General features: G+C 43.0%; 1 protein-coding gene across 4 annotated transcripts; it reads right to left on the bottom strand.

The window, feature by feature from the left end:
- Positions 1-26,668: 26,668 nt before the first annotated feature.
- On the bottom strand, positions 26,669-118,273 carry LOC141085557 (transcriptional enhancer factor TEF-1-like). Of its 4 annotated transcripts, none has more exons than XM_073571009.1 (13): positions 117,876-118,273; positions 115,816-115,916; positions 81,928-82,196; positions 53,437-53,501; positions 50,155-50,217; positions 43,567-43,701; positions 40,610-40,668; positions 40,107-40,171; positions 38,324-38,451; positions 37,751-37,924; positions 36,062-36,202; positions 35,600-35,752; positions 26,669-31,862 (listed from the first exon to the last, which is right to left on the bottom strand). In XM_073571009.1, the coding sequence occupies exons 3-13, from the start codon at positions 82,127-82,129 to the stop codon at positions 31,749-31,751; spliced, it is 1,299 nt and encodes a 432-aa protein (XP_073427110.1). In that variant the 5' UTR covers positions 82,130-82,196; positions 115,816-115,916; positions 117,876-118,273; the 3' UTR covers positions 26,669-31,748. The 4 variants fall into 4 exon arrangements, with proteins under 4 accessions (XP_073427110.1, XP_073427109.1, XP_073427108.1 ...); XM_073571008.1 differs by lacking the exon at positions 115,816-115,916 and adding an exon at positions 102,858-103,089 and having other exon boundaries at positions 117,876-118,272; XM_073571007.1 differs by lacking the exon at positions 115,816-115,916 and having other exon boundaries at positions 117,876-118,272.
- Between the last annotated feature and the right edge of the window lie 25,906 nt (positions 118,274-144,179).

Below are 144,179 nucleotides of genomic sequence, written 5' to 3'. Positions count from 1 at the left end.
CTCTTCCAGTGCTTCATGAACGACATTTTCCAAGACTTTGTGGATAAATTTTTGATTATCTATCTGGATGATATTTTGATCTTCTCCAAGGATTGGGATTCTCATGTGGAACATGTTCGGACGGTGTTCCGGATATTAAGGGAGAATTCCCTGTCTGTCAAAGGATCGAAATGCCTTTTTGGGGTACAGAGGATTTCATTTTTGGGATTTATTTTGTCTCCGTCAACTATTGAAATGAATCCGGCCATGGTACAGGCCATTTATGATTGGGTTCAGCCCACTTCTTTGAAAGCCCTTCAGAAGTTTTTGGGTTTTGCTATTTTTTATCGGAAATTTATAGCAAAATATTCTAGTATTGCCAAGCCATTGACTGATCTGACTAAGAAGGGTGCTGATGTGTTGAATTGGTCTCCGGAGGCTGTTTCTTCCTTTCAGGAGCTGAAGCGAAGATTCACTTCTGCCCCGGTTTTGCGGCAACCTGATGTCTCACTCCCGTTCCAGGTAGAAGTGGACGCTTCTGAGATTGGTGCAGGAGCTGTTTTGTCCCAAAAGGATCCTGTAACATCTAAAATGAATCCCTGTGCTTTCTTTTCCCGAAAGTTCTCCCCATCTGAACGTAACTATGATGTGGGGAATCGGGAACTGTTGGCCATGAAATGGGCATTTGAGTAGTGGAGAAGTTGGTTGGAGGGAGCTAAACATCAAGTCGTGGTCCTCACTGACCACAAGAATTTGATTTACCTGGAGTCGGCCAAACGCTTGAACCCTAGACAGGCTAGATGGGCCTTGTTTTTTACGCGTTTTGATTTTGTGGTCTCTTTTCTTCCTGGCACTAAGAATGTCAAGGCTGACGCTCTTTCTAGGAGCTTCTTTGCTGATTCTCCTGTGGTGACCAAGCCTGCTACCATCTTAGGCGAAGGGGTAGTTCTTTCTGCCATCTCGCCCGATTTGAGACGTGCTCTGGAAGAGTTCCAGGAGGACAAACCTGAGCTTGTCCCAGTGGAAAGTTGTATGTTCCTGACCAGTGGAAGAAGAGAGTGATGTCTGAAGTTCATTGCTCTGCATTGGTTGGTCATCCAGGTATTTTTTGGTACTAGAGATCTGGTGAGTCGGTCTTTTTGGTGGACCGCCTTGTCTCGTGATGTCAGGAATTTTGTGCAGTCCTGTGGGACTTGCTCCTGGTCTAAACCTTGTTCTCACTCTAGTGGGTTGTTGATGCCTTTGCCAGTCCCTAGGAGGCCATGGACCCATATTTCAATGGATTTCATCTCTGATATGCCTGTTTCTCAGAGAATGACTGTTATTTGGGTGATTTGTGATAGGTTCTCTAAGATGGTTCATCTTGTACCACTCCCTAAGTTGCCATCTTCTTCTGAGTTGGTGCCCCTGTTTTTGCAACAGGTGGTTCGCTTGCACGGGATTCCTGAGAACATTGTATCTGACAGAGGAGTTCAGTTTGTGTCTAGATTTTGGAGGACGTTCTGTTCCAAGCTGGAAATTCAGTTGTCCTTCTCCTCTGCTTTTCACCCTCAGACCAATGGGCAGACGGAGAGAACAAACCAGACCTTGGAGTCGTATTTGAGATGTTTTATTTCCGCTGATCAGGATGATTGGGTTTCATTTTTGCCCTTGGCCGAATTTGCTTTAAATAATAGAGCTAGTTCTGCCACTTTGATGTCACCTTTTTTTTGTAACTTTGGGTTTCATCCTCTATTTTCTTCAGGGCAGGTGGAGCCTTCTTCCTGCCCAGGTGTTGACACTGTGGTGGAGAGAATGCACCAGATCTGGGACCAAGTGGTGGATAAGTTATCTCTCTCCCAGGAAAAGGCCCAGCGGTTTTCCAACCGACATAGGACCATTGGTCCCCAGTTTAAGGTGGGTGACATGGTTTGGTTATCATCAAAAAATTTCGCTATGAAGGTAGCTTCTCCTAAGTTTAAGCCTAGATTTATTGGGCCTTACAAGATTTTGGAGATCATTAATCCGGTCTCTTTTCGGTTGGCTCTTCCTGTCACATTTAAAATCCATAATGTGTTTCATAAGTCCTTGTTGAAGAGGTTTGTTGAACCAGTAGTTCCTGGGGTGGCACCTCCGGACCCTGTATTGGTTGAAGGTAACATGGAATATGAGGTAGAGAAGATACTGGATTCCCATCTGGCTAGACGGAGGCTCCAGTATTTGGTTAAGTGGAAGGGTTATGGTCAGGAGGATAATTCCTGGGTCTCTGCCTCTGATATTCATGCCAAAAGATTGGTGCGTGCCTTTCATCGGGCTCACCCTGATCGCCCTGGTGGCGTGGATGAGGGTTTGGTGACTGCTCCTCAAGGGGGAGGTACTGTTATGAGTTCATTTTCCCCTTCACCATTGAGGTCTGATGAACTCCCTCTTCTGGTGAAGGAAGGTAGTGAGGCTGATTACCAAGCACCTGAGCTGGGAGAGGATGACTGGGCGACGGGGATTTCTGACTGGATATAAGGTAGCCGACGCCCTTCTGCCTTGCTGGTGATTTCTCTGAGGGATTCTAGGAGACCAGTCTGATTCCTGCTCCTCAAAAGCTAAGTTTTCTGCTTTGCCTTTTTGCATTTGTGTTTTGGTTTTAGTTTGCCTTGTTTTTATGGATTCTGCCATTCCCTGCTGGGGTGAGCTGAATTCCTTTGTTGTCTGTTTGCTCTGTCTTCAGAAAATACCTGAGTACTGACATAGTCTTTTTGAAGCCTAGCGTCTTCAGGGCCTTTTTCCCTGTCAGTCTGTTGGCTCTTATTTTGATAGGGTTTTTCGCGGATTGCAGACAGCAGCTTTCCTATCCTGTCCTATCTAGTTAGCTTGGGCCCCATCATTTGCTCCGTCTATCTTTCTATCTGTGTTAGTGTTTTTTCTTCTTGCTTCACCGTCATTATATGTTGGGGGCTGCCTATTGCTTTGGGGTCTGCTCTGGGGCAGTTTAGATTTCCCTTTCTGTCTTTAGGCTAGGCAGTTCTCCGGCTGTGATCGAGGGGTCTAGGGCATCGTAGGAACCCCCCACGGCTACTGTTAGTTGTTGTTGATAGATTCAGGGGTCTGCAATCCGATAGCTGCCAACTTCTCTGGTTTTCTGGACTTAGCTAGCATTTCTGTTTTTGCCTCCTACGGTGACTCATTCATAACACAAAGTGTTGTGTTGTAAGTGTAAATCGCTAACAGCAGAAGCAGTTTTTTGTTTCTTCTTCCCTACCTTAAGTTCTCCCTACAGAATCAGCAGCAGCAGCTCTCCCTATGCTAAGATCGGCATAAGTAAGATGGCGGTCGGCGTTCACGCCCTTTTATAGCCCGTGACGCCACACAAAGCCAGCCAATCACTTGCATGCCCTCCTCAAAGATGGTGGTGACCAATGCCTATGTCATCACGTTGCCCACAGTGTGTGTCCTCCATCATTTGCTGAAAAAGGGCGCTGGAAACATCTTTTGAAACGTGACTTTGGCGCTCTGGTCGCCGACCTCGTGGCCGACCTCACGCTATGGTCGGGTTTTGTTTCATGAAACCCAACTTCAGCGAAAGTCGGCTACTTTTGAATATGACTGACCCATTTTGCTCAACTCTACTTTGAACAAATGTCACCAGGATAGACTGCCCACAGTGGCGTCTGACAACCGCATTCTTCCATCGAGGTGGCCCCGCAGCCTCTTTTCTGCTTTGAGCACCTCATTCTGTAGACCCTTGGTGTGAAACTGGGCCCACTGCGCAGCCAGCATACAAGACGTCAGAGAACCCAGCAGGGACATTGCATCTCTCAAAGATAGATCTGGATTGTCTATTATCTTCCTGACTTTGTGGATGATGTTTAGCTTTTTGTCCTCTAGAAAAAGGCAAGGTTGAGCTACCAAATCCAAGAGAAGGCCGAGGAACCTTGAAGGGTCGAGGGAACTTGCCTTGATTTTTCCAGAATGATTATCTAACCCAGACTCTGTAGGGACGATATATGGCTCAGCCGGGTACTTCACTGGACGGCCGACCTCCCTACTATAAGGAAATCATCCAGGTATGGAATAATCAGGGTATCTTGTTCCCTCAAATGGGTCATCACCTTGGTCAACACACGTAGTGCTATGGAAAGACAAAACGGCATAGCAGTGAACTGAAATTGTCTAACCTGATCGCACAGCTGTACCGCCACTTTGAGGTATTGTTGGTGGTCCTAGTATATAGGCAGGTGATAATAGGCATCCTTTAGGTCCAGGACCATCATGAACCACCTGGGAAACAGAAGATTGGTTGCAGACGTTATGGACTCCATTTTAAAGGTGTGAGATCGTAGGAATTAATTCAGCTTCTGCAAATTAATAATGGTTCTGAAGGTTTGTAGACCAAGAACAGAGGACAATAAAACCCCCTTCCCTCTTGGTCCTTAGGAACCTCAATTAGGACCCGTTTATCCATTAACTACAGAATTTCCAATTCCAGGGCCTGTTGCCGATCGGGGGAGTCCCTTAAGTTTGTTAATATGAAGCAGTCCAGAGGAATACTCAGGTATTCCAATTTTAGCCCAGATGACACTCTTCCGAGGATCCAGGTGTTGGACGTAATACGGACCCACTGTTTAGAGAAATATTTCAAGCTACCGCCCACCAGGAGATCAGGGCTAGCGATACTTTTGAACGATGAGGCCCCACCGAAATAGGCACCTTTCTGTTTCAGTTCTGCTGGCTCCCAGTCTCGGTTTCTATACTTTCACTGGAAAAATGACTGCTTTCTAAAGGTGTTCCTGAAAGTAGGGGTAAATAGTTTAGGAAACCCTTTTTTTCCTGTCATCTGCCTTTGCAAGGATTTCATCCAGCACAGGGCCAGATAAGTACCACCCCAGTATGGAATGGCACACAATTTGGTCTTCGCGTGTGCATCCCCTTTCCAGCTCTTTAACCAGAGGGCTCAGCGGGCAGCATTAAATAGACCAGCAGACCTGGCAGCTAGCCGCAATGAATAGATGGGAGCATCGATCAGATAGGCTGCCTCTCCACGGATCTGTGGAAAGAAATCTAGTGACTTGTTCCAGGTCGTATCTAGTCCTCCAGTTGGTCCAGCCAGACCATCATCGATCTGGCGGTACAGGTGCTCGCAATAGCTGGTTTGAATGCCCCGCCGATGACTCCCAGACCCGCTTCAGAAACATTTTTGCCTTCCTATCGAACGGATCCTTTAGGAGACCTCCATCCTTTAGGGGCAAAGCTAACCGTTTTGATGAAGAGGCTACTGCAGCATCGACTTTGGGACTTTAACCCATTCTGCTAATAAGTCATCATCAAAGGGGTATTTACACTTTGAGGAGGATGGCAGGAATCCTCAGCTGTCCTGCTTCTCCTATTCCCTTCTCATGAGGCTCTTCACCATATTATTCATAGGAAAACATTTTCAATTCCTCTGGCATAGGCCTGCGAACATCAGGTCCTGAGCAGACGGGTCCTTTCCTGTCAGATCAGTCCGGTCCACCATGGGGATGGCTGACCAATACATCCATATTCTCAATGGGAAAACAAGACCTCCCCTCCTCGTCTGAGAAAGATGAAGATAAAGAGAATTCTGCAGATTCAATTTGCCGCCCTCTTGCTGGCAGACTAGATCCCGAGTCAGACTCTACACAGCTAGCCTCCTTCCTATGGGTTTTCTGCCTCTTAAGGGAGCTCCTAATCTCCTCTCTGATAAACGTTCTAAGATTAGACATAGATTCAGCTTACCAGGTGACCATTATATGTACTCATCATATGAAGCTTGTTAGTAGGGCACCGGTTCAGGAATTGAGACACAGCGCGTGATTTGGCGGCTATAGGTTGTTTGCCAACCCCGTTCGCTTCTGGCATCCGTGATGTCACTCTAGAGCGACCACTGTTGCTGCCTTTGCTACTTCTGTACTGTTCGGTGACCACCTCTTTAGGCAGTGTGTGGATCGCCTGCCAGGGCAGTGGGGTACTCGGTACCGGGCCTGTATCTCAGAGGGAAGTGTCACAGTAGCGGTGACCCGGTCCGTGGCCCTGGGCATCCATGTAAAAGGGGTTGAGCGTGGCTGGTTAAAGTTTATAAGTGGATGATACGTGACGCCACCTGTGTTGATCGGTTAAGCCGACGCTGCAGGCAGATCCTCTGGGACAGATGGTATAAGGCAGCAAGATGTAATAGCTCCCCAAAGGTGGAGCTGTAGTCCCAGGGCAGTGGTAATAGGTGTTGAGGAAGAAGGTGTAGTGTCTGGCACAGAGATGTAGCAGTGCTGGAGGGTTAGCAGGAAGAATGCAATGACACAACAGGATGCAGCTTCCGTTACCTTTACAGTGCTTTGTAAATGCAGTCCAGGATCCAGATTACAGATGGAACAGAGGCTGGCCAGCTTGGAAGCAACTTAGGACTCTCTCTATGCAGGTGGGTTGTGTAGTCTCCTTTCTAGCGCTTTCTGAGGTACTTGCAGTACTGTGTTACACTGAAGTTCCACTTGCTTGTTCTCTTTTAGAACTCCCTCGTATGACAGACAGCTGTAGCCTCCTTCTTCTGGCTCACATGTTGCTGTTGTGCCTCCGAGTCTGAGTTGGGAGCAGAGCATTTACAGCTGCTTATTCCTCCGGTTTCTGCGGCAGGACCATCCGTATCCACACAGCCTCGGAGACCGGATTCCGGAATATGCGCTACGCTAGAAGTGAGCCCGAACTCTGCTCGATCCTCCAGCTCTTCTTCTCTCATCCACACACATTTCCCTCCTCACACGAACTAACTAATTTCCCCTTCCTGGCCCCCAGAGAGCAGCTCCTCCCCCAGTTTTGGTTCAGAGCTTCCTCTGCTGGCCTGGAGTGGGAACTGTGCTGTGTGTTGTGTTTACCTGACAGAGAGACCCTTAATTGCTTCCAAGCATGACATCACACTCCCTAGGAGGAAGGTAATGCCACTGTTGCGACCATACTCCTGGGGGCGCCACATTCCCCCTAGTGCAATTCAGTACTCCCGGACTGAGAAAACATGCAAACATATAAAACAGATGAACAATTGTAACTGTTACAAGATTTCAGAAATGAAAAATTACATAAACCAAAGCTCAAAAATAGTCCTGATGACGATTAGTCCATGCGTCAATGTCCATGGTCCATTTCCTGAGCAGTTGGTAACTATGTACAAGATAGTTTTGACCACACATAGTCCTGTGGCCCAATTGTCCATCAAAAACAAACTGAGATTGCTCAAAAAGATTCTTACAGAGTCTCTGTAGGCACAAACTTGAAAAGGTTGCATATTTACATTTTACCATTCATATAACTGTTTTATATACGAAACCTTAGGGGTGGTTTACCTTGGGTACTACGGACAGACCTATGTAGCACTGGTGTTGTTTGGGACCTTACTGGATGCCTTGTTAACTACTACTGGTGTAGTGTGTGTTGTACTGGCTACATTACTGTTGGTTCTGCGTAGCACAGGAATACTAGATTTCCTAGGACCACTTCTACTCACTGTGGGCATGACAGATTCACCACTGGCAGGGTGAGAATTCTCTTGTTCCACTGCTGGTGTAGCATCCGCTGCTTGTACTTGCTGGTTTTCAGGGTGATCTTGAGTCACTTTTTCTTGCACTACCAGTTGGGGAAAGGTCAAAACTGGCACCACTATGGCTTGATTCGCTCTAGTAAAATTTGCAGGGAATTCTCCGAGTACAGTGATGACCTTTTCTTCTTCTTCCTCTATAGGCTGAAGGTTGTATTGCTCTTCCATTCTGTCCTTTAGTTGGTCAGGGCACAGTTTCAGATGATCCCTCAATACTGCTGATGAGGTTTCTCCTCCATCCTTACTGATAAGGCACACTTTGGTATTGTCAAAGTTTGATGGTAGGACGGTGTAGGGTTCAGCTTCCCATTGGTCATCCAATTTATGCATCCTCCTTTTCCTCTATTAGGACTTGTTCTCCTGGTGACAAGGGGACTGCAGGTGCATGTTGATTGTAGTTCTTTACCTGTTTTTATCTTGCCTGCGCTAGACTTTTCCACGCACTCTTGTACTTTACGGTACTGCTGCTGCCTCACTGTGTCCCAATCAGCTTCTGGTGATGTCACCTCAGGTGTCAGGACTCCCATATCCAAACCAAAAGGCAGATTGCCAGGCCTCGCTCTCATTAGATAGGCTGGAGTGCAGTTGGTGGAATTCACAGGAATGTGATTGTAGTGGTCTACCAGATCCAGCAACTTCTCTGGCCACAGATTCCTCTCTTCCAAAGGCAAGGTCATCAGTAGATCTATCACCACTTGATTAATCTTTTCACACATGCCATTGATCTGTGGATGGTACGGTGTTGTCCTGATCTTCTTGCAACCGTATAAGTTACAGAATTCCTGGAACACTTCTGCCTCAAAGGCTGGACCTTGATCTGTAAGCACTTGCTCGGGATATCCATGTGGTCGACAAAAGGGCAGTTGGAATGCTCTGGCTGCTGTCCTGGCTCTTTGATCCTTGACAGGCATGACTACCAGGAATCTCAAGTAGTGGTCAACAATGATATGAGCATAAACGTAGCCTGAACGGCTTGGAACAAGCTTCACGTGGTCCATCGCTACCAACTCGAGTGGCTGTTTAGTTATTATTGGCTGCACAGGAGCTCGCTGGCTGTTACAGTCCTTTCTGCGCAGGTTGCATTGTCAACACTCCCAGCACCAATTTTCAATGGCCTTCCTCATACCAGCCCAGTAGAATCTCTCTCGGAGCAAGGCCTCAAACTTCTTCCATCCAAAGTGTCCTGCTCCATTGTGGTACGCTTCCAAGACCATCGATGCCTCTCTCTTTGGGACTACCACCTGCCAGACCAACTCATGAGTGCGGGCATTGATACTCCTCCGACACAGCTTTCCTTCATAAATGAACAGCCTGCCTCTTTCCTTCCACAACTGCTGGGTTTCTTCAGGAGCATCTGGACTTAGGCGTGAGTCAGCTTGTGACAGTAGCTCCTTTACCAGGCGGACTGTGGGGTCGTTATCCTGCGTTTCTGCCCAGTCATGATGAGGCAACGGATTTATGGTGGTCTTTTTCACGATAGCCATCCATCGCTGCTCCAGTGCACCCAGTTTTTCAGTTTCCAAGTGAGTCAACAGGTTGTTGTCCGTGAAGATGGTAAACTTGGCTGAAACTAGGTAATGCTTGAATCGTTCAGTCACAGTCCAGACTATGGCGAGGAACTCCAGTCTGAAGGAACTGTAGTTGTCAGGGTTCCTTTGTGGGATGAAGCTTCCTGCTGGCGTAGGAGATCAATCTTTCTTTGCCATTCTGTACCTGTGACAGTACTGCTCCCAGTCCCACGTTGTTACACAAAGAAAAGGGAGTACAAGTCCAATATAATGAGAAACATATCAAATTTGTTAGACATATAATAGTACTGACATAACCACATAATTACAACAAAAGAATCAGGAACTATGATCTGCTTTAGTCCTAAAGATAAAATGTAAAGTGCATAGTGCTTATGGTGGATATGGGCAATATATCAGGGAATCAAAAGTAAACGGAGGTCATAACCAGGTGCGCATCCTGTGAAGAAACCCCCCTTATCCCACGCAATAGTGCTTACCCATAATAAATTCCACCAGGACTTATGCAGCGCCGCCACCGACGTGCGTTTCGCCTCTTTTTCAAGGTGCGGTGATGTATTGCATGAGGGACCATGTTTAAATATCCTGTCAGCAGGTGCCCTTTTGATTGGCGCATGTGTCCGGTCTCATGCCCTGGAAATTGCATTATTTCCGGCAACCAACATGGCGCCGCGTGTCAGAAGATGTCGCAGTGACGTCACTGGAATGAAAGCGTCACATGACGCGCCTAGGCAATGCTCCACGGGCACAGATCGCAGACATGCGCACAAAAGCCTGCAGTGCCACCGAATAAGGGGAGACAAATCAAATTAAATAAAAACAAATAAAGTGACTGTGTAAAGGCGAAGTGTATAATAAAATATCTAAATATATATAGTACATATGTAAACAATAAAATTGTGCCTCAAAAGTGCATATGAATGTAGTATACTTATGACCTGAAATTGTAAATACATTCCATATTATCATCCACAGTACAATTATTAATATACAGTGCTACAAAAGCATTTAATCATTAAAAATGTATATAACATACAAAATACAAAATGCACCATAAGTGAAAAATTTGTTTTATATATAATAATTTCCATTCTTCCTGTCTCAATGTAATGTCCTTGAAGGCAGGATATAGCATCATGGATCCCTCTAGATCTTCCCACTCAAACGACATACAGATGTGCGGTATCCAAATTACAAGATCAAAACTGACATGGAAACAAACAATGACATCAATGAACAAAAATAATATACAAATAATGAAAAATAAATAAAAATAAATAATGAGAAGACTACAACAACACTATTATAAAAATGAGCTAAAACTCAACTGCTCATTGAGTCCGGTCGGTGTTACGGCCTCAAGAACCGTAATCCACCGGCATTCCCTCTGAGCTAACGCACGCTTGGTGTCACCCCCCCTTATTCCCGCATGGATTTTGTCAATGCCCCAAGCTCGTAACCCATTCGGACCACATTTATGTTTCAGACGGAAATGTCTGGGAATGGGTTTGAGACTGTTCACATCCTCCCCTTCACGGGCGGCCATTATATCCCTCACATGTTCCCATATACGAACACGTAGTTCACGGGTAGTGAGTCCAACATATATTTATCCACATGGGCACACTGCATAATACACCACATACGTCCAATGTCCATCTCTCACATGATCCCTCCTATCCCACAAAGATTTAACACCATCTGCATAGTTCGCAGATAGTTCGTAGATTCTTCCATAGATGAACTGATGATATAGAAGTGGACCTTCCTCGTATGGGATTTTTGTTATTTATATGGCGAACATGCCACCTATACATACGATCTTGTTGTCGATCAGATAAATCACGCTGATATTATATTTTTTCGCTTTTCTCTGACCAATCTCTGTTTCCCATTTCTTTAAGGATGCATCCACCTCCATTCGAACCTTAGTTACCATCTCACATGTGAGACCTTTGTTGATCTCATCCTGTATAGATCCGATTTCCACATCTAAATCTTTAAGCTGTTTTTCATTATATTTGGATAACAATTCCATATATTTCTTTGAGCATGTGGAAGCAGCTTCCCATTGATTGACAAAGTCACTGTCATTAATATTAAAAGATGGAAATACCTGTATCCGTAAACCTCTGGGTATAAAGCCACAGACCAGGTATTTATCCATGAATGCCTTATTCCACCATAACCGCGTACGTTTGTTAAGTAGCTCTTTATATTTCACAATCACAGTACTAGTGTCACCAAGTTTACAATCCGTATTAATACCAGATCCTTCATTAAACACTTTATCAAGCTCAGTTTGCCACGCTTTATCGCGTTCACGGAAATCCATATGTTCCTTAATGGTAACTGTGAAAACACAGATAACAAGCATATAAAACAAAACCATATGGAACCAATTAATATATACCCCAATGGAGTCACATACTTTGTAGAATTGACATGTTACACAAAGAAAAGGGAGTACAAGTCCAATATAATGAGAAACATATCAAATTTGTTAGACATATAATAGTACTGACATAACCACATAATTACAACAAAAGGATCAGGAACTATGAGTTGCTTTACTCCTAAAGATAAAATGTAAAGTGCATAGTGCTTATGGTGGATATGGGCAATATATCAGGGAATCAAAAGTAAACGGAGGTCACAACCAGGTGCGCATCCTGTGAGGAAACCCCCCTAATCCCACACAATAGTGCTTACCCATAATAAATTCCACCAGGACTTATGCAGCGCAGTCACCCAGTCCCACGTTGCTGGCATCAGTATACAGAACAAATGGCTGGTCATAATCTGAGTAGGCCAGAACTTCATCTCCTGTGAGAGCCATTTTCAGTCGAGTGAAGGACCTCTCCAGTTCCTCATTCCATTCAAATGTACGACTCTTCTTCCTCGCTTTCTTGGGCTGGCCCACCAGAAGATTTTGCATAGGGGTGGCTATCTCAGTGAAGCCTTTGATGAACCTTCGGTAGTAGCTTACCAACCCGAGGAATTGTTGTACTTCATGGAAGTTGCTGGGCTTCTGCCAGTCTCGGATGACAGTGACTTTGTCTGGATCCGGTGTCACACTTTCTGCACTCACTACATGACCGAGTGCTGTACCTTGGGCTTCAGGAGGTGGCATTTGGATGGCTTCACTTTCAGGCAAAAGTTGGACAAGGATTCGAACACCTCAGCCAGGTGCTCCAGATGGTCTTCATAAATCTTGGGAGAAACAATGACATCATCAAGGTATAACAGAAGTGTCTTGAAGTTCTTGTGTCCAAAACAGCACTCCATTAGGCATTGAAATGTCCCAGGGGCGGTGCAGAGCCCGAATGGCAGTAGTTGAACTCGCAGAGACCCATTGGTGTAGTAAACGCTGTTTTCTCCTTATCTGCCTCTGCCACGGGAACCTGCCAATACCCACTAGTGAAATCTAAGGTGGAAAAATAGTTAGCAGATTTAAGTGCGGCTAATGACTCCTCAATTCTGGGTAATGGGTAGGCATCCTTATGTGTAATGCTGTTAATTTTTCGGTAATCAACACACATTGACATGGTACCATCTTTCTTTTTCACAAAGACTATTGGAACTGCCCAGGGGCTACAACTGTCTCTGATCACCCCAGCCTCCTTCATTTCCCGCAACATACTTTTGGCACATTGATATTGTGTTGGGGGTATAGGCCGGTACCTTTCTTTAATGGGTGGATGATCTCCAGTGGGGATATGGTGAACCCCTTTTGCCTTCTCAAAGTCTAGAGGGTGTTTACTGAATACCCGCTCATACTCCTTAGTCAATTGGTAAATCCCATTCTTTTGGTATGAAGGGGTGGAGTCAGTTCCCACATGCAGCTGCTGACACCACTCCTCCAGCTGCTTTACAGAGCCATTGTCCTCCACCTGGTCGGATGAGACCAAGGGCTCTGCTGCCCATATTGCATTGTTACTGACAGTCAACAGCTTAGTAACTGTGGCAGACCGAGGTATTATGGCCTCCTCTTCCCCACAATTCAAGAGGCGTACAGGTATTCTCCCTTTGCAGACATCAACTACCCCTCTGGCTGTCAGGACAGTAGGCCGGCTATCAGAGTACACTGGCTCTACCAATGCTTGGTAATCTTTTCCTCTGAGGCCTATGGCTGCCCAACACCAAATTAACATTTCACATCTGGGGGGTATCGCAATGGGGAAAGAATCACTCACTCTGACGCTGCCAATTTCTCCACCAGACAGTTCTACCTGCTGTCTTTGCATCAGGGTCTTGATCTCCTTCTGCAGGACTCGTTGTTAACTGGAACCAGCAGTCTCGGCTACCTGTTGCAACAAAACAATAACCTCGGCAAGACAATTTTCAATCACATTAGTACCTAAGTTCATCATTGGATTACATTCTCGTCAATCAATGTCTACAACTGTCAGACCTTGAGATTTTAACTCTACTCGCCCCACTTTAAGGGTAATCTCTTTACATCCTATTTGCGGCAAAGACTGACCATTGCTGGCAACTACGGTCAGTTCATCACTTGGGCCGCGAGTAAGTTCAGAGTCAGCCCAATACCGCTTGTAAAGGATATATGGCATAGTTGTCACCTGAGACCCAGTGTCCAGCAAAGCATTTATGGGGATGCCGTCAATCACCACCGGGAGGACCAGTCGCCCTCCAACATACTTGGATCGCCAGTTCTTTGGGGCTTGTGGTCCTACTCCTGGGGGGTTGGCCCTCTGCCCCAGGTGTTGCTCGTTTACATAACAGAATCTTGCGATGTGGCCTGACTTGTGGCAGTGACGACAGATGGGACGTCCGTCCTGGTCATAGTGATCATTGTCTCTCCCTCAGCGTGGCGGGATCCTTCTTCTTCCGTAGCCACGGTGTCACGGTCAAGTGTGTCTGGACGCAGCGAGTACCGCAAGGCGAACCCATATGACACGTGACCCTGGATACAACGCCTCCAGTTGGGCAAATTTAAATAAGACATGCAGCTGGATACACCGCCTCCAACTGGGGAATTTCAATAATACACGTATATATAATAGTCTGGAAACCCCGCCTCCAGTAAGGTGAATTTAAATAATAAGGGGGATCTTGGGTAACATTAACAATGGTGGGCCCTGTGATAGGGAATAGGGACGTGGAGACCTCTTGTGCTCCCCTGAGCCAGTGTCCCTGCAATCCTAACGTTCCCTATGCCGGTTCCGCACAGGGCGACGCACACGTACCTCAAACCCTGACTCGCCCTGACCTAAACCCTCACTAGGGAATTGGACGGTGCGGAAAATAATCCCACCACTGCACTAAAACACACATGAGGAAAGGTGACAAAACAGGGAAAACACCACTTAGCTTTGCTCTGTTGTGTACGCTCCTAGCAACAGAGCCCACCACCTGCGTGTATCTTCTTCTCCACCCGGATCCATCACCATAACTGGATCCTTCACCATAGTGCAGCCTTGGAGCAGAGTCCACCACCAATTGCAGAAGTCCAGTAACAGAGTCCCAAAGATGAGTTCAGCTCCTGCCCAAAAAGTCAAGCATGCTTGAGTCCAGCTCTCAGCAACCAAGTCCCGCATGCTGAGTGCAACTCTCTCCATAGTCGCCACTCCACCAAGCCATGCAACAACTTCCTGCCGACACCATAAACTGTGACTCCACCACACCATGCCAGCCCTTCTTGCAGACCACATAGCTGCCACTCGTCCCCTATGGCTGGGCTGCGTAGGACTCATGTTCAGCTCCTTCCTCACCCCAGGCTTACTTGCCAAATGAACACACAATATCACCAACAGTGATCAAACACACCTGGCACCCTTTATAGAGCCTCACACCTGATTTGTAATTAAGTGCACATTAAACCAAAGAAACTAAAGTGCACTACCGCTCACCACCACCGGGGCAACTTAGAATGAACGAACACCACGTGTAGTAATTCTAATGGCCACTGGGGGCGATCACACCACTTTGGCACCAAGAAAAAGGAAAAAAAAATTCACTTTGTGAATTTAAACTGTCAGATCCAAACTGGATCATGACACATGGGACATCCTCTGGACTGGAGGCCAGCCGGTACTTCTCCTTTGAGGACACCTGCATGGACTGCACAGTTTTGGCAAGTGCAGCCATATTTTTGGTCAGCTCTTGGACCTGAAAGCGCAGTTCTGTAGATGGATCATTATCCAGAGTCTGTGCATCAGCCTCCACAGGACTCTGAGGGAAAGATGCTGCTTCTTGGTGGTATGTGATTGCTGGGCGCCTAGAGGGCACTGGATGGCTGACATTTGGTTCATGCAGCACCCGGATAGCCCTGTCTTTGAAGTCTGCAAAGTCTAGGTCAGGGTTTTGTAGGGCTATGATGGGCAGCTGTGCTCTGTGGGTACTGGATAGGAGTCCCTCAATAAATTGCTCCTTTAACAGCTGGTCTCCATCTTTCACACTGTCTGGATCAATCTGCTTTATGGCTCGCAGTGCCTCCTGCAGGTTAAGATCATAGTCCCGTATACTGTCTTGTGCTCTCTGCTTACACCCAAAGAATCTCATTTTTATTTCAGCTGCAGTGCAAGTGTCAAAGGTGCTTCTTTGCTTAGCCAGAATCTTTTTAACAGTCTCTTTATCAGTGTCCTGCCAGGCTTTTACTTCCCTTTGCGCTGCACCAGATAGCTGCCCAATAAGGATGTTCACTTTCTGGCTTTCAGACAGAGGATACACCTCAAACAAACTGCACAGTCTCACTTTAAATTCACTCAGGGTATGTGACTCCCCTGAGTACTGTGGTAGCCAGGCTGCTCCCGGTAAATAGGGCATGGACAACGGCATTATGGGGACTGCTGTGATGGGTGCTTGTTCCTGCTGCGCTCTGGAAGTGGCACTGACTGCTGGATTCTGCTGTGCCATTGAGGCCACAGCTGCGCTGGCCCCTGCATCTTGCGGTGCTGTGGTGGCGTCCACCGCTGCATCTGCTCTTGCCTCTGACATTCTCCTCTGTTATGTGTTCATTTTCCCCTTCACCATTGAGGTCTGATGAACTCCCTCTTCTGGTGAAGGAAGGTAGTGAGGCTGATTACCAAACACCTGAGCTGGTGGAGGATAACTGGGTGAGGGGAATTGCTGACTGGATATAAGGCAGCCGACGCCCTTCTGCCTCGCTGGTGATTTCTCTGAGGGATTCTAGGAGACCAGTCTGATTCCTACTCCTCAAAAGCTAAGTTTTCTGCCTTGCTTTTTGCATTTGTGTTTTGGTTTTATTTTGCCTTGCTTTTCTGGATTCTGCCATTCCCTGCTGGGGTGAGCTGAATTCCTTTGTGTCTTTTTGCTCTGTCTTCAGAAAATACCTGAGTACTGACATAGTCTTTTTGAAGCCTAGCGTCTTCAGGGCCTTTTCCCTGTCAGTCTGTTGGCTCTTGTTTTGATAGGGTTTTTGGCGGATTGCAGACAGCAGCTTTTCTATCCTGTCCTATCTAGTTCGCTTGGGCCCCATGATTTGCTCAGTCTATCTTTCTATCTGTGTTAGTGTTTTTTCTTCTTGCTTCACCGTCATTATATGTTGGGGGCTGCCTATTGCTTTGGGGTCTGCTCTGGGGCAGTTTAGATTTCCCTTTCTGTCTTTAGGCTATGTAGTTCTCCGGCTGTGATCGAGGGGTCTAGGGCACCGTAGGAACCCCCCACGGCTACTGTTAGTTGTTGTTGATAGGTTCAGGGGTCTGCAATCCGATAGCTGCCTTCTTCTCTGGTTTTCTTGACTCAGCTAGCATTTCTGTTTTTGCCTCCTACGGTGACTCATTCATAACACTCCTCCCCCCCTAGTTAGCGTTGGCCCAGCCCTGGGTTGCGCTGGCTTACCGGTTCCCGCTTTGCAGGCTGGATGATCGGGGGGATGCGCTGGTCTCTTCCCATGCAGCACTTCACTTTTTCATGCTTTTCGGCTCGCTCCGCCCACAACGGCCCGCCCCTTTGGCTTCCCGCGCACGCCAAGCGGCGGGGTAATGGCGGCAACTGTGCAGATAGTCTATGGCACACAGGACCCGGGGACACCGGGCTCCGTAAATCCTGTTTGTGATGCCAAAATGGATCGCCCGCCAGGGCAGTGGGGTACTCGGTACCAGGCCGGTATCTCAGAGGGAAGTGTCACAGTACCAGAGACCCGGTCCGTGGCCCTGGGCGTCCATGTAAAAGGGGTTGACCGTGGCTGATTAAAGTTTATAAGTGGATGATGCGTGACGCCACCTGTGGTGATCGGCAATGAAGGGGTTAAGCCGACACTGCAGGCAGATCCTCTGGGACAGATGGTATAAGGCAGCAGGATGTAATAGCTCCCCACAGGTGGAGCTGTAGTCCCAGGGCAGTGGTAATAGGTGTTGAGGAAGAGGGTGTAGTGTCTGGCACAGATGTAGCAGTGCTGGAGGATTTGCAGGAAGAATGCAATGACACAACAGGGTGCAGTTTCCGTTACCTTTACTGTGCTTTGTAAATGCAGTCCAGGATCCAGATTACAGATGGAACAGAGGCTGGCCAGCTTGGAAGCAACTTAGGAATCTCTCTATGCAGATGGGTTGTGTAGTCTCCTTTCGAGCGCTTTCTGAGGTACTTGCAGTACTGTGTTACACTGAAGTTCCACTTGCTTGATCTCTTTTAGAACTCCCTCGTATGGCAGACAGCTGTAACCTCCTTCTTCGGGCTCACACGTTGCTGCTGTGCCTCCGAGTCTGAGTTGGGAACAGAGCATTTACATTTACAGCTGCCAATTCCTCCGGTTTCTGCTGCAGGACCATCAGTATCCATACAGCCTCGGAGACCGGACTCCGGAAAATGCGCTACGCTAGAAGTGAGCCCGAACTCTCGATCCTCCAGCTTTTCTCCTCTCGTCCACACACATTTCCCTCCTCACACGAACTAACTAATTTCCTCTTCCTGGCCCCCAGAGAGCAGCTCCTCCCCCAGTTTTGGTTCAGAGCTCCCTCTGCTGGCCTGGAGTGGCAACTGTGCTGTGTTGTGTTTACCTGACAGAGAGACCCTTTATTGTTTCCAAGCATGACATCACACTTCCTAGGAGGAAGGTAATGCCACTGTGGCGACCATACTCCTGGGTGCGCCACATGTGTGCTCGTCAACGTCTTTTGGGGAAGCCATTTTCTGGCACAGCGTCCTGCTACATGTTGCCGGACTAAGAAGGCCTTTCCACGCCCCATCTCTTCCACATCCATGATGCACCTCTCCGGTCCCTGCGGAAGTCAAGAAGAAGTACTATGAAGGTGAAGCAGAAGTCCAGCGTGGGTGATATCCATAAAAAATAACTTTTATTCCATTTTCATTAAAAGCACATAAGTCCAAAATCCATCTTTATATCTGGAAACACAAAAAACGGGTAGTTCTTTACCAGTGACAGTCACAGGCTTAAAGTGCATTTAAAATCATACATGTTTCAACGGTCGTGACGCCTTAACCCCTTTCCTACATTAGACGTACTATTCCGTCCATGTGACCTGGGACCTAAGTCCCAATCACGGAATAGTACGTCATAGCGTTAAGCGGCGCCCCCCATGGGAAGCGCCGCTGATCGCGGCCGGGTGTCAGCTGATTATCACAGCTGACACTTGGCACTATGTGTCAGGAGCTGTCACGGACTGCCCCCGGCACATTAACTTCCGGCACTCTGTGATCAAACATGATTGCAGTGTACCAGAGTATCAGGGAAGCATGGCAGGGAGGGGGCTCCTTCTGTGCTTCCCTCAGACCCCCGCAGCAGCGCAATGTGCAGCGCTGCTGCGGGGGCCTCCTTCCCTGCACGTCCCCGGATCCAATATGGCAAAAAAATGAAGCAAAAAATAATGCTTCATCATCATACCGCTGAACAAAAAGTGCAATAACGCGCGATCAAAAAGAAGCATATAAATAACCATGGTACCGCTGAAAATGTAATCTTGTGCCGCACAAAACGAGCCACAGCACAGCATCATCAGCAAAAAATTAAAAAAGTTATGGCTCACAGAATAAAGCGATGCAAAAATAATTACTTTTTATATAAAATTGTTTTCATTGCATAAAAGCACCAAAACACAAAAAAAGACATAAATGAGGTATCGTTGTAACCATACTGACCCGAAGAATAAAACCACTTTATCAATTTTACCACACGCGGAACGGTGTAAACGCACCTCCCAAAAGAAATTCATGAAACGTTGGTTTTTGTTCATTCTGCATCCCAAAAATCAGAATAAAAAATGTCACGTGCCCGAAAATGGTACCAATAAAAACATCACCTCGTCCCGCAAAAAATAAGACCTCACATGACTCGGTGGGTCAAAATATGGAAAAATTATAGCTCTCAAAATGTGGTGATGCAAAAATTATTTTTACAATAAAAAGTGTCTTTTAGCGTGCGACAGCTGCCAAACATAAAAACCATCCAAAATAGTAAATCATACCCTCTGTTATCACCCCCTTAGTTATGGAAAAATAATAAAATTAAAAAAAAATGTATTTATTTCCATTTTCCCATTAGGGTTAGGGCTAGGGCTGAGATTAGGGTTAGGGGTGTGTTTGGGTTAGGGTTGGAGTTAGAATTGGGGGATTTCCACTGTTTTGGCACATCAGGGGCTTTCCAAACGCAACATAGCATCCGATCTCAATTCCAGCCAAAAAAGTAAAATGGCGCTGCTTCCCTTCCAAGCTCTGCCATACGCCCAAATAGTGGTTTACCTCCACATGTGGGGTATCAGCGTACTCAGGACAAATTGCACAATAACTTTTGGGGTCCTGTTACCCTTGGGAAAATAAAAATTGGGGGGTGAAAAGTTCATTTTTGTGGAAAAAATAAGATTTTTTAATTGTACAGCTGTACGTTATAAACTTCTGTGAAGCCCTTGGGGGTTCAAAGGGCTCACCATATATCGAGATAAGTTCCTTGGGGGGGTCTAGATTCCAAAATTGGGTCACTTGTGTGAGGTTTCCACTGTTTAGGCACATCAGGAGCTCTCCAAACGTGACATGGCATCCGATCTGAATTCCAGCCAATTTTGCAATGAAAAAGTCAAATGGCGCTCCTTCCCTTCTAAGCTCTGCTGTGCGCAGAAACAGTGGTTCCCCCCCACATATCAGGTATCAGCGTACTCAGGACAAATTGCACAATAACTTTTGAAGTCTAATTTCTCCTGTTACTCTTGGTAAAATAAAAAAATTTAACCTGAAGTAATTTTTTTTGTGAAAAAATGTTCATTTTTTTTAAACATTCAAAAAATTCCTGTGAAGCACCTGAAGGGTTAATAAACTTCTTGAATCTGGTTTTGAGTACCTTTAGGGGTGCAGTTTTTAGAATCATGTCACTTTTGGGTATTTTCTATCATATAGACCCCTAAAAGTGACTTCAAATGTGATGCGGTCCCTAAAAATAAAATGGTGTCGCAAAAATGAGAAATCGCTGGTCAACTTTTAACCCTTATAACTTCCTAACAAGGTTCCCAAATTGTGCTGATGTAAAGTAAACATGTGGAAAATGTTACTTACTAAGTTTTTTGAATGCCATATCTCTGTGATTTAAGAGCATACAAATTCAAATTTGGAAAAATTGTGAAATTTTCAAAATTTTTGCCAAATTTCTGTTTTTTCCACAAATAAACGCAAGTTATATGAATGAAATTTTACCACTATCATGAAGTACAATATGTCACGAGAAAACAAAGTCAGAATCACTGGGATCCATGGAAGCGTTCCAGAGTTATGACCTCATAAAGGTACAGTGGTCAGAATTGTAAAAATTGGCCCGGGCATTAACATGCAAACCATCCTTGGGAGTAAAGGGGTTAATCATTGTAATCACTACCCATTTTTTGTGTCTCCGGATATAAAGATGGATTTTGGACTTATGTGCTTTTAATGAAAATGGAATAAAAGTTTTTTTTTTATGGGTATCACCCACGCTGGACTTCTGCTTCATCTTCATAGTACTTGCAGCACTGCATGATCCGCGCAGTGGGACTGGAGAGGAGGTGAGCTGATCTTTGTTGCTTCTTTCTTTAAAAAAAGTACTTCCGGATAGGGCCGGACTGGGTCAAAAAAGCAGCCCTGCCACACAACCCCACCAGCCCCGATCAGTGAATTTTACTTTTCTTTGTCGTGTTCCTCGCTCTCCTAAAAGGAGATATTTGAAGAGTTGCATGTGAATGCCGCCACAGTGCGTATGATTGACCACAGCTGCATTTACATGGTGCTCTACAGAGCTACGATTTTCAGGATCATGGGGGTCCCAGCAGTTGGATCTCCAGCAATTGGAAAGTTATCCCCTATCCAGAGGAGAGCAGATTACTATGGATAATCCATTTAAACCGCTGTTCCAATATTTTATTTTTATTTAACCATAGTAATATTAAAAATACTAAACCAACATTGACCCTCCCAAAGTCCAATGTCGCCTCTTTGACAACAGGACAGGAGAAGTGGTACTGTGCAGTGCATACAGGGCCGGCTCTAGGTTTTTGTGGCCTCCGGGCAAAAGTCTCAGTTGGCCCCTTTAACACTTACTACAATTCATAATGCGCTGATACAGCAGATAAATATTGGTATACAATGCCAAAGATTTCACTTCTTACATTACATGAATAACTATTGTACATTCTACAATAGGTCAGAAACCAGACAGCATATTGCTCCTTACAGAATAATGATCCCCATATAAAGCGCCATACAGTATTTTGGGCACCCAATAGTGCTCCATACAGTAATGAGCCCCATATATTGCTCCATACAGTATAATGGGCCCCATATATTGCTCCATACAGTATAATGAGCTCCATACAATGCTCCATACAGAATGAGCCCCATATAGTGCTCCATACAGAATTATGAGCCCCACCCTGTACCCCATCCATCGTTCCTTCAGTCCCCACCCATTATTGTCGCAGTCCCTACTCCCTAGTGTGCACATGCTTTGGCAAAACTAAATTTTATTTGGTCCTGCCAATAAAGCTTCATTGAATTAAATTGAATGAGCCTCATATAATGCTCCATACAGTATTATGGGTCTCACATAGTGCTCCATACAGTATAATGAGTATAATGAGCCTCATATATTGCTCCATACAGTATTATGGGTATCACATAGTGCTCCACACAGTATAATGAGCCCCATATAATGCTCCATACAGTATTACAGGCACCACATAGTTCTCATACAGAATAACATGCCCCATATATTGCTCCATACAGAATAACGAACCCCATATATTGCTCAATACAGAATAATGAGCCCCATATATTGCTCCATGCAGTATAATGAGCCCCATATAATTCTTCAAACACTATAATGAGCCCCATATAATGCTCAAAACAGTTTAATGAGCCCCATATAACACTCCATACAGTGTAATGAGCCCCATACCTTGCTCCATACAGAATGGGCCCCATATAATGCTTCATATAAAATGGACCCCATATGATTCTCCATATATAATGGGCCCCATATGATGCTCCATATATGAGCCCAATGTAATGCTCCATATATATTGGGCCCCATATAATGCTCTAGTATATAATGTTCCCCATATTATGCTTCAGTATAATGGGCCCATATGATTGTCCATACATAATTTTCCCCATATAATGCTTCAGTGTACGATGCCCCCCCCCCCATATATTGCTCAAAACATTTAAAAAAAACTGAAATCCTCACCTCTCCTCGCTGGCCGCTGCCCTGCTCCAGATTCCTCAGCGTCGGCGTCTTCCGGCTCTCTGCACTGTGACTGTTCGGGCAGAGGGCACACAGTCGTGATGTCATCGCACTCTGACCTAAACGTCACAGTCAGAAGACGCCACAGCAGAGGAGTGGGAAGAGGTAAGTATCGCAAGTGCTGGGGCCCTGCGCAAGCGGGGAGGGGTGGACTCTTTATTAGACCATGTGGCAACATTTCAGTACCATAGCAGAGAAAGATTATGTTATGGATCTGAAACGTTGCCACATGGGCTAATAAAGAGTCCGCCACTTTTTTCACAATTTATCGGAGTGATTATATATATATATATATATATATATATATATATATATACACACACACACACACACTCAGGGCAGATACTGAGAATTATATACACAATGTACACAGCGCCACAATATATACTGTGGTAAGGAATATAGAGTGGAGCTGTGTATATAGTATATAGTGGGACTCACCCTCACAGACACGCTCATGGATATGCATGCAGACATGCACACAGAGACGCTCGCACACACTCACTTAGATAAGTACATAGACATGCTTATAGACACTCTTATAAATGCACACACACAGACAGACATGCTTATAGACAATCGCATGCAAGCAAACACGCACGCAGACAGGCACGCTCACACACACGCAGACAGGCACACACATAGAAAGACAGGTACACATGCAGACAGGCACATACGCACACAGATGAGCACTCACGCATGCAGACAGGCACGTACGCATGCAAACAGGCACGCATGCACGCAGACAGACACACATGCACGCAGACAGGCATACACACAGACAGGAATGCATGCACGCAGACACACGCACGCAGACACACGCACGCAGACACGAACGCAGACAGGCAAGCACGCAGAAAAGCACGCACGAACGCAGACAGGCACGCACACAGGCACACAGACAGGCACACGTGCAGGAAGGCACGCTAGCTTGCAGGCATGCTTATAGACATGATTATAGACACGCATGCAGACACGCTTATAGACACTCTTACAGACACGCTCGCAACACGCATAAAGACACACTTATAGACATGCTTATAAACATGCTTGCAGACACGCTCACATGCATACACGCACATAGACAAGCACACAGACAGTCATGTAGACATGCATGCAGACACACATATACACAGACACATACACAGATATACACTCACTGGCCACTTTATTAGGTACACCTGTCCAACTGTGTGTTAAGACTTAATTTCTAATCAGCCAATCACATGGCGGCAACTCAGTGCATTTAGGCATGTAGACATGGTCAAGACAATCTCCTGCAGTTCAAACCGAGCATCAGTATGGGGAAGAAAGGTGATTTGAGTGCCTTTGAACGTGGCATGATTGTTGGTGCCAGAAGGGCTGGTCTGAGTATTTCAGAAACTGCTGATCTACTGGGATTTTCACGCACAACCATCTCTAGGGTTTACAGAGAATGGTCCGAAAAAGAAAAAAAATCCAGTGAGCGGCAGTTCTGTGGGCGGAAATGCCTTGTTGATGCCAGAGGTCAGAGGAGAATGGGCATACTGGTTCGAGCTGATAGAAAGGCAACAGTGACTCAAATTGCCACCCGTTACAACCAAGGTAGGCAGAAGAGCATCTCTGAACGCACAGTGCGTCGAACTTTGAGACAGATGGGCTACAGCAGCAGAAGACCACACTGGGTACCACTCCTCTCAGCTAAGAACAGGAAACTGAGGCTACAATTTGCACAAGCTCATCGAAATTGGACAGTAGAAGATTGGAAAAACGTTGCCTGGTCTGATGAGTCTCGATTTCTGCTGCGACATTCGGATGGTAGGGTCAGAATTTGGCGTAAACAACATGAAAGCATGGATCCATCCAGCCTTGTATCAACGGTTCAGGCTGGTGGTGGTGGTGTCATGGTGTGGGGAATTTTTTCTTGGCACTCTTTGGGCCCCTTGGTACCAATTGAGCATCGTTGCAACGCCACAGCCTACCTGAGTATTGTTGCTGACCATGTCCATCCCTTTATGACCACAATGTACCCAACATCTGATGGCTACTTTCAGCAGGATAATGCGCCATGTCATAAAGCTCGAATCATCTCAGATTGGTTTCTTGAACATGACAATGAGTTCACTGTACTCAAATGGCCTCCTCAGTCACCAGATCTCAATCCAATAGAGCATCTTTGGGATGTGGTGGAACGGGAGATTCGCATCAGGGATGTGCAGCCGACAAATCTGCGCCAACTGTGTGATGCCATCATGTCAATATGGTCCAAAATCTCTGAGGAATGCTTCCAGCACCTTGTTGAATCTCTGCCACGAAGAATTGAGGCAGTTCTGAAGGCAAAAGGGGGTCCAACCCGTTACTAGCATGGTGTACCTAATAAAGTGGCCAGTGAGTGTATATACATGCAGTCACATACATATTTGAAGATTTACAGTATATACAAAAAATCTTATAAAATTCATATGTACAGACATATAAATATACAGAAACAACATACATATACACACTTATTAGGGGAGGTTATTTTTACCTTCCCCCAACTTGTCTTTGGCTCACAGGCTCCTTTGAAGGTCCTCTCCTGCGTGAAGATTGGCAGTGCAGGCCGTTGTATCATTTTAGCAGACAGCGCCACATCTGGTAGCTTTCATGCGACCCCGCCGGCACACAAACAAGATTTAAAGGCTCTGTCCAGCCCGCCCCTCACTATCGTGTGCCGTGCAGAGGAGCAGATCCCTGGCTGGGGTAAGTAGCACAGGAAAAAAAAAAACGGCTCTGACACTGGTACTGGCCAGTGTCAGAGTGAAGGCCCTTTGTACGCGCACTCTCCTGAGCTTGCACACACTAACGGGGCTACCGCGGCTAGCACGTACTGACAAGTGCCACAGCGGCTCTTGTCAGCACGTGCAAGGGAGAGAGTGCGTGCACACAGGGCCTCTAGTAAGATGTTTTAAAGGGCCGGCGGCCCACTTTGTATTACAGAGCTGCCAGCCCACCAGGAATCAGCCTGGCTCAGCAGATTAGCAATCCGGGCTTGCTTCCGGGTCACGGGTGCGTCACCAACTAGCGTACATGTGTGAAGCCCTGATCCAGAAATGGCCTGCACCTCCGGATAAACACAGGGAGTCTCACTTCCACCTGTGCCGTGCCCATGCAACCCAGTGCGGCACTACCCGGACCCTGCCATCTACACCAGACGAGGAGGGGCCTGAACAGGCAGAGCACCCCCAATGCTGCTTCTGGAACCCCAGGCTCTGCCGTTCCCACAGACACCGCACAGAGGCCGATTGGACCCAGGTAAGATTCTACCGCAGGTTCCCATTCAGGACAGAAAACCAACTGAGGAGGCGAGAGGGACCGCCCCCTTTTAACCTATAGGTTCCCTGTCCTGGAGGGCGGATCCCCTCTCTCAGTAGGGTGCTGTCGTGGCAAAAGGAAAAACAGATCTTTTTAGCATAGAAATTTTATTGAAAGCGGTTGTCCAGCCTTAGGCTACAAATCTACAATCACTCATTGTGACTGCAGACTTGTGAATCCTAACATTGCGCACCAGGTGCCGTCAATGGGAGCAAGCGATCATGTGACCACAAGTATATGATTTGCATACTTCAGCAAATATTCCGAATTTCCGACTAGACATGTCCATCCTCTTTCAAAACATTTGTACTGAGTGAGGTCACACAAGTCTAGTCGGCATGTGACCGCATGTAAATACTTGTAGTCGTGTCCCAAGTACTGGAGAATCCTTACCGTGCAGAGTGCGCACTGCGTGGATTCACAAGTCTGCAGTCACTATGAGTGATTGCAGACTTGTACCCCAAGGCCGGACAATCCCTTTAAACAATGGTCTATTTTCTCATACCACACTACGGTTAACATACAGATGCTGGAAAATGAGGAACATCAGCCACGTTTTGTAAAATAATTTTATATACTAAGAAAGTTTTGTTCACAATACAAACATAGGCATACGTTAGAGTCCACCATGTTCTTTTCTCCTGTGTACAATGGTTTTTTCCTTAAAAGTTAGACAAAATGAAGGATGATTTTTTTTTTTTTTTTGAAAATTCATATGTATGCCAGTGAAGAAAAAAAAATAAGAATCATGCCAAATGGGGGTCACGAAATACCTTCTTCCTGTTACCAGTCATGAATTTGTGTCAGTTAATAGGGTTACACCTATATGGAACCTTCAGTGATTTTTACAGTTCCACTATGGTGATAGCACTATGTTTAAAACTTTGTTCCCTCAAACTTCTATTATGAATGTAAAATTCATGGAATTGAAACAACCCACTGAAGGTTTCGTCAATGCGATGCCCAAAGTTTCACCAAGCCAACCGGATCAGAGACAATGCATGACACACTAAAGGAAACCAGTAACAGCGATAACCATGTATTTTGGTGAATAAGCTTACAAATATGCTTGTAAGTTTTTCCAGAACCAGTCAAAACTTAAATGGAATCTGTCAGAAGGTTTTTGCTATTTAATCTGAGAGTAGCACAATGTAGGGTCTGAAACTCTGATTCTGGTGATGTAACACTTGCTGTGGTTTCATTCAATACAATCACTGTTTTATCAGCAGGAGATTATCACTGCAGGACTAGGTGTCACGTGCAGGCCAGTCCACCTAATGTGTAACCCAGCCCCTGGTACTGATTGGCAGCTTGCTCAGATAGTACACTCCCTGACAGAAGTTATGTCGCTTAACCGTGTTACGTAAATAAAAGCTTATACCCTGACGTTAAATTCATCCATTGGTTGTATAAATTATTCTTTTGAAAGCTGAAACCCTCCGAAATGTGGTTTAGGTTAAGAAAATAAATTGGCATCAATGCAGAAATATTGATCATTTAATGGACACAGAATGGTCAGATTTTGGCAAGACAAAAGTTTTGTCGGCCACAGAAAGTAAAGCGATATTCAAACAAATAATTAACTTAAAATACAAATATATGTTGCATAACATTGGTGAATGAATTTGTGATGCTATTAGAGTCATATTTAATATTTTGTGTGACTTCCATGAGCTTGTAGGACTGCATCCATGCGGTTCAACAATGATTCATACGATTTATTAATGAAGTCATCAGGAATAGCAAAGAATGCAGTCTTACATGCCCCCAGAGTTTATCTAGATTCTTTGGTTTTGTCTTCCAAGCTTCCTCTTTCATCCTACCCCAAACATGCTCAAAGATGTTCATGTCTGGTGACTGGGCTGGCCAGTCCTTGAGCACCTTGATATTTTTTGCCTGGAGGAACTTTGTTGTAGAGATGAATGTATGAGATGGAGCACCATCCTGCGGCAGAATTTGACCCCTTTTATGATTTGGAATATAAGAGGCAGCTAATGCTTCTTGATATTGTAGGCTATTGATATTGCCTTTCACCTAGCAAATGTTTCGTACACCCCCACACTGAATGTAACCCCAGACCATGATCTTTCCACCACCAAATTTAACTGTTTTCTGGGTGTATTTTGGATCCTTACGGGCTCCAGTAGGTCTCCTGCAGTATTTGCGTCGGCTGTGGTGTAATTCTACTGAAGATTCATCAGAGAAATCCACCTTCTGCATATTTTTCAGCGTCCATCTGTTTAGCAGATTGTGGGACTTTGCAAATGCCACACGGTTTATTTGCCTTTTGTTTAGTGCTGGCTTCTGGGCACTAATTCGACCATGGAGGCCATTTCGAGACAGAATCCTACAAACTGTTCTAGTTGACACAGGGACTTGAGGTGACCAGACCTGTTGGAGCTCTGCTGCAGTGGAAGAGGGGCTTGCATTGGATTTTCTAACCAACAAACGTTCCTCCTGAGCAGTTGTCTTGCGGGGTCTGCCGGACCTGGGCTTGTCAAACACATCTCCTGTCTCTTCAAATCTTTTTTAAATTTCTTTGTACTTGACGCTGAGACACATTAAAGGTGCCAGCCACCTCTGCAGTGGATCTGGTCTTCAGCCTCTTGATAATCCAGGCTTTGGTAGCAGGATGGATTTTTGGCATGTTGTCAGAGCTCAAGTGAAGGTCTAGGGTGCTGGGTTTCTTTTTATACACACCCACTAATTAACTGATCATTTACTGAGAACAGGTGAGGATGTAAACTAGGATTGGGTGCATTATATGACCAGGCAACAAAACATTTGTCTTGCCAAAATCTGACCATTCTGTGTCCATTAAATGATCAATATTTCTGCATTGATGCCAATTTATTTTCTTAACCTAAACCACATTTCAGAGGGTTTCAGCTTTCAAAAGAATAATTTATACAACCAATGGATGAATTTAACGTCAGGTTATAAGCTTTTATTTACATAACATGGATAAGCGACATAACTTTTGTCAGGGAGTGTACACTGGAAGCTACCAATCAGGAATGTGGGTGGGGTTATGCACAGCTCAATAATCTTTCCACTGCTAAATCTAGAAAACAGAGATTGTGTCAAAACTACACTAAGCAGCCAAGTAAGTGATATATCCCTGATATCAGGTTCTTTACTCCTATGTAATTCTAATGTAATTCTACTTTCAGATTACATAGCAAAAATCTACTGAAAGATTCCCTTTAAGATACTTGAGGTAGGTTATGATTCAACATAAGAAGTTTGTTTTATTGGCGCCCGAAATATCATGTTGCTAAAAATTAGGGAGCTCCATTGAAGAATTACTATAAACCCCAACAAGAAGTCCCCCAAGGCTTTCGGAGCACTTGGATTACACAACAGAGCACAATTCAAATATCAATATATCAGTTCAAATACTTTAAATTTAGAGGCAATATACATTTCATACAAATTATATATTGTGATTACAGAATATAATAGTGGATGCCACAATGGATTTAGATGTTGAACTTCAATTTTTAAGGGCAGTAAAGGAAAAACAGATGTTTGGAGGACACATAAGTTTTGGTTTCCACCAACACGATTCCTTGTTAACCTTCTTACAAGTCACATACATTCCTTCCTGTAAACGTCCCGCTTGGTTTAAACTCAATAAATATGGGATTTTTTTTTTTAAGGAAACACCATGACCTATATCAGAAGAATCGATGGCACAGGATGTAAATAAACGCCATGCCGATACCATATACAATGGTTGCAAGTGCACATGTCAACATATGTAAGTTTGCACTCGTCAATCCAAACTTAGGTTTTGATTTTAACCAAACCTCACTGCTAAGAAGAACATAAAAATAGTGCCCACGAAATGTTAAAAAAGACGAGAAACAAGAACTGAGCAGATGATCAGTAGATACGCGTAGTAGGTATATCTTTGGTTTGATCAATTTGCTGCATGGGGTCTTCACATTGCCTTTTGGCATACTCCCAACAGCGAAATACTTGAAGACCTAAGGCTGTTCACATCTTTTTTATTCCTACTTTCTGAAAACAATTAAGTCCATGCAGTAGTGGCATACATGAGCACATTCAGTTAGGAGGATTTTGAGGTCTCTTAAGCTCCAAAAAAACCCAGTCTTTTGGACCACCAAAAATGCCCAATTTTTTCTTTTTTTCTCTATATAGGGAGGTATCAAGCACTCAGATCCTCACATCCACCATTTTATCACTAGGAAATACTAGAAATACCAATCTAGTCATCATTCCAAATCCATAAAATTCCAACAATCGCAAAATGTAAAAGTCGAGATCATCCATCAAAACACTGATCCACCCGACACTGTGGTCTTCTTCGGAAGTAGGTTGTCGGTAAAGTACATTTTGGCATTTTCATGGCACAGATAAAATCCGCTTAGGGGAAAAAAAGTTGACTTTTTAATACAAAAAAATATATACGTATCTTTTATCATTTTTGTTTTAGGCACTGAATTTGTGACACCAGTGTGAGAGTCACTATACATTTCTTTTGATACTTTACAATAGTTCAACTGGTCATTACACAACATCTTCGTTAATTTGTCTTCATAGCAGGCAAGTCTCTCCATTTTTATTTTTTGTCTTCGGGTTGACATGCCATGATGGGAATCCCACACGGTAGGTATTTTACACATACATGAAAATAAAAGCAGAACTATGATTGGTCTTTTAATTCTACTCAACGCGACATCCCCAGGGCCTGATCGGCAAAACCTAATCACATCTTGAAATATATACATGTTCTTGGCAAGTAGAACTGCTTTCCGATTTATTAAGTCACATTACATACGACCTTCTTGACTTTTGTATAACTTCACAAGTCCATGATGGAGATTTAAGGCGCACTCTCCTAGGGCTGGATGGTGCCGCCAAACCTCCGACACAGTAGAATTTGCTTTCCGGTACTCCCTGATAAGTTAAATACGTCATTTTATTCTTCGTAGCTGGCCACACAACACGTGGTTGAGACGTGAACCAGATTAAAATACTGTGCAAGCCTATTATTAAAAAAAAAATAAAAAAATTAGTGGGCTAAAAAAAAAATGGTGGCTATAGCTACAAGGTTTCGACCACGGAAAGTGCAGGAGTTACATTTCAGTGGGGTCAAAGAAGCTGGATTAAAAAATAAAAAACAAACGTGAGAGGAGGAGATTTTATACGAGTCTCCTTTCCCACTCAGTCTTCCACACCTTACTCTTAATCTGGTGCCGTACCGTGAACTGATGCACTTGGCAGCAACACAATGTAAAAAATAAAAATAACATTAAAAACAAAAAAAAAACACCTTATGACAGCTGCGGTTTTCTACATGGTTTCCCCAGTTTGGAAACTGTTTCACACACAAACATATATTTATATTTCTATATATAGATATTTATATATATTCCTTTTGGCTCAAAACATAACACAGAAGGTTTCTGTAAGGGTGAGGTCTTTGTGGTTTTGTGGCCCTTCCCCCTTATGTCCATGCATCCTCTTAAGGGTCCCATACCCATTTTCACTTTTTTTTTTAAGTCTCCTTATCCAGGAAATTTGAGGAGAATACGAGATGCTATCAAAATTGCCGATAACAGCCAAGTCCTACATGGCTGAGTCGTGGGGAAGGGTTCTTTACATCTCAGTCTTTGACCAGCCTGTAGATGTGATGCTGAGCGCCATGTTCACTGGTGGACACTTCAAAAACATAGGCTATGCAGAGAAGTAATTCTTGGGTGTCCCGATTTGTAACCACCTAAATATGACAAAAAAAGGCAATTATTTCACAAGGAGACATCTCATTACAAGGGTTATAATTATGGGTTCTAGAAATGTTTTTTTCAGAAGTAGGGATTTCCAAGACAAAGGGACCGCACTTTAACTCCTACACATTATCTACTTTAGGACAAAAAAGGAACGGCGGGCACCACCAAATAAATGGGATCCACCTGCGGCATGTTAAATAAGACCATGAGCAACCAAGAAAAGAGAAAGATACATGCCCTATGTACAGGGATCGATTTTCGTTGCTCAAGTTATCCACTCCATTCATTCATTCAGGATCTTTAATCTAAGCAGTTTCCTTGTATTTTGATAGTGAGGACCTATTTTTTAGATCATGAGTATCCCAGATCAGTGGTAGTCGGAATTCATTTTCACAGATCAGCCAATTTAAAGAGTAATTTTTTTTTATTATTGACCAGTCTTTGTAAAGAATCTTTGCAATATACTTCATCACCTTATTTTGCTTCCTTCTATCCTTAACACCATGCTGAAAGTGCTGACTTATCTGCCTAGTTCATGCTGTCTCAGTAGCTACTTTGAACTGCAGGTCAATACTCCTGTGAGCTTCTCTGCTCCCCTCCCCTATGCTCAGACAGGTGGAATGTTTCTAAATTGTGGATGAGCATGGAGGAGAGGAACAGAGAATTTTTGGGACCGCTGCAGTTCAAATAATCTGCTAGGACAGCATCAACAAGGCGGGTAAGTCAGCACTTTCAGCATGGTATTAAAGGTAAAAGGACCTAAAATAAGGTAATGAGAGCGTACATAGCTTAGAAACTGTTATTTCCCAGGACTTTAACTTACAAGACAAAAAAAGTGAAAAAAAGTTATAATTCGAAAAATACAGTAACTTAAAAAAAATACATAAACAAATGAAAAAGTCACATCATGCACACCTATTGTAACACTTCATCTGATAAATAATTAAATTGAAAACAAGTTTAGTTATTTTTGAAGGGAATCTGTAAACAGGTTTTTGTTATGCAATCTGAGAGCAGCATGATGTAGAGGCTGAGACTCTAATTCCAGTGATATGTTACTTGCTGGTCTGCATGATAGATTAACTGTTTATAAGCCCTGAATAACCCTGCCCACACCCCTGATTGACTGCTTTCTGTGTACACTGTCCATTGACAGAAAGCTGCCAATCGGTGCTGGGGGCGTGGCTGGACTAGGAAGCATAAGACACCTAGTCCTGTAGTGATAATCTCCTGCTGATAAAACACAAATTTTATTGAAACCGAAACAAGCAGCCTTGTAAGTGACACAGAGCTGAAATAAACCTGCTGACAGATTTCCATTAAAGGAACCAAATTCCCTTCATTGTTTACATGCACATCTCCCTATATTTGCCACATTATTATTATTATTATTATTATTTATTGTTATAGCGCCATTTATTCCATGGCGCTTTACATGTGAGGGGGGTATACATAAAAACAAGTACAATAATCTTAAACAATACAAGTCATAACTGGTACAGGAGGAGAGAGGACCCTGCCCGCGAGGGCTCACAATCTTCAAGGGATGGGTGATAATACAGTAGGCGAGGGTAGAGCTGGTCGTGCAGCGGTTTGGTCGATCGGTGGTTACTGCAGGTTATAGGCTTGTCGGAAGAGGTGGGTCTTCAGGCTCTTTTTGAAGGTTTCGATGGTAGGTGAGAGTCTGATATGTTGTGGTAGAGAGTTCCAGAGTAGGGGTGATGCGCGAGAGAAATCTTGTATGCGATTGTGGGAAGAGGAGATAAGAGGGGAGTAGAGAAGGAGATCTTGTGAGGATCGGAGGTTGCGTGCAGGAAAGTACCGGGAGACGAGGTCACAGATGTATGGAGGAGACAAGTTGTGGATGGCTTTGTATGTCATGGTTAGGGTTTTGTAATGGAGTCTCTGGGCAATTGGGAGCCAGTGAAGGGATTGACAGAGGGGAGAAGCTGGGGAATAGCGGGGGGACAGGTGGATTAGTCGGGCAGCAGAGTTTAGAATAGATTGGAGGGGTGCGAGAGTGTTTGAGGGGAGGCCGCAGAGCATGAGGTTGCAGTAGTCAAGGCGAGAGATGATGAGGGCATGGACTAGGGTTTTTGCAGATTCTTGGGTGAGGAATGAACGGATGCGTGAAATATTTTTGAGTTGAAGTCGGCAGGAAGTGGAAAGGGTTTGGATATGTGGTTTGAAGGAGAGATCAGCATCAAGGATTACTCCGAGGCAGCGAGCTTGTGGGACTGGGGAGAGTGGGCAGTCATTTACTGTAATTGATAGGTTCGTAGGGGGGGTCACGTGAGATGGGTGAAAGATGATGAATTCTGTTTTGTCCATGTTGAGTTTCAGATATCTAGTGGAGAAGAAGGATGAAATAGTGGACAGACATTGAGGGATTCTGGTTAGTAGGGAGGTGATATCTGGTCCAGAGATGTAGATCTGTGTGTCATCAGCATAAAGATGATACTGAAAGCCATGAGATTCTATGAGCTGTCCCAGGCCAAAGGTGTAAATAGAGAACAGCAGGGGCCCTAGGACTGAACCTTGTGGGACTCCGACAGATAGGGGGCGAGGTGAGGAGGTGGTGTGTGAGTGGGAGACGCTGAATGTCCGGTCTGTTAGGTATGATGAGATCCAGGAGAGGGCCAAGTCTGTGATGCCGAGGGATGAGAGGGTCTGTAATAATAGGGAATGGTCCACTGTGTCAAAGGCAGCCGACAGGTCCAGGAGGAGGAGGACAGAGTAGTGTCGCTTGCTCTTGGCAGTTAAGAGGTCATTGGTGACCTTAGTAAGGGCAGTTTCAGTGGAGTGGTGTGACCGGAAGCCAGATTGTAAGCGGTCGAAGAGGGAGCAAGAAGAGAGATGGGAGGACAGTTCAAGGTAGACGTGTTGTTCCAGTAGCTTGGAGGCGTATGGGAGAAGTGATATAGGGCGATAGCTAGATACAGAGGATGGGTCAAGAGAGGGCTTTTTGAGGATAGGTGTGATGGAGGCATGTTTAAAGCTTGAGGGGAAAACACCAGTTGTTAGTGATAGGTTGAAGAGATGGGTTAGGGTTGGGATGAAGACTGTGGTGAGGTTTGGGATGAAGTGGGATGGGATTGGGTCGAGTGCACAGGTGGTGAGATGTGATCTTGAGAGTAGAGTGGAGAGTCGATCTTCTGTAATGCCACATCATCCCATTTACTTGAAGGGGCTTAGCTGCAGAGAACTGTAGGACCAGGCACAGTCACTATGAAATTATGGAGCCGTGCCAGGTGAACAATGAGTTAACCATCCCCATCGATCAACCAAAGTCATACTCCCATTTAAAATTGATCACCTACTCAAAGAAAAGTCCCCCAAAAAACACTTTGCAGGCTTGGGGTGCAAGTCTGCAGACTTTTCAATCCTCACAGCGCCCAGTTTGCACGCTGTCAGAATTCTCTGCTGTCGGTGCCAGGAGCAGGTCAGAGTGTGACTGCAAGTATGCAATTTGCATACATGTGGTGGTCATGTGCTGACTAGGTGTGCTCAGCCTCGCTCAATGCAAGTGTATTGTGTGAGATCCGACACGTCTAGTCAGAATGTGGCCAGAAGAATGCAAATTGCATACTTGTGGTCACATGACCATCCACTTCGTGGTGCCGGCACTGGAGAATCTCAATAGTGCACACAGATTGACTGCAGACTTGTGCCCCAAGCCTGGACAACCCCTTTAAGAAGATGGTCCCCATCATATTCCCCAGTTTACCTGTAGTATAGTGAAGTTTTCTAGTACACTATTCATCATGTACTTTTCAGGAAGCTGCTTCAATTTGTGGATGAAGTTGATAAGATATTCACACATTGGCGAACGATGGATGCGATAAAGGAAACGCCCATTTTCAAACCGGGCATATTCTGTCTGTAGACCAAAGAGAACAAAAACACCCCAAATGATACAAGATGATAGACATTCTTAAAACATTATAAATGCAACATATCATTAATATGGCTGAAGATAGTAACTCAGTACAAGTGTAATGGGCATAGGCAACGATTTAATTGACTGTGACAGTTGTGCTCCTCATGGGGATGCTACAACATTCCTTATGTTTTAATGCACTTCTTTGGAGTATGGAGGCAAGATTCCTCCCCTACGTTACTGGCTAAAGAATGCTGCAAATATGTGTGCTCCAGACACAGACCAAGTACAAGTACCACCAATACTCACCTCTACTTTCTCCACTACTTGTTTCCCAAAGGAGCATACTTTTGAGGAGCAGGTGATGGTCATGTTCTCTGGACTTTCATACTGGCTACTGACACCATAGAAGACACCTGGCTCATCTTGAAGGCTGGTATTGAGGTCAGCCTGTCAAAAAAACAAATAGTTAACACAAGATACAATAACATTAGGGCAAATTTACTATAGCAAATGTGCCAAAATCTTGAAAAATCCAACTGGTGCAAATTTAAAGACTACCACTCATCAATCTGGTGATACTCACTAGATTGGCAGAAGTAGCAGATGTGGCCCTAATGTCCTCCGAAAGGTCCCGACTTTCTAGCCCAGTGGTTCCCAAAATTTCTTACCTTGAAAGCCATGTTGAGCTCTGAGAGATGGTCGCGAGCTGCATTCATGGCCTCTCCACCCCACCGTAGTGACATCGAGAGCTTCACCATCATCCTATCTTCAAAGGAAGAACCATGTGCCACCCATTCCTTTGTAGATAGTATAATTACATCCAGGGGTTCCCACTTTATCTCCATCAGTATTGTCACATCAAGCACACTCACGGCAGAACATGGCAGTACTGGATTAGTGGAAAGAGCAAGACTTTCGTCTTTCACCGTGACAGCAGCTTCAGATGTTTGTTGCATCCTGCTCTGCCTACTAGGATCCCACAACCTGGATGTTTGGGATCAACTTTGCCAGAAAGTCATACGATTTCAGGGACAAAACGGCTACTTCTGCAAGGCTTTAATACTGCTGTCAGTGTTCTTTGTGGCCGCTCCATGCACTGCCCTATGACTGAAAGCCGGTGGCTCCAAGGAGGAAATAAGTTCATTTCTCCCAGTACCCACACTGGTAATAATGCTACTAATCCACAGATTAACCCCCATATCTGCAGAAATAGTGTTTTCCAAGGTGACAGGTTCCTTGTAAGCAGGAAGCAGTGTGTCAAGAGTAGGTGAAGAGGGTTGCATTGACAATCCAACACAATGGGCAGCACTTTGAACACATTTTATAAGTGGTCATAAACTTGTAAATAACTCATGAAAGAATAAAATTATGCTAAAACCGAGCACAACATTGTTTTTCTTGTGAAATTCTCAATAATGTTGATGTGTCACATGACCATCTTCCCATTAGAAAAAATAAAGTTGGATACAAAATGGCCGACTTCAAAATGGCCACCATGATCACCACCTATCTTGAAAATTTTCCCCCCTCCCATATACTAATGTGCCACAAACAGGAAATTGATATCACCAACCATTCCCATTTTATTTAGGTGTATCCATATAAATGGCCCACCCTGTATACACTTTTGCACCAAAAAATATACTTTTCAAAAGAGTGTACAAATAAAGGCCAGGATAAATAAAGTCCTAACATGTGCTAAATGTATTAATGGTGTGCAACACAACTAAGGCACAAAACAACTATTGCCTAACATGTCAAACAAGATGTCCAAAAATATATAAATTTCATGAGACTACCGGTTTTTATCCGTCTTTGTTGACCTACACAACTTCTATTTTTAATCAATCAACATAAAATGAACAATAACGAAGACCATCACAACTTGATTTTTTGAACTGAAACAAAAGCATTTGTTACATAGAATATAATTTTTACCAAATTCAAAGTGAATAACATCTCAAGGGCTATGGATTCATCATTAGCAAATCTTACCCAGAACTTCACCAAAAAGAATGCATTTGGTGGACCCTTCTCATAAAGTTCTTTAAGTCCTCCCTTCTTCTCTGGAAACTTGTCATAGATTTGACGTACATCCACCGACTCCAATAAAGCATCACTATAGGATGGGTTCGACTGGCTGATATGTACGTACAGATGTTTGTTATACTGTTGGGAGATTTCAAGTATACAGAGTGCAGTTAGAAGACGTTACATCATTATCAGATAAACACAAAATCAACAACTTTTCATAAGCCGTGTATGCCGTGTTTTGGCACATACTATGCCGCTAAAAAGTGATGACCAGCATCAATTCTACTGTAAAATTTGCAAATACTGACATTTGGAGTGCGTTGGGAAAAGTTGCCATAGTCTCCAAATGAACCCATTGATGGAACAGGAGAAAATAACGCAAATTTAGATTTCAGAGTGGAAAAAAAATTGAGAAATTTAAAGAGGTGTCTTCTTTCACGTAGGTTTGTGTCTTCACGATGCCAAAGCTTAGTAAATGAAAACCTACTATTTTTTTAGGCTATACCCACAATCATTTCTCTGTCTTATACTTACTGCATCAGGCTCCCCTTGTTGTTCCATAAAAGCCATAAATTCTACAAGGCGCAGTTTCGGTGTTCCGATAGAACGGCCCTGCCATGCGGGCCCTGTTGGGGAAAGGCTGGAGGGACTTACATTGTAACCTATAGATGAGCGAAAAGGAGATAAAACAAATACTTGGAACCCAAACTATACACCTAAAAATGTACTTGAATCTACGTTATAACAGGTTGGGCTTATATCAATGTAATTGCAAACCAACAATGCTCTTAAAATGATATCAAAACTTGGCCTACCAGGTAGAATAGTCTGTTGATGGATGTGCAAAATCAGTATTATTAAAGAAATCTGCCAGTAAGATAACTCCCCAAAACCATACGTATAGACATACAGGTCTTTAAAATGTAAATCAATCAACACCTTTATATCTCTTATCTGTTGCTGCATTCCCAAGTAATTTGCATTTTCATTGGCCTCTGCCTTCCAAGGTTGTTTCCCCGACCTTACCCTCTACCTCCCAAGGTTGTTTCCCCGACCTTACCCTCTACCTCCCAAGGTTGTTTCCCCCACTAGCACCAGCCTCTTTAGCATGATTGATAACTCACTGTCCGATTTCCTTTTCAGGCGCTTGACGTCACACAGACAGTGAGGCTAGTGAGCTATCAATCAAGCTCAAGAGGCTAGGCGGGAAATAACCTCAGGAGGTAGAAGCCATTAAGTGGTCTGTCACACCAAGAGTACTTAGTGTCTCATTTCCTTTAAAAGAAAACACTCAGTACTCAGAAATACAGCAAAATATAGAAGTAAATGGGTTGATGGATTTAAAATACGTGCATTCCTATATATGTGGTTTAGGGGAAAGTTGATGTTAATGACAGATTCCCTTTAAATTTTCACTGTAAAAAAAAAGTCTGAATGTAGAGCTCATCTGATAGGTGGGTTAAAAAGTCAGCGGTGATGAAAAACTGTACAGCTTAACCTTTTAATCAATTGATTTTTTTACATAAAATAGGGAGAAAAACTGCTCCTGTTTCTACTTACTTGTCTCATCTCACACACAGATGTCACTTGGCCAATTAATGGTTGAGGAGTTTCCCAGTTGTGGTCAGTGGTTGGGCAAAGCGGGCATTTCTAATGTTTAGAGATGGGACAATGAAGTAGAGACCAGCAAGGGAAACAATCAGCAATGTAGCAAGAGGCACAGACGATCATTGAGATTAAAACTTTTACTTTTTTAACCTATTCTGAGCCATTTGCAAAACTGTTTTGATCACCTGGCCAACTACTTTATAAAATCCCTTCTCTCGGCAAAGTTTGTATCCTCTTAATATATTGTAGTCATCATATTATATAGCGCTGTGTACTTACAATTCCTCATTATGCCTTTCTACCCAATTAATTCTTCTGTTTTCCATTAAACCTATGACATCACGACTAGTTGAATCTTTCTAAGCTCTGTGTAGAAACCCGAAGACTCTTTTCCAAGCATGAGTCATCATTAGAACTACAATTCTAGATCACTGCAAAGTCCTTGGCAGCCCAGCTCCACTCTCTATTCAACTCCTGACCAAGCTGCTCTTATCGTTTCATATGGCATATGACTTGAGATTATGATGATGGCCAAACATCGATCAACCAAAAAATTATCATGCACCACTCTGGGTGTAAGATGCACAAAAGGGAAAAAAAAGATAATAAAAACAGCAAAAAATACTAAATTATATATTATAAAACCATAACATTAAACAAAGTAATACACATAAATTATAAAAAAAAAACTTATGAAACTGAATGGTACCTGGTACAGGAGGAGGGGGGGCAGCAGGCTGCAGGGGATATGGAGGCTGGGAAAACGGCTTAACGCTAAAGAAAATAATACAAATGATAAAATAAACACAAGTGTATGAAGAAGGTGGAAACCAATTCACCTTTGACTCCTTTCTCCATGAAGCAGTTCATGTGAAAGAAAGAAAAAGAGTGTGAACATGAGATTACAGACAGATATAGACTTGTTACACGAGCGCTTATGGCCTGCATGTAAGAAGTGACATATGGTGATTGGGTATTAAAAAAAATGCTATAAAAATTACTAGATATGGTCATAAAAAGGCTCCAAGGACACATTACTTCTCCAACGCAGAAACAGGAGAGTGGTGGAGAGGATTGCAAATAAAAGTCTACAGATTGGTTGGCAACTTGACTTGTCCATCGTATGCGTCAACAATGAGCTTGATTGAAACAAGGTAAAAAAAAAAAAACAAACAAAAGATTCAGAAACATTCAGAAAGGAGGATCACTTACTCCTGTGTTGGCCTCGGTTGGCCACCTCCTCCAGGCCAGAACTGGAAAAAGTCTGGAGACTGGAAAATATAAATATTGCAAAGAGAATTATAATGTTTTGCCTATTCAGATCTGATACAAATACATTCACAGTTTCAGATTTTCGCCATCTGAATTGAGTTTGCATGGTCCTCTTTCACCATATATGATGCAATGTGAGAACATCATCACAGGCGATCCTCTCCTGACTGCACTAGGCATTAGATTCGTCCTTTCACGTCACCAAGTATTAAGTTCCTGCTTGCACGTTCCCACTCTTGCACTTCCCCAAGAATTAAGTTCAAACTTGTACGTCCCCACTCATCCTTGCATGTCCCCACTCATCTTTTGCAGTTCCCAACTCATCCTTACTCTTCACCACGCATCCTTGCACATTTCCACTCATCCTGTCACATCGACAGTCATCCATCCATGTCCCCATTTGGCCTTATACTTCCCCAAGGATTAAGTTGATCCCTGCACTTCCAAGGTTTAAGTTCGACCGTACACTTCCCCACTCATCCTTACACTTCCCACTCATCCATGCATGTCCACACTCATCCTTGAACGTTCCCACTCACATCCCCACTCATCCTTCCATGTCCCTATTCGGCCTTATACTTCCTCATCTTTGCACTTCCCCATTTATTCTTGAAATGATTAAGTTTATTTTTGCACTACTCCAAGGTTTAATTTCATCCTTGCACTTCTTCACTCATCTTTGACCTTCCATCAATTATAATTAGCTTCAGACTAAGCTTTTCTAGAGGAAATAATTCCTTGGGAATCTCTGTGGTTATAATTCTACACATAGAACATATCATAAATGAAGTAAAATAGTCACAATTAACTTAAGTCCAAAAGAAGTAGACCATAGAGGCTATTGGTGGGCTCCAAAATCAGCTCCACATGGAATTATCTAATTGTGTCAGTCTGGGTCTACCGGGAGAATTCCATGGTAACCAGATGGACTGGTCCTCATACAGAAACAGAGGTCTAAAGTAGCTCTGTCTTCCTATCTGTCATACGTTTTGAGTGAATATGAATAGGTTAAAGACTTATTAGATGATTGAGGGTAAGTTGGTGGAAATGGATACAGGGAAAGAGTGAATGAGTGTATGCATTAGGAAATGGGTTAGTCCCAATCCCTAGTTCCTCCTCACTGAGGGATTGAAGAGGGCGACATAGTTTCATAGTTAGATACAGTAGGACTAACAGAGAAGGCCCGCCACTATACTTGGGTATCTTGTTAATCCCATAGACACCAAATAATGTGGCAATGGTCATGCACCCAAATGCTGCTCCAGTCCATTCAAACCTCAGTGAAGGAAAAAAGAGGCATCGGGACGCCCTTCCCAGTGATCGTAGGGTTCCCAGCTGTGGGGCCCCCCAAGGGATCAGACATTTAACACAACCTGTGGTTAGATGATAAATATATTAAGCAAATAAATAGTAAATATACTCAAGAAAACAAATTTGTAGTTTATTTTGTTTAACTCCATTAACCCATATAGCGGACATTGGCTGACTATAGGAAGAGCTAAATTTCATGCAGGGGCGGACTTATCATTGGTGCAACCTGTGTAGTCACACAGGGGCTAGAGTGGTATGTGGTCCATCTTCACATCCAAAGAAGGTGGAATGGTGCATTATGGCGAGCTATTGGACTGCAAAGGGCCCATACATTTTTCTTACACAAGGGGCCTCTTCTTTCTGGGTCCAGTGATTTCATGCTTAGAAATTTTTGACTTTTAGCTAATGACCTCTACCTTAAATCTTGACTAAAAAGTCTGTATCATAGCCTTAGGGGGTAAATGAAAATCTAGTCAAAGCTGGGTTTTACACCGAAGTGAACAGTTACCAAAAGAAAATTTCCAAGACAGTGGCTTGATGACTTCTCAATGCACAAGGTTGAGGAATTACTCATAGCTTTGATTTCCTAAATTAGTAAAAATCCCCATCTCCTCAGCCACAGCCCTGAGATCAGGGACCAGAATTTGGCAGAGTATATTAGAAAACAGAAGTGGGACACAAAATTGAAAATTCCCTTTACAGAGGAACCTTTTGCCAAAATAACGGAATTTTTTAACCTGGTGTCAATTATGCTTTTCCCCTGAATCAGGGTTTTTTCTTTCTTAACTCTCTGAGGTTTTGATATAACGCCCTCTTCCCTGTGTATATATGTTTTTATCAAACTGGGCATGGTCCCCAAAAAGACCCCCACAAAACAGTTTTGAAGACCATGTCCCCATGACTAATGAAACAAGTTTTTACATATAGAGAGGGTGGGGTCATATCTCAGGAACGGAGAGGCACAGGAATAAAAGAAAACCAATGACAGGATCAGGAGAACCGTGCGTTTACACCATAATAATATATATACATATATATATTAAATTAAATTAAAATTCCTTCTCACCCCCCAATGGGAGTGGTCATTATATATATATAATGATTGTTTTTTACGGCTAGTGACAGGTTCTCTTTAAAGGGTTAATCTGCAGGTTAATAGCATTATGGAGTTGCACGGGCGCATTACTAAAAGTGCGGCACCCAGGAGAAAATAAACTTTATTCTTTCCAGAAGTTGCCGGCTTTCAGTTATGCAGGTGTGCCGCCGAGGCATCAGTCGGCACTCATAGCACTGACCGACAGCATCTCTGTACAGTTGCACTGCACAGCCGGCTGTCAGTTAAAGTACTGGGATGTCCTTAAAGACGCCACTCTCAGTGCTGAGATCAGTGACTGAAGCCTTGCCAGTGCACCTGCATGACTGAAAGCCAGCGGCTCCTGGGAGGAAAAAAATAATTTACTCCCAGGTGCTGCACTTTCAGCAGCACGGGAGCAATGCACCTTTATAACACTATTAACCTGCAGATTAACCCAGGTTAATAGCGTTTCCCAGAAGCAAAACCTCAATAACTAGAATATAACACTTACCCCTGCATTGGGGGGGAATGAGGTCTGTGATATACTGGGAACCCCCAGTTTATTCTGAATGGCTGTCGCAGATATAAGTTGTGCTGAAGACATCGCTGCCATACTCTGCAGAGCTTTATCTTTTGCTACCTGATCCTGCAACGTGAGCACAAAGACAATATAAACTACACGACAACAAACTCTACATATCCAGTAGAGATCATTAAAAAAAATATTTTACATACATTTTTTTTTAAGAAAAGCAATGTATTTTCCAAACAAAGACACAAATTAAATTTATAGTCTTTGAAGAAGCTACAGCCTAGATTTATCCTCCACGCTTTACACTGCAGCTCATCTCGATCAGAAGTACTGCTTTGTAGTAACACATAAAAAATGGATTACAATAGAAATTAAATTAATTTAAAAAATCTTTCAAAAAATGCTGTATTATATTGCTATATTGTATAGCATCTACATTGTTGGGATTGGTAATATCTAAATTATGGTAACCAAATTCCTTTTTTTAAGGATGTGGTTTATTCGAAAATGCTCTCACTTCTTGTTCCAGAATACTCATTCAACCACAAGACTCCAGTCTAGAAATTATTATTTTTTCCATATTCTATTCAGAAATTCTCATTTGAAAGAAAAAGGAAAAAAAAATACTATAACAATAAGCTGATCACAGAGCGATCCACTGATATCACCAGTGATTGGTAAGGGATCTTGGCAGAAAGTGTTCATTTTCCCCACAGTGCCCCCACAGGAGAAGACAAGCATTGCATGTTGACTTTTAAAATGATTACATGATGGTGCTTGCCAGTCCCGAATGCCAGAGAGGTTCTTTATATGATAGGTCCTAATCTAGGGAGTGCCCCCTCTATTAACTTACAATCCTTAATAGGATATTAGGAATTTATGGCACAAAATATTTACAAATACTTATTATTATCAGTAGAGAATTCATATCATTAAGCAATTAATACATTTTTTGGAAAACTTTTCCCTTCTATGGTGACCTTTAGCAAATTTTTTGCAGTTTTTTTTTACCCTTGATCGGGTGATTTAGTGAAAAAAAAATGTGTATTTTATTAAATATGTGCTTCTGATTTCTTACAACTTATTTCTTTCTACTAGTTTTCTTATATTAATGACTTAGTTTAACGTCAATCAGTAAGATATTTCCTTCAGGCAGAGGCTCGGAGGACTAATACTTTTCAAGTTGACAAGGAGGAAGAACAGATAAAAAATAAAAACACCACCTCATAAAACAATATATTTTGCTGCCTGTGAGATCAGCCGAGGGTAAAATGATCAAAGTTGTAGAAATTTACTACTGTTTCTTGCACATTGATGCAAAAAATACATTCATTTTGCATCTGCAATGGAAAGACATGGAAAGCATGGAACACACAAGCGCAATAGATAAACCAGAAGGCAACAATATGTAAAACATGCAACCTTCTATAACATCCCCAAAATCATACAAACTTAGAAAGCATAAAAGGGTCAATTATATGAGATCAAATCCAATAATTACAAAAGGGCAGGCTTCCAAGACATGCCATGGTGGCATACAATAAATGTAACGTTCAGCTAGTGATAGTTGATGTAAAAGAACTAGTGTGCTGGTGGCACCATCTTCCAGACTCTATAATGGCTCTTGGCTGGTTCCCCCATATAGAGGAAGACTTGGCTATTGTGTCTTCTATGGTAGAGCCATTATCAGACTCCTTTGACATGGGCTTATCTCAGCACTGACCCCGATACATATTAGACTGTGGCCGTTTCTACAGGTATTGGCGGATCTGGTTGGCTTTAGTCTAATGTGTATGTTAAGCATCATGCAACAATATCAAGTTTTTCACGTTCAGTTCATGTCTTCTGACATCAAGAACTTGACAGACAATTTGTGCCAAAGTCCATTTTCTATGACGGAAACGTTTCACCAGGGAATGGCCCTGACATATATCTAGTGAGGACACAAGTAGATGTCTTCTTATCTACAGATGGTCCACTGTAATTCTTGATACCTCAACATATCAATTGGCAAAATGAATCAAGTTCTGTATCATGTAAGCTGAAAGAATCAATCACTCATATTATTCTTAATAGTTCAAATCTGATACATTGTATATTTATTTTTTCATTCTAATTTCTTTAAATTATTACGTTGATGGCCACCTTGCCTTAGCTTCTGTTAAGAGCATTTACAGCATCCACATAGATCATAGACAACAATAGTCTGGAAATGTTCATTGACATATATGAGATAGTGTGATTGGCATGCTCTGTCATCTCTGCGTGTGATTGGCATGCTCTGTCATCTGTGCAGAGGTCACTGTGCAGGGAAGAGGAGGAGACAAGATGTGACATCACCTATGGTGAATGATGGATCCTGTGTTATCTAATATATAGGAGTTACATTTCATTGTAATCTTGTCTGTGATGATAGCTGACCCTGCTTCTCCATTCACAAAGACATTTGCACACGCTCATTAACTGCTACAACACAGACGCTAGGGTCAGAGTCTATTCATTGCTGCTAAAGTTCATGTGTGTTTCCTGAAAAAGGAAGTTAGCATCTAAAATTCCCCTATTGTTTTAGTGTAAAAATTGCTATATTTCTAACTTTTATCATAATACACATTGTGATGTGAAAACAAAATTAAAAAATATATACATTTATCACAAAAGTCCGATTTGGACAATCTGGAATGGGGCTTGAGACCCTATTCTAATAAATGTTGGGGTGACAACAGTGGGAACCCCAGCCATCCTACATTTATGTATGAATAGGTGGTAAATGTTGTGTGTGGTTCAAACTCTCAAAAGAGTTCATTACTCAACTTACAAGTCTACCCATTCAAGAACACAAGCCACAGTGTAAAGAAGTGATAAGCGGAAGATCATTTGTTCTTCATCTAAACACTGAGTGTTTGGCATGGTAGAAAAAATCCAAATGGATACTTAGTATTCGATAAAAAAAGCAAAAACTGGGGATTTACTTAAAAGTATAAACAAAAAGTCAAGTTTTGCACTTTTTCCCCATAAGAACAATACACATGAAGTATACAACTTTTTTTTTTCACATTGACCAAATAAATGGGAATATTAAGAGATTATTATATTATAAAACACCAACTTACCATGTTCATAGCCTGGACACAAAGAGATTGTCATCCAGACCGGAGAACAGGAAAGTTGCAATCCACAAGGAGGAATGAGGGGACATTGGTTGGGATGGCATTGGTTGGAATGAAGAAGGGCAGGGGGACAAAGGGAAAGGGATATATAAAGGAAAAAGGAAAACAATAGGAAGAGGGAGGAAAGGTGAATCAAACAATAATACATGTAATTCAATGAACAACTGGATGGTTACAATTGTTGAGAATGCATGATCATGGAGGGAGACAACAGGCAGCTATGTGGTGGTTAGAGATGGTAGAAAATAGGTTTATTGACGTCACTGGTGGAAATGGGGATGCAGATGGAGTAAATGTTATGGATGTTATGGATGGATCACAATGGTGGACACAAGCAGGCAAAGTCAGCATTAATGCATAAGGGTGATGCAAACTGGCGGTTAACTAACAAAGGAGTGATGCTCGCCGATGCCACATGATCAAGTAAGGATAATGCCAAGCAAAGCAAGATCGGGGTCTCGGATCAGAGCCTATAATGTAGCACAGACATTTTATAGCAGGACAAAATAAAGGGAATATCGATGCTGAGAAAAGACCCTGCTACAGCGCATTTCCTGAAGTTCTCCTGCAGAGAAGATAAATTCCTGCTCTCACGATAATCTCAGTGCTAAATGTTCTCAATAACTTTTTCGCCCCAAACCCACCGAATCATATCAACATTAACCAAGCATGTTTTGTCATTCTTTCGAAACTAGCCAATGGTGTGCTCTATGTCTTCATAGTCAAACCCAAGGTTTTACAACATGGTCATGTCTCGGGATACTGGCCGTACTGTGGAGAGAGCTTCACACTCAAAGTTGAAGTACTGATGAAGAGGAACTGTTAACCACTCTTCGGCCTCCTGGCACATAGCATGGTAATGAAGTTTGGATTCACATCTGCGTTAGTGCTTCAAATATTTCTGTTCCACGAATAAAACAAAAATAATAAGGGAAGCGCCGGAACCATGAAGGACACCAACAGTGGCCAACAGATTCATTGACTTATAATGGATTCTGTCAATGATCATAGAATCCATCATTTTATTAGAAAAAAATAGGGTTCAGTTACTTTTCAGCTTTTTAGATGGAATTTGTGACTTAGGCTTTTGATGAAGCCTCCAAGCAGACATGAGTCTATCCTAACTTAGATCAACCCAATGAGGTTACTGAATATCTTCAAACTTCCCAAATAGGAGATTTTTACTATCGTTTTATTAGAAAAAAATAGAGCAGTCTGCATTTTTTCTACATTTTTGATGGAATCTGTCATTGATTCACCTAACAGAGTCTCCTAGCAGATGTAGGTCTAGTCCGAATAAGATCAAGCCAATACTGATATGTATACCGAATATCTTCACACTTCCCAAGAATGAGCCTCATTTACTAACTATAAGCAATGATTAAACAAATAAGATACTCCTAACTATTTTCATAAAGAACTTTTTTTTAAAACCTCATAACTTTTAAATTGAGATATTTTTTATCTTTTTAACAGTAAGGCACCCCACCATACACATTAGATAGCTGCCGGCCATACAATGCTTTGTCCGATCGTTAGGCCAACAGCCATCTCAACTGTCTCTCCCATACACAGCAGCGCTCATTTGGTCAATTGTTCTTGTGTTTTCTATGAGAAAGCTGTCTCCAAACATCCCTTGCCTATGGCTTAACCCTGGAGAACAAAACGATTGGTAGTCTGAAATCAGACATGCGCCATCGTCATTTTCCTCCACAGTTGGCCAGTGATCCCATCATACGGTGCACCCGACATTAGTCTAACAGGTATGGGGGCTTAAGGAGAACTTTTCTACTCTTGAGATACAATTAAAGGCTTGAAATCAGAATGTTCAAAAGGGTGCATCAGTTTTGTCTTTCTAAAGTAGGAAAAATTAAGTACGATATTAAGACATCAATGCAGGTTATTACCATAAAACCATGGGCCTAACGATTGTCATCACAGAGAGTGCAGCACACTTATCCCAGCAGCTATTTCAGCTGGATGTGCATCCCAGGATGCATAATCAGCTGAAATGTATTGCAGTGCAGTGACCCACCGGGTCTCTGCACTGTAATACACGCTGCCAGCCAGTCAGAGGCCGGCAGCTGATGTCAGGGTGCAAGTCACTGGCAGCGATGTCATGCGTTGCTTGTTACTTGCACCCTGAAGTCACCTACTTCTGTGCTGGCCATGTAAGAGGACGCCACACATTGTGGGAGTGGGGAACAGTGAGTAGAATTGTTTATTTTTTATAGTTGATGGAGAAGAGCCGCAGGAGGGACATTATTACTGGAAGAATCCTAGAATGGGAAACATTATACCAGGATGGAGGATATATGTTACCGGAAGGGGATCAGGATGGTAGATATTATTACAGGACGGGACCAAGATGGAGAACATTATTAAAGGAAGGGTCTAGAATGGGGGACATTAGGGAAAGGGGCACAGTATGGAGGCATTATTACAATAAGGGGCCAGGATGAAGAACGTTATTAAAGGAAGAGTCCAGAACGGGGGACATTAGGGAAAGAGGCACAGGATTGGGGACATTATTACAGGAAGGGACTAGGGTCTAGAACAGTATTACAGGATGGGGGACATTGTTACATGAGAGGACAAACACGTATGTCTTCGCAGGATCTGGAACGCAATAAGAACCCTTACATCTGACAAACATGCTGATGTGGGCTCAGGTCCAACTTTTTCACCGGGGCCCATTGGAATCTAGTTATGAAACTGTTTAAAACCATCGGTTTCCACATGTGATACTACACATCCAAGATTACATAAAATCAACATGTAGTGTTTGAAAATTTCTTCCTCTGAAGGATTACACGCCCATCACCTTAAGCATCACTGATAATGAGCCTTGACCTAAAGCCTTCTTAGATAAGTCCATGAGCTTTCACAGCCAAGAATATTATAGGTAACTATTCTATGTGAAAATTACTAGATTGGCAGAAGCTCAATTTAAATCCCAACAGACTGGGAATGATCACAAAAATGTTAGGCAAAAAGTCATTGACTGTTTTACATTAATATTTGGAACTATCTAAATGATGATGAGGTTGGTCGTGGTCTTCCAAAAGAAAATTCAATTCAACCAACAGATCTTTGTATAATCATTGGTTGAACCAGCTTAATCTAACTATCTGTAAGTATCTGATTATTAATTATGTTCATACTTCTTGATGGAATGACTGTAAAATCCAATGTATATGCAACTCCTGTAAAGGGCCTCCTTGATCCATTCCTGCCAAATGGCAATAGCAAACATGCACGTGACCTGTCGAGAGCGTAAGCCGACTTACATATGTCTATATAAAGCGGACAAGTCAGGGAGCCAGCCTTGGTGTCATGAAGCAGGCGGAAGAAGAGATGAAAAAGCCAGCAGATATGAGGAGCAGGTGCCTTTACTTACCTTGAGCTTGGACTGGATCTCTCGCGACTTTCTCCGTGCTAGGACCTGTATATGACTTGACACCTAAAAAAAAATATATGATGTTGATATTGACTATAAAACAATAAGAAAGGTGAATAAAACGTATGTGCAAACAATTTGATTGGTCATTTACAGCAGATATAAATGTGCATATTCACTAGTGACCTGTAGGTGGCGCTGTAAGAGCAGCTTTAGCATAAATAGTAGTGGTCGCTTTAAATGACTAGGTTGATTGTGTATAACACATATGCTAGCTGTCAGATGGGTGCACTGTGTTTAATTTTAGCTTTGTCATATGGCTGGATATCATTGCAGAACATTACTTTGGATTCTGAAGATCTGCTTTGCACTTGGCTTTCTATCGACAATCCAGTCCATTCATTATAAAGACGGTGGTCAATTATCCCAATACTCTTCCAAAACATTGAATTGGATAGTGATCCGAAGTTGTCCCCCATTTCAATCGATTTGGGGCACTTTAAATTCTGCCATAACGTTGAAGTGAAACACTTAGTATGACATGAGTGATGATATATATATTACTCACTGATGAGTACCTGCAATGAGTCAGACCCATGAATAAGAAGAACTTCCTACATAGCAGAATGACCCACCATCCCACCAATGACAGACATGCCGACAGATGGATTTCAAGAGTGTATCATCACTCAACACTAGCATGCTGATTGGAACCCATTAAGAAAAAATGATGCCTAATGTAATAAGTCCCAATAAGTTTGTGTCCTTCCAGTTGGCCTAAAGGACCTTTAGCCCAGAGCAATGGTCATCAGAGCGGCCATTACCCAGTCTGAACATTCACAGTGCTTTAATGAAAAACGGAAAAACACTCATTTGTCGTTGATGGCAGCTTTCATGCGGACATAAAAAGTATTGTTTGACGGATTTGTTACCAACGATAAATAAAAACGTATGAAAAGTTGAAAAATTAACAACCACATTAAGGATGCAGTCACACGGCAGTATAAATTGGACCGTGATTGGAAATCAGTACGCGGACTAGCAGGAAGCACTCATGAACCAAGCTTGACAATTGCATAGAAATACATGAAGCTATCTCGCTCAGGTGGGAAGAGCCGCCGTGAACTGCTATCCGATCTCGGTCCGATTCATACGGCCGTCAAACTGCACCCTAATGATGTTTCTTACAGAGTTCTCCTCCAGTCACTGCTGTGATGATGGACTTCTATTATCATTGATTGGTACTTCTTTTGGGAAATATATCTGCCTCCAGAAAAAAGACTCTAAAGAGGGTCATTCATTTTAAATAGATGTCGGCCCAAACAATCGTTTATCTTACTGCCCTCTCTGCCAGCTCGTCTGAGCACTCTGGGTGTCAGAGTCCTCTGAAAGTAGCTTATCTCTCTGTCGAGCTAGAGCATCAACTCCTGAAATTTAGCTAGCCAGATACTTCTACTCCCCCAACAGATGCGAGTTGGGAGTCACCCCAATACACATTAGATTGTCAACCAATCCAGCCAAAATTGGTTTGTTCAGCCAATTTTTTTCTTATGTGTATAGGGCCATACTATTATAAAAAAAATAATACTTCTCTATGGGTCTGTGCACACAATGTCTTTTTCAGGAGGCTCCCGCTCCGGAAACCATCTGTAAAAAAGCACTAACTAAATATTTGAAAGAATGAACATATACAGTTCTATGTGAAACAATTTCGCTGTTCATATACAGTATATGGTCAATCGTTTGTAAGTAAAAGAATTCTAAAGAGGATAAAAAGGACCCTAAAGCTGTTCTTAATTACTAAAAAGCTGTCAGCCAGAAAATCGTTTTGCCATCATCCATCTCTCCCTGTGTTCACAATATCTTTTTCAGGTGGATCCCATTCCAAAAAACAAAAAGCGGTAGCAAAACCCTAAAAGTCTAATTTTATCCTGACCATTTTTCATGCGCCTTCTTCTCAGAAAACACTCTATACTTTATAATAAAAGTCATTAGGAAGATGCCGAGATGGAGGAACGTCTTTTTGATAATGTTCTTGCTTCAAAAGCCACTAGCGATTTTCTCGTTGCTAAATGACAGAAAGTGACCGTAAAAGAAGACGCCATAAAAACAATGCAAGAATGCTCAATAAAAATGACAGAGGTCAAAAGTGTCTAAAAAGCACTTGGAAAACAGATCAACATATAGGACAGAAAACATCAGCATTTCCTGGAGCGTCTTCCTTTTGAAGAACGCACACCAGAAAAAAGATGTTGTGTGACACATACACTAAAGTAGGTTAAAGAGAGTCTCTCGGCACAGAATGATTGTTCAACCCAAGTACACCCTTAAGGCCCCTTTACATTTAGCGTTGCACCAGCGATCCCGACCACAATATGACCCGGTCAGGATCGCTGGTGCGTCGCTAAATGGTCGCTAGTGAGCTGCCAAACAGGCAGATCTCACCAGCGATGTAGCAGCGGTCGGCGGTCGTACTCACCTTTCAGACGCGGCGAGGTGACCGTCTTCCGCCCGTGTCCATGGCTCGCTCGTCGGCGCCAGCAGGAAGCCCAGCAGGAGGCCGACGACAAGAAATGGACCAGGCTGATCTCACGCGATCAGTGATAGCCAGCAGGGGAGCCGGTCGGAGGTAAGTATCACACGTAGCGATATCGCTAGCAATATCGCTGCTGCGTCACAAAATCGATGACGCTTTAGCGATATTGCTAGCGATATCGCTATGTGTAAAGCCCCCTTTAGCGTGGCCAAACACTTCCCACCTGCTTGCTGAACTGTTTGGCCACACCAAGGGTGCACCGAGTTTTGTGTATGGTTCTAAGAGTCTTTCTGTTCTGACCGAGTTTCTACGAATGCCTGTGGCTGCAAGATGGCCACAACTTTTTGGCATATCACATTTTGGTCATATTCAGCCAATTACGTTAATACAAAAATGATATTTAACTAGATTTTTTTGTAGGACAACTCCTTTATCAGCTAATCTCCACAGGTTCGGCCTTCAAAGGGCCATCCAAACCACAGATGTTACCAGGAGGGATCTGGTTGGCCATGTTCTTCTTAAAACGGGTTGATTTTACATGGAAGGGCCAGGTCTGGCAGTGCGAGAGCCATCCAATCTTTATTGGGATGGACAATGCCCTATAATGTCCTAATACAGCTTATGGGAATGTGTTGTCTCATTAAGACAACCCCTATAAACGATATCCAAAACCTCTTTTCAATGGGGCAACCATCACGCTTAAAGCCAACCATATGAATTGTTTTCTTTGACCCTTCGTTCCTCACCTGCTTTCTTGTCCGCGTCTTTCCCGTTCGAAGTTTTATATATCTGGCTATTAATTCGTTTCGACCTGCAAACAAAAGGAGGGGGGCACAATGAAAAAAAAAATATTAATTATTAATATTAAGCTATTATACAAATTAAAACTGAGATGTAGAGCATACTATCAAAAAAAATAAGAAAATGCAAAAATATATTTAAAACAAAACAAAACATTTTGATAAGGAACAATAAAACTTTTTTTTTTTTTTTTTTTTTTTTTTAAGATTTTTGAAAGTCCAAGAGCTGATAAAAATGTAGCATGCCTCACAGAAAAGAGCTCAAGGAAGCAGTATATCACAACCCCAAAACCTGCGAGCAAGAAAGCCCTGCAAAAGTCAGTGAGGGCCACGAGCCTTCAACAAAGGGGGACTACTCTCAGGCACCAGCCCGGTTACCAATATAGTATTCACAAGCTTTGGGGGTCTTTAGACTTGCGTACCCCTCTACTGGATGTGCAAATCATGACAACTAAGATGCGTGGCGTTGAGCTTGAGAAGACCCAAACAATATCAGGAATACAAGGTGGCATCCTCTATATTTAGAGGCAAGAAGGTTTAATCATAATCACACATGCAGATTCTTTACTGTAAAGGGCCTGTCACACTAAGCGATATCGATTCGCTAGCAATATCGCTATAACGTCACTGGTTTTTGTGACGTTATAGCGATATTGCTAGCGATATCGCTATGTCTGATACTTACCTCCGACCGCTCACCCGCTGGTTATCGCTGATCGCGTGAGAACGTCCTGGACCATTTATCGTCGTCAGCTTCCTGCTGGGCTTCCTGCTGTGATGACGAGCGACGCGTGGAGCCGGGCGGGAGGACATTTTCATCACCTCGTCTGACAGGTAAGTAGCGACCCCCGACCCCTGCGATGTCGCTGGTGAGATCTGCCTGTGTGGCAGCTCACTAGCGACCACTTAGCGATACACCAGCGATCCAGACCGCATCATATCGCTGGTCGGGATCGCTGGTACATCGCTAAGTGTGACAGTATCTTAAGAGCAATGAGATTATGGATCCCTCTGCCACGTGATGTTGTAATGGTTAATTCACTACAAAAGTACAGGAACGGCCTGGATAAATATAATATTGCAGGTTCTGAGCACTAGATAGATTCTGTGATAGGACGTTAATCCAGGGAACTTGTCTGATTTGCCATATGTGGAGTCGGGAAGGATTTTTTCCCCTAATATGGAGCTATTAGTATCTGCCCCATGGGGTTTTTGCCTTCCTATGAAAGTTGAACTCAACAGACTTAAGTCTACCTTCATCCACAATAACTATGAACCTAGGAAACTTCTGTCAACAAAAGAATCGAAGAACTAGCTTATGCTTATGTTTATGCTTTTATGCTGCACAAAAGCATATAAAATAGTATGCAGCCTCTCCAGAAGACCACCTATGTGAGAAGAATCTTTATGTAGCGCTTACATATTCTGCAGCGCTTTACACACATTATCATCGCTGTCCCTGATGGGGCTCACAATCTCAGTATGTCTTTGTGGGAGGAAACCAGAGTACCCGGAGAAAACCCACACAAACACGGGGAGAACACACAGACTCCTTGCAGATGTTGTCCTTGGTGGGATTAGAACCCAGGACTCCAGCGCTGCAAGGCTAACCACTGAGCCACCGTGCTTAAGACAAGAATTGCTGTTCCACCATATATATTTGCTGGCCACTTTTCTTGCGCAGACAACCCCTGCAGAAGACTTTTTTTGGGTGGTCGCCTCAAAGATGTTTTACTCCCATTGGTGTAACTGTAATAGGTGAAAGGGCAGCAATTGCACTTGGGCCCTGGAACCTGAGGGGGCCCAAAATGTCCCTTTAAGGCTAGTTTCACACTTGCTTTTTTTTGCAGCGCGTTTTTCCCGCAAAAAAACACATTGAAAAAACGCATACAAAAGCATACAACTGCTGCGTTTTTTTCAAGCATTTTTATGAGCATGCATGAAAAAAACGCAGCGTTTTTATGCGTTTGTATGCGTTTTTAGTGCGTTTTTACCGCGTTTGCGTTTTTTTCCAACATTAGGTGGCCCCTCACACTAACCCAAACCATGACTTTACTAACCCTAACCCTGACCCTAACCCTAACCCTGACCCTAACCCTAACCCTAACCCTGACCCTAACCCTTAACCAAACCATACTTAACCCTAACCCAAACCCTAAACCCTAACTAACCCTAACCCTGACCCTAACCCTGACCCTAACCCTAACCCTGACCCTAACCCTAACCCTAACCCTGACCCTAACCCTTAACCAAACCATACTTAACCCTAACCCTGACCCTAATTCTAACCCTAACCCTAACCCTGACCCTAACCCTTAACCAAACCATACTTAACCCTAACCCTGACCCTAACCCTAACCCTGACCCTGACCCTAACCCTTAACCAAACCATACTTAACCCTAACCCTGACCCTAACCCCAACCCTAACCCTGACCCTGACCCTAACCCTAACCCTAAACCCCTTTAACTAACCCTAACTCTAACCCAAACCCCTAAATTCCATGGTTAACAAAAAAAACGCATGTGCAAAAAAACGCATACATAAGCATGCCAATGCGCACATATGCGCACCCATAGGCTATAATGGCCATTTTTAGCGCAAAACGTGCGCATACGTGCGCATGCGCTTTTTTGCAGGGCCAAAAAATGCAACATGCTGCGTCTGGAAAATCCCAACGCACACCCCAAAAAAACGCAGCGCATGAAAATCGCATACGTGCGCATGCCAGCGCGCAGGTATGCGCACCCATGTTAAATATAGGGGAAAAAACGCATGCGCACGTATGCGTTTTTTTCCAGCGCTAAAAAACGCAAATGTGAAACCAGCCTGAGCCATATAAAATGCCTATTATTGTTATTGTTACCTGTGATAATTGGGGGCCCTGTTGGAGCTTTTGCATTGGGGTCCACAAGCTTCAAGGTACACCACTGTTTTGTGGCACGCTATGCATCCAAAACCACGAGTATTTAGCACAAACATCATTTATTCTGAACGCTGTTTTGGACATATTGACTCTCATCAGCACAATGGCTCATTGGTCAGCACAGTAGAATTACAGCATTGGCGTCTTGGGTTAAAATACCACCAAGGACAACATCTGCAAGGAGCTTGGATGTTCTCCCCGTGTTCCTGTGGATTTCCTGCTGGTTCTCCAGTTTCCTCCCACACTCCGAAGACATTCTGATAGGGAATTTAGATTGTGAGCCCCAATGGGGACAGTGAAGATGTCTGTAAAGCACTGGTGAATAAGATGGTGCTAAACATAATAAATCAGTGCAAGATATGGAGGACACGATGTGGTTGGTATGAATTTATCATAAAATACTATTTCAATATAAAATATGCAGGTTATATAAAGTTGTTAGAAAACTAGTTCAAAAGCCAAAACATTTTTGGATTACTTTCTAGTAGTTTTATTTCTATTTGTATTTTTTATCATTTGCTTTTATTTTTATATTTTGTGTTTTTTTTTATTTACAATTTTGCGCTTACTTGTATTTTATTTTTGTGGAAGCAGGACAGTCTTGTCATTATTTTTCTTTTTTTTTCATGGGAAGGAAATATTAAGTGGGAAACCAGATCTTTAAAAGAAATGGTTGAGTGATCGCTAAACAGCTGAAGAGTATTTCTCTCTGTAGGGACACTTTTTTCCTCCATTCTTTAAGTTAATGTAGCGGCCACTTACTGCTCTTTGGATACATTCAATTGTTGGGTCAGAGGTGGCTTGTTTTGAAAACACCTTCCTCCTGAGCCTTGGGGAGAAGATAAGGGTTCCTGGGTCTTCATTATCTTTTGTTAGGTGGCAGGGAGGAGACATCATGCTCATGGCTGTAGGCTGTATGGGTGGAGGCAGCTGCACCTGGGGTGTCTTACTGAAAGTAATATGATGTGAGCTACAGAGCTCGATTCCAAACAGGTAAAAACGAGTTTATAAAAATAGAGATGGTCGATGAAGCTCAACAGTAAAATGCATTTCTACGCAACGGCTATGAGTTAGATCATGATTGTTCTTGGTGGATCAGTGAAGGTGAAACACATTGCACACCCAAGAGTCGAAATAGGTGGTTGATAATCACAAAAACACAACTAAGTTATCTTTTGATGCTACATCTATCTCGAACAATCAGCCTGTAATCTGACCAGCGCAACATGTACAACATTAGTAAACATTAATGGGCTCACATATAAGTACAGCTCTCCCAAAAAGAATGAATGGAATGGAGGTGGTTGAGGATGTTAAGGTCCCCAAACACATTAGACAAATGTCAACAAACCAGCCGTTATCGACAGGTTCAACCTACAGTCTTGTGTTTGGTAGCACCGGCCAACTGGTGGTCGAGGGAAATGTCGATCGTGCATGTCTGATTTCAGACTGATCAAATTGTTCTCCCTGAAATAAGTGGTTGGCAAACATGTCTTTCTTATAGGGAGTGTTGGCTGAAATGAATGTCGGCAGAACGATCAGCATCTAATGTGTATGGCAAACATAACTTTGTAGAACCGCATTCTTGAAAATACTAGAGGTCCAACCACTGGGATCAGTAAGAAAGCCTGTATCTTATCCATAGGAGATAACTTACTACAACCTTTTGGACATTTTAAATGATCCATTCCTACACATTATGTTGTAGAGGAAAAGCCAATTTTATCTGAGAGATCCCATAGTTGGGCATTAAATTTACATTCTCCTTCTCGTCACACTTTGTTTTCTGAACACATACGGTATCTGCAACTGAAAAGCTCTTGGTGCATGGACTAGATGAAACATAAAAAATATATAATTTAATAGTACATGTTACTAAATACTCTTCAAAATTACTGCTGATGGAAGCAAGAAATAGGCCTTACATGGAACAATTGATTGCATGAAATAAAATAAAATACCGTAGATAAGATTCACTTTAGAGAAAAGCCCTCATACACTTGATAGTCATTGGGAAAATGATGGCTCGGTCATTCGTTGGACTGATGGCTATCTTACCCCACTTTCCCATACACAGGAGCCGAGTTCTCCTATGTTCTCTATGAGTAAGTCGACGCCAGACATCTCTGGCAGCACCTTATTTCTTAGGGGTCAAAAATTGATGATGCCGAATCCTCAACTCCCCAGACAATTTCTTGGGGGAACTCATATGCAGAAGACTGGGAGCCCACATCTGCGGGTTCAGCTGACGTCGGTCTAATGTGTATCAGGGCTTAATAGTGCCAATACATGCTGGATGAAGGAAAGCTCGGAATGGCCCACGAGGGAATAGGTGAATCCCCTGGTGGGCCTCCATGCAGAAGTAAGCTTCTGATTTCCCAACAACAGCAGTATACTTAATTCACTATGTACAAAAAAAAAACGCCTCTCATTCATTTAACAAACTACCTAACTTATTTTATAGAAGCAGTGGTAAATTTGTAAAAGAGGATAATGTAACATTTGGATGTAGCTAAACAGTGGGTCCTCAGTCAATATAACTGGTGGGCCTTTCCCACTCCTGTCCAAGACGGAATGAAAGGCAACATGCCAGGATATCTAGGCTATCTAGTATGTATGGAAGTGTCCAGGCTATGCTGAATTCTAACATGCCCAACATGCCCAATCTTTCGTTCCCATAGGGGATAACTTGGGTAGAGTAGTCTTCAGGCCGAACGCTGCTTCCCCCATCTTAAGCTGGCCATACACATGAGATAACTGTAGGCTGAAAAAAGCTCTCTTTCCAAACAACCTATACACACAGTTTTCAACATTAAGAGAGAAAGGAGACAGCAGCTGGCAGACTTCTCTGACAGCATCTTATCTCCCCTGAAAACAAAAGGATCGGTCATCGAAATTCCAACAATAATCTTTATGGTAGAGAGTCGGGAGGCCCACAAACTCATCAGATGGTCAGCCAGTCCTACCAAAATTAGTGGCTTCAGTTGTATTTTATCTATTGTGCATGGGGGCCTTAAGATGTATAGGCAACTTGAGTTTACTTTGAACTGCACCGCACTTTGTAATCATAAGGAAAATTACATGCCTTGAAGAAGAATCATAACTGATCCGAAACGCGTTGCATTTCGTACTTGTGTCTGCCTTCTTATCCTTGGATTACCCAATAGCGTCTTTTCTACTTTTATTGGCTCACTGTAGCCTTACTTTTCTCTCTTATTGTTTGTTGCATACAGACCATGTGATCCATGCACCTACTGGTGAGTTAGTTGGACGTTTCTTTTTCTAATAAGGAAAAGTATAAATCACATTTTCATAAATTCTCCGAGGGATACATAAGCACCAATGACCCCTTGAAGAGATAGCGGTACTATACATAACATGTAACAGAGCCTGGTACAAATATTACATCGAGGAGCAGATGGTATTATATAGTACACTGGATTGAAAAATTACTGTAAATTAATGAAATATATTGAAGGGGTTACATGAAATCAGAAAAGGGATTAGCCTTTTTTTTCCCCAGACATCGCACTACTTCTGTCCATGGGCTCAGATTGGTATTAAATAAAATAAGCCCTTAAACACCTCAGTCAGACATGGCCTATCACCAGAAGTGGTGCCGTTTTTGGAAAACAAAAGTGACCTTTTCCTGATCTCAAAATAAATGACTACTTTCATGAGGGCATACGGGCGGTGTAAAATTATAATCATAAAGTAGGTCACTGAGCATTCAGCTGCAGATTGCCAAAGTAATCGGTGATTTATTCAGAAATCCTTGGTTTGAGACCAAAAACTTCTTTTCACTTTCTTCCTGGGGTTAAATCTGGTTTACTCGACTGACGGAGAACCATAACACATTGTAACTGCAGACTTAACGGTAGCCGATAGAATACATACAAGGACAGATTAGTGAGATAACAAGGGCTTATTGTGCTTAGTTTTAAGATTTGTGCATGCAACAGGTTGAAAAGTTTAGAGCCAATGTTGTCACAGCTGCCCATGGCCATGTAAAGCCACCATTTGGTCAACTTCGATCACATCTGCTTCACGCCCCCACCCTATGTCATGCTGTAGCACAGCAGTGGGGAAAACATATCCTTCTGAATGAAACAAGTCACAGCACATTAGTGACCAAATATAGCCATGGCAAGACTCAAAGCAACACTAAGCCAAGTCCCAAGAAACTCTACAAAAACCCTGAGCTTGAAGACAAAAACTGCATCCAAGAACCCAATAAGACTGACTTATTAACCCACCCAAGATATGAGTCACCGTTGGATGCAAGCCCAATGTGCACAGTGATTATCAGGCCACTTGTAGGGATTTCCAACACTTATTTATGACTCAAATTGCCCAGTCAGCAAAACCACTAATGGATGGGAGACTCAGAAATCTTTGTAGTTCCATTGTCATCTTATTACTGTGGTAACTTTTTGGATCTCTGCTGCCTTATTCTTCAGTGAAATTAGACTCAATTACCTGGTTGTTCATTGACAAATGCTTACTATAAAGGCCAAAGTAGAGTTGAGGGCAGCTTCATCTCAGGTTGGGTCTTATGTTTTATTACTTATAGCATATGGAGGTTCTTAGTTTCAGAACTAAAAAAAAGACAATTTTTGAAATTATCAAGAACCACGCTATTTTCCAAAAATTAGCTTGAATATGGTATACAGATTGCCTTTTCAGAGAGGAGTAGAACTCGACTGCTACCTACTAGAAGTAGCAATCCTAAAAGTCAATATTGACCCTTTAACAAGCCTCGCCACATGACTTAAGGTCCTTTCACACTTAGCGATGTACCAGCGATCCCGACCACGATACAACCCGGTCAGGATCGCTGGTGCATCGCTAAATGGTCGCTAGTGAGCTGCCATACAGGCAGATCTCACAGCGATGCAGCAGCGATACAGCGGACGATACTTACCTTTCACACGTGGCGACCATGACGTCCTCCCGCCTGCGTCCACACGTCGCTCGTCGGCGCCACAGGAAGCGCAGCAGGAAACACCCAACGAGAAATGGAGCAATCCGATCTCGCGCGATCAGCGATGGACAGCGGGGGAGCCGGTCGGAGGTAAGTATCACACATAGCGATATCGCTAGCAATATCGCTATAACGTCACAAAATCGGTGACGTTATAGCGATATTTCTAGTGATATCGCTATGTGTAAAACCCCCTTTAGATTAAAAGCCAAACCAAAATCTCAATTTGGAAACTCCTGTTTCAGGGTGCTGCACCTCCTCAATGCAAAGCATGAGATCTGATTTGGTTGTATGACAGTCCTCTGAATGGAGTCTAAGGGATAACATCTCTACTTATGGAGAGTGACATGCCTGACATCACAGACACCCACACCATTTGATTATCATTGAGCCGAGATCTACCGTAAGTCTGCACATGTGCCACCTTTGGTGACCATTTTCCTGAAGCCCACCACCAGGAGAGCAATGTGCAGAGCAGGTACTCTGCTCCTGCTTTGCAATGCCGACATTTTCTTGAAGCTCATCACAGGGACACCCCCTTCTCCCAGTCGAGGGCCAACAACGTTGTCCCACTTCTGCCACCGCCGACTTCTTGCAGCGCCGAGATTACCTCCTGTGACCTCACTCCAGCACCGCGAGGCCCCCCCCCCCCAGGTAAGTTACATTCGGGCTATCAGACTCGCCTCCATTTTCCTTCAAAAATTTGGGGGAATGAAGTGCGTCTTACAGTCAGAAAAATTTGGTAATCAGTATATATATATATATATATATATATATATATATATATATATATATATATATATATAAAGCTCAATGTGGGTGTGTGTATGTATGCAAGTATGTCCGGGATTGGCATCTGCACCGTCGTAGCTACAGCCACAAAATTTGGCACAGTCACACGTCTGGACTCCGAGAGCGTCATAGGCTATGTTGTGAGGCAAAATTTTAACCCCGCGCGTTCCAATTCACCAAACAATTTTGCCCCTATCTACATAATGGGGACAAAGTGAAAGGAAAAGTGTTGGAGGCAAATTGACAGCTGCCAGATGTGAACAAGGGGGACTTAAAGAATGAGAGCTATGGCGCCCAAGAGTATATACCGTACAGTTGCTAAGGTGGAGCCCTGACATGGGACACTCACCACAGACGGGGATATGAACACACACACAAAATGCGCCACACACTACCACGTGCTTCAACACATATACCACCCTCAGCACACATTTCACCACACATACACTAACCTCGCCACATAAAAGTCGAAACACAAAAGTCGCCACTCAAAACTCGCCACGCTGTCCCAGAGCTGTTTAAAAGATGAAAAATGAGCTGTGATTGGTTGCTATCAGCAACAGTTTTCTTTGTGGACAGTTGTGGTAACTGAGGCCTATTATTCTTATCATTTCTATGGTGTTATCGTCCTTCTGTAATGCTGGAAATAACACAATTTATTACCGTGCCAACACAGACCACCCTCTGACACAGACTGCAGGGGGAGCCCAGTATCACACAGGATAGGATTAGATACACGGCTCAACTGTCAGTATCACACAGGATAGGATTAGATACACAGGTCAGTGGTCAGTATCACACAGGAGAGGATTAGACACATGGCTCAGCAGTCAGTATCACACAGGATAGGATTAGATACACAGCTCAGTAGTCAGTATCACACAGGATAGGATTAGATACGCAGCTCAGCACACACTATCACACAGAATAGTATTAGATACACAGCTCAGCAGTCAGTATCACACAGGAGAGGATTAGATACACAGCTCAGCAGTCAGTATCACACAGGATAGGATTAGATACACAGCTCAGCAGTCAGTATCACACAGGATAGAATTAGATACACAGCTCAGCAGTCAGTGTCACACAGTATAGGATTAGATACACAGCTCAGCAGTCAGTATCACACAGGATAGGATTAGATACACAGCTCAGCAGTCAGTATCACACAGAATAGTATTAGATACACGGCTCAGCAGACAGTATCACACAGAATAGGATTAGATACACGGCTCAGCAGTCATTATCACACAGGATAGGATTAGATGCACGGTTTTTATGTGCAATATAATCATTATAATTTGTTATAACTAACCACAGTTGGTTACTATGCCCAAGCAACGCCGGGCTCTTCAGCTAGTCTAATATATAAAGTTCAATGTATGTATGTATGTGTGTATGTCCGGAATTGGCATCCGCACCGTCGCAGCTACAGCCATAAAATTTGGCACAGTCACACGTCTGGACCCCGAGAGCGTCATAGGCTATGTTATGAGGCAAAATTTTAACCCCGCATGTTCCAATTCACCAAACAATTTTGCCCCTGTCTACATAATGGGGAAAAAGTGTATGTATGTATTGGCATCTGCACCGTCGCAGCTACAGCCACAAAATTTTGCACAGTCACACGTCTGGACCCCGAAAGCGTCACAGGCTATGTTGTGAGGTGAAATTTTAACCCCGCGCGTTCCAATCCAAACAATTTTGCCCCATCTACATAATGGGGAAAAAGTGAAAGGAAAAGTGTTGGAGGCAAATTGACAGCTGCCAGATGTGAACAAGGGGGACTAAAAGAATGACAGCGATGGCGCCAAACAGTATATACGTACAGTTGCTAAGGTGGGGCCCTGACATGGGATACTCACCACACACAGGGATATGAACACACACACAAAATGCGCCACACACTACCACGTGCTTCAACACATATACCACCCTCAGGACACATTTCACCACACATACACTAACCTCGCCACATAAAAGTCGAAACACAAAAGTCGCCACTCAATACTCGCCACACTGTCCCAGAGCTGTTTAAAAGATGAAAAATGAGCTGTGATTGGTTGCTATCAGCAACAGTTTTCTTTGTAGACAGTTGTGGTAACTGAGGCCTATTATTCTTATCATTTCTATGGTGTTATCTTCCGTCTGTAAAGCTGGAAATAACACAATTTATTACCGTGCCAACTCAGACCACCCTCTGACACAGACTGCAAGGGGAGCCCAGTATCACACAGGATAGGAATAGATACATGGCTCAGCAGTCAGTATCACACAGGATAGGATTAGACACATGGCTCAGCAGGCAGTATCACACAGGAGAGGATTAGATACACAGCTCAGCAGTCAGTATCACACAGGAGAGGATTAGACACATGGCTCAGCAGGCAGTATCACACAGGATAGGATTAGACACATGGCTCAGCAGTCAGTATCACACAGGATAGGATTAGATACACAGCTCAGCAGTCAGTATCACACAGGAGAGGATTAGACACATGGCTCAGCAGGCAGTATCACACAGGATAGGATTAGATACACAGCCCAGTAGTCAGTATCACACAGGATAGGATTAGATACGCAGCTCAGCACACAGTATCACACAGAATAGTATTAGATACACGGCTCAGCAGACAGTATCACACAGAATAGGATTAGATACACGGCTCAGCAGTCAGTATCACACAGGATAGGATTAGATGCACGGTTTTTATGTGCAATATAATCATTATAATTTGTTATAACTAACCACAGTTGGTTACTATGCCCAAGCAACGCCGGGCTCTTCAGCTAGTCTAATATATAAAGTTCAATGTATGTATGTATGTGTGTATGTCCGGGATTGGCATCCGCACCGTCGCAGCTACAGCCACAAAATTTGGCACAGTCACACGTCTGGACCCCGAGAGCGTCACAGGCTATGTTGTGAGGTGAAATTTTAACCCCGCGCGTTCCAATCCAAACAATTTTGCCCCATCTACATAATGGGGAAAAAGTGAAAGGAAAAGTGTTGGAGGCAAATTGACAGCTGCCAGATGTGAACAAGGGGGACTAAAAGAATGACAGCGATGGCGCCAAACAGTATATACGTACAGTTGCTAAGGTGGGGCCCTGACATGGGATACTCACCACACACAGGGATATGAACACACACACAAAATGCGCCACACACTACCACGTGCTTCAACACATATACCACCCTCAGGACACATTTCACCACACATACACTAACCTCGCCACATAAAAGTCGAAACACAAAAGTCGCCACTCAATACTCGCCACGCTGTCCCAGAGCTGTTTAAAAGATGAAAAATGAGCTGTGATTGGTTGCTATCAGCAACAGTTTTCTTTGTAGACAGTTGTGGTAACTGAGGCCTATTATTCTTATCATTTCTATGGTGTTATCTTCCGTCTGTAAAGCTGGAAATAACACAATTTATTACCGTGCCAACTCAGACCACCCTCTGACACAGACTGCAAGGGGAGCCCAGTATCACACAGGATAGGAATAGATACATGGCTCAGCAGTCAGTATCACACAGGATAGGATTAGACACATGGCTCAGCAGGCAGTATCACACAGGAGAGGATTAGATACACAGCTCAGCAGTCAGTATCACACAGGAGAGGATTAGACACATGGCTCAGCAGGCAGTATCACACAGGATAGGATTAGACACATGGCTCAGCAGTCAGTATCACACAGGATAGGATTAGATACACAGCTCAGCAGTCAGTATCACACAGGAGAGGATTAGACACATGGCTCAGCAGGCAGTATCACACAGGATAGGATTAGATACACAGCCCAGTAGTCAGTATCACACAGGATAGGATTAGATACGCAGCTCAGCACACAGTATCACACAGAATAGTATTAGATACACGGCTCAGCAGACAGTATCACACAGAATAGGATTAGATACACGGCTCAGCAGTCAGTATCACACAGGATAGGATTAGATGCACGGTTTTTATGTGCAATATAATCATTATAATTTGTTATAACTAACCACAGTTGGTTACTATGCCCAGGCAACGCCGGGCTCTTCAGCTAGTCTAATATATAAAGTTCAATGTATGTATGTATGTGTGTGTGTATGTCCGGGATTGGCATCCGCACCGTCACAGCTACAGCCACAAAATTTGGCACAGTCACCTCTGGACCCCGAGAGCATCATAGGCTATGTTGTGAGGCAAAATTTTAACCCCGCGCGTTCCAATTCACCAAACAATTTTGCCCCTATCTACATAATGGGGAAAAAGTGAAAGGAAAAGTATTGGAAGCAAATTGACAGTTGCCAGATGTGAACAAGGGGGACTTAAAGAATGAGAGCGCTGGTGCCAAACAGTATATACTGTACAGTTGCTAAGGTGAGGCCCTGACATGGGATACTCACCGCACATGGGGATATGAACACACAAACAAAATGCGCCACACATTACCACGTGTTTCAACACATATACCAGTTTTGGTGAAATCTGCAGTAAAAACACTGAAAGGAATCTCGTTCACTTTACTGGTACTAGAAATTCCTTCAGGCTTTGTGAAAAATCTGTGCAGAAAAAAAGGGACAAAAAAAGTGGCACATTTGCAACGTGTGCACAGGCCCTAAGTAGGAATGACGAAAAGAAGATTGTTTTTAAATATTTACAAATATTTTTCAAACTCCAAATATCGTTTCAAAAACTCTAAATGAGGGTAATTGTCATTCTGTGAAAAAGATTTTTAAAAAGTTTAAATGCTAGTCAACTTTTTCAAGTTCAGACTTGCAAGGGGTTAAGTCTCGAGAAAGCAGTTAATAGACCGTGGAGTATAGCTGTTGTTACTCATGGTGCAGAACAGGTTTTGGATAAGAGACTGCCTTCTTTATCTTTCAATAGGTTTACTGTGCCTAAAGCAAATGTCAGTATAGGGCTTCCCAAGGCTGGATGTGTAATGTCCATCAAAATGGAGACAGGTGGCACTGGCAAGCAAAGACACCTGTTCAGTATTTTTACAGGCAGGCAAAAGAGAGAGTTTATCCGGTTGGACTACTGAGCAAATTTTTTTTTCCTTTCCTGTTAAGCACATTATAACTTATAATTCCATGCGGAGAGGCACAGTTGAACTTGCAGTCTTACAGTTATCCGGGCGTGTTTTCACACGCACGCACACATCAGGTCTGACCAGGTAACCTGTTTCTTCCCCAGAAGTATTAAAACAATCAAGCCCATGAGTCATATCTCCCTGTATATTAGTGCACAATGTTCTTTTAACTCGTCCCACATTTGCAACTCTAATTACAATTCCTAACAAAAGAAGAACAAAGGACAAGGGTGGAAAAAAGACGTCTTTATTTGCATAGTTTTTCTTGAAAAAAAAAAGGATCTATTTGAGAGACAGCGCCTCCACGTTGCACAGGTTGCATGTCGTATTGCAAGCTAAGCATCATTTCAGTTGCCATACCAGACACTGAACAAGGAGCAGAAACATTTTGGCCGGATATTACTTTGAAATGTATTACATACGGGGTACTTTTGTGGCATTTGACATTTAGGTCAGCACATTTTTTAAGTGTTTTCCCATTGTGATCTCTTTAGGACTTGAAACCTAATAGAAAAATTACATTTAACGCATTTTTTTTTTTAAATGACAAAAATAGTTGTAAGAAATGAATAAAAAGCTTTTAGTTTGTGTAATAATGCTGAAAAACAGACAAGAGTTTAAGGGCTCTTACTCACTTGCGAGAGACTCGCGCAAGTCTCATGCATGAAAACCTGCCACTGACGCCGGCACTCGGACCGGAGCGTGCGGCTACATGTATTTCTATGCAGCCGCACACTCCGGTCCCAGTGACGGCGGCAGTGCCAGGTTTTCATGCGAGAGACTCGCACGAGAATCGTTCGAGTCTCTCGCAAGTCAGTATGAGCCCTAAGAAAAAAACACTCCACCGAATCTAATGGTCAAACCATGGTGGGAAGAGGCAAAGCTAAAGTGGCTGAACACCTTCAATAGTTGTCAGCTGAAAACCAGTTTGGCCAACAATTACCTCTCTGCATGAGTTCTAAATAGGGAGAAAAGGACTCCCATGTATTAGATGAAAATCAGCTGAACCCAACAATTTCAACAGAATCAGCCAACTATCTGATGTGTATAATTACCTCCCGACTCTTAAGCTGGAGTCACACATAGCGACTTACCAGCGATCCCGACAATGATATCAACGTGTCAGGATCGCTGGTAAGTTGCTTTGTGATCGCTGGTGAGCTGTCAAACAGACAGCTTCACCAGCGATCAGCACAGCGACGCCGAGCGCGCGGCGTCGCTGTGATCGTTAGTTACCAGCGCGCTGATGCAGGGAGCTGGTAACTAACGTACACATCGGGTATCCAAGGGACGTGCATCCCTTAGATACCCGATGGTGCATTAGTTACCAGCTCCCTGCATCAGCGCGCTCGTAACTAACGTACACATCGGGTATCTAAGGGACGCGCGTCCCTTGGATATCCGATGTGTACATTAGTTACCAGCTGATCGCTGGTCTCCCGCCTGTCACACGCAGTGATGCGTGCTGGCAAGCGGGAGATCAGCGACGAAAGAAATGTCCAGAGGTTTCTTGCAGCGATCAGAGATACCGGCAGGGGGGCCGGTCGCTGATTGCTGTCACACACAGTGATCTCGCTGGTGAGATCGCTGTTGTGTCACAAAACTTGTGACTCAGCAGCGATCTCGCTAGCGAGATGGCTATGTGTGATGGGGCCCTTACCCTATAGATGATATCAGAGAAGAGAAGAATCAGGCAGTATAAATTTCAATGGCTCATACATTCGTTTTCAAGAGATAATCGGCTACTATGGGTGTCTGGCAACGTTTTTCTCTTCCCTCCAATGGAAAGACATGCCAAACGCTCAGGTGGGGTAGTCTTGAGAGATATCTGTCTACCCAACAATGTTATGTATATCTCTATCTATATCATGTTATCTCTCACTTCTGCCAGCGATTCATCTTCCCTGAAAATAAATTTGGGAAATTTAAAATGACTAAGGGTCCCGTCACATTTAGCGATGCACCAGCAATTCCAACCACGATACGACCCGGTCAGGATCGCTGGTGCATCACTAAATGGTCGCTAGTGAGCTGCCAAACAGGCAGATCTCAGCAGCGACGCAGCAGCGGTCGTTACTTACCTGTCAGACGCGGCCATGAAGATGTCCTCCCGCCTGCGTCCACGCGTCGCTCGTCGGCGCCAGCAGGAAGCCCATCAGGAAGCGGCAGACGAGAAACGGTCCAGGACGTTCTCGCGTGATCAGCTATAGCCAGCAGGGGAGCCGGTCGAAGGTAAGTATCACACATAGCGATATCGCTAGCAATATCACTAGCAATATCGCTAGCAATATCGCTGCTGCGTCACAAAATCGGTGACGCTTTAGCGATATTGCTAGCGATATCGCTATGTGTGAAGCCCCCTTAATTCTTCAATCCCCTGACAAACTTCAATCCCCCAAAAACCAAAAAAGCCCCCAAGTTTTCATAGGAGCTTTCAATTGCACTATTATACATATTTATCAGATCACCATTTTTTAAATACGGCATCTGATCCTTCCCATTTATCACGTAAAGGACATTAAGTTGACCCAACCCCATGAATTAACGAGGAACATAGAAGGATGGATACAACCTAACCAACATTTAGATACACTGGATAATTGATATGATTGCAATTTGGAAGAATTGAAAAAAAAATAATCACGTAGCCCAACCAATGCAAAAGTCTTTGAGAAGTCAGGACTATTTTATTTTTTTACTATGAGCCTAAGAACTAACAGGAAGGTAATTACTTGCTACCTGTCGGTTGTGCCTGGCACTAATCTCTGCCACTTCAGAGAGGTCACAGACCACTCCTGCCACTGTCACGAGCACTTCGCAGGTGACAGACTATCATCCTGCGTCAGGCCTCAGAAGGTCTGAGGGCCTGTCCATACAGACTGCTCCCTGAACCACCTGCCTCTAGGACGCAGCGTCAACCTCCTTCTGCCCTGAGAAGTTCAGCTCAGCTGTGACCCAGTGCGGGTAATAGCTTCATTTCCACTTCTGCTTGCTAGTGTGTTGGACCTTTTCAGATTGCTCCAGTTTGGTGTCTGGAATCACTCTTCTGGTATCCGTATCTGGCGATTCAGCTAAGTGTTCCCCTTTTTGTCGCACCTTACCATCTTTAGTTTAGCGTGCATCTCCCTCCCGTTCCCTATTCAGGACTAGGCCCCAGGGAGATTCAGGGCCCAAGGTTCCGGCTCGGCGATTGGTGAGGAACCAATATAGGGACTCGGTAGGAGTTCTAGGGAGAGATTAGATCTAGCCTAGGAGTCTCCAAATCCCTTCCTTAGTGTCTGGCCCCATTTCCCTTTATGTTACACTTGGTTTTCCCTCACCGTGCGTGGCAGCCGGTAATTCAGTGGCTTCTACTGATGTCACGCTGATAGAGCAGCTTCTTCTCTACCACTCTGAACTGTTGTTGGGACATGACTATCAAAATCATATTGATTGACAACTGGCTCCCCGCTGCCTAACTGCGGGGAGCTGGCTGTCAATCAACATAATCTAGGCAGAGCAGCCCAGGAGAGGAAGAAATGTTGTGTTGACTTGAAGGAGCAGAATCTCCAGTCCGTAGCCGCTTCATGCCAGCACCAGGAAGAACAGTCAGATAGTTGTCAACTACCTGCCTGTCACTTCTTAGGACCATAGTAAAAAAAATAAAATCATCCCGGTCCGGATAGTCCTCTTTAATCCATCCTGCATAGGTACATCCATACTCAAGGAAAATAATATGTGGATGTTGTATTTCTAATGACAGCTTGGAGAGACCAGTATATAATGTATTCTATGGAGATCAGTCAGCTTACCTTCATTGTGATGGGTGGTGGCGGCCTAAGGTGAACAACCCCCTTTAATTATCATGAGCAGCAGAACAGATTTGTTTATATAGGTCACTAGACTCAACCAATGTTCTTTATGCCAAAATGTCACCATGAGTAAGCTTCCTATTGCATAAGACACTCGACATACCAATACATATGATTGCAATTTGGAAGAATTGAAAAAAAAATAATCACGTAGCCCAACCAATGCAAAAGTCTTTGAGAAGTCAGGACTATTTTATTTTTTTACTATGAGCCTAAGAACTAACAGGAAGGTAATTACTTGCTACCTGTCGGTTGTGCCTGGCACTAATCTCTGCCACTTCAGAGAGGTCACAGACCACTCCTGCCACTGTCACGAGCACTTCGCAGGTGACAGACTATCATCCTGCGTCAGGCCTCAGAAGGTCTGAGGGCCTGTCCATACAGACTGCTCCCTGAACCACCTGCCTCTAGGACGCAGCGTCAACCTCCTTCTGCCCTGAGAAGTTCAGCTCAGCTGTGACCCAGTGCGGGTAATAGCTTCATTTCCACTTCTGCTTGCTAGTGTGTTGGACCTTTTCAGATTGCTCCAGTTTGGTGTCTGGAATCACTCTTCTGGTATCCGTATCTGGCGATTCAGCTAAGTGTTCCCCTTTTTGTCGCACCTTACCATCTTTAGTTTAGCGTGCATCTCCCTCCCGTTCCCTATTCAGGACTAGGCCCCAGGGAGATTCAGGGCCCAAGGTTCCGGCTCGGCGATTGGTGAGGAACCAATATAGGGACTCGGTAGGAGTTCTAGGGAGAGATTAGATCTAGCCTAGGAGTCTCCAAATCCCTTCCTTAGTGTCTGGCCCCATTTCCCTTTATGTTACACTTGGTTTTCCCTCACCGTGCGTGGCAGCCGGTAATTCAGTGGCTTCTACTGATGTCACGCTGATAGAGCAGCTTCTTCTCTACCACTCTGAACTGTTGTTGGGACATGACTATCAAAATCATATTGATTGACAACTGGCTCCCCGCTGCCTAACTGCGGGGAGCTGGCTGTCAATCAACATAATCTAGGCAGAGCAGCCCAGGAGAGGAAGAAATGTTGTGTTGACTTGAAGGAGCAGAATCTCCAGTCCGTAGCCGCTTCATGCCAGCACCAGGAAGAACAGTCAGATAGTTGTCAACTACCTGCCTGTCACTTCTTAGGACCATAGTAAAAAAAATAAAATCATCCCGGTCCGGATAGTCCTCTTTAATCCATCCTGCATAGGTACATCCATACTCAAGGAAAATAATATGTGGATGTTGTATTTCTAATGACAGCTTGGAGAGACCAGTATATAATGTATTCTATGGAGATCAGTCAGCTTACCTTCATTGTGATGGGTGGTGGCGGCCTAAGGTGAACAACCCCCTTTAATTATCATGAGCAGCAGAACAGATTTGTTTATATAGGTCACTAGACTCAACCAATGTTCTTTATGCCAAAATGTCACCATGAGTAAGCTTCCTATTGCATAAGACACTCGACATACCAATACATTAAAGTGCTAAATTGAAAAGCACAGGTCCTTGAGAGGAGACCGCTTTGAAGCTGACCTTTCTTTTTAAATTGCAGATCAACCTACAAAATATGTCTAAATTATATGGATGAGAAAAATAAAATCACGATGATACTTTGAGAAAAATTATCAACATCACGACGACAGTAATCGTGTCCGAGAATTTAACTTTAAGCGAATGCTGAATCATCCTCAGCAGAAAAAAAAGTTTATGGAAGAAGTTCATGTGCTGCTGGTCCCAGTGGGGAGAGGAGACAGTTGTTGGGAGGAGGGGAGGGGAGGATATGGGGGTGGGGAGAAAGTAGCGCAAAAGCAAGGCTGAAATTCAAGGAAATAGGCATGTCTTGGTGTTAAAAAGAAACTACAGCAAGGCATGACAGCTGCTTTGTGGGTCAAAGGCCATTACTTGTGCATTCATGGGCTTAACAGTTAGAAGGCAGCACCTGCCAGCTTCAGGGTGTGTCTGGAATATTCACTGTTGACATGTGACCGGGAGCGAGGAGAGGGGAAGGAAAGTAGAAAAAAGGGGGATTATATAGATAATGAAAACAAAACATAAAATTGCATAGAGAGGTGAGGGTGCGACCGGCCTGGAGTTTATTTAACAGGCACGCAGGAACATTAGTAAAGTACTTGGAGGAAGGGGCAACCAGGAAAAAATTATCACTATACGAACATTGACGGAAATTTAAAAGGTCTGCGGTGTATGTAGGGTAAAGCTGCAGAGTTCCCTTATTTTATGCTATGAAGAAGGATCATAAGTGATGCGAAACGCGCTAAAGTTTTTGACCTGTTTTTACCTACATTGGATCATGGAAGCTGGAACTCTTTCGTCTTTTCCAGGTATATTTTCTCTGAAGGTCTCTCCTGATTATGGTTCTGCCCGATGAACCACATGAAGTTTATAAACCTTCGAGCTTGTAAGGACCACGCTAGGACCCCATGTACAATCTCTCCTTCGCCATCTCCACCGATTTTCCTTATACAAGAACACTAACCCTGCCAATCACTCCAGTGTTCTCTATTTGAGTCGTTGCCAGACTCCTCATGCAGTGGCCTATCTCTCCAAGTGCAAAAGGATCGGCAATCATAAATCGGACATGTGTGATCCTTATGAGTCAGGATGTCTCTACAGATTAAACTGTCAGCCGAAGCGGCCGATAATGTAAAAGGGGACCATTAATGTTTGGCTAAATTGAAGGCACCTTCTTTTCAAAAATCACAGTCCAAGTAGATGATCACCGCTTGAGTTCTCTATGGAATTCCTCCACTTGCTTATATTTCCCGCCAGAAACTGAAAAAAAATTACCAATACTACAAAATTAATTTGAAACCAGTTTTAGATGTGTGTACTGCACCCATCTTATCAACATAACACCTGGATCCACGAGGTTCCAGCCTCCGATTCATAAAGAGTGGCGTTTTGTAGTTCTAGTCTTGATCTAGGGTGCGATGAAGTAATATGCGCCAAATTCCTTAAAGAGGACCTTTCAATAGAATTTTTTTATTTAAATCGAGAATCTCCTCCATTTGCTGTTGATCCACTGATTCAGTAACAGTTTTCCTTTTGTGTCCCTCCATTGTAAAGGTGCAGATTTTCCCTTCAGCCAACTGAGCGTATGTATACCAAGGAACTTTTCTGTAGGCAATTGCTTTTTCTCCACTGATACTGGCCAATGAAAACACAGCCGTGCTCACAGAGAAGTTTGTTGGTATACGCCCAGCTGGTTGGAGAGAAAATCTGCACCATTATTAATGGAGTACTCTAGCTTTAGAACAGAGGGACACAGAAAAAAAAGAACAAAAAGAAAAACTGTGCCAGAATTTGTGAAGAAGCATTAATTGGAGGAGGCACTCTGTTAAAACCTAAATTAAAAAAAACAATGAATGGTTCCCTTTAAGTGACAAATTCATTTATTGAATTTAGATTATCTTACAGTTGCCATGCGAATGTCCAGTTGAAGACTATAGAACACATTTGTTGTGATATCTTGTGCATGCCCTCATCATCTTCCACCTTGACTATTTCAACATCCTTCTCTGTGGCTTACCTGCTAACACTCTCGCACCTCTCCAGTCCGTCCTCAACTATGCTGACCGATTAGTTCATTTCTCTCCTCGCTACTCCTCTACTTCCCCCATTTGCAAATCCATTCATTGACTCCCAATTCCTCAGCGTATCCAGTTCAAATTACTGATACTGACCTACAAAATCCTCCATAACCTGTCTCCTCCGTACATCTCCAAACTAATCTCCCGATGTCTTCCCTTACATAATCTCTGGTCCTCCAAAGACCTCCTTCTCTCCTTCACACTTATTCGTTCCTCGCCCAATCACATCCAAGACTGCTCCCGAATATCCCTCATCTTCTGGAATTCTAATGCATCTGATTATCCACCACATTCACAACTTTCAGACGGAACCTGAAAACCCATCTCTTCAAGAAAGCTTAGAACCTGCTATGACCATGCTGCCACTTCACCTCTACCGAAGCTACTGCAACCCCCTGACCTAAGGTCTCCTTCCCCATCAGGCTGTAGAATGTAAGCGGGCAAGGGCAGGGTCCTCTTCCCACTATATGTCCATCATTGATGGTTTCTTCAATGTAAACTATATCTGTATTTTGTATGTAACCCCTTCTCATAAATAGCACCATGGAATCAATGGTGCTATATAAATAATAATAGTAAAATAATAATATACCGTATGCTACCTTTATGACGTAACTTTCAATGAATTTGTCTGCCAAGCTCCACCACGTCCACTAATGGCTAATCTCTGACTACTTTTCAAAACCTTGGAGGATCTGACCAGGACTGGCTTAATTGCCAAATCTATGTATACTACGTAACCTTACTTAAATAATTTCTGGTTCATGGGTCAATAATTGTCCCATTAGGATGACAATTAACTCATCATCATAAACATCGCTATAGGCATGTACTTTTCTCGTATAGTTTCTATATATTTTTCGGGGTGAGGGAATTTTTTGTAAGCAACCAAGTACACTAATGTAAAAGGTCTTAAGGAAGCATGTACCAGACCAACATTCTCTGCTTACAGTTCCTCCCCCTGTTACCATCAATCTTCTTGTATTCCACATGTAATTTCACTGAGCTGTCCCATCTGGAAGACACATGTGCCTCAGTGCAAAGCAATTCTGCAAATCTGAGCAAATGTGGCTGAAGGCACTGGAATTCCTGGCACGTAAGCCAGTTGTGGAAGTCTATGGTAGAACAATGATCATTGTAGACATGCACAAGAGATCCCATCTTGGTCACATGTCCTAATCCTAACTTGTGACTCCACGCAGGAAGAGAAACAGCACTTGGAGGTTTCCCCACACACACTGCTAGATCATACCCACCCATTGAAACCGTTAATTTCAGTTTATCTGCAGTTTTAAAAAAAAAAATTCTAAAACCCAGACCCGTAACTACTCTTACATTTTTTGCCAAAAGTCACAAGTAAATTTAAAAGGGGAAAATTCACTAAATCTTGTAATTTAAATCAAGTCACTCCTCCAATTGCCGCTACTCCACTGATTCTAGAACAGTTTTACTTTTTATTTTGTGACCCTTGGTTCCAAAGTTATACCCCTAGTAATAAAGCTGCAATTTTCTCTTCATGAAACTGGGCATATAGCACAGTACTACTCTATGTGCGTAGCCGTGTTTTGATTGGCCAGGGTCATAGGAGAAAAACCATACGTCCACAGTGAAGCTCTGCTGTACACGCTCAGGTAGTTAAAGGGACAATTTCTGTATTTCTTTGGGGCATAACTTTGGAATGGAGGGACATAGACGAAAAAGAAAAACCATTCCAGAATCAGAAGAGCAGCATCAATTGGAGGAGTGACTCAGTTTAAATTAGAAAAATATTCAGAATTGAGAGTCCTCAGTGGTTGATACCTTTTAATGGCTAACTGAAAAGATAGTAACACATTGCAAGCTTTCGAGACTACTCAGGTCTCTTCATCAGGCATTGACTAATACAACATCTGAAGAATCACATATATATGCACAACACAGCACAGAAAAAATGCAATAAATAAGACAAGTGACAGCACTGAGAATGGAATGAATGTGTCGCATGGATTTATGTCTTTTACATCAATTAAGGAATTTGCTCCTAAGACCTTGTGGGGGCATCACAACACATTAGGAGACCCCAATCAGAGGACTATAAAACATCCAGACTCTTTATCTATGAACTAGTCCAATATTTATGTTTCTCCCTATCCCATAATGATAATTCTGCTTCACGTCACTTGTCTTATCTATTGCATTTTTTCTGTGCTGTGTTGTGCATATATATGTGATTCTTCAGATGTTGTATTAGCCAATGCCTGATGAAGAGACCTGAGTGTTGTCTGGAAAGCTTGCAAAGTGTTACCATCTTTTCAGTTAGCCATTAAAAGGTATCAACCACTGAGGACTCTCAATTCTGAATATTTTTCTATCTACTGGCTAACACGGTACAAAGATATACATCTTTCCTGTATCAGTTTAAATTAAAAATTCAGTGAAAGGTTCCCTTTAAAATGTAAACCTTTTATGTGTTTCCTTATATTGTATTGATGTAACAGTAAGGATATCAGGATAGTAGAATAATTCTTCAATAAATGGACTTCCTATCATGTGATCTTTAAACTCAAAATGTGTTTTTATGATTGCTTGTCACCCGACAGGAAACTTATATACAAAAGTTGAAATATCGCCATATCAAACCCAGTGCAAGCAACATATTTTTTTCAGAAGTTCAGATATAAGAAAAAAAAAAAGATTTTTCTTCCCACAATAGATTAGTCATTGCTAGAGATGCCTGGCTGCGACTTTTACTCCACTTTCTCTTAAAAAATATACACAGGTACACTTGGCTTAAAAAAGGTTTCCTGTTTCAGAATTCCACGTTCCCCCAGGTACAGTTTGTTTAAAAAAAAAAAAAAAAAAAAAAAAAAAGAGCTTCACTCACCCTTCCCAGGTCCAGCTTAGAATTTTGGCCACTGCTCCCAGTGTCAGTAATTGTCTGCAGTACTGATGTGACGTAAACAGTACTGCAGCCAATGCGTGAGCTCAGTGGCTCTGTCAGAGTTGATGGCAAGAGTTGAGATCACTGATTGGCTGCAGCGCTGTCAACCTGATGTCAGCTCTGCAGACAATAATAGACACGGGCAGCAGTGGTGGATACTCAATGTTGGACCCGAAAGGGTGAGTAAAACCCATCTTGCTTCATCAAAACAAACTGCAACAGAGGTACAGGGGTTTTCCATTTTTGGGAACTATGCATGCAAGCCTACTGGGTAGGAGTAGCTGCTGACATAACAAGGATTATCCTGAAAGATATTGGGACAATTTTGGGCCATTTTTGCACATTCAACACATATATCAGGTTGCTGAGTGAGGCATATAGGAGGCTGCTGAGTTTGGGTCAGAAGACCCGGCGCATCTGGTCCATCCATGACATTCTGTAGTCGGACCTTAAATATCGACTGTATGAAACCGGCCTTAGCCGGATAGGTGCACATCTATAGTGCTGATACAAATTTTTGGAAGTCACCAAATAATCTCCTTCATTTCACCAATCTAAAAATAAATTGATCTATCCAAATGTGTCAAAATGTAAGCCAAGTGTGCAGTAAAGATTGTCAAGAATTCCAATTCAATATTCATTTCCCTATTGATACCTCAATTTATAGAGGATGAGTCACCCGATCAAAAGTGGATTTGTTATTATTTTTTCTAATCTGCAATATCATTCCAGAGATACGGGCATTTTTATTTAGTGTTAACTGCTATCTTTCCGAGAGGGCGTGGCTCGTAGGGTAATTATGTAGAGCAGTGTACAGACACGCCCCGGAGGATCCTGTGAGCCACGCCCCCTTAATGAAGACCATATGAACTATCTAAATAAAAAGCCTCATATCTCTGGAACCATACAGCTGATTAAAAAAAAAAACAACAAAAAACCAAGACAAGGAATTCTCATGGGAGCAGCAGGTATAAAATAAGAGCAGAAACTGGACACTTTTAATCTGGTGACAAGCCCGCTTTAAATGTATTATCTTATAATCACCGTCTTAGGTTGTTAAAGTTTATGAGAGAGCCAAGCAAAATAAAAGTTGCACACATTACTTGCAAGTGGTGGAATTTTACTGATTTTCAACGTAAAAATGAAGGAAACAAGGTATTTATGTTGTGGATCGCAACAGACCTAACATACTCTGGATCAGGCCATCTATGAGTTAATTGTACAAAGTAAACCTTCATTACAGGGCTGTCTTGTAATAGATTAGGTCTGTAGGCGCTACTCCCCCAACCAACCCCTCCAAACACACTAGAGCTTGTCCTGCCAGGCAGAGACCTGGATCAGATTTCATCTACCACCTCCTCCCTCTTCTCCTCCAGCCTGACTCCCCTCCCCCTCGCCTCCCGCTGGTGTCTTCTTTCCATGTGACCTTGGAAAGGCTTGATTTACTGGAATCACAGACCCCCTAGAAAGGCAGGGAGAGGAAGAGTGGGAGGAGAGACACAGGGTATTACACAACAAAAGCTAACACCAGGTCTCTCCCAGCTAGACACCAAGAAACAGCAGCTCCAGCTCAGGGGTACACCTATGCCAGGTGGCGGGGAGGGCAGACTACATGTAGAGGAGACTGGGCAGCAGATTGATGTAATGCATACGAATGCTCACACACACAGAGATAAAGCCCAAATCTTGTAAATGAACCACAAGATATGGGATGAACCAATGAATGTTGTCAGAAAGCAGATAAAGAAAGAGTAAAAAGATCGCCAACTGTAAAAAAACAATTTTATACATCTGACACATCGATATGATGATCAACATCTTTGCCATCCAGATATCGCCGTAGAAAAATCAAGAAAATAAAGGTGGAAATCTGTTCTTCATATTCCTAGGTTTATTAGATGTGCTTTCCAAGAAATCACAGCTTCATCTATAACTGGGCTCCCAATCGGAAGGCTCTATTTTGATCTTTGATGATACTTGGAATTGGGTGGACACAACGTTCTAAAAGTTTGAGCTGCTTCACAGTTTTTGTGATCGCTCTTAGAGACAAATTTACCACAATGGCATTCAAGTTATGACCCAAATCCCCCGTAGACATTAGACTAATGTCGGCTGTATCTGCTGATACTGACAAGTTCGGCTGACAGTCACATGTGTATGGGGGCCCTTTACAGATGACTGTGGAAGGGAAGGGAGGATAAGGATACAGCATGTCCGATTTCAGACTGGCAATTTTTTCATTCTTCCAAAAATAAGCCATCGGCAGAGATGTGTCAGGGTAAGCCCTTCTGTGTATGGGAGAGCCAAGGGAGATAAATGTCGGTCAAAAAATCTGCTGAACCATTGTAGATAGACAGTTAAAGTGTATGGGGGACTTCATGGCAGTGTAGATGGGAGTAAGAGATGCCCATGTCGAAAGTTTGTTCGAGGGAAGTAAGAGAGCTGCAGCCCATAAGTGCCAACTGATTGGCTGAAGCACCCACATGGAATAACAATGCGTGGACCAAAAGACGCAGCGCAGGAGAGTGTCTGTTATTTTTATTTTACATTGGAAATACAATATTTATGAAGCGATTGCCCAAGTAGTGGACAACCACTTTAAATCTCGCCATAGACAAGAGATAACCTTTGGATGGATATCTGTTGATAGATAGCTGTCCTTCTCATACACATGAGCAGTCGGCTCGGCTGAGCTTTCATGTATTTTCAACACAAAGAAAAGAGAAAGTAGCTGTGGCTTTTCTCTAAAAACAAAAGAATCGATTGTTGAAATTCCAATTGTAGCACCCGCATCTACATCGAATGGACAACCAATTGGCAGGTCCAGCCAACTTTCATCTGTGGTATTGGACCTTTATTCCACCAAATCAACCTCCACCCCAGTTCCTCATACATGTAATACAATTATCCAGTAATAAATGCCAAAGAACAGTCTCAGAATCTCAAAAACAATAATACCCAACAATCGAGAGACACATCTATCCATGTGTTGTCATTCAACTACAGAACTCCATGATCATCATGATCCTAATCCCATGCAAGAAAACAGCGATCATTTATAATGGTGACTTACACTTTGAAAGTTAGTTGTCCCAAGAAATTGAGAATAAAGGGGCAGATTAATTATTATGGTCTAAAAACTTAAGACATCCTAAAGCTAAACGAGGAAGGCAGAAGAAGCACCAATGGTACAATATGGCACATTTTCCGAGACATGTTAGACTTGTTTATGTTCTTCAACTTTAATAGGATTACTTTAGAACAATATTGTACTTCAAAATTTTGGTTCAATTTGGCACAGTTCGGTGACTTTTAAACCATGTCCTCTTTTAAGCTTCACCTTAGAAAAAAAAACTCAGATATGCTTATTTTTTAGAGTCCCTGTTGTATAGTAAGGCACAATGTGTCTTAAATATATAAGATATTTGGGGCAAGACATGTACACCAGGTTTTTGCCACAAATTGAAACAGAATTTTGGCGCATGTTGTTTTTTTTCACTATCTCATACAGGCCACAAATGCACAATTGAGTAGGCCGGATGCCTCATATTAGTATAAATCAGTGGAAAGCAATCAAAAGCCCTCCAACAAGAGAACTCTAAGGATACCATCTCAGAACCAATAAATAAGAAAAAAATGCAAGTACACTGCTAGTTTTATAACCAGCCAAATGTCATAAAACCATCACCAATAAAACCTTGGTTTGTCACCTCCAGGGCAATTCAGAGAAAAGCTACTTTGAAGAGTCCATGAGGGTCTATACGTTTCAGATGGTTAGTCAGAGGCTGATCTCTGGTGGCTTGGAGGTTGAAATTTGGTGGCTTGGAGGCTGATCTCTGATGGCTTGGAAGCTGATCTTTGGTGGCTTCATTTAGAGAGAGACCTGTCAGTAATAGCGAGTGAGGTGGGGACATGCCACCGGGGACCACCCTCAAACTAGCCATCGGAGATGATACTTCGAATTATGCACAGGCATAATAAGGGAACCAGTGCCAGATTCATGCTGCCTGCATCAGATGAAAGAATATCCAATAGTCAAATAAATTAAGTATGAGTATGTTAATGGAAGATCCTGAAGAATCAACCTAAGATGCCAGTCATACGACAACCAACCGATGCTCGAGTCCTTCTAAAAGTGGCCAAAGCATGGAGATATTATTTCAGGTTTATATTATAAGTTTAATACTAAACTATAAAAAGTGATACAAAGGTTAATTTTTGGTCATTAAATACAAGATTGTTATATAATTGGGTGTTGCCAAAACAATCAAACTCACCATACATCTTGCCTTCATCAGATAAGATAATCTTGCGCCTCCCGCATGGCGGGTATATTGCCAGTGCCTCTTGGAAGCTCTGTTCTATGTCTGGACTCCACACACCTTCTGCATCATTGTCTAGACTCTTTTCCATGGAATCTCCCAAATCCCCTGTGCTTTCTGGACTGCCAGCTTCACTCCACCCATTGTTGGGGTCCATGTTTGGATTAGGAGGGAAAGGAGAGGCTCCTCCAGGCCTCACGTTATGGAAGACGACTCAGCAAATGCTGCAAAATAAAAGATAGGTTTGTTAATATTTGACTTAATAACCATGAAACATTCATATGGTGACTCCAAATTTGAAATAAAAAATAGAACTTTTGCAATTTTTTTCTTTCAGACTCTAACTTTTTGTTGTTTCAGGAAACATCACATGCACATTAGCAGCAATCAGCAAACTCGGACCCTATATTTTGTTTTGAAGCATCTAATGAGTCTGTACGACACACACTGTGAAGGGAGAAGGAGCAGGGTCAGCTCTGACTTTGCCTATTGTGATTGATGTATCCTTTGTTATTGGCTGTGTAGAGCTATTTTCATACATTGTAATCCGGTTTGTGATGATTAGGAGCCTGCTGAAAACTCTTCTTGAAAGTGTCGGAAGTATGAATCTAAAATATCCAAAGTGGCCACAGTAAAAATTTCAAGATTACAGTTTTTCTTTATAAAGATTGTGAAAAAAAAAACCCCAAATTTTGTAAACATACATGTAACACAACAACCTGTTTGAAACAATAGGTCATTGTCGGAGGGTAAAGACCCCAATTTTCTAAGATAGACTTCTGTCTAAGATCTATGGGTATCTTTACTACAAATTGGACAAAATATGGTCATATAGTGAGTATAAGGCCATGTGTGGGGAAAAACTAGGGACTACTTACTGACACCCCATTTTTTCTCAGAAGCAGATTTGACACTTGGGAACCAACCCACTTTGGCCCTCTCAAAGTTATATCATTTTCACCTGTTACTACAGATCTGACCATTGTTCTTATATACAAGCTTCTAGGTCAAATATGAGGCAATAGACAGGAGCATTGTTGCAACATCAAGCTGTCTTCACAACTGATTAATCTGTTCGGGCTCTTCCAATGTGATGTTAATTTTTAACCTGGATTTAATGAGAAGCCTGGGCTGTCTGACAACATTGGTTAAAGAGTTTATTTAGCTTAACTGCTTTGAAACCAATCCCAGATAAAATATTGTAAATGGATCTCCCTTGTTCAAGTCCTCTGACGTTTTCAGTTATGATCAAGTGGATGCATTGTTGTTCATATTTTAATTAAATAGGTGGAAACATATTGAATTAATACAACGGGGAAATATTATCCCAAGTCCAAGTTTAGCAAAATGAAAACTTGATTTAAAAAAAAATAATAATAATAATAATAATAGCAGATGCAAAATGTGGAACTAGGTAATAAAATTTATATATATGTAACACTTCACATTCAATGACAAAAATCGACATATCATACTTTTTTTAACAGCATCAAAATCCAAAATATTGATCTTGATTTTCAGCCAATTAATCCTAGAAGTTTTCCCCAGGTAGTGGTTCAGGAGCCACATGTGGCTTCAAAGCAGGTGGCAACTATAAAAAACACTATCGCACCCTAGTGGCACCAGAGATGATCAAAACAGTCAGTGCCATATGGCTTGATCAAATCTTTATTTTTTTTTCCTTCTAATACCTAGTTTTGCTCAAGATTTCATGTTCTCAAGATTTCCCCTGATGAAGCTGGTTCCACTAGCGAAACATGTTGAACATGCAGAACTTATATTTTAATAGTCAGAGTTCAGGACTTTTCCTAATAATGATTTGCGGTGTTTGGTTATCTGCCGACGACTACATATAAAAGCTGATGATTATAATCTACTATTGTGAATGGTTACATAATGCAACTATCTATTTAAGTCCTTATCGCTGTTATATTTAAGTTTCTCAAACCTTATGATGAATATCCAATAAATAGTAAATACAGTTGTGAGAGAAACTGGACTCTAGTTTGCCAAAAAGTAAAAGATTCGTGAAGAGGTTGCAAATAAGAAAAGTTAGTGAACCTCTTCTCTAACCAATCAATACTATGACACCATACATAACATGGACAAAACAAAGGTCACATTGCAAGGGAAAGGGAGATGGATGGTTACAGACTAGAAAAACAAATGTTTAGTGGAAATTTTTCCAGGTAAACAGTCCATGGGACAACGCACAGTGAAGGGGTTTTATAGTGGGTAAAGACATCTGTTTACTTCCATGGAGGAGTTTAGAATCCATTGATATTGCATGTACTTTTGTTTTTGAGGACAAGCTAATGCTTTATAGGATTTTGTAGTGTTTGGGCTGACCAGACCCCCCTATTGTTTGAATAAAAAGGCCACAAATAGGGAAAGCGTTACCACTAACCAGTAGGACCATTGTGCAAGTAGACCACACAGGTGACAAGATCCAACCAGTAAATATTTGGTTTAAACCACTAAAGCTGGCCATATACATCAGATGGCCATTAGATGTCTGTCGGCCAAAAGATCATTCGGCTGCAAGTGATCTCAGCTGACTCCACCGAACACAGGAGCTCTCATTTGGTCGAGTGATCCTATGTTCTTTACGAGACAGCCGCAAACTGACACATCTGTCAGTGGCTTCTCTCGTGGAGAAAAATACGATTGGCAGTCGGAAATCAGAGATGACTGATAGACATCACTCCTGACCATTATTCGGCCGGCGCCCATATACACATTAGACCATCGGCTAAACCTGTCTATATCAGTGGGTTTGGCTGACAAAAGCCTAGCGTGTATGGCCAGCTTAAGGATCTGATTAATTTTTTCGTACGCTTTAATATAATTGTTGAGTGATTTTCAGGACCTTTATGACTACATTGCTTTCTTACAAGTGCTGACATTTAAGTGGTCAAATAAATCTAAGGAGAATATTGCAAACACCCAGGTGAGAAATTCTAAGGGCACGTGAAGAATTTCGTCTGGCCGAGAGGATGAGTTCAACCTCTGTTTAACGCGTGCAACATCTCATATAGTGTATACTGTACATATGTAAGGTGGATTGGCATGAAAAATAAATTAGCATATTTTTGGATATGATGACGGATATGCTTTATAGAGAAGCAGAAATCTCAGGTTAGGTTCACACCTTCAGTAAAAAAAAAAATAATAGTGCATCTTTCAGCATTTTCAATCCAGCACATCATACTAAAATGTAAAATTGTAGGACAGGCCTTTGTAAATTACCAGAGTCTAGCTGACTCTTAATTGTAGATCATTTACTTTTTAGTGTCAACTAGACCCAAAACGCGTCTGATATTTTCTATGCCCATTCTACTTTAATGGAGTTACAATAAATAATTTTTGCTTTTAATACGCTGGGCTGGATTGAAAAACCTTTGTCATCGATTTGAACAGAGCTGCTTCATATTTTATCCCTGCACTAAAGAGTGGATTGCACCAGGAACAAGATTAGACAGGACACATATATTGGATGGGGTGAGCTGTATCCACAAACTTTCACAACACCAAAGAAATGAGCTGGAACACGTGCTGATAGAATTCATTTTGTTTTTATGCCCACAACATTAACCCAAGAGTCCATTGAGCACCATTGCTGGCTATTTTGTAAGCGATCCGCTTCTGAATTTTTGTGAACTTAGCCTAAATCTTGCTCTTCTCACTAGTACAATGCTACAGATCTGCCTCCTTCATAATTTCTAAAACAGTCAAAAGTTTGTTTGCCCGCTCTCTCCGAGTTTGCCAATGGGAGAAAAGGGTAAACTATTGGATTTTGAGTCATGACCATCTCTCCTTCCCATGATATTCTATTATTGAGATAGTTGGAAGTGTGTGAATTTTTTCTCTGACCTCTTCATATAAATGCACACTTGTTTTGGATGAGCATGTATGTGCTTCAAATAGGTAGATGTGTCTCCTATCCCCTGAGAATAAAAGGATTCAACCATGGTAAAATCCAACAATCCCAGGAGATTTAAGGACCTGTCACACTAAGCGATATCGCTAGCAATATCGCTATAACGTCACTGGTTTTTGTGACGTTATAGTGATATCGCTAGTGATATCGCTATGTCTGATACTTACCTCCGACTGCTCCCCCACTGGTTATCGCTGATCGCGCGAGAACGTCCTGGACCGTTTCTCGTCAGCTTCCTGCTGTGACGACGAGCGACGCGTGGACGCGGGTGGGAGGACGTCAGGATCGCCTCGTCTGACAGGTAAGTAGCGACCCCCGACTCCAGCGATATCGCTGTTGAGATCTGCCTGTGTGGCAGCTCACTAGCGACCACTTAGCGATGTACCAGCGATCCTGACCGCGTCATATCGCTGGTTGGGATCGCTGGTACATCGCTAAGTGTGACAGTACCTTTAGGACACCACCATACATAATCATTTTGCTCCTTTGAAAGTGACTTCCTTGTCTGACATTAATATGGTATGTGAGGCCACCTTAAAAACAGCTTTATTTTTACAACTTTAAGAATTATGGCTTTACTGAAAAAAGCAGTAAATACACCTTAAAAGAAAAGAAAATATCCTTAAATTCCACAAAAAAAACAAGAACAAGCAAGATGCAGCTGGTGATGCCTGTAGCAACCATATCAGAAGAGGTCAAGGGTCTAGCACAAGCGAGAGCGGTAATCCCATTGGTCACTTAATATGGAATATTTTTTTTTAAAGTACCGTAGTTACATTTTTCTACTTGACCTCTCTACTAGCTCTTTAGGTGAAGTTTAGAATCACTGCCCATTGTCATTGTTAATTTTCTTACAGCCATGTACTATGGAAAGAATTAAGAGAGACCAATAAGAAAAAATAGAAAAAAGAAAAAAAAAAAAAAAGGTTCATCGACACCAATGTCCTACGCTCACAATACCACAGGACAAGCAGTCTTCTTCCTGCTGGTGGGCAGTTCTTGGAATACAAGGACAGATTGACCTCAGCCACATGGAGTGGGTCTGTCAGTCTGCCAGATTGCAGCAGGTGTGAATTGAGCCCATGTCATTGGAGCCGCTGGCAGGCACAGGGCACAGCAACCAATAGAGCACACATACAGTTTTAAGAGCTGTTAAAAGCGCTACTGATACCAAGGAGAGGGGTAAATTCATTTCATATATCAAAACTCGTGAAAAAAAAAAAAACTTTTTGATGTTTGACTGCTGTTCCGCTTGGCCCTCAATGAAAGCATTTTTTTTTTAGTCTTGACATTCAGATTTAAGAGAGGCAGGAAAGTTCATATCATGGGCATCCGGTCAACTATTAGATCCTTGGAAACCATTTTTTTCCTGTGGCTGTGATATACAAGTCAAAAGAACCATTGGTTGATGTCTAGGAATGATCATCAGAAGTTCCCATGGGTCACTGTCAAGGTGAGGAATACAACTGAAAAGATTTGTGACATTGGAAACATTTGAAGAAAAAAATAATTTAAATAATAGTAGTAGTAAAACTAATCTGCAAACAAACATGGGAATTGGCCTGATTTAGAAAAAATGTTGTCGCTGGTAGACTAGGTGTATATAGAATAGTTATACAAAGACAGAGAGGGGGAGGTATTAATTAAAGGCCCATTTGCATGGGACAACAGTTGGGAATGATTGGTGGTCAATTAACGGCCAAAGTAGGCAAATATAAATGAGCATTGAGGTGAATAAAAAAACAACACTTTTTAAATAGGCATAATTTAGCTTTTAGTTCCATATTTCACCCTGCCTAAGAAAAAGCAATATCATTATGCCTGAGCTCTGACGCATCTACAAATTTCCCGTTAAATCATGACATTATTGAGGTCCACCAAAGGTTAAAGGACATAAATTGCACAAATTGCAAGAAATCTATGTCGGAAATGTTTGGGATAAAAGCTCAACTTTCTCCCATAAGGAAAAAAATTGATTATGTACAAGTAATGGTAAAGTTGCATTTTATTGTGGACCAACCAGAACCAGAAGTTTCCTCTAAACCCCAGAATAGGTGATATGTAGAATAATACTGCAAAGAATCATGTGGAACCGACCACGATCATCGGGTCAATTTTAATTTCCACTTATTCTGGAATTTGGTACACCTCTTTTTTTGGTAGAATTATAATAGTTGGAATTCCGTGCATACTTTAGATAGCTATTGACTGAATTATGTTATGGACAGTTGTATAGCCAGAAACTGTCTCCCCCCGAGTCAGGAGGACTTGTTCTACATGGCACTCCTTTGTTTTCTGTGAGAAACCCAATGTCAGATATCTCTAGTGGCAAATTATCTCTTAAGACAACAGAAGAATCTGTATGGCTACTTTCACACATCAGTTTTTTGCCGTCAGGCAGGATCCGGCTATTTTTAGAAAAAACGGATCCGGCATAAATTTTGGAGAACTGTAGAAACGGATCCATTTTTTTGCTGGATCCGTCTAGCAGGTTATATCTGTTCCTGGGGGCTGGCCAATTGGATCTGAGCATGCGCAGACTTAAAAAAACCGGATCCGGTGGCTGGATCCGTCTTTTTCTGGATCCAGCGCATTCCGGCGCCCATAGACTTTCATTGTAGCAAAAAGCTGGAAGCGCCGGATCCGGCGCTTCCGGCTTTTTCGCCGGAGACAAAAAACGTTACAGTAGGCGTTTTTTCCAGACGCCGGAATGAGACAAGTTGCCGGATCCGGCAAAAAACGGATGAAACGCAATGCCATCCGGCACGATCCGGCGCTAATGCAAGTCAATGGGGAAAAACTGGATCCGGCATTGCATTTTGCCGGATCCGGTTTTACAAAAAAAAGCCGGATCGCGCCTGAAGGCAAAAAACTGATGTGTGAAAGAGGCCTATACTGAAATTGGACAAGTCGAATACTTATCTTTCCCGACATCATCTATAGGGGAAGAGTCAAGGGGCACCTGTATGCATTAGACTGTTGGCCAAGACAGTCAATATCGGCAGGTTCCAATGATGTTATTCTTCTGTGCATAAGAACCTTTATTTATGATCATCTTCCTATTACCCAGCTCATGAAGATAGGTGGGGGGCTGTTAGCAAATGCTGGAAGTTGTAGTTTTGCAACGGTGAGGGATCACTGCCATAAAGAAATAGTCTTTGAGCTTTACTGTTGACACTAGAACAAAATATCAGGCTGCTGTAATCATGACTGTGGGAAATAAGCCAACCATTTTCCCAACTAACTGAAAGAGAAAGCATTCAGAGGAGGTATGCAGAAGAAATATCTGGAATTCTGCAGGGGACAGGTAACACACACTGTTAGATCATTGTGACACCGCTATCCTGCAGGTTACCAGACAGTTATTTACCAAAATAAAGCACTGAACTTCAGCCAAACCTCGAGGAACGAGGACAACATCCAGGGTTTGCTCTTACTCATCTGAGTATAAAGCAATGCCATTGTCTAAACTCACTGTAAGCAGGCATTATGTAGTGTAGACAACAAGGCCTCAGACACATGGAGTTCCTGAGTATACTGCTCCACCACATCCGGAGCCACCATATTATATATCAATTCCTAGGAAAGTTGAGTAATTAACAGTATTATAACTAACACAACTGTCATCAAGATTTTCCAGGTCACGTCAAAACAAAAATATGCATCATCCCATTGTTCTACATGCTGAAAAGTGAAGGAACTTTGTTCAAAACTCTTAGAAAGGTAGACCAAAAACAGTCATATTGGTGATCAGATTTAGACACAGTTTTGGCATTTTAAAGGAATTTTTCCACAATACCAACTCGACACCAATAAAATTTAATAGGAGATTAGTTGTTGTTCGCTAGGGATCCGACTGTCTGGAGATGCTGTATCATCACTCCATTTAAACAGGGGACACCAGAGCCCCGTTCTTGGGATTTGACCCCCAGTATTCAGCGACTTATCACCTTTGCTATGGACAGATGATAGGTGGGTCAACAACTCTACTAAAGCCCTAACAATCCCTATTATAAGTTGAAGGGATTCATCAGAATTTGGTTGGGAACCATAATAGAGGTCATGGCTTCTTCTTAACTCTTTGTTACTATTAGACATGGTCCCTTGTCAATGTACCCTGATGGAAGCAACAGTTAAATAAATTATTTGGGTAAAATGATCCATATATCATGTCAAACAAACATTACAGGAATACTCTGAAGAAAACTATTGTGCCTTGTCCGGAAGCTAAGTGAATGGAGCAAAAGGCTACTTTCTGAACACTCATACTTGGCAAAACAGTTTGCCCTAAGTTTTCCTTTATAATACTATTTATTATTATTAGTTACCGGAGCAGCAATATAACAGCCTTTAGGCAGGAACTACACAGCGATACGCAGTATGTGACAGGCAAGTCTCAGATAAGTAGATGACCAAAAACATTTATAAAACAGGAAATAGAATACATTTGGGATCATTTGCGACTGTCTTGCGGTAGGTCACAATGTGACACCATAGCGCTCCGATGTTATCAATGAGAGAGATGCTGTCAGACTCATCAGGAGAAGTCGAGGAGCACACGGTTAATTCTCTCCTCCGACATCATTTGGGCTCAGCCAACTCTAGTCTCATCTGTATGTAGGACTTAAGTTTGAGAGTTGTCTTCTATATATGGCATAGTGGGTAAATTCCAGATTGCTGGGGTCAGACCACTGTGGTTCTTACCGATCCTGAAAACCAGAGAACTGAAGAGCCTCCTGTTAATGGTGTGGTAGTTAAAAAGGCAATTTTCTGCTCTATTCATTCTTAATGGGACTACAGGAGATAGCCGGACGCAGTGAAGTGCTCGGTAAGGGTACCGTCACACTTGGCGATGCGCCAGCAATCCCGACAACGATGCGACCTGGTAGGGATCGCTGGTGCGTCGCTACAAGGTTGCTGGTGAAATGTCAAACAGTCAGATCTCAACAGCGATGCACCAGCGAACCGGAACGATACGACGGTCGTTGGGACCCTGTCTCTCAGACCTGTAGTATTGAGGTTGTTCGTCGTTGTCCCTGTCAAACACAGCGATGCATGCTGGCCAGTGGGACACCAGCGATCAAAAAATGGCCCAGGACATTCGAGCACGATCAGCAACATCGCAGCAGGGGTCCGATCGCCACTATGTGTCACACGTAGCGAGATCGCAAAATTGGTGACGCAACAGCAATCTCACTATGTGAAACTGGGGACTTTAGTCTTTGACTCTCCCATAATAATAAGGCAACATGGTGGCTCAGGGGTTAGCACTATTGCTTTGCAGTGCTCGTTCCTGGTTTCAAATCACACCAAGGACAACATCTGCCATGAGTTTGTATGTTCTCCCCGATTTTGTGTGAGTTTCCTCCTGGTTTTCCAGTTTTCTCCCACACTCCAAAGACATACTGATAGGAAATCTAGATTATGAGTCTCAATGGTGAGAGAGATGATGTCTGTAAAGTGCTGTGGAATTAAAAGGCACTATATAAGCAAGTAAGATAAATAATAATAAGAATGAATGAAGCTGCAATGCGCATGATTGACCTCCTCTCAATTCACATGGGCTTCTTCAGGGCCCTTATTCCCTAGACTGGTTCTCTGGATGTTTTCAGGATTGGTGGGGGCATGTCATGCATCTGGATTTGAACCCTTGCCTGTGCTTTGTGGTCGGCTTCTCTGTCCCCCGAGCCACATTAGATACACCTTTTCTCCTGGTGTTTAGTTTCTGTTATCCTTGCTTTAGTCTTTCCAGGGTAACAGATGTTTCTTTTACTCACTTTGGGATCTCTTTCAATTTCACCACACTTTCCCTTCTGTAGGTAATTTGCAGTCTTCTCTGTCCTTTGATTCTTTAGGAGGAACGTGAAGGAATTACTAAAGACTGCGGGGTCAAGATCTCTAGTCTGTACAGGAACTGGCAAAGTCAGTTGCAGTTTTAATTGTGTTACCTATTTTCCAGAGTGAGTTCCTATACTATCATAACAGGACCCCAGTGGTCACACTCCTATAAATCAAGAAGTTGTCCATTACTGAATGGCTTGGGCATTACTTTCAGACTCTAGAATACCCCTTTAAATAACACATAGTTGGTAAAGGGCTGGAGCTCCAGGCTACACCTGTGAATATATGTGCAACTACCCTTGTGAGTTACTTGTTTTGAAAGACAATGTTGTCACTATGAAGGCTGTATCCTAACGTGAATGACTGAAAACATGATGCAAAACACGATGAAAAGAAATAAAAGAATTACAAAATGCAAGTACAGGGTATTTGCCACACCTCGGTCTCCCCCTGCTTTCCATCCCCCACTTCCACCCACACCATGGGCAGCCTGTCAAACAGCACTGACACGCCAGACCTCCTGTTCTCCAATCTTAGCTGCAGAACAGGTGGACTTGCCCAGGGCAGCTGCTCCACACAGGATCTGGTGATACAGGACGGAGATTATAGTGAATAGAGTGCACCAAGGGCGAAGCGGAGGACACTTATATCTGTAAAAGGGGAATCAAAGTTTAACACTGCATTCAGCCAATATGCCTGTATTATTCTAATTAGAAAGAAAAACCTAAAATAAAAAAAATTATAAAAATATGGGTAATAAAAAAATTTAGTTATAAGGAAAAAAAATTCCGTAAACTTGATATCAAGTCATAAAAAAAGTACAAATAAGCAGATGTATAAAATCCAGATCTCAACTGTGTTTGTGTCATAGTCAACATATCGACAAATTGAGTTTCAATCCAGCAAGGCTCCACGTGGCCTTGGACATGTTAATTCTTTGATTGGGTTGTTGTAGGCTTGCATCACAGCATGTAAGGTATGGCAGGCACCCAGTTGTATCCTGTTGGACCACTTCTGATGCACCTGGATTGGAATGTGTCCAGTCAATGAGCTGCACATGCTACTACATCTAGGCATTAAAACATAAAGAATTCCCAGAGATGAGATAGATATTTGTTTACAGTTTCTGGAACATTTTTTTTCCAATTATCACATCTGCAAAGGATATTTGGTTACTCCCATTAAGTATGTATTTCCTATGTAAGCAATTCCTGGAGGAGGAAAAAAAAATAATTTCACTATTCCATTCAACATTCCGAATAATTAGGAAACACTTGTTCAGTCAAAAAGACTTGACACATTTAGGCATTGTGCACATGGCAGAGGTAGAGTCCTTAAGGCCCATGGAGACGAGTCAATAATAGGGGAACATTATTTTCAAGGAGTGGAATCCTATCTGAGCACCCTTTTACAAGGAGTGATGTATATATTGATACAACCTCTAGATCGATGGGGAGAGTTGACAATTAAGACCACCAATGATGGCCATAATGGGGCACTTTATGCCTACTAGAATGAAGCAAGCATCAGTGTACATGCTCATTCCCTTTGTACAGCACTCAGGCAGTCGTATAGAGAATCAATGGCGCTGGGGTTGAGCATGAGCACTGCTGCTCCATTCTAACAGGACTAAAAGTGCCACTTTCTGGTGATCATTGGGCATCCTGGTTGATCTAGAAGTTATTGCCTATCCTCTGGATCGGTAATAACTTCTTTCCTGTCGGAATACCCATTAAGGAGGCATATTTTGCTTTAAACAATAGGATCTTATGAAATACATTAATGCAAAATGATATATGAAAGAAAGTATCCTGATGTGACTCCAATTTTACAAGGAGGTTCCTTATGGCACCATTGGAAAAAATTGGGTGACGCAATATCCTCTGTGCCACTTCAGCTAAGAATCGTAGTATACGTATGACTGCCGATGAGATACAGTGAATATCTCTAACCAATGTGATAATACTAAAGAAAGAAAAAAACAATAAAACACTACAAGAACCAAATGATGAGTATTTTTTCATTCTACGGTACGTATACTTTTTATAATATTGATACATTATACTTGATTTACATTTACAAACTTAACATGGAGAAAACTAAAACCAGAAAGGAGCTCAATGTCTATTTGTCTCATGTTTCCGGCTCTCTGGTCTCTCATCTGCTCTTTCCTGCCAAATCTGTGTTTTATTCTCCCATTTAAACATGCTGGTCTCCACTCTCCTTTGTGCAAAGAACTGTCAAACATTCTAAACAATAAAGTTTCCATGCCAAATATATACAATGTTCAGATGGTCTCAACATTGTTTCCCCCAGTCATGGGACTTGGGAGCATCACTGGCTACATGAAATTTATGGTAATTTATAGCCCCCCCCATGGTGCTTCAGTTCTCTTCACCAAACACACATGGTTCAATTACAATGTGCTGTCTTGTAGAAAGAAGATTCTTATTGGAACTAGAAGACCAGTAATGGAAGCATACTAGAGTGGTGTCTCCTTTAAATTCTAAAAAATTGAAAATAGCATTGTACTGAAGCCGGTGGTCCAATTGGGAAAATTTGGGCAAAAATGGAGCAAAGCAAAAAGTAATAATAAGTAAAACAAGAAAAAATATTCGTTCTGCGGAGAAGCTATTTTCTGCAAATATAATACTTTCTGGTGTCTTTATAGAACCCAAAGCATAATAAATGCAATATGTAAAAATAACAACAAAAAATCCTTTTACTCATATCACCGCTCACATCTTTGACCCCTCCGGTCCTCCCCAGTCATCATGTCATCATCACTCATCTGGTCCTCCTCTCAAATTCTGATACCCGCTTTTTGCCCTTATATTCCCGGACTTCTCACATTGAGCTGGTTTTTCTGGCTGTGAAGAGTTGTGGGAGGATTCTGTGCAAGCACGTGAAAGGTCATGACACCATGACCTTGTGTGCGCATGCGCAGAAACATGCCAGGCCAAATCACAGCGGGAAGTCCTAGGTCACTGTTAGAGGTCTGGGGATTTCAGCGCTAGCAGCGGGGGGATCAGAAGATGCAACAAGGACTGAATGGATGACAGTGAGGAGTGGAGCTGCCGGACAGGTGAGCCCTAAAGGGCCAGTCACACTAAGAGATATCGCTAGCAATATCGCTATAACTAGTGACGTTATAGCGATATTGCTAGCGATATCGCTGCATGTGATACTTACCTATGACCGGCTCCCCTGCTGGTTATCGCTGATCGCGCGAGTACGTCCTGGACTGTTTCTCGTCGTCTGCTTCCTGCGGCGCTTCCTGCTGTGAAGACGAGTGACGCGTGGAGGCGGCCGGGAGGACGCAGGATCGCCGTGTCTGACAAGTAAGTAGCGACCCCCGTCCCTAGCGATGTCGCTGGTGAGATCTGCCTGTGTGGCAGCTCACTAGCGACCACTTAGCGATGTACCAGCGATCCTGACCGCGTCATATCGCTGGTCAGGATCGCTGGTACATCGCTAAGTGTGACAGTACCTTAAGACGAGTATTAGGATTTTTTTGTTTACCTTTTGACCTCTTTTACCTCTGGAACATCTTTTACCTTTTTACTCCTCTGTTTCTCATCTTCTGATCAATGCCCTTAGTGATGAAATTACCAGGCCTCTAACAGTGACAAGAACAGACTTTCGGCTCTGATCAGGGCCTGGGATGCATGTGCAATCAAGGTCATGGTGCATGTCCTGCTATTGTGACCTTTCACGTGCTTGTGCAGAACCTTTCTAGGCTTAATTAGATCCGGAAGTCCCAGGTCACTGAGAAAGGCTCAGAGATCTCAGCGCTAGAGGAGCGTAGAGATAGAAGAGATAAGCGATAAGGTGAGTAAAAGGATTTTTTTTTAACCTGTTGATGACCTTCTATGGTTCATAAAAATGGTGGCCACCATCTTGTTGAATCCATCAAGAAGTGAATTACTAGAAATATGCATATTAGCGAATGCAGACTTTTGAACAATTTGAGCATAATTCAGTTAAAAATATCAATTAAGACATAACCATACTGAAGGTTACAATGTGTGAATTTTTCTGCTTAGTAACTTTTTGATTGAAATTTTTCTATATTTTATTATGTCAATCACTTTGCTTCTATTTTCATTTCTCATTTTCTCTTGCATTGATTTATAAGATTTTAATGTACAATAAAAAAACAGCCCTAAATTAAATTTTATCAAAATTCTTATTATTTATATATTCATATTTTTTTTATATATATTTCTAGAAATAGATTCCACATGGAGGAAAACACTTCCCAAAAATAATCAACATTTTTTTTTTTAATTCATCCATTACATAATTAATTTTGTATTTAATTTGTAGACATTACCATAAATATATTTTTTTTCCTTAATTTTTTTTCATGCTATATATGTGAAAAAAAGATAAGATCTGAAAATGAGTATATATATATATATATATATGAATTCTGTTTGAAAGTTGTGAAGGGCAAACATCCTTTATTTTCACAGAATAACATAAAAAGTAAGGGGGCAAAGTATGATGGACTTTAATTGAGCACAAATATCACTTTCATTATATTCTAAGAGTGATAATATAATGAATACAAAGACGACTGATTATCACCAAAATCAAAAAAAAATTCTAAAAAAATTATATAAAATGTTAAAGAGTCAAATAATAATTTTATTTTTTTTAAAAAGGTGCACAATTCTTTATATATATCAGATCTTTTGGCAAATAAACACAAGCGTTATCCTCGGTGCAGATTGCTCGGCTCAGTGGTGTAAACTACAATGTTTAACCAGTGAGACAAGCAGATTTTTTGGCAGCATAGTAACTTGTACACAAAGAGCAGCGGAGAACAAATCACAGACCAGGAAGGGTAGTGGGACTGTGGAAAGATCTAGAAGCTCAGCACCAGACCTTCCCACTATAACTTTTTTTCGCTTGCTCTCTCAGAGGCAGGAAGTGGTTACAGATAGAAATCTTAGCTTCTCTCCCAGCCAGGCAGAATCATGGCTCGACTTTTATTCACCAGGAGTTAGTTTTGGAAAACAATGACGTTTCCTGTTCTGAGGAGACATACAGATTCACAGCTAAAGTAAATTTTGGATATTCTCACATCATACGTTTACTGCCTTGTTTATGGCTACTACCGGGGTTTGGGCTGAGGCTCCATTCCATTTTAGAAATGAAGAAACTTGCCCTTGTAATTTGCCCAAAATCATCAGTCACCACTATTGTTTGTCTTCTTTATTTCTTGAAGACATTTTCTCATTTCTCTCAGTAAAGGCCCTCATACACATTAGGCTAATGTTGGTCGAACCCTCCGTAATGCGTATGGGGCCCCGGACAACTGATAGTTGGAGGAGATGTCGCTCAACATGTCCAATTTTGATGATTGCTTTGTTTTCCAGGAGGTAAACCATGGTCAGACATGTCTGGCTTTCTCATAGACACCACAGGAGCGCTCGGCCAAATGAGAACTCCTGCGTATGGGAGAGATGGCTGTCAGCTGAAGATTTGTTCGGCCATCTGATTGTAGGCAGTAATTATGCAACCACCAGAATGAAGCGAACCATGAATAAAATAAAAATGTAGCAGACCAAAATTGCAGAGCAATATTAAATTAAATTCAGGAAGCAATCCAATATTTTAATATGTCGGTCACGCCCCTGGAAGAAGCTGAAGGGCGAAACGTGCGTCGGGGAGCACGGAGCTGATATCAGACCACGGGCACCATTGTTTTCATCACTTTAAGGAGGTAATGCTACCCATGCTTTTTGATATGGATCCTATCTGGGAATGGGTTATGTTTCTTGTATGCCTGAATCACATTTGAAATAAGGGGTCACACTTAGTTTGTGAGTATATACAGATTATTCTTACTGGGAAATCAACATAATAGATGCTTTAAGCACTTATTTAAATGGGTATTTCTCATTGTGAGGTGAAAAATAGGTATTCATATTACATTTCAATTGTGACAGGCTTATATTAAAATATTGGATTACTTCCTGAATTTAATTTAATATTGCTCTGCAATTTTGGTCTGCTATTGTTCCCCCTTGGGGTATGTTTATGTGCATAATGGATATGTGGCCTTTTTTTATGTATCTTTTTAATCTCTCCAATAAATATTAATTTTTAATTTATTCATGGTTCGCTTCATTCTGGTGGTTGTATAATTACTGCCCTTTCGTTCTGTATTTAATGCTTGGAAGTGCCATTTGGTAATTTTTGGGACACTTTGCTGATTAATCTTGCCATTTAATTGTGTATGGTCAGCTTAAGGGTACCGTTACACTTAGCGACGCACCAGCGATCCCGACAACGATACAACCTGGTAAGGATCGCTGGTGCGTCGCTAAATGGTCGCTAGTAAGCCGTCAAACAGTCAGATTTACCCAACGACGCAGCAACGATCCAACGATCCGTATAACGATCTCGGCGGTCGTTGGGACTTTGTCACACAGCAGCAATTTTGACGACTCCCGCCTGCGTCCATGATTTCTGAGTCGCTAATGAGATCGCTCGTCGGTGTCAAACACAGCGATGCGCGCTGGCCAGCGGGACATCAGCGGTCAAAAAATGGCCCAGAACATTCGAGCACAATCAGCGATCACAATCTCACATAGCAATCTCGCTATGTGAGACGGGGCCTTAAGACTTCATGCCAATCAATACCTGTTTGAGGTCCCAATGTACATTGAAGGGGTTGTTCTACACCTTCCGAACCTGCATTGTTTTAGCAATGTCGGCACTCTGTTTCCAGGTGGTCCTATGAAGTCATCTGCTTTGAAGGATTCCTGAAAGGTTGCAGGGAATCCGCGTCCACTGACTTCTGTCACGTGACCACTACAGCCAGAGTACCTTGACTGTTAGTAAAGAGAGAGCTGGCATCATAGAAACGGCATCAGTTTGGGAGATAAGTATGTTTTTTTTATTTTATTTGTTGCATTTATCAGCTAAGAAGGGGTTGTCCAGTAGCGGAAACCACCTTTAAACTGGCTATACATATTAGCCTTATGTCTGCCAAAGCCGCAAATATCGACGGGTTTTGCCAACAGTCTAATGTGTTTGGGGGCAAAAAGATAGCCTGAAGTCATGTCCAATTTTGCGCTACTGATCGCATTGTTGTCTCTGAGATAATCCACCATGCAATCTGTCATTTGGTGACTTTCTCACAGAGAACAAAGGAGCGCTCTGCCGAACGAGAGTTCCTGTGTATGGGAGAGGCCGACATGGCTGTCAGCTGGACGATCTCTTAGCAGACAACTATCTAATGTGTATGGCTGGTCTTAAATTCATTATTCTGCAGGATTGGTAGACCATCTAATGTGTATGAGGGTCTCCTGGTTCTCTCCCAACATACGGCATCAGGGCAGAGAAGAAGCGGTACAGCGGAATTCCAATATCCAATCTTTGGTTCTTCACAAAGATAAGCCACTAATCTTTGTCTCTCTTATAGAAAACACAGGAAAGTTTAGTTGAGCCAAGAGTTGTAGTGTATTGAAGAGTCCTCAGAGATACTGTAGCTTTCAGCTAAATGATCATTTTAATGTGAATGGGGGGCTTTAACTTAAACCTCTTGAATGGCATCGGCACTGGAGGTGAGTATAGGTATTCTCATTTTACAAGTGGGAGACATAGTAATTGAGAAGTGGTTTAAGTTAAGAATCTCCAAAAAAAAGAAAAATTGTATCATGGCTAGAGATATTAAGCAAAGGGACCTTTAGTACCTAGGGGAGCAGACCATTGAGGAACTAAAGTTATCGACCATGAGTTGCCCAATTTACAGTTCTCCGATTATCTACAACAAAACATCTGAAGTCTACGGTGTCCCAGAGAACTGTACCTCTAAGTCTGGGAAATTCTTCTCATTCGTGAGGTTGTCATAGAGCAGAGAATATCAGACCGAGGTAAAGAACACAACAAGTTACAGAAAGCATGAAGTGTTGCCTGGAAAGATATCGTGTCACTTCCTAAATGACTCAGTCATAGCGGGAGAACAATGACAGGATGTGAGGAGATGTGTTCAGTGCACATGAGCTGGAGTTCTGGACTTCTTAGAATAAATTCTGGGTTAATTTACAGAAGAAGCAGGTATCTACAGTACTTCATAGCAAAACAAGAAAAAAAGAAGCCCGACTGTGTCCAACATGGGTTCAAACAAATGCCACCTCTTATTATTGGAATTACACCCTTATCCACCATTAAAACTAAAAGAAAGCCCACATCGGTAAAAGGCTGGCGTGTCGAAATTAACAAAGTTTTAAATTAATTAACCCATACAATTAAAGCCGTACAAAAAAAATCCAAAAGATAGAATTGAGGGCTTTTTTGTCACTCACTTCACCTCCATAAATATATGCAATAAAAATGATCATATATAAACTTTTGGTTTTTTTTTCACCAGTAAGAAATGAAGCCAGTTTGGTATCATCATAATCGCACTGGCCTGGAAATTCATGTTGACAAGTATTTTTTTACCGCACAGCAAAAACTTTAAAAGCAAATGGCGGAATTGGATTTATTCGCTACAGGTTTATTCTGCACTGCAGGGAGGGCCCCACATTCAATTTTTGCCTCGGGAAGCTGGAAAAATAAAATCTACCCTAGAAATAACTCTTTCAAAGTGTTGCAATAACATACAATCAGAGTTGTGAGAAAGTTCAGACTCCAGTCCATCGGTCTGCACATCCATGACAGTCTGTAGTATGGAGTCCAGGGACAGAATGCAGGGTGCTATAAACATGTCCTGCAGGCTGCTGATAGCCCATAATTTACTGTAGTTGTTCTTCTAGGCCATTATGGGAACACAACAACTGATAAAAGCAGTGATTTCAACACTAAAAGAACCAATAATGGTGTAAAGTTCATTCCATTGTTACCAACCTTAGTTTTGCCCCCTTCCCCAGGACCAACCCATCCCCATTCAAAAATTCCCATAGGAGGATCCAGCCCTTTAAGGCCCAAATCATGCTAATTTGCCAGGTCTGTTTTCAAAAACTTGGGACAATCCTAGCAAATACAGGTCAAGTAGCATGTATGTCCCTTTCTGGACAAACAAGAAATATGCTGTCTGCAGTCTCCAAACGATATGGGGGGGCCAAACGATCATATTCATAGTCTCTTGTCCTCATTCAATTTGCATTGTCCCATGTAAAAGGGCCTGTAAATGAGTGCCAAGTGATGCCCATTAGGGCAGGTGCAGACGTGCCTATTTGCTGTTCGTTTGCGATCCGATAAAAGATTGGATCACATTTGGACCAATGTTAGTTTATGGGACCATGCACATGTCCGATTTTTTCCTCGTACAAAAACTTTCCAAGGGAAAAAAAAAAAATCGCTGCATGCCTGAGTGTGATTCAATATTCAGATCAATGAGTCCGTGAAAAACATTGGACTGCACTCGGATTACATCTGAGTGCAGTCCAATTACCACACGGAATGTAAAAGATGGAAGGATTTTTTTGTCCATCGTCTTCTCATCCAAGAGAATGGGAGCATGTTATGCTGACACTGATCAAACTCTGAGTGCCTCTTGCATGAATGGCCAGATTCTCTTGGGAGAGACTCTACGGCTGTCTATCCTTGCCATTATGGCTAGAAATCTGTCCGTATAAACCTGCCTTAATACTATAGTGCTTAAAGAGGTTGTCCACTACTTTTACATTGATGACCTATCCATAGGATAGGTCATCAATGTCTGATTGGGGGAGGTCTGACGCCCGCCACTGCCGACGATCAGCTGTTATCAGCGGCAGCTGCCGCAAGTACTTACCGAGCTGCTACTTGAAGTGGCCTTGGCTTGGTACTGCACATCCACCTACAATTCAAATGGATAGGAATGTGTAGTACCCTCTACCAGTAGAGAGAACGGCACGGTAAGTACTTCCTGCCAGCAGCCACCGCCACCAATAACAGCTGATTAGCTGATTAGACATTGATGACCTAACCTGAGGATAGGCCATCAAGGTAAAAGTAGTGGACAACCTCTTTAACTTCATTCAGGCCAGACTTATATATATCTGTCTAAAGGAAAATTTGGGTTCAACCTAAATTATCAATGTTAAAATTTCCACCAGCTTTACTATTCACCTTTCTCTTGATTCACCCAATTATGTAACAATATGGTAGCATATTACCACATGTATGGGTATCATTACTTCTTAAGAGAGTGGAAAAGCTGAGCGACAAGCCAAGAAGCTTTTCCAATTTCATATTCCAATATAAAGAGATAAAACCTACAGAATGGTGTAAAAAAAAAACAACAAAAAAATTGCATTGCAACCCAGTACCTAAAGACTCACTCATCCTACAGCCAGGCAGACTGTGATTGTTATCTTTCAGAATGACAGAAATCTAAACACCCTTACCTTGCTGCACATCTGGACTTGCCCAGTTTTCTCAACCCCCTGGGGGTAGGTGAATAGATGGGGGATGGAAAGAGATGTTATCTGATTTGTGAAAGATCCCCTTGGGACAGAAGAAGAATGATAAGACAGCCAGAAGTTTTACAAGGTTGGTCTGGAAACTTTGATGTTTACCAGAAAACAAGAAAAGTTTATTAAAAATGTTAAAAATAAATTCAATGTCACATTGCACTGGAGATAGGTCGAGTTACAATATAACCGTGTGTTGGTACAAAAGTAGCCAGGCAACGCCGACACTTCCTGAAATAAGTTACCTGTGCTTGCGAACTATGAGCAAGAAGTCTCCTTGTAAATGTGACCAAACATGACTTGTACAGAGATCAGCAGCAGAACAACTCAATAGTGTATCGATAACCAAAAGGGCAAAATTGTGGAAAGAACGAGGAATGATGGAGGTTGTCTCGACAGTCCGGTGCCGAAAGGCGCCCAATAAAAGCATTACTAGACATGCCATGAGATGGAAAAGATGCCAATACACATTAGATGTAAACCTGCTCAGTGTCGGACTTGGATGCCAAAAATTCACTCTCGGAGACCACAGTTACATGTAAATATTACATTACACTCATTCACAGATTTACCGCTGCTTCTGTATAATAAGAAAATGGGTAGTTTGGTAAATGAATGATGAGAAGCTGCCATTTTATGTACATAGAGAATCAAACGTAATTGTGCCAACTAATAGGTGGATTTACCTGTTCTCCTACAGGCCAGTCCGAGCCCGAGTTCATTTTATTGTGGGGTCCTGACTCTACCCTAACAGCAGATGTCAGGGGAAAAGATGAAGCAGGCATGCCTAATCCTTTGCTCTTGTTGAAGATTGTCTACTGCCAAAGTCCGGCCAAGGCTATTTCCTCTCTCCCCATTGAAAACACACTAATGGTATGTGTGCTGAATGTTTTTCTTCAGGCAGCTCCGCTCTGTAATCTACCAGAAAAAGCAAGTAAATGCTCAAATAAATGAAGAGTTGCATTTCTATGTAAAAACCACTCATAAGTTCTGGCATTTGAGCATCAACTGTTTCAGGTTTCCAACCACCCCAAGTTGCTAAAAAGAAATGACCCGTCAATTCTTCGAGCTTCTTCTGCTCTGTAAACACAACATACATTGAGGTACAAATCAATGATAAGACTCAAAAGACGACCGTAATTTTGAGTGCTTTGCCAGCATTTGTTCTTGAGAAACATTTAGTGGGTTCTTCATTTCTGAATGGAGCTAAAAAATCCATTTGTACAAATTCAAGGAAAAAAGGTACTCTACAAATGCTCAAAATAAAAAACAGCTGGTGACCAAAATTGTAGAAAAAGCACAAATTATAAAAACCTTACAAAAGATTTTTCAGGTAGAGAATTACAGGCGCGCAGCTGCCGATCAATTTCCGGTGATTTGACCCCTAGGATATTAAATCCTACATGGAAATGGAATCATTCAAATCCGCATTTTCAACACAACTTGGATAAAATAAAAAAACTAAAAAAAAAAAATAGAACATATCTAGTAAGCTGCTACATGGACAATTATTGAGACACAACAAGAAAACAGATTTGCAAAAATACTCTGCAGTAAAATATATGACAGTAATCAGCAAGTGCTGGATAACAAATACAGGGTATTTAGTCGATACTTTTTTTGCAAAAAAATGTATACCAAGCTGCTTCACTGCGTCAAGGTAACCCGTATTGAAGCAGTCCCTAGCTAATGTATTTAAAACCTGAACATCTGAACAGTGTCTAAAATGAATGGGATTCGGACAGGCACTTCTTAAGGGCCTGTCACACTAAGAGATATCGCTAGCAATATCGCTATAACTAGTGACGTTATAGCGATATCGCTGTGTCTGATACTTACCTACAACCCGCTCCCCCGCTGGTTATCGCTGATCGCGCGAAGAACGTCCAGGACTGTTTCTCGTCGTCAGCTTCCTGCTGGGGCTTCCTGCTGTGACGAAGAGCGACGCGTGGTGCAGGGCGGGAGGACGCAGGATCGCCTGGTGTGACAGGTAAGTAGCGATCCCCGACCCCAGCGATGTCGCTAGTGAGATCTGCCTGTGTGGCAGCTCACTAGCGACCACTTAGCGATGTACCAGCGATCCTGACCGCGTCATATCGCTGGTCCATCGTTAAGTGTGACAGTACCCTTAGTATGGGCTTGTGGTGCAAGACAGCTCCTTTGTGCATGCCACACAAGAGAGGGGTGGGGTCTCTCAAACCATGCTAGGCAAGGAAAAAGCGGATTAAAAAAAAGCGGATTGGACCCCTAGGAAATAAAATCCTACAAGGAAATGGAATCATTCAAATCCACATTTTCAGCACAACTTGGATAAAATAAAAAAAAAAATAAAAAAAAATAGAACATATCTAGTAATCTGCTACATGGACAATTATTGGTAGTGAAAGGCTGGAAAAAGTTGCTGAATGTGGATATGAAAACCGTGCGTGTACAAGAACTTTACACAGCTCAGTTCAAGCATCTGAATTTTCCGCCTTTTTTTCTGGAATGCTAAACATTTGGAATGTAACCAATTTCCTAAACAAGAAAAGATCCTCTGTCACGGAAAGCCAGCATTATGTCATATACTCTGCAGACAAAAAAAAAAAATGGTCACTTAAAGAATGCAGCTATGAAAAAAGCCGGAATTGTAGAGTGGAACTAAAAAAATAAAAAAAATTGAAATCTGCGCTCTATGATCAAACAAAACAATAACAGCGGAGTCGGCCATTTTATAGACAGAAGTCATGTTCAGCTTGGAAGTGATACAGAGGCTGGTTTCACACACATCTATAGTGAAACATTCTATGTCGTTCACACTGAGTTTGTAAAGTTTAAAATACAGCACTATCTGGGCGTAGGTTTATCTATTAGGATTTTTTTACATTTTTTTGGGGGGGAGTGATTTAACTGTAGGCTTTTCTATAGGATGTAAAAAAACATTGAAATTCTCTGGGTTTTTTCACAAGCCTTCATAAAAGCTGGAAAAAAGTGTGCGCAAGAGATCTCTAAATGAAAAATATAAAAAAATAAAGCACATGGAATTTGCTTACCATGCATACCCAACACTATTCACCTGTGTTGGTCCATCTTAGCATTCATTTAGAGGAGTTGTCCAGGACCATTTTATTTTTTTTACTATAGGCCTAAACACTAAAAGAGCTAACCATCTGCTGGGTCTCTCTCGTGTCTGTTCAGATCGGTCATCGACTGCTCCAGTAGGAGATTCAGGTGCTCTATGTGGAGTGACCGTTACGGCAGGCAATTCAAGGTGCTCCACGTCAATGAAAACGCTCATCTTCTTCTGGGGCATGACTGTCCATTGACAGCCGAATTCCCAGAGCTAGTCAATCAGCATGATGTTGGCAGTCGCTTCCCATCAACAGAGCAGAGTAGAAGAGAAGTAGCTGCTCTGTCAATGCAACAGAAGTAGCTCAATTGCCAGCAGGAGTGGTCTATGCCACTCTGTGCCGGCAGAAATTGTCGCCAGTCACAACAGGCAGCTAGTTAGGTAGTTGCTAACAGTTTTTAGACTTGTAGTAAAAAGTGCTCGATAACCCCAATAACACCAATCCCATTTTATTTAATTTCTCACAACTGTAGACAACTCAAAAAGTGCGTTATACCACACAGAAACAGTAATTTGGTGCCCCATTTTCTTTGGCCCATTTGGGCAATTTTTTAGCTTGCGGTAAACAAGTATCACCATCAAGAAACAACATTATTACCCCTTCGGGAACCAGATAGCTCATTTTGATAAGTGCATAGCTTCCACTATGCACTTTTTGGATGTAAAAGCTCTTCAACAGCTTCTAAAGGATCACTCATGAAAATTACTCCGCGAATTGCAATTGGCCTCCCATTACTCATTTTGTAGTTTCTAAGAAAGCCGGAGCCATCTTGACATTGTGCACACAAAATCATATTTTGTTACCATTTTTTTAGGAAAATACCTATGTACAGTAAATATTAAAGCACAGCTTACCCTCTAGAGACTCCTTTGATCTCATGACTTTCATCACCAGTTTTTGCTCTCACCCTGAAGACATGGTGCCTTCCCTCAGGCATCTCTACAGTGCGGGCCTATAGATTAGGCTCTCACCCCCTCTCCACCCACACAGGTTGCAGACAACATGTCACCAGGGAGAAAGGTTTTTGTTTAATTAAACAGATCACTGGGACATTTGCTGAAAAAGCAGAATATGCCATTTTTAATTAGACACCGACAGGCATGGGAAAAAAAGGGAAAAGACGCCTGACCTTATGCTTGAAAAATAGGTGCTGCTCTGCCATTCACGTAGCTGGATATCTATTATTAAATATTAGACCTCCGTCAGTTTTTGGTGTTCGGCTTGTAAAAAACGCTATTATGTATTTTTAACAAGCTTTTTTGCATATTTTTACATGCATTTTATGTGTTTTTTTTATAAGTCAATGGTAAAATGCATGGAAAAGAGACCACGCTTAGACCGTGCTCTTTTTTTCAAAGTCACCAGCCATATAAAACTCATCAAAACTGAGCAAAATCATCATCAATATAGATGGTGAAACTATTTAAGAAGTGAAAAAAAAAAATAAAAACAGTCACAGTGTCCATGTAAAATGTTAGGTCACACAAAAGGCATTGTATCAAAGTCCACCTTCTATGTAAATCAAGATTGTCGAAAAGAGCTTCTATCTCAACCACACCCCCTCCCCATACACACGTTGGCTAAATTTGCCATTATCGATGGGCTTGGCCAGCAGGTTAATGTGTTTGAAGGCCCAGACAGATGATTGTCCGGGGAGGTCAGGATCCGGCATGTTCGATTTCAGACTGCCGATCCTTTTGATCTCCCGGAGATAAGCCAGAGATGTTTAGCAGTGGCTCTCTTACCGAATACAGGAGCGTTTGGCAGAGAGAATGCTCCCGGTGTACAGGTGAGACAGAGGAGATAGCTGCCGGCCAAACGATCGGCAAGACCATCTATTAGCTGACAGTCATCTAAGGTTTGTAAGGGGCTTTGTGGTGCTTTTAGGTAGAATGTATTGATATAGTAGTGTGATATTGGCAACATATCCATAGTTTAGACCCTGCCGATAACAATGATATTTATGCAGAATAAACTACTCAATTAACAGCTTACATGGGCCAATAATTGAGAACATACAGTGGGGCAAAAAAGTATTTAGTCAGTCAGCAATAGTGCAAGTTCCACCACTTAAAAAGATGAGAGGCGTCTGTAATTTACATCATAGGTAGACCTCAACTATGGGAGACAAACTGAGAAAAAAAAATCCAGAAAATCACATTGTCTGTTTTTTTTTTCATTTTATTTGCATATTATGGTGGAAAATAAGTATTTGGTCAGAAACAAGCAAACAAGATTTCTGGCTCTCACAGACCTGTAACTTCTTCTTTAAGAGTCTCCTCTTTCCTCCACTCATTACCTGCAGTAATGGCACCTGTTTAAACTTGTTATCAGTATAAAACGACACCTGTGCACACCCTCAAACAATCTGACTCCAAACTCCACTATGGTGAAGACCAAAGAGCTGTCAAAGAACACCAGAAACAAAATTGTAGCCCTGCACCAGGCTGGGAAGACTGAATCTGCAATAGCCAACCAGCTTGGAGTGAAGAAATCAACTGTGGGAGCAATAATTAGAAAATGGAAGACATACAAGACCACTGATATGCTCCCTCGATCTGGTGCTCCACGCAAAATCCCACCCCGTGGGGTCAGAATGATCACAAGAACGGTGAGCAAAAATCCCAGAACCACGCGGGGGGACCTAGTGAATGAACTGCAGAGAGCTGGGACCAATGTAACAAGGCCTACCATAAGTAACACACTACGCCACCATGGACTCAGATCCTGCAGTGCCAGACGTGTCCCACTGCTTAAGCCTGTACATGTCCGGGCCCGTCTGAAGTTTGCTAGAGAGCATTTGGATGATCCAGAGGAGTTTTGGGAGAATGTCCTATGGTCTGATGAAACCAAACTGGAACTGTTTGGTAGAAACACAACTTGTCGTGTTTGGAGGAAAAAGAATACTGGGTTGCATCCATCAAACACCATACCTACTGTAAAGCATGGTGGTGGAAACATCATGCTTTGGGGCTGTTTCTCTGCAACGGGGCCAGGACGACTGATCCGGGTACATGAAAGAATGAATGGGGCCATGTATCTTGAGATTTTGAGTGCAAACCTCCTTCCATCAGCAAGGGCATTGATGATGAAACGTGGCTGGGTCTTTCAACATGACAATGATCCAAAGCACACCGCCAGGGCAACGAAGGAGTGGCTTTGTAAGAAGCATTTCAAGGTCCTGGAGTGGCCTAGCCAGTCTCCAGATCTCAACCCTATAGAAAACCTTTGGAGGGAGTTGAAAGTCCGTGTTGCCAAGCGAAAAGCCAAAAACATCACTGCTCTAGAGGAGATCTGCATGGAGGAATTGGCCAACATACCAACAACAGTGTGTGGCAACCTTGTGAAGCCTTACAGAAAACATTTGACCTCTGTCATTGCCAACAAAAGATATATCACAAAGTATTGAGATGAAATTTTGTTTCTGACCAAATACTTATTTTCCACCATAATATGCAAATAAAAGGAAAAAAAAACAGACAATGTGATTTTCTGGATTTTTTTTTCTCAGTTTGTCTCCCATAGTTGAGGTCTACCTATGATGTAAATTACAGACGCCTCTCATCTTTTTAAGTGGTGGAACTTGCACTATTGCTGACTGACTAAATACTTTTTTGCCCCACTGTATATTCTCATGAATACTCCTTCGTCGATTGTCTTTTAGTCTAAATGCCCCTTTAGACTACGGGACTGATATTGGGTTTCGCATAGCCAACCTAACATACAGGCTACCAAAAAAGTTTATATCTTTAAAGTGACTGTCCATACTTTTGGACAAAGACTGCAGTCACTCTATGGGACTGCAGACTTATGAATCTTCAGAGTGCATACTGTCAGGATTCTCTGGTGCTGGCGCAGGGAGCGGGCAATCATGTGACTGCAAATATGTGATTTGCATATTTTTGGCCACATCCCGACTGGACATGTCGGACTTTTGCTAAATTCACTTGTATCAAATGAGGAAGCGCATATCTAGTTGGCATGTGACTGCATGTATGCAAATCACATACTTGTGGTTATGCAACCGCCAGCTCCCGGTGCCAAAAAGCAGGGTGCAGTGCACACACTGTAAGGTTTCACAAGTCTGAATAGAGCTACCCCAAGCATGGTGCCTATCTTCGAAAAGGTGTGCCACTTGCGTTCACAGCTTGTGAGCATTATTACAGCCCATCGCCATTCAATTCATCGATGCTGAGTGTCAGTACAGCATGCAAACAATCAAGAGTTCAATTTCTAACATTTTTCTAATGCAATGCTAGTCTGTTGCTTTAAAAGACATGCGTTACATAGTTATGGGAAATGTTGGCAGCCTTTCTGCCAAAAAGGTGTTATGTTAATACTGCACTTAGTGCCAGTACCTCACTGACTGAAGCTCCAGGCTGTGCTACGTTTTCAGCCGCCAAGCTCTGGCCTAAGGCACTGCTAAGTAAACCGCTCAAAGGTTTTATATTGCTGGATTCTTTCTACGCTCAAAGCAGCCATGATAATGATGGCAAATCATTTGTTCTGACGTTTACCTAAGAAATTGTTTGAACAATAAAAGCACAGACAAGAAAAATTGAAGGTTTTTGGCCCTTGAAAAAATATGGTGAATATATCTGAACAAAATCCACAACAACGGGAGTGGTCCTATTTCTGCTAGAACCCCACATCTGAACAATCATGTTCTTTCAATGGAAAAAGTGGCATAACACAGAATTCAGTGTCCGTAAAACACGGCCTGAATATAGACAATGATGTCTAGATTTGCAGCCCGTCTACTGATCCAAACTCAACACCCTCGTAGGCACGGGTAAGACTGTTCAGTTAATCACATAATGGACAGACATATGGGACCAAAGGACCAAAAGGTCCTTGTCTTCTGTCTAATGAATGGAGAACTATGGAAATCCAATGTGCACCATGGGAGTGTATATGTTGGGCTTGGTGGACCTAATTGGGCAGAACTCAGTGGTCCATGGAAAGACTTAAAAATAAGACTCAATCATTTCCAGGACACCAAGACTGCCCTGTAAGTGACCAGTGAATCACTATCTCTAATGCATAAGAAACATGAGAATAGGCCAATAATATAAGGGAGCTTATACTTGCATCAATAGGCGAGACTATGAAGAGCTGCCAATCAGTCAGCTGAACGGGAAATCTCTCCAGCATCGGTGAATGTGCAGGTTGCTGTCCTTGGCACTGAAGGGGTTACCCCGGCTAATCCCTTCTCATTGTGTTGGACACAGGTTTAGGCAATGCAGTGTAATAGTGTTAGTTTCCCCAAAGAATAGGCTTTTATTCCCTCTAGAGGGTCATATTTGCACCATCTGCATAGAATAGAGAACACTTAGGTGGCAGCGCGGCAAGGCTCACCAGGAGTCAGGCCTGTCATTGTCATAGCTAAGCTTTTTTTAATGTATTTCCAATGGTTTATAATAAAGAATATTAACTTTTATTGCAAAGTGCAACCTTGAACATTTATAAGAACCACAATGCACAATCTAACGACGTAAGGAATCCTCTATGTCTAGAGAAAAGGACATCATCACTTTGATTGTTTCCTGTAAGAGCAGTGAAATTATGAAACTCTTTTTCACAGCATTTTGTAATGGTCGATTTCCTAAAAAAAAAATTTCATGGAGGACCTGGATGCCTTTCCTGATAAATATATTTTTTATAGGTTTATAGATTCTCAATCATAGAGAACTCAAGAGCACTCGGCAGAGAGTATGTGTGAGCAGGTGGAGATGGTTGTAGTAGCGATACCATTGGCCAAACCATTATTCGGCTGAAAGATATCAAAAATATATGAAGGGCTTTAGGCTGACCCACTGTATTTTGCTGTGGATTTACACATTGACATGTCAAGGATTCGCTTGTAGATTAGCTCTATTTAATGGGCCTAATCTGTTTGTGGCCAGGAATCTGCTTTAATAATACACATCAATTTTTTCACATAATGATGATTTCAGATGGTTCAGAATTCCCATTGATGGGAAGGTGGGCAGATTTTGGAGTTGGATATGCAACAAAATCAGCACGCGAACACATATATCCATTTTGTATAATGGGCTTTTATTTTAACCCAGTACATGAAGTCTGACCCAGGAATGGATGCCTCTGTGTACATTTCTGTAGACATGAGAGGACATAGCACAGCTTAGGTAACTGTACATTCAAATATATAAACTGCCCCCCAACCAAATGAACACACTGCTGCCATTATTGCCAAGGTCCGAAATGTATCAAGAGTAAGAGCTTAGAATAATGGTGCCCAAACTGGGACTCTCCAGCAGTTGTGGAACTACAACCAATTATTACATTGGCTGGGATAGTCTACCATTATAAGGAAAGCACAAAAAAAACAAAGTAATGCACCAACAATTAAATTGAGAAAAGGCAAGGAAATTCTAGGCATAATTGTGGATTTTGGGTTTCCATGTTATATCTACATTACATCTTCAAGTAATATGCAGAAGCTGTTTTCAGGAAGGCTGGACTTGCTGAAAATGAAAAAGGAATCAGAATTGCTTGCCGAATCATCAACAATTTTAAGTATGCAGATGATACAACAGTGATAGCAACAAGCATTGATGGAATGAAGGACTTATTTCCGAGAGTCAAGATGGAAAGCTCAAACTTGGGACCGCAACTCAACACAAAGTAGACAATGATGTTGACTATTGCAGGTATGAATGAGACACATTTTATATGGACGTTGACAAACTGGAAGTTGTGAAGGACTTCAATCTACTCGGATCGATGATCAATCAAGATGCTGCAATGACACCATAGGTCAAATGGAGAATAGCTATGGGCAAAGCAATAAAGAAGTAAATGAACAAGGTCTTCAAATTGAGAAACAATTCACTGGCAACAAAGATATGGCTTGTATATAGTTTGCTCTTTTCTATGGTAACATACAGATGTGAAAGCTGGAAGATTAAGAAATAAGACAGAAGAAGAATCAACGTCTTTGAAATGTGGTGCTGGAGAAGGATGTTATCAATGCCATGGATGGAAAGAAGAACAAACAAATCAATCTTGGAAAAATCAAGCCAGACATGTCACTGGAAGCAAGTATCACCAAGCTACGACTTGCCTACTTTGGGCACTTTATACAAAGAGAGCAAGCACTGGAGGACATGATGGTGGGAAGAATAGAATGAACAAGGCAAAGAGGAAGACAAGCAACCCAATGGCTTGATGTTATCAAGATAACGGTGGAGAACACCCTGGTGGAGTAATCTATGCTTGCACAAGATCGATCTTCCTACAGATCATTCATCCATCAAGATGCCATGGTTCGAGATTGAGCCGTTAAAAACAAATACACATTACATAGGGTTGAGCCATGATCCATGAGAGATCTGAGGACTTTTTTAAGTTACTATAACCATAACTTATCAAAAATTAACAGGATAAGAGCGAGGGCATTTAACCATTTACTATATATTCTAAAAGCATACAGTACAGGATCCACACTTTAGCCCTATACGTCTACAAAAATGATCACTGTAGAAGATTTGGTAAGTATTTTGCCCCAATATCAATATTTTTGAGACAAAATTAGAAGTGAATACACAGAATAAAATAAATAATTCTACACGTGTCCATGATTTCTTGGGCTTAGGATCAAATTCTCGTTTTAGCTTTAAATTACTAACAAATCTGCATATGAATAAGGTCTAAGGTTTGACCCTAACCTCCCATTAGAAAATGAAGATGTGAATCAAGTTTAAAGGTTTCAAAACAGGAACCAGTTTTACAAGTTCAACTCAAAAACAAACAGAAGAAGGTGACCAATGAAGGTGGTGACTAAAGCAGATCAAGAGCAACCAATGTCTTAGATTTAAAAGTAGTCAGTGGTCCTAGAAAGATTTGGAATCATAGTAAATCTGTAGATGTTCTCAGGAAGAGGTCATATCCTCAATGGTACTATGTGATCTTTGGGCTAAGATAATTTAAATAGCTCTCCAGCAGTGGCTTCTTGTTCTGGTTATTCTTGGCCACCGGATCAGACACCAGCCATAATATAAGAAGATAAGTAGCAATCATACAAATCTTTGTGATTCTTCTTGTCTGAAAAACATCCATTCTTTTGGATCTCTGTTTACACCAACAACAGCCCTTGGTCAACAAATTATTGGAGAGGATCCCATCAAAAATCAGAAAAGGGGTAGGGTATGGCTGATTGTAAAGGCACTCATACAGACTAGGTTAAATCAGCAAAACCTGTCAATATTGTCAGGATTGGCCAACAGTCTAATGTTTAAGGGGACCTCCTGACTTTTCCCCGACATATGATGTTGAGGGAGAGAAGTATCAGCACTAATTTCCAATGGTCGATTCTTTTGCTACCACCAGAGATAAGCCGCTATCTGAGGACTCAGGTAATCAATAACTGAAATTCAATCACTGAAATGTGGGGCAGCAGAATTTAGCTGAGTACTGCTCTCCTTGGGTAGATGGGATCACCAGAAGATTAGCTCAAAAAGATTGTTACCATCTTTTCAGTTAAAAAGGTATCAACCACTGAGGACTCTCAATTCTAAATATTTTTGGGTCCTTATGAGTAGCGAGGCCTCCTTGGTTTGGCTAAACTCACTTGTGTTGTCTATGAGAGAGCAAGTAGCAAGACATCTCTGGTGATGGCTTGTCTCCCAGAGAATAAAAGAATGAGCTTTTGGAAGTCCAAGGTGCCAGTTCTTTCTCTCTTTGGACATCATCTGTCAGAGAGTCAGGAGACCCCATACACATTAAGACTGTTGGATGTTCTCAGTTGAACACACATATTTTTGAAATCATCTGAGTTTAGTCTAAAGTCTGTTCTTTTCTTATTTTTCCGTGGAGCACTTTCTGTCCTGCTTTTTTTTAGTAACTGGTGTGGGACTAAGCACCTTAGACCTTCACCAATCAAACCTTCTAAACCTTTCTAATACATATTAAAAGTTTTATAAAAGTGCAGCTACACTTTACTTCTGTTCAGCAACAGAGCCCAGGAATTAGTTTTTTTATCTCACTGAAAAATGAGCAAAAGTATTTCCTTAAGATGGGCTTGAATTGGGTTCGAGATGTGGTCATCTCTAATTCTACAGTGACCAATTTTCACTATGACATTAGGGATGGGCATCAAATAATAAAAATGTCTTTGATAAAAAATAAAGTTGGAACCGCATCACTTTAAACTTTTATACTTCTCATTTGGTAAACTTTAGATCCATACAAAGTTATCTCCCCCACCTTCCATGGCAGGACAATGTATGTGGAGGATTATTTGTTGACAGCTCACTGACAGTCCATTGATGCATAAACAATGCAAAGTTCCCTTCACCCACCATCCCCCACCCCAGCTATAAGTTAGTATAGTGGTCATTACATGGAAAGTTTTAACCACCAGTGAATTGCTTTTCCTCATGGATGTGGGCAGGGATGACTAAATATCATTATGACCTAGGAAAAAACTTTTGGACCTTTACAAAATGCACAAAAGCCCTTTACATGGCTCACTAAATAGAATATCTGATTTGTGCAATGTGACATAACATGTTCTTCAAAGCCTGTAGCACTTCTGATTGAATATAGATAAGAAAAACAAAAACACCAGAAGTACATAAAGCAATCTGTTAGCTGCATGGGGCAACAGCCAATAAGTATAAGGATAAGTATCAGCCACATCATGAGGGAAAATAATACTTTTGAGTATACAAATTCCAAGCTATGTTTGCCACAACAAAAATAGTGGGCTTTCTTGCAGCCTACAGACATTAGGTTCTTGGTGTTTTCCTAAAACAAATCCAATATGCATAATTTTCTCCTAACTTGATGCAAATAACATGTTGCCAGCCCCCATACACATCTGAAAATGATATTTAAAAATATGTGGTGAAAAAGTTAAGGGTCACATATAAGCCTTCGAGGGTTGCATTTGGTTGGGCAGCAGCTTTCTAAAAATATTTAACCTACTTACAATGTGTCAAGTCGTGTAAATAAAGTAACAAAAAGGCTTAAAATGTATATCAGAATGGAAAAATCGATTCATTAAAATAGGGGAAAAAAAAGATGAACAAAATCCCAATGCAAGGATTTTTCAGGTTGCAACATCCAGCATGTATTTGTGGCAGAATCTGTAACATAAATACAAAGCTGACCTTCAGATTTGAGAGGATACAGCAACTCGTAAAAAGTTTTGCAACGCAAGTAGCAGACATTTTTTGGGCCGGTGACTTACCTGTATTCCCGTTGCCTTGATGGCCAAAATTTTGGCATTTTTCCTGAACAATGTGTGCAGACTACTTGCAGATAAGAATAACTGGTAACACTTCTATACTTCTATATAAACTGAACAATAATAAAAAAAAAAGTTTAAAGGACTCATTTGAATCCTTAAAATCCACCTTAGGGCTTCCGTACATGTAGCGGTTTACGTTGTGCAGCCGAGAATCGCGCGGCATAAACCGTAAACTGTTTACAGCTTCCAAACACACGTAAAGTTCATAACTTTCGACTCAAAAATGATGTAAAAATATCAGTAAATAAAAATTCTTACATTTTCCTTTTTTTTGTCAATTCTGTACATCCCTTTCCTTAGTATACAGTAGTCTGGTCTTGGGAGCTGTAAAACTTGATGTTGAGTATTTATAGGGTGATCTGAAAATGTATCATAGCATTACTAGACTAGACTTGCCATGCAGGAGCCTGGGAAAGTAATGCAAATGCCCCTGGCGGGTATTTAGTTGGCAGACATAAATAACAAAGAGACAAATGAAGTCATTATCAACTGATAGTTTTTCGTTATTTTTTGAGAAACCTCAACATTTTAATATATGCAAATGTTACCAAACCATTCCCATTTTAAGTTATTTTTCATTTCAGCATTTTGAAGAGAAACTGTCCTTCAGGTCACAGGAAATCCATGATCAAGAATTTAATCAAACAAGAGGAAATTAACTAAATTTCACAGAACGATGTTTAAAATGATGGAACTTTTCCTCGATAAGTAAATATTTTAAAAAAAAGATGCGTTTTTCGAGAATTCAAACTGTGTAAAGCTTGTGCCTGTCGACAGCATTGATATAGTTAAACTAGTAGCAGTGATTGTGATCACTATTCTTTGTGCAGTGATTTCATCGCCTCCCCACCCCCCCTCTACAGTTACACCATAAAAGACTTGTTTCCTTCTGTCCACAGAGTAAAAAGAGGGGAAAATGTCTCTTGCTTTTATTTACACGCTGGATACTACAAAACAAATACAGAACAAGGGAATCCAGCCAGCATGGCAGATCTGCAGTGCCCAAGCAGCTGAACAAAGAGAGAAAACTTTGAAAGGCAGCTCTGTTCCCTCCTTATCTGTCCTTCTCCCTCTTTTTTTCTAACCCCCCCCTTCCTGCAGCCTTTTCCATGTCTGCTCCCATTTCCTACAAGCTGCTCAGCAACAGTTGGGCAATAGTCAAGCCAGCAATATGGCAAATACAAGATCCAAATCCCCTCCAAACCTCAACGCCTCCCCCCTTTCCTTAGTTTAACTCCAAGACAAAGAGCCTTTAACGTCTTGGGATTTAAAGGGTCAATCCATACGTGACTGATTGACTGCCGAGCTTTGTGTCAGAACTGTAAACCGGGAGTATAAAGAATTAATTTTTGGAAGTTAAGAGGATTCCTTTAAACTTTCGGGCCCTGTCACATTTTTCAATCATAAAGTTTCTAAAAAGTTTTAATAGTTTTTGAAATAGGGAAAAGGGGTTCATTAAAAAGATTAGATTCATAGTATAATTTAAGTTTGGGTCTCGGTGTTTGAATCAGGGGTTGTCGGGAGTCATGTCATGTATAGTGTTGAAAAAAAGAGGAGAAAGGTTGAACTTGAGTCTTTTTTCAATCTTTGGAACCATGAAAACGAAACATAAAGCATTTGAGGAAGATTGAGCTACATGCTTTATCCTGTGCTGAGGATTTGTGCTTAGATCAGCAGAAAGATGGAAAAACAAAGGATCAGGACATAAATGGCTAGGGAACCAGCGCAGATCAGTCTGGTGAGGGGGGGAGGCTACAGAGACCAGTCACTAAAACAAAGAAGTTCTAAAAAGTACCCTACAATTGACAATAAGTTGTACTTACAGACTAGAGATCTCTTGATATAATGGAAGTAGGGAAAAATGAGAAAAGAGAGTTTTGTTTTGGCTGGAGGGTCTTTACTTTTAAACTTTGCAAATATTCCAGTAAGTCGTATAGATATCCCTGGGTTGATCATTCGTCCGATCCCAGGCGACAGCCCCGAGAACAATCTAAGTAATGTCAAATCCATTATCCAACTTCAATATCCAAATCACAGCAGCAGCTAAAAAGTAGAGAAAAAGAGGCAAATGGACCCCCTGCCCCCCCGCCCATGTTCTTGGAAAGGACAAAAGTAAAAAAAAAATAGAAGAAAAGCCTCTCAGTTATCCTCCTCTCCAGCCTGATCCAGGCTCAAAGTGATCAGGAAGAGAGAAAGGAACCCAAAAAATGCCAAACATGTGAAAAATGACAAGGATTTCAAGCTCCCAATCCTGTGATAGACAGACCGGGAAAGAGAGAGAGGAAAAAGACACAGATGTGGAAACTTTTTCTGCTTACCTTGCCAGCAGTGGGACAGTGCGGGGCTTTTATAGAGGAACTTGGTGGCAGCTAGGCAACTTTTGTGGGGTATCTGGAAGCCAAAAGAAAGAACTGAATGGGGGGCAGAGAAAGGCAATCCTGGTCAGCACTTTGTTGTAGAGGGGGAAAGACTTGTTTTTTTTCCTTTTGGGCAGCACTGAGAGGGATTGTCTCTGCCCCCTCCTCTGTGTATGATGAAGGTCAGGTGAGGATGAGGAGGGCTCTCTGGCTAGCCTGGCCGCTGCTGTTGTTGTTGGTGCTGGTGCTGGTGGTTGGAAGCAGGCTTGGTATTTTGGAAAGGTGACAGCTTTTCAGAGGAATCTCTGGAATGAAAGAGAGGAATGAAATTAGCTCAATGAGTCAGTTGCAGTTCAGAGGAGGGGCTCATCCAGGGATGGGCGGTGGTCACCCAGGTCTCCTCCTCCGCTCTGATACTCATGTAACACTGCAAGCAGCTGCCCTGAGAACTAGTGTTACAACTTTACAAGTCACAAGTTAGTTATTCTTCAACCATCCGGCTAGCAGTTCGGAAACCTTTATATTGGGAGTATTACGGCGAGATAGAAAAGAGTAAACAAATCAAAGGGAAACGCATTTCCATCCTCTGTTTGAGAGCTTAAGCTAAAATCAACGCTCTCTCTGTTCACATAATAATAATCTTTATATAGCGCCAACATATTCCGCAGCGCTTTACAGTTCAACAGTTTCACATGGAGCCGCACGACTATTGGACTATAAATATGGACAGTCATCGCTAGATGATAAGTTTTGCAAATGAATTGTAAAAAGGGACAAGATTCTGGGGAGGTTGAAAAGAAAAAAAGACACATAAAGGAAAACAGGGCAGCACTGTGGCTCAGTGGTTAACATGGTGGCTCAGTGGTTAGCACGGCAGCTCAGTGGTTAACACGGTGAGTAAGTGGTTAAAATGGTGGCTGATTTGTTATCATGGTGGCTCACTAGTTAGTATGGTGGCTCAGTGGTTAGCACTGTTGCTTTCATATGTTGGGGTCCTAGGTTCAAATCCCGTCGAGGGCAACATCTGAAAGGAGTTTGTATGTTTCCCCATATTTGTATGAGTTTTCTCTGGATTCTTCAGTTTCCCCCAATGTTTCAAAAACCAGTGGAATAACTAGAGTCTGATGGGCCCTGGTGCAAAATTTGGACTTGGGCCACACCTGCATAATCATCAGATGTATGGGCCCTTGTAGCGTTCTAAATCTTGTGATGACAAATATGTTTATCTTCTCATGTAACAATGTCCCCCATCCTGTCATAATGTCCCCCATCCTAGCCCCTTTCTGTAATAATGTCCCCCATCCTGTCATAATGTCCCTCATCTTAGCTTCTTCCTGTTATAATGTCTCCCTGTGCCCTTTCTGTTAAATTGTTCACCATCCTGTAGACCTTTTCTGTAATAATGTACCCCATCCTGACACCTTTGCTGTAATAATGTCTATCATCCTAGCCCCTTCCGGTAATAATTTCCCCACCCTGTGCCCCTTTCTGTAATATGTCCACCACCCTGTGCCCCTTTCTGTTATAATGTATCCTATCCTGACCCCTTCCTGTACTAATGTCCTCCATCCTGGGCCCCTTCCAGCAAGCTATGTCCCCATCCTGATATAATACCCCTTGTTTCTCTAGACAACCACAATGTCCTCACAATCATCGACAGTGCCATCAGAGTCAGCTAACCCAACATGTCTCCTGCCCAGCACCATGCGACCTGCACAACCAGAAATGTATTTTCCAGCATTAATCTGCACCTGATATTAAGTGATCTTTGATACATTGTTTCACATGGCAACCTATGTCAGCAAGGGTGGACACGGATAGGACATCTGAGCAGGACAGTATTTGGGCCCTTTGCAGTCCAGTAGCTTACCATAATGCAGCACTTTGTATGTCTGTGATAAAAGCTGCTTGCTGCTTTGGAGGTGGATGTGTGGCCCCTTAACTCTTGGGCCCCTATGTGACTGCACAGGTTGCACCAATAGTATGTCTGCCCCTGTGTGTCAATATAAGAGTGCTATCGGGTACTGTCCAGCTGAATCTGGCACATTTTGGAGAACCTTTCTTTGGGCAATTTTGCTACTTATCCTGTTCACCCAGGATAACGTTGTGATGTAGCGCTTTCTAAAGTTTAATTCACATGAGAAAAACGGATCTATTATTCTGATCATAGAATCATAGAATCGTAGAGTTGGAGGGGACCTCCTGGGCCATGTGGTCCAACCCCCTGCTCAAAGCAGGTTTCGCGAAATCATCCCAGACAGATGTCTGTCCAGCCTCTGTTTGAAGACTTCTATTGAAGGAGAACTCATCACTTCTCGTGGCAGCTTGTTCCACTCATTTATCACTCTGTCAAAAAGTTTTTTCTAATAGCTAATCTGTGTCTCCTCCCATTCAGTTTCATCCCATTGCTTCTAGTCTTTCCTTGGGCAAATGAGAATAAAAATGATCCTTCTACAATGTGACAGCCCTTGAGATATTTGTAGACAGCTATTAAGTCTCCTCTCAGTCTTCTCTTCTGCAAGCTAAACATTCCCAAATCCTGCAACCTTTCCTCATAAGACAGGGTTTGCAGACCGGTCACCATTCTGGTCGCTCTTTTCTGAACTTGCTCCAGTTTGTTGATGTCTTTTTTAAAATGTGGCACCCAAAACTGGACACAGTATTCCAGATGAGGTCTGACCAAAGAGGAGTAGAGGGCAATAATGACTTCACGTGATCTAGATTGTATGCTTCTGTTAATACATCCTAGAACTGCATTTGCCTTTTTTGCTGCTGCATCATACTGTTGACTCATATTCAGTCTGTGATCTATTAGTATACCCAAGTCTTTTTCACATGTGCTGTTGCTTAGCCCTATTCCTCACATTCTGTATATGCTTTTTTCATTTTTATTGCCCAGATGAAGTACTTTGCATTTTTCCCTGTTGAAAATGATTCTGTTAGTTGCTGCCCACTGCTCCAGTTTATTAATATCTTTTTGAATCAGGTTTTGATCAGAGTTTAATCACATAATGGTCCGAGTGTCATCCGTTTTTCTCGTATATGGAGAAAAAAAAAGTTTCTCTACCTTCTCAATTCCGAGAATTCTCATGAAAATCAAACCGCATTCAAATGTCATCAAAGTGCAGTCCAATTTTTTTCTCGGACCCAATGACTTGCATTGCCGATTGTCATCCAACCCTTGGATAAAAATGGGTCATGTCACCATTATTTTTCGTGGACCACTTGGTTCAAGGAAAAAATTGGACATGTGCACAGCCCAATAAAATATCATAGGTAAACTGACCACCATTTCTTTTTATTCTTGGGTTGTGGCAACAGAACTCGACTGGAATCATAGATGCAAGTTTTGATGCGTTTTTTTGAGTCAAAGAAGTAAAGCAGGACAGAGAAGTCTAAGTCCTTCCTTAATATTCTTATTGCTTTTGAATTTAGTTTTGGCATTGGTTTAAATAACTGCATTAAAAAATGCATGTGTGATTTCATCCTTAAAAAGAACTTAAAGGGAACATTTGCACATTGTTGCTGTTGAGATTGGTGCATGTAGATTAGAACTGATACAAATAATGTGTATATTGCAGAGACCAGATGGTAATGATGCCCAGACATGATGAATCACATAGTTATTTAACCTCACACAACTGTGTCCAAATCCTGTAGCATAGCAGTTGTTGCATTGTTGGAACTGATGCCCCCACTCCAGCGCCCACGCAGAATTTTATCTCAGTCCAGTCATGCCCAACTTGTAGCTTGAAGCTCCTGGGCAAAAATGTAAAATTTAAAGGTGACTTGTCATGTCCAAAAATATTATTTATCTCTAGATATAGGGTTAATTTGCATGTAAATTACAATAAATTCCTTACTGACTGCCTACTGGAAGAGCAGCTACAGGGAAAAAAGGAAGTTATCTTCTCCCTGTAGCTCATTCCTGGACTTCGGGACGATGAAAGGAAAGGTTACAGTTATCCTTCATTTTATACATTGAGAGGCTGTAATCATTCCCTTGCACATTGATTGACAGCCTGTACCGTTTTTGCCGGTGCCCTTGCATTGTCATCCTTACCCATCCATGCAGGGACGGTGACATACTCACCATCCCGGCAGCGCAGCGTGTCCCTCGGTGTTCTCCCTGCTTCCTGGTTCTCTGAGTTCTCAGTGACCTAGTGCACGCACTGCTCTGTTGCTAAAGGGTCAACATGCACATCCCTGGTCCTTGTGTGGTCAGTCCTGAACCCATAATCCCTGGTCCTTATATGGCCAGTCCTGAACCCTGAAGCTGCTTCGGTGGTAATTGAATCTATATCCAAGATCCTTGTGTCTGAACATGTGCCTATATTTGTACTCCATATATCCGGACTGATGAAACCAGTCCTCCGAATCCGCCCTGTCTGAGACTCCGTGTCAGTAATGACCTGCACAGGATCCTGAACGTAGCAGTATGAACAGAGTTCGAGTCCATGTCGGTAACTGTTCTGCCAGAGGATCCAGAACCTAGTAGTCAGAATAGAGCCCAAGTACGTTTCGGTGTCAGTGAACCTGACCATTGGAGTCAGCAGTTGCAGTACCTGGGACTGCCTAGGAGAGGTGACTACCTGCAGCTCAAGCTTCACTCAACCATCAGGAGCTCCAGTTAACACCAGGTAGCCGCTTATCTACGCCCCTTCCAAGGTAAGCCAAGCCCTGTGGCACTGCGGGTCTACAAACCACGTGCGCCACCTGTGGGCATGACAGTTTGCTTCAGGTATGGGCTTTATTGATCACCAGGCCTCTCTGTGCTTGGAGCTGAACTACTAGCGAGAGAGCCAGGAAATAATTTTGTTTCATCTGCAGATACTAGATGCCCGATTGGAAGCCCTGACATCAGCTATGGCAGCACAAGTTGCAGTACCTACAGCTGTGCCTATTCAACCTTAAACTTATGCTTGTGAAGTGGAACCCATTGTCACGGTCAGGTGTGTCTGGACGCAGCGAATACCGCAAGGCGAACCCATATGACACACGTGACCCTGGATACACCGCCTCCAGTGGGGCGAATTTAAATAATAATACGTGCAGTTGGATACACCGCCTCTAACTGGCGAATTTAGGTATTACACGTATTTATACAATAATCTGGAAACCCCACCTCCAGTAAGGCGAATTTAAATAATAAAGGGGAAACCTGGGTAACATTAACAATGGTGGGCCCTGCAATAGGGAACAGGGACGTGGAGACCTCCTGCACTCCCCTGAGCCAGTGTCCCTACACTCCTAACGTTCCCTATGCCGCTTCCGCACCGGGCGACGCACAGGAACTTTAAAACCCTGACTCACCCTGACCCTAAACCCTCACTAGGGAATTGGTCGGTGCAGAAACTAATCCCACCACTGCACTAAACACACATAAGGGAAAATGACAATACAGGGGGATCACCACTTAGCTTTGCTCTGTTGCGTACGCTCCTAGCAACAGAGCCCACCACCTGCGTGCATCTTCTCCTCCACCTGGATCCATCACCATAATCGGATCCATCCCCATAGTGCAGCCTTGGAGCAGAGTCCACCACCAGTTGCAGCTGCCCAGTAAACAGAGTCCCAAAGATGAGTCCAGCTTCTGCCAAAAAGTCCAGCATGCTTGAGTCCAGTTTTCAGCAACCAAGTCCAGCATGCTGAGAGCAACTCTCTCCATAGTCGCCACTCCACCAAGCCATGCAAGCACTTCCTGCCGACACCATAAACTGTGACTCCACCATGCCATGCCAGTCCTTCTTGCAGACCACATAGCTGCCACTCATCCCCTCTGGCTGGGCTGCGCAGGACTCATGTTCAGCTCCTTCATCACCCAGGCTTCCTTGGGAATGACTAACTCACAATATCACCAACCATGAACAAACACACCTGACTCTCTTTATAGAGCCTCACACTTGATTTGTAATTAAGTGCACATTAAACCAAAGAAACTAAAGTCCACTACCGCTCACCACCACCGGGGCAACTTAGAATGAACGACACCACATGTAATAATTCTAATGGCTACCGGGGGCAATCAACCCACTTTGGCACCAAGCCAAAGGAAAAAAAGTTCACTTTGTCCATTTAATTTGACAGATCCAGCCTGGATCATGACACCCATCCTGTATGATCAGCCACGGTACTTTGGGGATCCGAAACAGTGCCTTGAGTTCCTAGAGCAGTGCATACGGCACTATGAAGTTTTGAGCCATCAGTTTTCTTCCGCTCAAGTCAAGATGGGTTTCGTAATGTCCTACCTCGCAGGCAATGCCTTATCATGGCTCAGCCTCCTATGGGAGAGATCGAATCCAGTGACCTCGAACCTGCAGGCCTTCCTGATGGCCTTCCGAGAGATGTTTGATCAGCCGAGTCTAGTATCTTCTGTGACATCTTTGCTTCCCAGCTTCCAGGAGTAGCCCAGAGAGGTGAGGTGTGCAAGGAGTCCATCACTTCTGGGCCTATCCTTCCAAAGATCACTGGTTGCCCAGCCTTTTGAGGCAGCTACCAGTACAAAATCTATGAAGATTGATCGTGTTTGGCAGTGTGAGTAGAAGCCAGAACTTGGTAAGAAGAGATTGCGGTATTGCTGCAGTTGGGTAGAACATCCCAATGATCTTTGTTGGGAAGTCCGGAAAACTCAGAAACCTTGGGCAAGTAGGAAAGGCTGCCCTTGGGGAGAGTATTCCCTCTCTACTTATGACTGTATCCGTGGCAAGTGGAGGGTTCAGTTCAGCTGAAAAGTTGTTGCTGCAAGCTGTAAAGAGTTGGTGTCAGAGTCCCATCCAACAGCTTGAAAATCCAGTGAGAGCACTGTCAGGTGAAGGACAAGCCCTACCAAAAAGCAGTCAAGTAATATCTAGCCTACTAGAGCTCAAGATAGGAGCATTGTATATGGAGAATATCGACTTCCATGTGCTGACTGGTTCATTCCATAGTCTGGAAATCCCGACAAGTGTTTAATTGGGGACAGTGGAGTCTCAAGAAGTAGCTGGTCCTTGTATGTCCAGTTCAGCCATCAGTGTTGCCATCTTCTCTACTAGGTATGCTAATCGCCGACTCACTGTATGCTGGTGTCTCCAAAGGAAAGGAATTAGAGGCAATGTCCCCACACAGTTCACACAATTGTTCCCATGATCTGCTCCCACAGGGACCTCCCTGCCTTGAGGATGTGTTGTCTTCAAGACCAGGCTAAAAATGGACACAGAGAAGGTATCATCAGTTTCTAGGTGGTCAGTTGAAGAGAATATCCATGAGGTGGCATCGTCCATGTCTCTGCGATACACCAATCAGGCGGAGGAATTCCAGTTGTTCCTTTATTCCTCCTTTAATCCTCCAAGGTGGTAGCTGATCTCACAGGACAGAGAGAGACTTCTCAATGCCAAGTTCCTGGTGCTTTGCCCACTTTGTACTATGCTGAGGATGGTTTAATGGAGAGAGAAGCATCCTAGTCATAAAGATGGTAAGACATGTTACATTTCTTCTAGTGGACAGGAGAAGACGTGGTCCTGAAGAGAAGTCGTGGAAGTTTATGAAGAGGTGTCGGCCTCCAACATCTCTGCAGCGAATTCTCGCAGGCTTGAAGAAGAGGGGGCATAAGAGGTAACTCTAACGTTAATGCTGGCACCCCTGCATGGTTCCCCTTCCCTATTCATGCAGGGACGCCAATATACACATTGCCCCGGCTGCGCGGTGTATCCCTCGGAGTTCTCACTACTCCATTTTTAAAGGTCGAGCTCGAGCATCTGCTAAGATGCCCCCAGCCAATAGCTGATAGGCAACTTCTATAAAAGCACATTCCCTAATAGGGAGGTGCTAAAGAAACATTGTATCATTAGTGTGTAGTGGAATTTGTGAGTTTTGAGGTCCTCGAGTGATCAGTCTCCTGAACATGAAGTCCTTGGTGCTTGTGGCCAGTCCTGAGCCTGCAGTCCTTAACCCTTATGTATCCACTCCTGAACCATGAAGCTGCTCCGGTGGTACCTGAATCTTTATCCAAGACCCGTGTGTCTGAACATGTGCCTATACGTGTACTCCGTATATCTGGACTGCTAAAAGCAATCTCCAGATCAGCCCTGAGTATCCATGTTAGCAACTGTTCTGCAGAGGATCCTGAACCTAGCAGTCTGAACGGAGCCAGAGTTCATGTCCGTAATCGTTCTGCCAGAGGATTCAGAGCCTAGTAGTCTGAAAAGAGCCAGAGTCCGTTTAGGTGTTAGTGAACCTGACCCTTGGGGTCCGCAGTTACTGTATGAGGTAGTACCTAGGAGAGGTTCCTGGCGGCTACATGCATCTCAAGCCTAACTCCACCATCAGGAGCTCCAGTGAACACCAGATAGCCACTTAGCTACACCTATTCCTAGGTAAGCCCAGCCCTGTGGCATATTGGGTCCACGAACCACACGGGTGTGACATAGCCACTCTCTGCACACAAACATATCACACATATGCTGCAGAGCACGCTGTCAAACATAGTGCCAGGGAGTGACTATAACTGGATGACTGAAAGCAAGTGGCTGCAGAGAAGATATAAATTAATTTTTTCCATGTAGCCACTAGTCCTCAACCAAGAATCTGCAAAAACCCTAGTCCATGCCCCAGAGGCATAGCTAGGGTTTCGGTTCGGGGGGGGCAAAACTTCTGAGTGGGCCCCTAACTAGGTAACTTTGATTACAACTCGGTGGCGCACCCTAATAGTGGATGTAGGAGATGACTGCGCTGTTACTGAAAATAATCCCTATATAAAGACCAACAAGGATATTACTGCAATATGATCAGTGGTAAATACCAGTCCTACAAAACATATGTGATTACTGCACAGGTATAGTTGGTGTCTTACCGCTGACGTTCTGTCTGATGGAATCGGTCACTTTTCACGTCTTTTCCATCTGGCCCAGACCAACATGATGACTTCTCCAGCCAGGACTTGGCTACAGAGAATAAAACAACGACACGTTTCACTTCTCATATTCCAGCCCCATCACCATGTATCCCCAACCTGCACAAACCACTCATCCTGCTGATACCCCAATGCTGAGCCGCTGCTGCCGTATGTGTCCCTATTACAGCACCTGATACCCCAATGCTGAGCCGCTGCTGCCGTATCTGTCCCTATTACTGCACCTGATACCCCAATGCTGAGCCACTGCTGCTGCCGTATGTGTCCCTATTACTGCACCTGATACCCCAATACTGAGCCTCTGTTGACGTATGTGTCCCTATTACTGCACCTGATACCCCAATACTGGGCCGCTGCTGCCTTATGTGTCCTTATTACTGCACCTGATACCCCAATACTGAGCCGCTGCTGCCGTATGTGCCCCTATGACTGCACCTGATACCCCAATACTGAGCCGCTGCTGCCGTATGTGTCCCTATTACTGCACCTGATACCCCAATGCTGAACCGCTGCTGCCGTATGTGTCCCTATTACTGCACCTGATACCCCAATACTGAGCCGCTGCTGCCGTATGTGCCCCTATTACTGCACCTGATACCCCAATGCTGAGCCACTGCTGCCGTATGTGCCCCTATTACTGCACCTGATACCCCAATACTGAGCTGCTGCTGCTGCCGTATGTGTCCCTATTACTGCACCTGATACCCCAATGCTGAGCCACTGCTGCTGTATGTGTCCCTATTACTGCACCTGATACCCCAATGCTGAACCGCTGCTGCCGTATGTGTCCCTATTACTGCACCTGATACCCCAATACTGAGCTGCTGCTGCCGTATGTGTCCCTATTACTGCACCTGATACCCCAATACTGAGCTGCTGCTGCCGTATGTGTCCCTATTACTGCACCTGATACCCCAATGCTGAGCCCCTGCTGCTGTATGTGACCCTATTACTGCACTTGATACCCCAATACTTAGCCACTGCTGCCGTATGTGTCCCTATTACTGCAGCTGATACCCCAATGCTGAGCCACTGCTGCCGTATGTGTCACTATTACTGCACCTGATACCCCAATACTGAGCCGCTGCTGCCGTATGTGTCCCTATTACTGCACCTGATACCCCAATGCTGAGCCATTGCTGTCGTATGTGTCCCTATTACTGCACCTGATACCCCAAAACTGAGCCGCTGCTGCCGTATGTGTCCCTATTACTGCACCTGATACCCCAATACTGAGCCACTGCTGCCGTATGTGTCCTTATTACTGCACCTGATACCCCAATACTCAGTCGCTGCTGCCGTATGTGTCCCTATTACTGCACCTGATACCCCAATGCTGAGCTGCTGCTGCCGTATGTGTCCCTATTACTGCACCTGATACTCCATTGCTGAGCCGCTGCTGCCGCATGTGTCCCTATTACTGCAGCTGATACCCCCTATACACACGGCTCTGCTCCGTACACGCTGTACATATGTGGCTCTGCTCCGTACACCTTGTACACACCTGGCTCCGCTCTGCACACCTTGTACATACACGGCTCTGCTCCGCACATACGCGGCTCCGCACAATACACCTCGTACACATACAGCTCATATCCGTACACCTTGCACACACGACTCCACTCCATACACCCCGCACACACACGGCTCTGCTCCGTACACCCCGTACACACGGCTCTGCTCTGTATACCCTGACCCGTACACACTTGGCTCCGCTCCATACACAAACGGCTCCGCTCACCCCATACACACACGGCTCCGCTCCTCTGTACACCTCATACATGCATATCTCTGCTCCGTACACCTTCTACACACACGGCTCCGCTCTGTACACCTCATACACACACAGCTCTGCTACATCCACCCTTTAAACCAATCCTGACCCCACACAGAAAGTTACTTCACCTCATCCAGCACCATGACAACCAGCACAGCAGAGCCCTGTGCTGAAGCCCCTGATCATGTGACCCCCTGATTCCGCCCCTCCTGTGACCTCATCACAGGTCCTGTGCGCACAGAAAAGCTCAGGACGACGTTTCTGGCTGTGAGGTGGGGGGCCCACTGCTGGCACCGGGGCCCCCCACCCCCTTCTCAGGGGCACATAGCGGCTGGGCGGCAGAGTAGGGAGATCAATTCTCCCTGCTCTGCCGCAGAATGTAACTGTATGGGCGCACTGTGTACGCCGATACAGTTACAGTACCGTAGCTCAGTGGGCCCCTCAGAGCTCGGGGCCCGGGGCGACCACCCCCTCTGCCCCCGGTAGCTACTGCCATGCCCTCATCATCTCCCGCCTTGACTACTGCAACCTCCTGCTCTGTGGCCTCCCCTCTAACACTCTTGCACTCCTCCAATCTATTCTAAACTCTGCTGCCCGACTAATCCACCTGTCCCCCCGCTATTCCCCGGCCTCTCCCCTCAGTCAATCCCTGCACTGGCTCACCATTACACAAAGACACCAGTTTAAAACCATAACTGTTGTGAGTTCATTTTCCCCTTCATTACTGAGGCCCGAGGAACTCCCTCTTCTGGTAAAGAAAGGTAGTGAGCCTGATTATCAAACACCTGAGGCTGATGATGATGACTGGCTGAGTGGAGTTACTGACTGGATATAAGGCTGCCGACGCCCTTCTGCCGTGCGGGTGATTTCTCTGTGGGATCCTTGGAGACCAGTCTGAATTCCTGCTCCTCTAAAGCAAAGTTTGCTGCTCGGCCTTTTGCTTTGGTGCTTTGACTTTGTTTTGCTTTGTTTTTCTGGATTTCTGCCATTCCCTGCTGGGGTGTGCTGAATTCATTTAGCTCTGTCTTCTGAAAATACCTGAGTGCTGATTTAGTTTTTGAAGCCTAGCTGCTTCAGGGTCTTTTTCATATCAGCTTGTTGGCTTATGTCTTTGATAGGGTTTTGGCAGATTGCAGACAGCAGCCTTCCTGTCCTTTCCTATCTAGGTAGTTTTGGGCCCCGTCTTTGCTCAGTCTATCTTTCCGTCTGTGTTAGTATTTTCATCTTGCTTCACCGTCATTATATGTTGGGGGCTGCCTATTGCTTTGGGGTCTGCTCTGGGGCAGTTTAGATTTCCCCTTTCTTTCTTTAGGCCTATGTAATTCTCCGGCTGTGATCGAGGGGTCTAGGGCATCGTAGGAACCCCCCATGGCTACTGCTAGTTGTGTTGATAGGTTCAGGGGTCTGCAATCTGATAGTTGCCAACTTCTCTGGTTTTCTGGACTTAGCTTGTATTTCTGCTTTTGCCTCCTACGGTGACTCATTCATAACACCTAACCATGACATACAAAGCCATCCACAACCTGAGTCCTCCATACATCTGTAACCTCGTCTCCCGGTACTTACCTGCGTGAAACCTCCGATCCTCACAAGATCTTTTTCTGTACTCCCCTCTTATCTCCTCTTCCCACAATCGCATACAAGACTTCTCCCGCACATCCCCCCTACTCTGGAACTCTTTACCACAACATATCAGACTCTCGCCTACCATGGAAACCTTCAAAAAGAGCCTGAAGACCCAACTCATCCGACAAGCCTACAACCTGCAGTAACAACCATCCACCAAACCGCTGCATGACCAGCTCTACCCTCGCCTACTGTATCCTCACCCATCCCTTGTAGATTGTGAGCCCTCGCAGGCAGGGTCCTCTCTCATCCTGTACCAGTCGTGACTTGTATTGTTTAAGATTACTGTACTTGTATGTATTGTGTATACCCCTCCTCAAATGTAAAGCGTCATGGAATAAATGGCGCTATAATAATAATAAATAATATTAATAATAGTCCATTAAAGCAGGCAGGCAGGGTTTTCACACTATTTACCTGCAGAATAACCCTATATCTGCAGGTAAATAGCATTTGTGGTCCTGACAAGTTACCTTTAAAACCAGAATCTCACTTTCCAAGTGCCATGTATGATACTATTTTTTTAAATGGGTGGCAGAGGGGTCCTTTGTTTTTCCTTAGGAATCTGGGCTCAGTTGCGACTGTCATCACTGCGCCCACTGCAGCTGCGCCCCTAGCAATAGAACGCCAACCTCATGCTGAAATGATAATTTATTGGAACAATGCTCACAGAGCAATGGCTCGTACCCACGTCGCAGAAAATTGTGCCATTTAAATTTGTCTCTGGTGGACATTAGGCCTCCTCTATAGCAATAGCTTCATACTTTTTTTCTATAAGGTAACCAACTTACATAACAGTCCACGTACACAGAGCTTCATGACACTAATGTAACCCATATGTTGTTATGTTAAATACGTCTGGCTCTATTCACATGTCAGCTTCTGATGACCTAAGGCAATCCCAGTTATCTCCCTAGGTTTCAGGAACCAACATTTACTTGTAAATTTGGAGATGGGGGATGGTGGGTGAACATATACACCAATAAAATAAGCTTTTACTACATATATACACCAAAAGTCTAAAAAAGTAAGATGCCAAGACAAGAAGTACAGCACATATGGAATCTATTAAGTGGTTTTACACATTTTCGAATATTTGGTAAGCAATTGATTAAGATGTCAGGATATTTTTTTATACACAAGGAAAAAAAACTGACAATTTTATATCAATGTGCCAGTTCTTGCTTTCACCCACTTTTGGTCCACGTGTCCATTTTTACCATGAAAAAAAAATGTAAAAAATATTCAACGTATTAATAGTAAAGAAAGCACTCGGATGAGACATGGGAGGATGGTGTCCAAGTGATGTCCATATTTTTGATGGATCCTTTCACTTGGGCTTGTTTGATCTACAAATCGGATCAAAAAAGAAGATGTCTCCATTTTGGGTTTTTTTTTGTAGACCATCGGTTCTCCATTTTGGGTTTTTTTTTGTAGACCATCGGTTCTCAAAGCAAGGACACATGAACATGCCTATAGACTATAATGGGTTTATGTTCTAGTCTTGAAAAACACAGGTACGTGAAAAAAGGACGTCTGAAAGCGATTCTAGGCTAAAGTTGACTATACATATTAAATTGCTGTCTACTGGACCTCAACGCATGTTCAGCAAATTTTTGCATCTTCAATCACTCAAATATCCATGTGTTCTCAGTAGAAAAAGAGGGGTAAACTGCTGCCAGATACCTCTTATCTCCCCATTAACAACCCACTGGTCTGATTCTTATCTTTTCAAACATCTGTTGTTGGAGAGGAAAGGCAAGAGGCCACCAAACATATTGAATGGTCCAACCAGGTTCAGCCAGTCCAATCATTCTGATCCATAAACTAATTATATACAGTGTGTAGTATTAACAGTGACTGCATGACATCATTGTATGACATCACATTTTAGTTAATCAACCAAATTTACTAAAGTGGCCCATGTGGCATAAAGTATTGGGCATATCATACATAGCTCTTACACCAACTAATTGTTGGCATACGTCTACACCAAATAATTAAAACAAAATTTGTCAGATTTCTGGAGTATTTTGCTCATTATCTATTCCCCTGTTGGGCAGATTAATCATTGTACTTTTACCAGTTCACAGGGCACAATCAGATATCAAGTGTTTTTTCTTGTAACGGCCGGACTGAGTTTCATCAATGCGTTGGATCCGATTTTCATCAGTTTGGTGAGTGTTTAAGTTTTTACTATCAGAGTTTTGTTTTTGTTTCTTTTTGTGTGCAATAAGTATTCTCAAGTTTCTCGCATCCAACAAACACATCCAATTTTGACTGGTATTGATTCGAATTAAAAGGGTATCTGATGCTGCGTCTTGGGGTGCAGGCCACTCAGTCTGAGAAAACACAGCCATGTAAACGAGCCCATAGATTATAATGGATGCACGTTCTATTTGTGAATAAGTCTATAATGAAATACTGACATCAGAATGAATCCCCGAGTCCCGAAACTTTGGTGCTTTATAACAACTTAATGTTAGGGCGCAGTCAGATGGCTGTATAAATCAGACCAAGATCGGAACCCAATGCACGTGTAAAAAGGTGGCCCGGAGTGGTAGTCCTGACCAAGTTCACCCACAAAACACAGTCCTCGGCTCCTTGTACATACAGTTGTGGCCAAAAGTATTGACACCCCTGCAAATCTGTCAGATAATACTCAGTTTCTTCCTGAAAATGATTGCAAACACAAATTCGTTGGTATTATTATCTTCATTTAATTTGTCTTAAATGAAAAAACACAAAAAGAATTGTCCTAAATCTAAATTGGATATAATTCCACACCAAACATAAAAAGAGGGTGGACAAAAGTATTGGCACTGTTCGAAAAATCATGTGATGCTTCTCTAATTTGTGTAATTAACAGCATCTGTAACTTACTTGTGGCACCTAACAGGTGTTGGCAATAACTAAATCACACTTGCAGCCAGTTAACATGGATTAAAGTTGACTCAACCTCTGTCCTGTGTCCTTGTGTGTACCACATTGAGAATGGAGAAAAGAAAGAAGACCAAAGAACTGTCAGAGGACTTGAGAAACCAAATTGTGAAGAAGCATGAGCAATCTCAAGGTTACAAGTCCATCTCCAAAGACCTGAATGTTCCTGTGTCTACCGTGTGCAGTGTCATCAAGAAGTTTAAAGCCCATAGCACTGTGGCTAACCTCCCTAGATGTGGACGGAAAAGAAAAATTGACAAGAGATTTCAATGCAAGATTGTGCGGATGTTGGATAAAGAACCTCGACTAACATCCAAACAAGTTCAAGCTGCCCTGCAGTCCAAGGGTACAACAGTGTCAACCCGTACTATCTGTCAGCATCTGAATGAAAAGGGACTGTATGGTAGGAGACCCAGGAAGACCCCACTTCTTACCCCGAGACATAAAAATGCCAGGCTGGAGTTTGCCAAAACTTACCTGAAAAAGCCTAAAATGTTTTGGAAGAATGTTCTCTGGTCAAATGAGACAAAAGTAGAGCTTTTTGGGCAAAGGCATCAACATAGAGTTTACAGGAGAAAAAAAGAGGGATTCAAAGAAAAGAACACGGTCCCTACAGTCAAACATGGCGGAGGTTCCCTGATGTTTTGGGGTTGCTTTGCTGCCTCTGGCACTGGACTGCTTGACCATGTGCATGGCATTATGAAGTCTGAAGACTACCAACAAATTTTGCAGCATAATGTAGGGCCCAGTCTGAGAAAGCTGGGTCTCCCTCAGAGGTCATGGGTCTTCCAGCAGGACAATGACCCAAAACACACTTCAAAAAGCACTAGAAAATGGTTTGAGAGAAAGCACTGGAGACTTCTAAGGTGGCCAGCAATGAGTTCAGACCTGAATCCCATAGAACACCTGTGGAGAGATCTAAAAATGGCAGTTTGGAGAAGGCAACCTTCAAATATCAGGGACCTGGAGCAGTTTGCCAAAGAAGAATGGTCTAAAATTCCAGCAGAGCATTGTAAGAAACTCATTGATGGTTACCGGAAGCGGTTGGTCGCAGTTATTTTGGCTAAAGGTTGTGCAACCAAGTATTAGGCTGAGGGTGCCAATACTTTTGTCTGGCCCATTTTTGGAGTTTTGTGTGAAATGATCAATGTTTTGCTTTTTGCTTCATTCTCTTTTGTGTTTTTTCATTTAAGACAAATTAAATGAAGATAATAATACCAAAGAATTTGTGTTTGCAATCATTTTCAGGAAGAAACTGAGTATTATCTGACAGAATTGCAAGGGTGTCAATACTTTTGGCCACAACTGTAGAACACAGGGATGGGCTGTATGGACAAAATCCTCAGGCACAACTTGTAGTCCAACAGGGAACGTGTTGCTGTCCTAAGTTCCAGAGCATCAAATTATTTCCCCTCCTGGGGTCTTGCAGTGCTTCAGCTGTCGCTGTCGTCCTTAGTTCCCGGGGCAGCAGATTCTATCCCTTTCTGGCGTCTAGCAATGCCCTGGCTGAAGTTACACACCTGACTGGAAGCAGCAGCTTCCTCCTGCCTTTCTGCTGCTGGCCCAGCCACCAGATTAACCTCTACTTTCCCTAACTCTAGCAACAGCAATTAAAGGGGAACTCCCCACAACACACAATACAGACATAATGCAGTATACAACATAGTAATAATAATAATAATAATTTTATTTCTATAGCGCCAACATATTCCGCAGCACTTTACATTTTAGAGGGGACTTGTACAGACGATAGACATTACAGCATAACAATAAACACATAAATCAAAACAGATACAAAGAGGAATGAGGGCCCTGCTCGCAAGCTTACAATCTGTAAGGAAAAAGGGGAGGAGAGTAGGATAACATATTTACATATGACAGCACATAGTTAACACATGAAATATGACATATTTACATAAAGTGCACGGAGGCCACACGGAAAGAAGAGATGTAGCTTCCTCGCTTCGGTGCGTACAGCCACCGGCCAGTCCGTCCACAGCTTTCTGATCTCGGTCCAACTTATACGACCATCTGACTGAGCAATGTTTTAGGGTATGTTTCCACGTTCCATTTAGGCAGCGCTTTGGACACAGCTCTGTCCAAAGTGCTGCCGGCTTTTGTATGCGCGGTGATTCTGCATGTGTTCATTGAACACATGCGGAATCACTGCATCCTATACAATAAACTGTGTAACTTATCATGTGGAGACTGAGCATCTCCGCAAGATAAATAGACATGCTGCTGTCTATTAAGACGTGCCGCATATGTGTATACGCAGGTCTGCCACTTACGTCTTTGAACGCATAGTGGAGATGAGATTTCATAGAATCCTATCCACTATGCTGTAACATCTGGCCGCTGTTGATTGGATGCTGTACGCACCGTCTAATCCGCAGCAAATATTGAACGTGGAAACATACCCTTAGATTACTATATAGAGCCCCACTGCTTTATTGGTTGTTTGTACCCATTACCCCATGCTTTCCAGTTCCTTCATGGATCTTGTACCTGGAGGTGTCTGAAACAATCAGATATGGTCTAGTAACATATGTGAATAGGACATGTGAAGTCATACTTGGCAGAGATTCTCCATATCATAAATAGAACATCTCCCCATGGAATTAATAGGCCGACCTGACCTGTTTCCTTCTACATCCAGATGACGATGACACAACTATGTGGGTGGATTTTTTTAAGGACACATTAAGCAAACATAATTAAATATAGATTTTGTCTTTGAGTTTCAGCCATGTTTAGTTGTATTAGTCTATGTTGTTTTTCATCTTTCCACAACAGAGGTTGCCAACCAGTATGGTAATGGGTATCACCCATGGGTTCGCTTGCTAGTTCCACAATAAATGTTAAATATCAACACAAATAGTGCCAATAATGTCTGTAAAGCGCTGTGGAATTAAAGGGAATCTGTCACCTATTTTTTCGACTATCAGCTGCCGGCACCGCCATCAGAGGCTTATCTACAGCATTCTGTAATGCTGTAGATAAGCCCCTGATGTAACCTGAAAGAGAAGAAAAACGAGTTATATTATATTCACCCAGGGGCGGTCCGGGTCCGGTTTTGGTCCGATGGGTGTCACGGTCCAGTCATCTTCTAACGATGACGTCCTCTTCTTTGCTTCCTGTCGCGGCTCATGCACAGGCGCACTGCTCTGACCTGTTGAGCGCGGAGCAGAGTACTGCAGTGCGCAGGCACTGGTAAAGGTCAGAGAGGTCCGGCGCCTGCGCACTGCAGGACTCTGCTCTGCCCTCAACAGGGCAGAGCAGTGTGCCTGTGCAGGAGCCACGACGGGAAGCAAAGAAGAGGACATCATTGTTAGAAGATGGGAGGTGCCGGACACCCATCGGACCCAGACCATCCCTGAGTGAGTATAATATAACTCGTTTTTCTTCTCTTTCAGGTTACATCGGGGGGCTTATCAACAGCATTATAGAATGCTGTACATAAGCCCCCAATGGCGGTGCCGGTAGCTGATAGTCGAAAAAATAGGTGACAGATTCCCTTTAATGGTGCTACATAAATGAGTAAAATAATAATATTAATAAAATATACAGGAAAATCACAACTTAAAAGGTAGGAATGAACTTGTTTCACCAGAAAACCAATCTGAAGGGGAAACTAAAACAAAATCATAGGAAAAACATTGTACTATTTTCAAATATACTATGAGTTATGATTCTTTGTCATTCAAAAGATCTCAGTTTGCTGTAAGGTAATGGAAACATTCATTACATTCATATGCTGTTAAATCTTCCTGATCTAGTTCCACTCTCAAAGCTGCAGTTTGGTGACAATGTTTTTAGGGTTAGGGCTCCGTCACACATAGCGACTCACCAGCGATCCCGACAACGATATGAACTTGAGAAGAACCAACTGAAGATGGTGAGTGAAAAACCTGGTGAGGACCGTGAATGTGGATGGAAAAAAGTGAGGAGAATAAAATATTCAATAAAATTGCCTTTATTAATTCATGGTTTTTTTTGGCACAACAAGATAAAAGTTATATATATAAAATATCATGAAAAATTAGTGCATGAGGCAGTTGATCCACTGAAGAAAAATGAGTATATATAGTCCAATTTACACAAATAATTAATTTGACAATTATTTACTCAAATGTTAGTAATCTCTGTGTACCACACAACCTGTCACAGTTTACAATGAACCCATGGAAAATTAGTAAGCAGCATGAGGTTATGTAAGGCGCAAAAAGCGCAAGAAATGGTGCTAAAAACAATAACCTTGAAGATGCATGAACTTGTATCTTGGATGGATACAGCAAAAGATTTTTTGCAAAATATGCAAATAGAGTTGAGCGAAACGGGTCGGTCAAATTCAAAAATAGCCGATCGAAATCCGACCATAGCGTGAGGTTGGCCATGTGGTCGCTGATCAGAGCGCCAAAGTCGCGTTTCAAATAATGCTTCCAGCGCCTTTTCTCAGCCAATGATGGAGGACGCACACTGTGGGCAATGCGATGACATGGGCAGCGGCCACCACCATCTTAGAGAAGGGCATTGAAGTGATTGGCTGGCTTTGTGTGGCGTCAAAGTGGGTATAAAGGCTGTGACCGCCGACCGCCATCTTACTTCTGCCGATCTTACAATAGGGAGAAGTGCTGCTGCTGCTGATTCTGAATAGGGAGAACATTAGGCAGGGAAGAAGAAAAAAAAACTGCTTCTGCTGATAGCGCTTTTCACTGTACAGTTAGTGTGCAGTGAAAGGGGAGGATTTTTGTTGTGTGCAGCAGCGCTGGTGGTGATTATGCTGCCTTTTAAGGCTACCTGCTAGCTGCATTGCTGTCTGCACACTGCTGTTCAAACTGCTTTTTTCAAAGCACTCCAACTTTTATTATTTTGTCCTGGTGAGTTACTGAGTGTTCATTTTTTCACACACCGTATAGCGGTGTACGCTCCTCACACACTACCGTGTACCGGCTGGTATCACGGACAAATAGAAGCTATCTGGGTGTGACTCTGGAAGAACAAGCCGAGGTGTTTTTCCATTTTTCCAGACCTACACCTTAGAGAGCTGTCCATTTTTCAAACAGTTTCGTATATCTGCTGTTTACGTACGGTCAAAACTAGACAGAGACAGCGTGTGTCAGTCCCTATACAAATAGACGGAGATTGACAATTTTCCATACAAACACTGTATAGCGGTGTACGCTCCTCACACACTACCGTGTACCGCCTTGTATCAGGGACAAATAGAAGCTATTTGTGTGTGACTCTGGAAAAAAAAAGCCGAGGAGTATTTCCATTTTTCCAGACCTACACCTTAGAGTTGTGTCCGCTTTTCAAACAGTTTCGTATATCTGCTGTTTGATAACGGTCAAAACTAGACAGAGACAGCGTGTGTCAGTCCCTATACAAATAGACGAAGATTGACAATTTTCCATACACACACCGTATAGAGCTGTCCGATTCTCAAACAGTATTGTATATCTGCCTTTCGCATTACAGTCACATCTATAAAGAGTCAGTGTGAGTGTGTGACACTCCGTAAATACATATACGGAGATTGTTAGTTACACAAAAAACGTATACAGCTGTACACTTCTGATACAGTTCTGTATATCTGCTTGTTGGATTACAGTCAAATACATACTGTGAGAGCGTCTGTGACTAACAAAAAATATACGTAGATTAATTTTTTTACTACACCTTACACAGCTGGACGCACCTCATACAGTACCATCTCTCTGCTGGTATTTTTGGTGCATTTTCCCAAACATGAGGAAGTATGGTGGAACAGGCCGCGGACATGGGCAGGGGGCGCAGCTGGTACTGATGGTGGTGGTGTATCGGCTGGTTCTGGCAAAAGCACAATAGCAGCTAAGGCAGGAGGTTTTGAGCCTGCGTCATCGTCTGGCCCAAGAAGGCCTGTAAGGTTGCCTTTTCTTGGAGTAGGAAAACCGCTTTTAAAGCCGGAGCATCAGGAACAGGTTTTGGCATACATTGCCGAAACAGCCACCAGCTCTATTGCCTCCTCTTCTGAACGTTCAAAACCTGCAAGCACGGAGTCGTCAGTGCAGGGTTCTGGTCAGGAAAAACACCTTTCCTTGTGTCCTTCATCCCCACCAAAAGTTAAGGATGCGGCAGCCCACACTTCAGATTACTCCATGGAGCTCTTTTCACATACCATGCCTGGGTTATCCAGTCAAATCCAGAATTCCCCAGTCCAAGATGAATCAGACATGGAGTGCACTGATGCACAGCCACTGCTAGATGATTCTGCTGGTACATCGACCCAGAGCACTACATTGCCCTCGCAGTCTATTGAGCCAGAATCTGACCCTGATGAAACTCAGGCGCCCCTTCCCGCATACTATACCACCTTCCACGGTGACACAGAGGAAGGTAAAGAGGAAGGTGCAGATGACTTTGAAGAGGAGGTGATGGATGACCCAGTTCTTGACCCGGATTGGCATCCATTGGGGGAGGAGGGTGGCACTGGCAATAGTTCAGATGAGGAGAAGGATAAGCAGCAGGCATTGACATTGCAGCAGCGGTTATCTGCCAGGTCCGTAGCTGTCCAAAAACGTGGAACAAAATCTAAAAGAGTTTCAGGACAGCTTTGCCAGACGGTCAACTTAGCACAGCGTGCAAGGCCAGAAAATGTATACCATAGTAGGAAGAGTGCAGTGTGGCACTTCTTTGTCCAAAATCCTAGTGATGAGGCAAAGGTTACCTGTAAGAAGTGCGGAAGGACCTTTAGCCGAGGTAAACAACTCAGAAATTTCAATACCAGTTGCATGCTTAGACATTTAGTCAACATGCACTTGCAAGCTTGGACGGACTACAAAACCTCAGGTAGCACATGTGCACCTGCTCCGACTGAAGGTAGCCAGCAACGTTCCATCGCTTCCCCCTCTGTAAGACTACCACCACTGTTAAGCACACCACCAGCACTAAATGTGAAGGTGTCATCGCAAGGCCAATGCACTCAGGAAATCACAATGGTTTTGCAACACAACACTGAATCTAGGCCATCACCACCAATACCATCACCAACCCCCTCTCACTCCGTCCGGTCCACCGCTACTTCCCCCATATGCAGCTCTCCAGTCCAGCTCACCCTACCAGACACTCTGAGTAGGACACGAAAGTACTCATCTTCTCATCCACGAACACTTTGTTTGAACGCCTACATTGCCAAACTAATCTCATTAGAGATGATACCCTACCGTTTGGTTGAAAGCGAAGCTTTCCGCGACCTCATGGCCTACGCTGTCCCACTCTATGACCTACCCAGTCGGCACTTTTCTCGAAAAGCCATCCCTGCCCTCCACCGGCATGTGAAAGACCGCATTGTCCATGCACTAAAGCAGTCAGTGAGCGGAAAGGTGCACCTCACTACAGATGCAAGGACCAGTAGGCATGGCCAGGGCCATTATGTGTCCATGTGTCCATCACTGCACACTGGGTTAATGTGGTGGATGCAGGCTCCACTGGGGACAGCGGTGGTGGAACAGTGCTGCCTAGCCCACGGTATTGGAAACAGTTGGCTGTAGGCTTTCGATCCTCCTCCTCTATCAGTGAAAGCTCGTCCACAGAGCGCAGTCGCACGAGCACTCCATCCGCAGCTGGCAGTGTTGCACACTATCGAACAGCTACTGGTAAGCGTCAGCAGGCTGTGTTAAAGATGATGTCTTTGGGCGACAACAGACACACCGCGGAGGTACTGGCCGACTACTTGCAGCGACAATCTGATGGTCATGGCTGGGCAGTCCACATCTTGAGGCAGGCAAGGTAGTCACTGATAACGGCCGTAATTTTCTGGCAGCCATAGCCCGTGCAAAACTCACACACATACCTTGCCTGGCTCACACTTTGAACCTGGTGGTGCAGTGCTTCCTTAATAATTATCCGGAGTTAACATCGCTGCTCCATAAGGTACAAAGACTGTGCTCGCACATCCATCGCTCAAACGTCCACTCCACTCGTATGCAGAAGCTGCAGCGATTGCGCCACCTCCCCAAGCACCGCCTAATCATAGACGTTGCAACAAGGTGGAACTCCACCCTGAACATGGTAGAGAGGCTGTGCGAACAGAGGCAGGCTGTAATGCATTTGGGGAGGATACACGAGCAGGCAGTTTGAGGGAAGACATGGAATTGTCGGGTGTGCAGTGGTCAAAGCTGAAAGACCTCTGTAAAGTCCTTCAGTGTTTTAAGGAATGCACACCGCTGGTAAGCGCAGATGACACCATCATAAGCATGAGCATCCCACTTATGCGTCTGCTCATGCAAAGTTTGACACACATTAAGGATCAGGCGTCTGCAGCGGAGGAGAAGGAGGAGGGAAGCCTTGATGACAGTCAGCCATTGTCTGGTCAGGGAACTGTCCTGGATGAGGTGGAGGAAGAAGAGGAACAGGAGGAGGATGAGGGGGATGATTATTTTGGGCAGGAAGATGCTTCTCAGGGGGCAAGAGAAAATGTAGGCATGCCAAGGTCAGGTACAGTGTTTGTGCGTGACTGTAGGGATGTGGATTTGCCAGAAAGTGCTCCTCCACCCACCACTGGCAGTGCATCATTGACACCTGGAACAGTGGCCCACATGTGCGATTATGCCTTGCGGATCCTAAAAAGAGACTCCCGCATTGCCAAAATGATGGCGGATGACGTCTACTGGCTGGCCAGCATCCTCGATCCACGCTACAAAGGCAAATTATACAACATCATGCCACAGGAGAGCCTAGAGATAATATTGGCTAAAGGCCCCGTCACACTAAGCGATATCGCTGTAACGTCACTGGTTTTGTGATGCAGCAGCGATATCGCTAGCGATATTGCTATGTGTGATACTTACCTCTGACCGGCTCCCCCACTGGTTATCGCTGATTGTGCGAGAACGTCCTGGGCCGTTTCTCGTCGTCAGCTTCCTGTGGCGCCTACGAGCGACGCGTGGACGCGGGCGGGAGGACGTCTTCATCGCCTCGTCTGACAGGTAAGTAGCGACCCCCGACCGCTGCTATGTCGCTGGTGAGATCTGCCTGTGTGGCAGCTCACTAGCGACCACTTAGCGATGCACCAGCGATCCATATCGTTGTCGGGATCGCTTGTGCATCGCTAAGTGTGACAGTACCTTTACAAGCAAGCAACTCTGGAAAACCGTTTGTTTGAGGCTTTCCCAGCACACAGCAGCGGTGCTGGTTCTCCCACGAGCCGTAGAGGGCACAATGGAAGAAGTGTTCGTGGTGCACACAGGTGGCGTTGGAGACAGAGATTTAATGACCATGTTGTGGAATGATTTCTCAAGTACCGCTCACACGACATCACAGGGCCAGCCAGCGTGTGGCGTCGCAGCCGCGAACGCCAAGAGGTGCTGCTGACTGCAGCGTGACGTAAACTGAAGTTGCTTTAACAACGGTGCCGGAGGAGCCTGGCACTGTCGGACGCTAGTGCTAGGTGCGGTAAGCACAGTGGTGTATGACTTGCCGCTACCTGGCGCTGACTAGTACCAACACTCTGTCACCATTCGTATTATCAGAGGGAAGGGGTTTCAAATAAGTCAGTCACCAGACACATGCATCCATCACCATTCACACATAGCAATCTTAGTCTACACTAGCGCATGGCCGAGCCGCCATGCGGGCTTTTTATAGCCATGCGCTTCCGGGACCTTCCAGTAGTTTGGGAAGAACCAATCAGATCCTACGCAGGACCTGAGCATGTGACCCCTGCTCTCCACTGACAGGTCAACTTGCGAGCATGCCCAGAACCACGGCGAGAGGACTTCGCCTCTGGAGCGGTTTCCTGCAAGGCAGGTTGCGCTACCAATGCTGCACCAGAGGTGGCAGCAACATCCAGACTGACAGAGCGAGTCAGAGCAGCATGCCTGGATCGCTGGGATTGCTGAACAGGTCCCAGAGCGGTCGGAGGTGAATGGGAGACCGCCGGATGTACGGCTCTGGATTCCTGCTGTGCAGTGTCAGGAATCCGACGCCTAACATTGTGGTCTGGTCATGGTGTGGCAGAATTTATCCCTCTATGTGGTATTGTTCGGTCGCTATGGTGTCTGGTAGTGGTATGGCAGTATTAGTTCCTTGTATGTGGTATTATTTGGTCACTATGTGGTGGTAATATATGGTGTGGCAGAATTTATCCCTCTATGTGGTATTATTCGGTCACTATATACACTACTCAAAAAACTAAAGGGAACACTTAAGGTACTGTCACACTTAGTGATGCACCAGCTATCCCGACCAGCGATATGACGCAGTCAAGATCGCTGGTGCATCGTTAAGTTGTTGGCTAGTGAGCTGCCACACAGGCATATCTCACCAGCGACATAGCAGGGGTCGGGGGTCGTTACTTACCTGTCAGACGCGGCGATCCTGACGTCCGCTCGTCGGCGCCACAGGAAGCCCAGCAGGAAGCTGACGATGAGAAACGGCCCAGGACGTTCTCGCGCGATCAGCGATAACCAGCGGGGAGCCGGTCGGAGGTAAGTATCAGACATAGCGATATTGCTAGCAATATCGCTATAACGTCACAAAACCCAGTGATGGCCCTTTAAATAACAGAATATAACTCCAAGTAAATCAGTCTTCTGTGAAATCAAACTGTCCAATTAGGAAGCAACACTGATTGACAATCAATTTCACATGCTGTTGTGCAAATGGAATAGACAACAGATGAAAATTATTGGCAATTATGAAGAGTGTTTCTGCAAGTGGGGACCACAGACCACCTCTCAGTACCAATGCTTTCTGGCTGATGTTTTGGTCACTTTTGAATGTTGGTTGTGCTTTCACACTCGTGGTAGCATGAGACAGACTCTACAACCAACACAAGTGGCTCAGGTAGTGCAGCTCATCCAGGATGGCACATCAATGCGAGCTGTGAGAAGAAGGTTTGCTGCGTCTGTCAGCGTAGTCCAGATGCTGGAGGCGCTACCAGGAGACAGGCCAGTACACCAGGAGATGTGGAGGGGGCCGTAGGAGGGCAACAACCCAGCAGCAGGACCGCTACCTCTGCCTTTGTGCAAGGAGGATCAGGAGGAGCACTGCC

Source organism: Dendrobates tinctorius, unplaced genomic scaffold, assembly GCF_039654945.1.
Source record: "Dendrobates tinctorius isolate UK_male_01 unplaced genomic scaffold, ASM3965494v1 ptg000028l, whole genome shotgun sequence".
Taxonomy (NCBI): domain Eukaryota; kingdom Metazoa; phylum Chordata; class Amphibia; order Anura; family Dendrobatidae; genus Dendrobates; species Dendrobates tinctorius.
This window is presented reverse-complemented; position numbering and strand designations above follow the sequence as displayed.

Bases quoted from the DNA above. Each gene is read 5' to 3' on its own strand.
- LOC141085557 (XM_073571009.1), bottom strand. From the start codon at position 82,129: ATGGACCCCAACAATGGGTGGAGTGAAGCTGGCAGTCCAGAAAGCACA. The intron at 53,502-81,927 runs GTGAGTTTGATT...TTTTGTTTGCAG, and splicing joins TGATGAAGGCAAGATGTATG to GTCGAAACGAATTAATAGCC. The intron at 35,753-36,061 runs GTGAGTATTGGT...TTTGGTCTACAG, and splicing joins AAGTAGTGGAGAAAGTAGAG to ACAGAATATGCCCGGTTTGA.